The 139,864-nt window shown below is 58.6% G+C and overlaps 1 protein-coding gene and 2 long non-coding RNA genes across 13 annotated transcripts in view; 1 reads left to right on the forward strand and 2 right to left on the reverse strand.

Annotated features, from left to right (window-relative positions):
- Positions 1-1,534: 1,534 nt before the first annotated feature.
- Positions 1,535-11,094, forward strand: LOC108400509 (uncharacterized). 3 transcript variants are annotated; one of them, XR_012128596.1, is made up of 6 exons: positions 1,546-1,758; positions 1,992-2,110; positions 2,641-3,533; positions 3,631-5,124; positions 9,026-9,121; positions 9,417-11,094. It is a non-coding gene; the product is annotated as an uncharacterized lncRNA (long non-coding RNA). The 3 variants fall into 3 exon arrangements; XR_012128597.1 differs by having other exon boundaries at positions 1,535-1,572; positions 2,641-5,124; XR_012128595.1 differs by having other exon boundaries at positions 2,641-5,124.
- Positions 11,095-39,472: 28,378 nt separating this feature from the next.
- Positions 39,473-119,129, reverse strand: ADGRB1 (adhesion G protein-coupled receptor B1). Of its 2 annotated transcripts, XM_073230237.1 has the most exons (35): positions 118,957-119,129; positions 109,686-109,889; positions 105,358-106,317; positions 95,604-95,765; positions 94,584-94,694; positions 94,001-94,165; positions 93,740-93,904; positions 93,294-93,458; positions 92,828-92,992; positions 92,568-92,669; positions 91,070-91,176; positions 90,666-90,860; positions 89,965-90,033; positions 89,135-89,243; positions 85,153-85,296; positions 84,668-84,743; positions 84,394-84,496; positions 83,292-83,335; positions 70,415-70,552; positions 67,873-68,014; positions 61,925-62,028; positions 59,750-59,852; positions 58,947-59,097; positions 58,378-58,447; positions 56,949-57,015; positions 54,695-54,780; positions 52,816-52,911; positions 49,349-49,520; positions 46,364-46,459; positions 44,848-44,902; positions 44,430-44,600; positions 42,101-42,804; positions 41,066-41,101; positions 40,731-40,835; positions 39,473-40,260 (listed from the first exon to the last, which is right to left on the reverse strand). In XM_073230237.1, exons 3-35 carry the CDS (start codon positions 106,112-106,114, stop codon positions 40,063-40,065), a joined length of 5,133 nt encoding a protein of 1,710 aa, XP_073086338.1. In that variant the 5' UTR covers positions 106,115-106,317; positions 109,686-109,889; positions 118,957-119,129; the 3' UTR covers positions 39,473-40,062. The 2 variants fall into 2 exon arrangements, with proteins under 2 accessions (XP_073086338.1, XP_073086339.1); XM_073230238.1 differs by lacking the exons at positions 44,430-44,600; positions 52,816-52,911; positions 70,415-70,552 and having other exon boundaries at positions 44,863-44,902; positions 118,957-119,127.
- Positions 119,130-136,964: 17,835 nt separating this feature from the next.
- LOC108390239 (uncharacterized) overlaps positions 136,965-139,864 on the reverse strand; it is an 8,372-nt gene continuing 5,472 nt past the window's right edge. For 6 of the 8 annotated variants that reach the window (XR_012128600.1, XR_012128604.1, XR_012128601.1 and 3 more), the window contains 2 exons: positions 138,976-139,864; positions 136,965-137,166 (listed from right to left, as the gene is read on the reverse strand). The exon at positions 138,976-139,864 is cut by the window's right edge. This is a non-coding gene — a long non-coding RNA (uncharacterized lncRNA). The remainder of the gene's footprint in view (positions 137,167-138,975) is intronic. The other 2 variants (XR_012128599.1, XR_012128602.1) reach the window with 2 other exon arrangements.

The raw sequence follows: 139,864 nt of genomic DNA on the forward strand, positions 1-139,864 counted from the left end.
CCACATTCTGGCTCCAGGTTCCTCGGGGTCTGGGGCTGGCAGACAGGACTGAATGGAAGGGACCACAGCAGGGTTAGGCAGGCTTACAGAGGGAGGTGGGCCCCAGGCACACACACAGCTCAGCTTCAGGACCTGAGAGATCCTGCTTGGTGGGGTGGAGCAGCCAGTCTGCCTGCAGGAATAGCATGTGCAAAGGCCCCTGAGGCCAGCAAGGTGAGGGCACGTAGGGTGCAGGTGCTCTCAGGAGACGCTGGCAGGGCCAGGCCAGGCAGGGCTCCCCAGCAGTGTTAAGGGATTCAGCCTCTGTCCTATAGGCACAGGGCTGCTGGGGTCAAGCAGAGCGGGCCTGGCCAGGCACACTTAGTGTGAGCACCCTGCTGGTGGTTGGGGGCAGAGCCCTGAACCTCTCCTTACCCTCTTGGGGCATGGTTTGTTGCGTACTCTGCCTGCCACAAGGCACTGCCATACTTGGGAATTCCCAATGGACTTGGCCCTCCAGCTCTCCATTGCCAGTCCCAGCAGGGCCTGCCTATCCTGTGTGCTCAGGGCTCCACCTGCCAGCCTGGTGGGATGGGGGGCCCGAGCACTGCGTTCCGTCTGCAGCTCATCAGGAAGGAGGTGTCAGAAGACACAGCACCCAGGAGCTCCTGGCGCCCTTGAACCTGAAAGTCCAGCGGCCTCTGGAGAAGGTCAGTGCCTGGGCAGGGTGCTCAGGGCTCCCACGTGTGCTGGCTCCAGGGCCAAGGAGGCTGTGACCAAGGCAGAGGCTTCTCCCCTCACCCCAGACTGCCTTAACCTGAGCTCTGAGGGCAAGGAGGTGCCGGAAAGGCATGGGGGTGCTGTCGCCACGAGGAGGCACTGTTCATGTGTGGGCTGCTCCAGGACACCAGACCCCAGGCGCCAGGCAGGGAGGGGCCTGGCGAAGGGCAGGGACGGGGTGCCACTGCCTACCAGCAGTGGTCCTTCCCCTAAGCGCAGAGGCGCCACCAGTGACGGCATGAAAATCAGGAAATGTGTCCTGTTCTTGCTGCTCAGTGTGGAAACGACTAATTTTCATCAAGAGAAAATAAAGGGGACTTAGGGAAAATTCTGAGTGTGGTGTCCTGGACCCTTGTGAAGTGTGTTTGGAATGCAGAGCCATGCCCCTCGGGGTGCCCAGGGTGTGCGGGCTAGAAGCGCAGTGGCTGGGCTGTCCGTGCAGGCCTGCAGGGCAGCACGTAGGGCCAGCTTGGCTGTGCCCAGGGGGCCTCCAGTCAGGGATACTGAGGCCCTAGGCTCGCCCAGAGCAGCTGCAGGGGCCACAAAGCTTAGAGCCCAGTTCCTGGCTGTAGCCCCAGCACCAGCAAGGCAGCACTGTGGGTGAGCAGGGGGCCTCCGTGTCCTCCATGTGCCTCTGCAGCCCCACACAGCAGCGGGCGCAGAGCCGGGGGTGGTCTGGGGTGGGCGCAGAGCAGCTTCCCCAGCTTCCGGGCCCACTCAGGCCACTGGCCTGACAGCCCCTCCCCCTGCTCCGAGACCTTCCTCTTCCGCTTGTACGGGCTGAACCTCAGAGACCGTGCCAGGGAGGACCTGGTAAGGAGGCACCCGGCCAGCCTTCTGGGGCTGTCCCACTAGTCTTCCTGCCAGCGGGAGGTGGGTTGGCAGCCCTGGGGCCACCCGGCAGCCCCGAACCCCTGGAGGCAACCCCACTACATCTTGGCTGTTGCCCTCCCACCTGTCACATCGACTATGACACTCATGGCCTCAGGCACTCTGCCGGTAAGTGGGGCCAATGGTGCAGTACTGACCAACAGGCACCGTGGGCACCTGGTGGGGCTTTGTCTTGGCTCCATGCCAGCCTGGTGGCCCCACAGAAGTGCATGCTCTTCAGGGCAGGGGTGGGGCTTGCCTGCCTGGCTTTGTAGGGCCCCCTGGAGGGGTGAGTGGGAGAGAACAGGCCACGTGCAGCTCTGCTGCACAGGGACCTGCTCATGGGGTCCTCTGGCCCACAGGGCATTGTGGAGGCCATCGCATAGTGTCAGCCTCGCACCTGGAGGAGGTGTGGGCTGTGCTGGAGCCCTTGGGCTGCACCAGATTCCTGAGATCTGCCTCCATGTCCCCAGGCAGCCAGGTAGGAGGGCCCAGGGGCAGGAGGCAGGCGGACTGAACAGCGTCGCTTTCATGCTCTGGCTGCAGTTTGCTCGCTGGAGCCCTGGCGGTGACCCTTGCCTGACCCATCTCCCTGAGGAGCTGGAGTGGGGGGTTTGGGCCTCCCCTGTTCTTGCTGTGGCCGAGCAGACCTGAGCCTTGTCCCTATGGCCCCACACATGGGGTCCACACCTTTGTTGGGGCTGACGGGCCAGAGGGCCTGGCCCGACCTCAGGTCATATGTGTGTGGCTTGGGTGCCTCCCTGGGAACAGGCTCTGCCTGGAGAAGCAGGGGAGCCGGGGGACTTCCTGGAGGAGGGGCTGGCCTGGGCCTGGGAGCTTGACCCTGAGCCTGTGCACAGGCTGGCTGCTCCCCGTGAGTGTGCTCCCATGGCGAGGTAGGTAGAGAGGCCTGCATTCCACAGGACCGCGCCAACTGCCCCCTCGCCCACTGCAGCTGGGCCCCAGTGGGCACTGGAAGCTGGTCAGCAGCAGCTCCCTGCTCTGCTACAGGCAGATGGCCATGCACTCCCGGGAGCAGATGGCGCCCTGGGTGGAGAGCATCGTCTCCAGGCTGGTGTTGTACTGCTTCTCCTGCGGCAGCTACGTGAGCCCTGCTGGGCCCCGGGCGGCCGGGCGCCTGGGGGTGGGCACGCTGTGTGTGTGTATGCATGTGCATGGACGGACACCAGGTCAATGTCTCTTCATGTTTAGTCAGCAAGTCCCACCTCCTCGGCCTGTCAGGTGGATTTTACAGGTGACACCTGGAGAGCAGGGCCTGTTGGGAGATCAGTTATAAAAATGGGGCATATGGGCCATTTTGGGTGGAACCTGGAGTCTGAGGTTTCACTTGTCACGGTTTTGTATTTAAGAGATGGAAGATTCTAATCCTAATCAGAGACTGACCTCTGACACTGGACACACCCTGACACTGACCCTGTCCCTGACCTGATCCGCATCCAGACCTCAGAATAATCTCTCAGACCATCACTCTCACACAAATGCCACTGAATGTGAAAGGACAGGTCACTGCAAATGACCCCACGGAGGGCCTGTGGCCTCTTAAGCCAGCCAGAGTGTGCAGGGGGCCGTGCTGTGTGGCTGCTGTATGTGAGTGCACGTTGCCTGTGCCTTGTGGGCTGCGTGTGTGACGTAGCTAATGGCTGTAGGTTCATCCCGTGCTCTGTGGGCTGTCACTGTGTGTCTTGTGTTGTGTGTGTGCTGTCTGCTCCCCACGGTGGGCACACAGGCTGTGTGGTGGGGTGTCCTGACTGCACGGACAGGACCATGTCCTAAAGACAAGCTTCCTGTCCACCGGCTCCATGCCCGTGACGATGCTCAGGCAGGAGAGCAGCCCCCGGGGCCACAGGCTCACGCAGATCCCAGAGCTCACTCAGTGCCTCCTGGTGAGTGACCCCCAGCCTTCCCAGCGGGAGTGCAGGGACTGTGGCGGTCAGGGGCCAGGGGCAGGCCATCGCCGAGGCTCCTGCTTTGTCCTCCCAGGACATGCTGCAGAGGGACCCCAACTTCCTGGCCACCCTCTTCTGGCAGAAGATCATACTGGTCATCGTGGGACTCAGGTACCTCTTCCTTGGGGATCCAGGAACGGACACAGGCCGGTCCTCTGAGGGTGGGGTGGCCGACATGTGAGCAGATGACAGAATGAATGAGGCCCGAGGGCGGGGCTGGACCAGGACTAACAGAGACCGGGCCGGCTGGGCTAGGGCTGCCTTAGGTCAGAGGCAGGGTGATTCGCCTTGCTTCTCATCTGAGACAGGTTGTTAATGCCAGTCACACCCTGACCCTGACCCTGGTCACACCCTGAGCCCTGACCCTGGTCACGCCCTGACCCTGACCCTGGTCACACCCTGACCCTGACCCTGGTCACACACACACTGACCCTGACCCTGACCGCAGTCATGCCCTGAGCCTGACCTTTTCCATAAGCTTTTCTCACTTGTGCGTGTGTCCCTCTCACTAAGCCTTGACCCCATTCACAGTGCTCACACTGACTCAGAACAATCTGTTTTCTCCCAAATAAATAAATGTCCATTAACCTACAAGGATGAGCGAATAGCAGGATGACCCAAATGAGCTCCATTTTCTGCGCCTGGCCGGGGTCCAGAGCCACTCCCACACGGTGGAGTATGTAAGCCTCTCCCTGCTGGGGACCCGGACAGCCAGGTCTCTCTTTCCAGGGACCATGGCTGTGTGTGGAAGTCCCAAATCTTCGGGGTCTCTTGCAGTAACCTGAGGCCAGGCCTCAAACCCACGGTCAAGTCCAACATCTTGCAGGCCTGCCTGCAGAGCTTGTACGTGCTGCCCCGCTGGAGATGTTGAAGGGCAGCCTGCCTCCCGTGGAGTCACCCCTGGATGTCACAGGGACCGCCCTCCCCTGCCCTGTGCTCCTGTCCTGGGCGGCGGGTCCTTCCTCGCCACGTGTGGGAGGGAAGGACGCTCTGGTCCACCTTGGATTTCCTCCTGTTCTCGCCACAGACTTGCTTTGACTTTGGAAAAGCTCTGGGTCCTCGGGTTCTGCTCCCTCCGTGGGCTCCGGCCCCCACGCTGCTAATACTCTGTAAGATTCCGATGGGGCCCCGGGGAGGAAGCGTTCCGCTCGATGGCTGCCATCTGCTCACACAGCAGCACATGGGCATGGGCAGCGCCCGCTGGGTCTCCCCTTGCCCCAGGCTGTGGGCCTGCCCCACGGGGCATCTCCTCCCAGCCCCTGCTCCCTAGCTGGGACCCCACTCTCTGCCCGGAGCTGGCGCAGACCCGCGCCTCCACACGCTCGCTGGGGCTCAGAGCACACCTACCACCCACGCTACCGGTGCCAAGTGCGCGCAGCGCCCGGTGCCCTGCCTGCACTGCTCCACGGGGATCAGGAGGGGGCGCCCAGGAACGAAGGTGCGGCTCCCGCGCCGTTTCTCGTTGGTCTTCAGGTTCAGTTCTGCAGAAACAGAGCAGAGCAGGAAGAACCCTCCCGCCCACGAGCTTGTGAGTAGCACCCGAGTGACAGGGAAGACGCACATGCCTGCTCCTAGGCCCACGTTAGAGATGGCAGGCGGACGCAAGCAAGGACCCGCGGTGTGCATCTTAGGCTGGGCTTCCTGTGAGCAGGTTGTGGGCCAGGATCATGTGGGTGGTTAACTGGGGTGCACTCTCAGAAGAGGCCGCCTGATGGGGAGAAGCCAGGGTGGGGTCCAGGAGAAGGGGGCCACTGTGCAGTGTAAGGGAGGGCTCTGGTGGGAAGCTCTCACGCTGGCGTCGCTCAACCAGGACATAGTCCAGCTGCTGCACTGGCTCGGGGCTGGCAGTGGGCCGCGCTGTGTAAGGCGAGGCACAAGCCGTCAGCAGCCAGGAGTGGGTGTGTGGATCTGACTGGCAGACACGGGAGGGAGGGTCTGGCTTTCTCAGTGTATCAGAGGCAGGGCCACAAGACACAGCATTGGGCGTGATTTACCAGTGAGGTGTCACGGGCATACAAATTGCCCAAAGCCTGCAATGTGAGAACACATTGCTCTGACCTGTAACTGTGAAACTAGCACCAAAACCAAGATAACAAGCAGATCTGTTACCCTTGTGCCACGGTTCAGTCCCCCCCTCACCCTTTTCCACAGACACCGCCATCTGAGCACTGTCACTATAGATCACCACTATGTAATCACTGTATGAATTTTGCATTTTGTAGAATTATCTATGAATGGAATCACATTGTATATACTTACCTTTGTCTGGATTCCTTTTACTCAGTAGATTCTGAAATTCATCTCAATTGTTGCTAAAAGGTATCCATAGCTCACACTTTTTATTGCTGACTAGTATTTGATTTCACAGATTCACCCCTATTTGTCAATCACTCACTGGGTGATAGTCCTCAGTGTTGTTTCCAGTTTTTTGCCATTACAACTTAAGCTGCTGCATGTAGGTCTTTGTACAGACATGTGGTTTAACTTTGTGCGGTAAACACCAGGAGTGGGATGGCTCCTAAGGGTCGTAAGGTAGGTGATGTTTAACTCTTTGACTTGCCAACCTGTCTTCCAAACTGGCTGTGCCACATATGCCCGCCAGCAGCGTGAGCCTGGCCTCTCTACAGTTGGCCAGCATGTGGCTGCCGGTGGGTGTGGGGGCATCTCGCCGGCCCCTCGCCGAGGTGTGGGGGCATCTCCTACACGCTTTGACCGCCCCTTTGTCCTCTTTAGTTCCTGACTTCTAAGTGTGCTGTCCTTTTGGTTGTCAAGTAGCCTCAGAGTTCCCTTTACACGCTCAACAGCTGCCCTTTCTCAGACATGAGGGGAATGCATCTCCTGCTGATTAATGGCTTGCCTTTTTGTTGTCTTAATAATCTCTTCTGGAAAGCAGAAATTCTTAATTTTGAGGAAGTCCAGTTTATCTGTTTTTTTTTTTCTTTTGTGGATTGTATCTTGGGTATTGAATTGGGGACATCTTTGTTTAACCCAAGGTCATAAAGATTTTGGCCTAGTTTTCTTCTAGACATATTGTAGAGTAGGTTTTGCACTTGGGTCCATGATCTGTTTTGAGTTAACTTTTATATGGTGTATGGTGTGGACTGAAGTTTAGTTTCTTGCCTATGGAACCTGTGGTTGTTCCAGGACCACTTGCCGGGAAGTCCATCCTCTCCATTGGACTCCCTTTGTACTTCTGTCAAAAACCAGTTGACCACAAATCTGGTTCCTTTTCTGGCCTCTTTATTCTGTCCCCCTGATGTATTTATCTGTCTTTATGCCACATTGTCTTGCTACAGTAGCTTTATGATAAATCTTGAAGTCAAGTAGTTAAGTCTTCCAACTTTCTTCTTTATTTCCAAGTAGTTTCTGCTATTTTGAGTACTTTGCATTTCTGTATGTTATAGAATCAGTAGGTCACCTTCTACTAAACAGCACACTGTGATTTGGGGATTAAATAAAATCTATAGATCGATTTGGGAATAACTGACATCTTAACCTCATTTTGTCTTCTGACCCATGACCTCAATCTCTCTCTCCATTTAAGTAGTTCTTTGCAGGCCTCTGAGTATATCTTGAGCATCTTTTGTCAGATTCTTTCCTATGTATCTCATACGTTTGTGATACTGTTGCTATTCAGATTTCCAGTTGTTCATGTTGACATGTATATATATATATATATATATAGAACTATCTTCACTCACTAATCCTTTTCTTTAGAGTCTAATCCGCCATTCATCCTTTGTGCATTTTTTTATCTTACATTGTGGTTCTCGTCTCTAAAAGTTGCTTGGATAATTTTTGTGTCTTCCATGTCTCTCCCATAGTCACCTTTTCTCCAGCGTATTGACAGAGGGACGTTTTAGTGGGTGCCAGGCACTGTAGTGGAAATGGGTCACATGCTGGATATGTTTGTATTCCTAGAATTATTCATGGACTTTGTTATGATACATAGTCAGGTTACTTAAAAACACACTTTGATCCCCTTCCAATCTTGCTTCTAAACTTGGTTAGGGAGCATTTATTCTGGAGCTGAATTTGCCTTGCTATTGAACAAGACCCTTCGGGGCACTCCGCCCTGTGGCCCCATGAGTGCTGAGGTTTTCTGTGAGGGCTGCCTTGCAGGGGAACGAGTCCCAGCACACCAAGCACTAGGGTTGTTCCCTCGCATCTCTGGGGGATACTGTACAGCCTTGGGGGGCTTAATGAGCCCTCGGCCGAGGACGCGGCCCCCAGGTGAGCTCTCTCCTCCCCAGGTCTTGGTCCTGGCCTCTAGCAGCCCTGCAGAAATGGGAGCGTCAGTGAGAGGCGAGGGCTGGACCTGCGTTCTTGAGACTGGTCCTTAGCCACCCCTGGGCCTCAAGGAAGGGCCTCCCTCTCGTTGACGACTCCCCTTTTCCATAGCACTTAAACAGCAACACACAGCCTCGAACTTGTTTAGATACTTACTTTTATTCTTGAGTTTTTACAACTTGATCTTGCCTCTGTCCAACCGCACTGGGGGATTATTACGGCCAGGAGCCAGGCCTGGGTCCAGCCCCATGCCTCCCTGACAGGTGCGCCTCCCACAGGTGCCTCTCCCCACACGTGGGGTGCGTAGGACGCGTTCAGTTAGTATCGGCGGAAGGAGATGAGTCTGTGGCTGGTGAGTCATCATGGCAGGGCCCCGAGCAGCGCTGGACGCTCTTGTTTGCATTTGCAGCACATGCTGTCTCCTTTGAACCTGAGGCTCCTGGTGCCCGGGCTGCCCAAGGGAGCAGTTCACAGTACTCATGCGCAGCACCACTGCCGAGGGTCTTCCATCTCCCAGCGTTTTCTGAGCGCGTGCCTTGGTCTTCCCACCCCTGCAAGTGTTTATGCAGCACCACAGAATATTAGCGCGTTTACTTCCTCAGTCACAGAGCGGCTCCTGGTGCCAAGTGCTGTGCTCGTCTGCCACCTGCCAGCAGGGCGAGTGTGGGGCAGCAGGCCTACGAGTGGCTTTGGCCCTGCTGGCTCTGGATATCTGGGAGCACCCACCGAAAGATGCTCCTGCCTGGAGCCAAGGGGATGGAGGGTGAGAGCAGGGCAGCTGCACCAAAGCAGTGGCATTTAAGGCAAACAAAGGACATGGCCTGGGGTGCGGGGCTGGGAGGAACACCGAGGGAGGGTCCGAGGGTCCCAGGCACCCGTGGCTCATGGAGTTCTGCTCCCTTCCAGCCTTGGAGATGGCCTACGACCTGCTGACTTTGGCAGCCAGAGTGCTTACTGGCCTCACCCGCCAGGGCTCAGCCCGGGGTGGATGTGTTGTCATCCGCCCAGGGCCTTGCAGCAAGGAGTGGCCGAGCCCTCACTTGGGTGGTTCCCTGGGTGTCTTGTAAGGGTGGATGACGCGTCATCCAAGGAGGGCCGTGGGGCCGGCGGTCACCCCAGGCGGCTGTGTGCCCCACCAGGTGCTGTACCAGAAGTGCCTGCAGGCCCTCCACCTGCTCCTCCAGAACTTCATCTCTTAGAACGAGAGTGTGGCCGAGATGTGCTTCCTCCTGCAGGTGAGTGTTGGGGGTGGTGTGGGGTGCAGGGCAGGGGGCTCCCAGTGCCCACCCCGGTCCTGGCCTCAGGTTCTCCAGGGTCCACACAGGGCAGGGCCCCCGCATGGAGAAGCTTGGCCGGCCGGCCTGCCCCACTGCCCGAGCGCCCCAGGGCTCGCCTCCTGTTTCTGAAAAGCCGAGGTCCCGCTTCTGGCCCTGGGAGCAGGAAGGCCCGGACTCGGGAAGGTGTGTGGGCTCTGGCACAGCCTGGATGTGCACGTCTCAGACACAGGCCTCCCTCTGCCCTTCCCGACAGGAGCAGACCCAGAGCTCTCAGGGGCCCAGGGCTTTCTTGGTCACGTGCAGGATGGCCCCTGAGGGAGCGGGGTGATGGCCGGGCAGGGAGGAGGAAATGCCAGGGGCAGGACTGCTACAGGGGTGTGAGTGGGGCAGCCAGGCTGGGTCCCAGGGGCTGACAGCCCCTTGGGTGCTCCCCACCCAGCACACCGAGCCCTGGCTGAAGTCAGACAAGAGCCATGAGTGCAAGCGGGCAGCACAGTCCATCTTCCTGCTCCTGAAGTATGTGGTGGACTATGTGAAGCTTGCTGTGAGTGACCTGAGGGCCCAGTGGCCTCAGGAGCCAGGCAGGTGGGCCCCATGTGAACGGCAGAGCAGAGAGATGCTACGCCCTCCTGCCTGTGCCCTGGACTCGCCTCCCAGCCTCCCTCCTGGTTCCTGCAGCTTCATTCACAAGCCCAGGGCAAAGCATGCGCCGGGGACAGGACATAGGCTGCCCGGGGGGTCCCAGCCCTGGGCTGGAGGTCACAGTTCAAACAGGGTGGCCTGGGGATGACAAGGGTGCTGGGGAGCAAAGACTTGAAAGGAGGGAAGGAGGGAAGCCGAGCAGCTGGCTGGGAGAAAAGCGTCAGCGAGGGAGCAGCCCACCTGACTCACAGAGGCTAGAGCCACGTGTGCAGGGACCCAGAGCAGTCAGAACGAGCAGGAAAGGGTCCTGTCGGAGCGCTGCTGCTGCCACATCTCAGGACCAAGCGGGAAGCTCTTGAAACCACGACCGCCTGGCACTGGAATAAAGACACACGAATGATGGATGGAAAAAGAAGCGGTGGAAAACTAGGCCCCACTCGTCTGGTGAATCGATTTTCAAAAAAGGTGCCAAAGCTCTTGAGTGGGGAAGGGAAAGGACTTTCCACACAGGTGCTGGCAGGGGGAATGGGCCTTGTCCCCCACCTCACACAGAGAGAAGAACTGCTTGCGACAGATCATGGAACTAAGTGCCAGTCAGAGCCGTGAGGTGTCAAGATTTCTACCAGTTTGGGACAGGCAAAGATGTCCTAGGTAGAACACAGAAGGCCAGTAACTGTGAATAAAGTGCTGATAAAATTCATCAAAACAGAAACTTCTGAAGGCAATCGAGTCAAGACACGGATTGCACAAAAGCGAGTTCTGTGAGTTTGTCTAAAGGAAGATGTGTTCCCAGGGTGCCGTCCAGACAGACAGGTGTGTGTGCAAAGCACACGGAGGCAAATGGGCCCCTCATGTCATAAGGAAAGTGCCCGTTACAACAGCAGGGAACAGCATGGCTCACCTGCTGGAAGGATGAAAGGAAGGGCTGCCACTTGGAGCCTGGGGGTGTGTGGAGCCACCAGCCCGGCCCGGTGCTAGCGGGCGTGTGTACCTGCAAAGCTATGTGGGAACACTTTGAGGCTCCTACAGGTGAAGCCCTGCCCAGCTGGCAGCTGTGTAGTTCCACCCCTGGTGTTCACACTACAGTATCAATAGTGGCTTTATTCCTGATAGCCCTAGATTGGCAGCAACTCGAATGCCTCTCAGCAGGGGCATATGGTGATGAATGTGACCAGCAGTGACAGAGGGCACTGGGCACACATGTGAGTCTGCTCATGGGAAGGGTGGGTGCTCAGCCTGCAGCCTCACTGAGTGGCAACTGCGGGCCATTCCTGAGGTAGCCCAGCTGTGCCGAGCTTGGGGTGGGTGGGTGGGAGTCACATGGGTATGTCCTGGTGTCTGAACCCACCGTGTACCTCATATTTGACTGTTGCATTGTCAGTTTTACTTTAAATAACAACTATGGAAAATTTTTAATTCGGTAGCTTTTGCAGCGATATTAGTTTACAAACCTGAAATTTTTATTTTAAATTTCAAAAATGAGGAAGTACATGAAGGATAGCATGGGCCTGCTGTCTTCCTGTTGCAAATAAAGAAACAGGTCAAGATTAGAAAGTGCCTATGGTTTTACTGGGGGGTTTTAGGCAAGGCTCAGTTTGAACTCACAATTCTTAAAGTATAGATAGATGGGACATATGTATAGATATAAATGTATGTATGGCTGTGTTTGTGTGTCTCAGGAGAAGACCCAGAGCAATGGATGTAACAGGAGCAAAGAGCCCACCTATGCTTAGATCCTAGCTTCTAAATAGTTCTAAAAAGAAGGAGGGCTGTTTCGAGAAAAAGCTCATTCAGTGGTGGGTCAGTACAAGCTGAGCCCAGGGCTAAGCCCAGGGTGCCTGGTCACTCTAGATAGTAAGCAAGCAAATGTCCCAAGAATGAGGAGGTCATAAAGAGAGGACACATGAGCCAGGCGGACAGAGCATCAAAGAAATGACAGCCACAGATTACAACCAACTGTAAAGTAAAACTCCAGTGGTGTGTACAGCAAACAAATAAGAAATACACAAATAAACAAACAGCTAAATAAGTGGGGGCCTTCTTCAGAGCAGAATGGTCTCTAATAAATAAAACACAGGAGAAACACGGCTTAGATCATGGATGGTGCTAGAACTGGGGGCAAAGGTGGAAGGAGAGAGGGTAACAGTCTCAGAGTATCCCCCACAAGTCATTAATAATTCCTAAGGGGAAAACAGTACCTGAACAGTGGAGAACTTGGAAGACAATGTTCTGACCAGGTGATCAAAGCTAACATGATCAAGACTGGACAGGACACCCCATGGCTCTTGACGTGACTCACTGAGAGGCGAAGAGCCAGAACCCAGTCGTGAGGAAATAAAGCAGACAAACCCAAGAAGCTTGTCTGTACTTTTGAAAAAAGGCACGGCTGAAAAAGCTGAAGAATAATTTCAGACTAAAGGAGTTAAAGAGGAGTATAAAACAGAAAATGTTCAGGAGCAGATTAAAGATAGCATGAGAGGTGAGACAGAAACCTCCTCCAAAAACCACATATAATATGAAAATATAGCAAACACATCAAATCCTGAGAGAGCAGCAGGAAAGAAGGCTGTGGCAGACTGTCTACACCTGGGGAAACCAGCAGACCTTAAAGAAAAGGGTAAGTACCAAAGCCATGATGCAGAGGGACTCAAGCCCTTCCCTGACCCCGGGTCACCAGCAGGAGGAAGAGAAATGGAGCAGGGAGGGGGTGGAGGCCTAGTGCTGCTGAACACCCATCCCTGGAGATCTGCTCTGGGAGCATGAACCTATATTATATGGTGTTCTGGAGATGAGAGGGGTTGGAAAGCTAAGACTGGCAGAACACTTGGAGACACTGACATTCCAGCTGCTTGTGTAAAACAGGGATCCACACTGGGCCACTCTGGGACAACAGAAAGGCATGCAGTCTGAGAGATTTCCAAAAATCGAGAGGGCTGCTAAAGGGACAAGAATTGCACAGAGCTTGCTGCTCTGGAGAAATGACAGGGGGACAAAATTGTCCAGGTGCACTCTGCCCAGCAGGTGGGGAACTTTCAGGAGCTTCAGGTGCTCCATCCCCCTGGCTGGGAGAGCAGCTATGAGGCCCCCTACCATGATATGCAGCCTGCTGTGCCTTCCTCCCAGCCAGCACTGGCTCACAAACTCGCTGCCCCCACCATTGCATTAGGACAGCCAGAGGGCAGCCCCACCTGTGGCAGCTGCAAGTGCAAAGCAGGCTTCTTCCTGCTTGCTTGGCCCACTGGCCCTGGCAGGGGAGACAGGCACTGCAGCTGGGAAGCAGGAAAGAGCTCTTTCCTCCCAACAGGCACCAGAGACCCCTCACATCACTCTACAGGCTGAGCAGCTCCAGAGAATAGAGCTTTTGGGCACTAGAGGGCGCCACCTACAAATATGAAATGTCAAAGGAACCTGGTTCAAACCAAAATCCCACAAACACCAGAAAGAGGGCCAAGTGAAACTGAACTCATCAATCTTCCTGAAGGAGATTTCAAAGTAAAAATCATAAACATGCTCACAGAGCTACAGAAAAATATTCAAGAACTCAAGGAGGAATTCAGGAATGAATTACAAACGTTGAAGAATATATTTTCTGAAATGAAACATACAATGGAAGGATTTAAAAGCAGATTAGATGAAGTAGATGAGAAAGTAAATGAAATAGAAATTAGAGAACAGGAATACAAAGAAGCTGAGGCATAGAGAGAAAAAAGAATCTCTAGGAAAAAAGAATATTGAGAGAACAGTGTGACCAATCCAAATACAATATTTGCACTATAGGGGTACCAGCAGAAGAAGAGGAAGAGAAAAAGGGATAGAAAGTGTCCTTGTGGAGGTACTTGCTGAAAACTGCCCCAATCTTGGGAAGGAGATAGTCTTTCAGGCCATGGAGGTACACAGATCTCCCAACACAAGGGACTCAAGGAAGACAACACCAAGACATATAATATTTAAAGTGGTAAAGATCAAGGATAAAGACAGAGTATTAAAAGCAGCCAGAGAGAGAAAAAAGATAACATACAAAGGAGAATTCATTAGGCTGTAACCAGACTTCTCAACAGAAACCTTACAGGCCAGAAGGGAGTGCCATGATATATTTAATGCAATGAAGCATAAGGGCTCAAACCAAGAATACTCTACTGGCAAGATTATCATTTAAATTTGAAGGAAGGATTAAACAATTTCCAGACAAGCAAAAGCTGAGAGAATTTATCTCCCACAAACTGCCTCTACAGTGTATTTTGGAGGGACTGCTATAGATGGAAGTATTCCTAAAGCTAAATAGCTGTCACCAGAGGAAATAAAACCACAGTAAACAATTAATTACTAAGCAGATGCAAAACTAAATCAACTACCCCCAAAGTCAGTCAAGGGATAGACAAAGAGTATATAATATGATACCTCATGTATATAAAGAACGGAGGAGGAAGAAAAAGGAGGAAAAAATAGCATACTAAGTGAATTAAATTAGACTGTTAGATAGTAATGAAGTTAACCTTGAACTTTTGGTAACCACTAATCTAAAGCCTGCAATGGCAATAAGTACATACCTATCGATAATCACCCTAAATGTAAATGGTCTGAATGCACCAATCAAAAGACATAGGGTCACTGAATGGATGAAAAAACAAGACCCATCCATATGCTGCCTGCAAGAGACTCACTTCAAACCCAAAGATATACACAGACTAAAAGTGAAGGGATGGAAAGAGATATTTCATGCAAGTAATAGGGAGAAAAAAGCAGGAGTTGCAGTACTTGTATCAGACAAAATAGACTTCAAAACAAAGAAAGTAACAAGAGACAAAGAGGACATTGCATAATGATAAAGGGGTCAGTTTAACAAGGGGATAAACTATTATAAATATCTATGCACCCAACACAGGATCACCTACATATGTGAAACAAATACTAACAGAATTAAAGGGGGAAATAGAAAGCAATGCATTCATTTTAGGAGACTTCAACACACCACTCACTCCAAAGGACAGAAGAACCAGACAGAAAATAAGTAAGGAGACAGAGGCACTGAACAACAGATTAGAACAGATGGACCTAAAAGACATCTACAGAACACTCCACACAAAAGCAGCCAGATACACATTCTTCTCAAGTGCACATGGAACATTTTCAAGACTAGGTCATATACTAGGACACAAAAAGAGCCTCAGTAAGTTTAAAAAGTTTGAAATTGTACTAACAAGCTTCTTGGACCATAAAAGTATGAAACTAGAAATAAATTATTCACAGAAAACAGAAAAGCCCACAAACACATGCAGGCTTAACATCATGCTCCTAAATAATCAATAGATCAATGACCAAATAAAACAGAGATGAAGCAATATATGGAGACAAATGACAACAATAACTCAACACAGCAAAATCTGTGGGACACAACAAAGGCCATGCTAAGTGGAAAGTATATTACAATACAGGCTCACCTGAGGAAAGAAAAACAATCCCACATGAACAGTCTAAACTCACAATGAATGAAATTAGAAAAAGAAGAACAAATGAGGCCCAAAGTCAGTAGGAGGGACATAATACATATCAGAACATAAATAAATAAAATCCAGAAGAATAAAACAATAGAGAGAATTGAAGAAAGCAGGAGCTGGTTCTTTGAGAAAATAAACTAAATAAATAAACCCCTAGCCAGACATATCAAGAAAAAAAGAGAGTCTACACACATAAACAGAATCAGAAATGAGAAAGGAAAAATCACTATGAACACCACAGAAATCCAAAGAATTATGAGAGAATACTATGAAAAATTATATGCTAACAAACTGGATAACCTAGAAGAAATGGTCTTTTTAGAAAAATACAATCTCCCAAGCCTGACCCAGGAAGGAACAGAATATCTGAACAGACCAATTACCAGCAAGGAAATTGAATTGGTAATAAAAAAAACTACCTAAGAACAAAAGCCCTGTACTAGATGGCTTCACTGCTGAATTTTACTAAACATTTAGTGAAGACCTAATACCCATCCTCAATGTTTTCCAAAAAGTACAAGAGGAGGGAATACTTCCAAACTCATTCTATGAAGCCAGCATCACTCTAAGACCAAAACCAAAGACACCAAAAAAAGGAGAAAAATACAGACCAATATCCCTGATGAACAAAGATGCAAAAATACTCAACAAAATATTAACAAACTGAATTAAAACATCAAAAAGATCATCCATCATGATAAAATAGGATTTATTCCAGGGATGCAAGGATGGCACAGTATTTGAAAATCCATCAACATCATCCACCAAAAGAAGGACAAAAATCACATGACTATCTCATAGATGGTGAAAAAGCATTTGACAAAATTCAGCATACATTCTTGATAAAAAGTCTCAACAAAATGGGTATAGAGGGCAAGTACCTCAACATAATAAAGGCCATATATGACAAACCCACAGTCAATATCATACTTAACAGTGAGAAGCTGGAAGCTTTTCCTTTAAGATCGGGAACAAGACAGGGATGCCCACTCTCCCCACTGTTATTCAACATAGTACTGGATGTCCTCGCCACGGCAATTAGACAAAACAAAGAAATAAAAGGCATCCAGATTGGTAAGGAAGAAGTTATACTCATTGTTTGCAGATGACATGATGTTGTACATAAAAAACCCTAAAGAATTCACTCCAAAACTACTAGAACTAATAACTGAATTCAGGAAAGTTGCAGGATACAAGACCAATACACAGAAATCTGTTGCATTTCTATATACTAACGACAAACTAGCAGAAAGAGAAATTAAGAAAACAATTCCATTCAAAGTTGCATCAAAAAGAATAAAATACCTAGGAATAAACCTAACCAGGGAAGTGAAAGGCCTATACCCTGAAAACTATAAGACACTCAAGAGAGAAATTAAAGAAGACACCAATAAATGGAAGTACATCCCATGCTCATGGATAGGAAGAATTAATATTGTCAAAATAGGCATCCTGCCTAAAGCAATCTACAGATTCAATACAATTCCTATCAAAATACCAATGGCAAGGATCATGGGAAGATGGCGGCATGAGTAGTTCAGAGGAAATCTCCCCAAAACATATATATTTATGAAAATACAATAAATACAACTATTCCTAAAAGAGACACCAGTGGATGCAGTACAATAGCCAGGATACATCTACATCTGTGAGAACTCAACATCACATGAAGGGGGTAAGACACAAGCCACAGCCAGGTGGGACCCGAACACTCCCCCACCCCAAAACCTGGTGGAAAGAAAGGAGTCGGAACAGGGAGGGAGTGAAAGCCCAGGACTGCTAAACAACCAGCTCTAGAAATCTGCACCCGGAAAGCAGACACAAGGTGCATGGGGTGCTGGATATTAGAGAAATGGAAAAGCAAAACCTGTGGGCAGGTCCCTGCAACCGGCGCCCCTGAGACAAAAGAAAAGTGAGTGCTTTCTGCAAGTCTTAAAGAGACAAGAACCCCATAGCTGGACAAAGTTGTCCTGGCAGCTGGGAATACCAGGGAAACTTAGGAGCCCTAAACCTCAGGGAGGCAGTGCAGCTCTGAAGCCCCTCACGTCACTAAGCAGACTGCAAGTCATTCCTCCAACTGGCATGGACCCTGACACACCAGTCCAGTAGCAAGAGAGTGGCAGCGCCTGCCTGGGATGGCAGCGCCAGAAGGGACTGGGAGCAGATCTGTGCGCCACAGGAGAGGCTTGTGCTAGCCTGCAGCAGTGCGACCGAACAGCCTGGGCGTGGATCGCGTGTACTGGTGGCAGTGAAGCCAGAGGAGCCCAGTAGAGGCCTGCGCGGGAGAGGCCCGCATGCACCTGCAGTGGAGCCAGAGGGAGCAGGCATGCTCCCAGCAGCCGACCGGAATCCCAGCCCAAGGCACAGCCACCTGGGCCAGACCCAAAGGCCGGTGCTGCTACACAGCTGCCCGGCAGGGTCGCTGCTAGCACGGAGGAGCGCACCTGGTGTGCCTGCCACTCCCCGCAGGGCTCCGTGCTGCTCTGATGGACACCACACCCACAGCAGCTTAGGGGACTAACCCAGTGGCTGCTCCAGGAGTGCGGGTAACCGTCACAGGCAGCGGAGAAGGGCAAGGCATCCAGCAAGCAGGAAAGGACTTTCTTCTCCCAGCTGACACACCCGCAACCTGCCTACAGCCACTGCTATCAGCAGGAAAAGGCAAAAAAAATCTGGTCCAGTCCAAGATACTTCAAACAACACCTGAGAAAGGATCTGCAGAGGCAGACCTAACCAGTCTCCCTGAAAAAGAATTCAAAATAAAAATCATAAACATGCTGACAGAGCTGCAGAGAAATATGCAAGAGCTAAGGGATGAAGTCCAGAGGGAGATCACAGATGACTGGAGGGAGATTATAGAAGTGAAACAAACTCTGGAAGGATTTATAAGCAGAATGGATAAGATGCAAGAGGCCATTGATGGAATAGAAACCAGAGAACAGGAACGCAGAGAAGCTGATGCAGAGAGAGATAAAAGGATCTCCAGGAATGAAACAATATTAAGAGAACTGTGTGACCAATCCAAAAGGAACAATATCCACATTACAGGGGTACCAGAAGAAGAAGAGAGAGGAAAAGGGATAGAAAGTGTCTTTGAAGAAATAATTGCTGAGAACTTCCCCAAACTGGGGGAGGAAATAGTTGCTCAGACTACAGAGTCACACAGAACTCCCAAGAGAAGGGACCCAAAGAGGATAACACCAAGACACATAATAATTAAAATGGCAAAGATCAAGGACAGTGACAGAGTATTAGAGGCAGCCAGAGAGAGAAAAAAGGTCACCTATCAAGGAAAACCCATCAGGCTATCATCAGACTTCTCAACAGAAACCTTACAGGCCAGAAGAGAATGGCATGACATATTTGATGCAATGAAACAGAAGGGCCTCGAACTAAGGATACTGTATCCAGCATGATTATCATTTAAATATGAAGGAGGGATTAAACAATTCCCACACAAGCAAAAGTTGAGGGAATTTGCCTCCCACAAACCACCTCTACAGAGTATTTTAGAGGGACTGCTCTAGATGGGAACACTCCTAAAAAGAGCACAGAACAAAACACCCAACATGAAGAATGGAGGGGGAGGAATAAGAAGGGAGAGAAATAATCATTAGACTGTGTTTATAATAGCTCAATAAGCTAGTTAAGTTAGATAGTAAGGTAGTAAAGAAGCTAACCTTGAATCTTTGGTAACCACGAATCTAGAGCCTGCAATTGCAATAAGTACATACCTATCAATAATCATCCTAAATATAAATGGACTGAATTCACCAATCAAAAGACACAGAGTAATAGAATGGATAAAAAAGCAAGACCCATCTATATGCTGCTTATAAGAGACTCACCTCAAACCCAAAGACATGCACAGATTAAAATTCAAGGAATGGAAAAAGATATTTCATGCAAATAACAGAGAGAAAAAAGCAGGTGTTGCAATACTAGTATCAGACAAAATAGACTTCAAAACAAAGAAGTAACATGAGATAAAGAAGGATATTACATAGTGATAAAGGGCTCAGTCCAACAAGAGGATATAACCATTATAAACATATATGCACCCAATACAGGAGCACCAGATATGTGAAACAAATACTAACAGAATTAAAGGAGGAAGTAGAATGCAATGCATTCATTATGGGAGACTTCAACACACCACTCACTCCGAAGGACAGATCCACCTGCAGAAAATAAGTAAGGACACAGAGGCACTGACCAACACACTAGAACAGATGGACCTAATAGACTACAGGACTCTACACCCAAAAGCAACAGGATACACATTCTTCTCAAGTGCACATAAAACATTCTCCAGAATAGACCACATACTAGGCCACAAAAATAGCCTCAGTAAATTCCAAAAGATTGAAATCCTACCAACCAACTTTTCAGACCACAGAGGTATAAAACTAGAAATAAATTGTACAAGGAAAGCAAAAAGGCTCACAAACACATGGAGGCTTAACAACACGCTCCTAAATAATCAATGGATCAACAACCAAATTAAAATGTAAATCCAGCAATATATGGAAACAAATGACAACAACAACACAAAGTCCCAACTTCTGTGGGACGCAGCAAAAGCAGTCTTAAGGGGAAAGTATATAGCAATCCAGGCATATTTAAAGAAGGAAGAACAATCCCAAATGAATAGTCTAATGTCACAATTATCAAAATTGGAAAAAGAAGAACAAATGAGGCCTAAGGTCAGTAAAAGGAGGGACATAATAAAGATCAGAGAAGAAATAAATAAAATTGAGAAGAATAAAACAATAGAAAAAATCAATGAAACCAAGAGCTGGTTCTTCGAGAAAATAAACAAAATAGATAAGCCTCTAGCCAGACTTATTAAGAGAAAAAGAGAGTCAACACACATCAACAGAATCAGAAACGAGAAAGGAAAAATCACAAAAGACCCCACAGAAATACAAAGAATTATTAGAGAATACTATGAAAACCTATATGTTAACAAGCTGGAAAACCTAGGAGAAATGGACAACTTCCTAGAAAAATACAACCTTCCAAGACTGACCCAGAAAGAAACAGAAAATCTAAACAGATCAATTACCAGCAATGAAATTGAAGCAGTAATCAAAAAACTACCCAAGAACAAAACCCCCGGGCCAGATGGATTTACCTCAGAATTTTATCAGACATACAGAGAACACAAAATACCCATTCTCCTTAAACTTTCCCAAAAAATAGAAGAGGAGGGAATACTCCCAAACTCATTCTATGAAGCCAGCATCACCCTAATACCAAAACCAGGCAAAGATCCCACCAAAAAAAGAAAACTACAGACCAATATCCCTGATGAATGTAGATGCAAAGATACTCAACAAAATATTAGCAAACCGAATTCAAAAATACATCAAAAGGATCATACACCATGACCAAGTGGGATTCATCCCAGGGATGCAAGGATGGTACAACATTCGAAAGCCCATCAACATCATCCACCACATCAACAAAAAGAAAGACAAAAACCACATGATCATCTCCATAGATGCTGAAAAAGCATCTGACAAAATTCAACATCCATTCATGATAAACGCTCCCAGCAAAATGGGTATAGAGGGCAAGTAGCTCAACATAATAAAGGCCATATATGATAAACCCACAGCTAACATCATACTGAACAGCGAGGGGCTGAAAGCTTTTCCTCTGAGATCGGGAACAAGACAGGGATGCCCACTCTCCCCACTGTTATTCAAATAGTACTGGAGGTCCTAGCCGCGACAATCAGACAAAACAAAGAAATACAAGGAATCCAGATTGGTAAAGAAGAAGTCAAACTGTCACTATTTGCAGATGACATGATATTGTACATAAAAAACCCTAAAGACTCCACTCCAAAACTACTAGAGCTAATATTGGAATTCAGCAAAGTTGCAGGATACAAAATTAACACACAGAAATCTGTGGCTTTCCTATGCACTAACAATGAACTAATAGAAAGAGAAATCAGGAAAACAATTCCATTCACAATAGCATCAAAAAGAATAAAATACCTAAGAATAAACCTAACCAAGGAAGTGAAAGACCTATACCCTGAAAACTACAAGACACTCTTAAGAGAAATTAAAGGGGACACTAACAAATGTAAACTCATCCCATGCTCTTGGCTAGGAAGAATTAATATCGTCAAAATGGCCATCCTGTCCAAAGCAATATAGAGATTCGATGCAATCCCTATCAAATTACCAACAGCATTCTTCAATGAACTGGAACAAATAGTTAAAAAATTCATATGGAACCACCAAAGACCCCGAATAGCCAAAGCAATCCTGAGAAGGAAGAATAAAGTGGGAGGGGGATCTCACTCCCCAACTCCAAGCTCTACTACAAAGCCACAGTAATCAAGACAATTTGGTACTGGCACAAGAACAGAGCCACAGACCAATGGAACAGAATAGAGACTCCAGACATTAACCCAAACATATATGGCCAATTAATATTTGATAAAGGAGCCATGGACATACAATGGGGAAATGACAGCCTCTTCAACAGATGGTGCTGGCAAAACTGGACAGATACATGCAAGAGAATGAAACTGGATCACTGTCTAACCCCATACACAAAAGTAAATTCAAAATGGATCAAAGACCTGAATGTAAGTCATGAAACCATAAAACTCCTAGACAAAAATCTCTTGGACATAAACATGAGCGACTTCTTCATGAACATATCTCCCCAGGCAAGGGAAACAAAAGCAAAAATGAACAAGTGGGACTATATCAAGCTGAAAAGCTTCTGTACAGCAAAGGACACCATCAATAGAACAAAAAGGCATCCTACAGTATGGGAGAATATATTCATAAATGACAGATCCAATAAAGGGTTGACATCCAAAATATATAAAGAGCTCACACACCTCAACAAACAAAAAGCAAATAATCCAGTTAAAAAATGGGCAGAGAAGCTGAATAGACAGTTCTCTAAAGAAGAAAGTCAGATGGCCAACAGACACATGAAAAGATGCTCCACATCACTTGTCATCAGAGAAATGCAAATTAAAACCACAATGAGGTATCATCTCACACCAGTAAGGATGGCTACCATCCAAAGACAAACAACAACAACTGTTGGTGAGGTTGTGGAGAAAGGGGAACCTCCTACACTGCTGGTGGGAATGTAAATTAGTTCAACCGTTGTGGAAAGCAGTATGGAGGTTCCTCAGAATGCTCAAAATAGAAATACCATTTGACCCAGGAATTCCACTTCTAGGAATTCCTAGAATGCAGGAATTTACCCTAAGAATGCAGGACTCCAGTTTGATAAAGACAGATGCACCCCTATGTTTATCACTGCACTATTTACAGTAGCCAAGATATGGAAGCAACCTAAATGTCCATCAGTAGATGAATGGATAAAGAAGATGTGGTACATATACACAATGGAATATTATTCAGCCATAAGAAAAAAACAGATCCTACCATTTGCAACAACATGCATGGAGCTAGAGGGTATTATGCTCAGTGAAATAAGACAGGTGGAGAAAGACAAGTACCAAATGATTTCACTCATATGTGGAGTCTAAGAACAAAGGAAAACTGAAGGAACAAAACAGCAGCAGAATCACAGAACCCAAGAATGGACTAAAAGTTACCAAAGGGAGGAGGCGGAGCCAAGATGGCGGCGTGAGTAGAGCAGTGGAAATCTCCTCCCAAAACACATAGAGCTATGAAAATATAACAAAGAAAAATCTTCCTAAAATAGAGACCACAGGACACAGGACAACATCCAGACCACATCCACACCTGCAAGAACCCAGTGCCTTGTGAAGGGGGTAAGATACAAGCCCCAGCCCGGTGGGACCCGAGCACCCCTCCCCCTGGCTCCCGGCGGGTGGAGAGAAATCGGAGCGGTTTTTTTTTTTTTTTTGGCGAGCGCTTTTTGGAAGCCTTAGAGGGACGGGCCCCCGTTGCTAGGGAGGCAGGGTGGCGGGACCGGTGAGGAGGTGCCTGGGAACGGCGCCGGAGGACAAAGAATACCCCGCGTTTCTCCCTGCGAGACCTGGGGGCGGGTGCCTGAGACCGGTGCCTGAGGACGGAGGAGGTCGCGCGTTTTTCCCCCTTTTTTTTTTTTCTCTTTTTGGCGAGGGCTTTTTGGAAGCCTTGAAGGGACGGGGACCCCAGTGCTAGGGAGGCACGGTGGCGGGACTGGTGAGCGGGTGGCTGGGACCGGCGCCTGAGGACAAAGAATATCCCCCGTTTTTCCCTGCGGGACCAGTGGGCGGGTGCCTGAGACCGGCACTTGAGGACAGAGGAAATCGCGCGTTTTTCCCCTTTTTTTTTTCTCTTTTCTGCGAGTGCTTTTTGGAAGCCTAAAAGGGACAGGGACCCCGGTGCTAGGGAGGCGGGGCGGCGGGACTGGTGAGCGGGTGCCTGGGACTGGCACCTGAGGACAAAGAATATCCCGCATTTTTCCCTGTGGGACCGGTGGGTGGGTGCCTGAGACCGGCACCTGAGGACGGAAGAAATCGCGCGTTTTTCCCCTTTTTTTTCTCTCTTTTTGCCGAGTGCTTTTTGGAAGCCTTGAAGGGACAGGGACCCCGGTGCTAGGGAGGCAGGGCGGCGGGACTGGTGAGCGGGTACGTGGGACCAGTGCCTGAGGACAAAGAATATTGAGCGTTCCTTCCCTGCGGGACCGGTGGGTGGGTGCTTTTTGGAAGCCTTGAACAGACAGGGACCCTGGTGCTAGGGAGACAGGGCAGCAGGACCAGTGAGCGGGTGCCTGGGACCGGCACCTGAGGACAAAAAAAAAAAAAAAAAAATCGCTTGTTTTTTCCTTTTTTTTCCTTTTTTTTTTTTCTCTTTCTTTCTGTTCCCTCTCTCATTGTTGCTGTTGTTGTTTTGGTTTGGAGAGTGCTTTTTGGAAATCTTAAAGGGGCAGGACAGGTCACTTAGACCAGAAGCAGGGAATCTGGGGATCTCTGGGCACTCTAACCCCCTGGGCAGCAGGGAGCACAGAGGCCCCTTACGGAGATAAATAGTCTCCTGGCTGCTCCCCCTCCAACGGGGCTCCACCATTTTGGAGGAACAGCCCCAGCCAGGCCAAGCCCACAGCAACAGCGGAGATAAACCCCAAAGCAACTGGGCAGGAAGCAGAAGCCCCGTCTGCACACAGCTGCCCAGCACAAGCCACTAGAGGTCGCTATTCTCCCAGGAAAAGGCTACAAACCAACAAGAAGGGAAGCTCTTCCAGCGGTCACTTGTACCAGCTCTGCAAACTATCTCTATCACCATGAAAAGGCAAAACTACAGGCAGACAAAGATCACAGAGACAACACCTGAGAAGGAGACAGACCTAACTAGTCCTCCTGAAAAAGAATTCAAAATAAAAATCATGAACATGCTGACAGAGATGCAGAAAAAAATGCAAGAGCAATGGGATGAGATGCAGAGAAAAATGCAAGAGCAGTGGGATGAGATGCAGAAAAAAATGCAAGAACAGTGGGATGAAGTCCGGAAGGAGATCACAGATGTCAGGAAAGAGATCACAGAAGTGAAACAATCCCTGGAAGGATTTATAAGCAGAATGGATAAGATGCAAGAGGCCATTGAAGGAATAGAAGCCAGAGAACAGGAACGTATAGAAGCTGACATAGAGAGAGATAAAAGGATCTCCAGGAATGAAACAACACTAAGAGAAATATGTGACCAATACAAAAGGAAAAACATTCGTATTATAGGGATACCAGAAGAGGAAGAAAGAGGAAAAGGGATAGAAAGTGTCTTTGAAGAAATAATTGCTGAAAACTTCCCCAAACTGGGGGAGGAAATAATCGAACAGACCATGGAATTATACAGAACCCCCAACAGAAAAGATCCAAGGAGGACAACACCAAGACACATAATAATTAAAATGGCAAGGATCAAGGACAAGGAAAGAGTTTTAAAGGCAGCTAGAGAGAAAAAGGTCACCTATAAAGGAAAACCAATCAGGCTAACATCAGACTTCTCAACAGAAACCCTACAGGCCAGAAGAGAATGGCATGATATACTTAATGCAATGAAACAGAAGGGCCTTGAACCAAGGATACTGTATCCAGCACGACTATCATTTAAATATGATGGTGGGATCAAACAATTCCCAGACAAGCAAAAGCTGAGGGAATTTGCTTCCCACAAACCACCTCTACAGGGCATCCTACAGGGACTGCTCTAGATGGGAGCACCCCTAAAAAGAGCACAGAACAAAACACACAACATATGAAGAATGGAGGAGGAGGAATAAGAAGGGAGAGAAGAAAAGAATCTCCAGACAGTGTATATAACAGCTCAATAAGCGAGCTAAGTTAGGCAGTAAGATACTAAAGAAGCTAACCTTGAACCTTTGGTAACCACGAATCTAAAGCCTGCAATGGCAATAAGTACATATCTTTCAATAGTCACCCTAAATGTAAATGGACTTAATGCACCAATCAAAAGACATAGAGTAATAGAATGGATAAAAAAGCAAGACCCATCTATATGCTGCTTACAAGAAACTCACCTTAAACCCAAAGATAAGCATAGACTAAAAGTCAAGGGATGGAAAAACATATTTCAGGCAAACAACAGTGAGAAGAAAGCAGGGGTTGCAGTACTAATATCAGACAAAATAGACTTCAAAACAAAGAAAGTAACAAGAGATAAAGAAGGCCACTACATAATGATAAAGGGCTCAGTCCAACAAGAGGATATAACCATTCTAAATATATATGCACCCAATACAGGAGCACCAGCATATGTGAAGCAAATACTAACAGAACTAAAGAGGGAAATAGACTGCAATGCATTCATTGTAGGAGACTTCAACACACCACTCACCCCAAAGGACAGATCCACCGGGCAGAAAATAAGTAAAGACACACAGGCACTGAACAACACACTAGAACAGATGGACCTAATAGACATCTACAGAACTTTACATCCAAAAGCAACAGGATATACATTCTTCTCAAGTGCACATGGAACATTCTCCAGAATAGACCACATACTAGCTCACAAAAAGAGCCTCAGTAAATTCCACAATATTGAAATTCTACCAACCAATTTTTCAGACCACAAAGGTATGAAAGTAGAAATAAATTCTACAAGGAAAACAAAAAGGCTCACAAACACATGGAGGCTTAACAACATGCTACTAAATAATCAATGGATCAATGAACAAATCAAAATAGAGATCAAGGAATATATAGAAACAAATGACAACAACAACACTAAGCCCCAACTTCTGTGGGATGCAGCGAAAGCAGTCTTAAGAGGAAAGTATATAGCAATCCAGGCACACTTGAAGAAGGAAGAACAATCCCAAATGAATAGTCTAACATCACAATTATTAAAACTGGAAAAAGAAGAACAAATGAGGCCTAAAGTCAGCAGAAGGAGGGACATAATAAAGATCAGAGAAGAAATAAACAAAATTGAGAAGAATAAAACAATAGCAAAAATCAACGAAACCAAGAGCTGGTTCTTTGAGAAAATAAACAAAATAGATAAGCCTCTAGCCCAACTTATTAAGAGAAAAAGAGAGTCAACACAAATCAACATAATCAGAAATGAGAATGGAAAAATCACGACAGACTCCACAGAAATACAAAGAATTATTAAAGACTACTATGAAAACCTATATGCCAACAAGCTGGAAAACCTAGAAGAAATGGACAACTTCCTAGAAAAATACAACCTCCCAAGACTGACCAAGGAAGAAACACAAAAGTTAAACAAACCAATTACAAGCAAAGAAATTGAAACAGTAATCAAAAAACTACCCAAGAACAAAACCCCGGGGCCGGACGGATTTACCTCGGAATTTTATCAGACACACAGAGAAGACATAATACCCATTCTCCTTAAAGTGTTCCACAAAATAGAAGAAGAGGGAATACTCCCAAACTCATTCTATGAAGCCAACATCACCCTAATACCAAAACCAGGAAAAGACCCCACCAAAAAAGAAAATTACAGACCAATATCCCTGATGAATGTAGATGCAAAAATACTCAATAAAATATTAGCAAACAGAATTCAACAGTATATCAAAAGGATCATACACCATGACCAAGTGGGGTTCATCCCAGGGATGCAAGGATGGTACAACATTCGAAAATCCATCAACATCATCCACCACATCAACAAAAAGAAAGACAAAAACCACATGATCATCTCCATAGATGCTGAAAAAGCATTTGACAAAATTCAACATCCATTCATGATAAAAACTCTCAGCAAAATGGGAATAGAGGGCAAGTACCTCAACATAATAAAGGCCATATATGATAAACCCACAGCCAGCATTATACTGAACAGCGAGAAGCTGAAAGCATTTCCACTGAGATCGGGAACCAGACAGGGATGCCCACTCTCCCCACTGTTATTTAACATAGTACTGGAGGTCCTAGCCACGGCAATCAGACAAAACAAAGAAATACAAGGAATCCAGATTGGTAAAGAAGAAGTTAAACTGTCACTATTTGCAGATGATATGATACTGTACATAAAAAACCCTAAAGACTCCACTCCAAAACTACTAGAACTGATATCGGAATACAGCAAAGTTGCAGGATACAAAATCAACACACAGAAATCTGTAGCTTTCCTATACACTAACAACGAATCAATAGAAAGAGAAATCAGGAAAACAATTCCATTCACCATTGCATCAAAAAGAATAAAATACCTAGGAATAAACCTAACCAAGGAAGTGAAAGACTTATACTCTGAAAACTACAAGTCACTCTTAAGAGAAATTAAAGGGGACACTAATAAATGGAAACTCATCCCATGCTCATGGCTAGGAAGAATTAATATCGTCAAAATGGCCATCCCGCCAAAAGCAATATACAAATTTGATGCAATCCCTCTCAAATTACCAGCAACATTCTTCAATGAATTGGAACAAATAATTCAAAAATTCATATGGAAACACCAAAGACCCCGAATAGCCAAAGCAATCCTGAAAAAGAAGAATAAAGTAGGGGGGATCTCACTCCCCAACTTCAAGCTCTACTACAAAGCCATAGTAATCAAGACAATTTGGTACTGGCACAAGAACAGAGCCACAGACCAGTGGAACAGATTAGAGACCCCAGAAATTAACCCAAACATATATGGTCAATTAATATTTGATAAAGGAGCCATGGACATACAATGGCAAAATGACAGTCTCTTCAACAGATGGTGCTGGCAAAACTGGACAGCTACATGTAGGAGAATGAAACTGGACCATTGTCTAACCCCATATACAAAGGTAAACTCAAAATGGATCAAAGACCTGAATGTAAGTCATGAAACCATTAAACTCTTGGAAAAAAACATAGGCAAAAACCTCTTAGACATAAACATGAGTGATCTCTTCTTGAACATATCTCCCCGGGCAAGGAAAACAACAGCAAAAATGAGCAAGTGGGACTACATTAAGCTGAAAAGCTTCTGTACAGCGAAAGACACCATCAATAGAACAAAAAGGAACCCTACAGTATGGGAGAATATATTTGAAAATGACAGATCTGATAAAGGCTTGACGTCCAGAATATATAAAGAGCTCACACGCCTCAACAAACAAAAAACAAATAACCCAATTAAAAAATGGGCAGAGGAACTGAACAGACAGTTCTCCAAAAAAGAAATACAGATGGCCAACAGACACATGAAAAGATGCTCCACATCGCTAATTATCAGAGAAATGCAAATTAAAACTACAATGAGGTATCACCTCACACCAGTAAGGATAGCTGCCATCCAAAAGACAAACAACAACAAATGTCGGCGAGGCTGTGGAGAAAGGGGAACCCTCCTACACTGCTGGTGGGAATGTAAATTAGTTCAACCATTGTGGAAAGCAGTATGGAGGTGCATCAAAATGCTCAAAACAGACCTACCATTTGACCCAGGAATTCCACTCCTAGGAATTTACCCTAAGAACGCAGCAATCAAGTTTGAGAAAGACAGATGCACTCCTATGTTTATCGCAGCACTATTTACAATAGCCAAGAATTGGAAGCAACCTAAATGTCCATCTGTAGATGAATGGATAAAGAAGATGTGGTACATATACACAATGGAATACTACTCAGCCATAAGAAGTGGAAAAATCCAACCATTTGCAGCAACATGGATGGAGCTGGAGAGTATTATGCTCAGTGAAATAAGCCAAGCGGAGAAAGAGAAATACCAAATGATTTCACTCATCTGAGGAGTATAGGAACAAAGGAAAAACTGAAGGAACAAAACAGCAGCAGAATTACAGAACCCAAAAATGGACTAACAGGTACCAAAGGGAAAGGAACTGGGGAGGATGGGTGGGCAGGGAGGGATAAGGGGGGGGAAAAAGAAGGGGGGTATTAAGATTAGCATGCATGGGGGGGAGGGAGAAAGGGGAGGGTGGGCTGCACAACACAGAGAGGACAAGTAGTGACTCTACCACATTTTGCTAAGCTGATGGACAGTAACCGTAATGTGGTTGTTAGGGGGGACCTGATATAGGGGAGAGCATAGTAAACATAGTATTCTTCAGGTAAGTGTAGATTAAAAATTAAAAAAAAAAAGAAAGAAAGAAAGAAAAGGGGGATTACTCCTTAACAGGATAAAACTATTGGTAAATCAAAGATCAACGCATGCTTTAAATATCCTTAATGTTGATCACTTAAAGGGTGTCAGATGATCAGCTATGGAGGTACTCTTTTCTGATAATATTCCTTTCTCTTAATTAAAAAAAAAAAAAAAAGCAGTTACTGTGTGCTGACCTCCAATGAGTTCTGCACAGTGGTATAGAGGGCATGTCAAAGTGTGGGCAAAGGGTCTGTTTGTTTCTACGCAGAAGATCAAGGCCTAGCTTGGATACCCAGAAAATGAACTAAGATACGATATGAGGAGGAGCTTCCGGCATCAGCACTCTCTGGAGGACTCGTGCCGGGGGATGATCATCAAAAAGCCTCCACAGGGATCCGGACGATGCTGCGGTTGTGGCTGCATCCAGCCCACCGTCTCCTGGACTTGCCATAGGAATGAGGAGGGAGATGTCTAGGCTGGCATGTGCATACAGTGAGACAACGAATTTGACTGGATCTGTACTGTTGGAACTCAACCAGGAGTTGGGAGGGGTGCAAGTTGTAGCACCCCAAAATCTCATGACTATAGACTATCTATGGTTAAAAGAACATATGGGATGTGAACAGATCCCAGAAATGGGCTGCTTTAATTTGTCTGATGGTTCAAGTACAGTTGGAAAATATCCATCATATCATAGATAAATTTTCACAAATGCCTAGGGTGCCTAAATGGTTTTCTTGGCTTCACTGGAGATGGATGGTAATTATAGATTTGCTTTGTTTATGTCACCGTATTCCTATTATGTTAATATGTGTGTGCAAATTAGTTAGTAGTTTAAAACCTATACATACTTAAGGTACTATACAAGAAGATATGTCAAAGAAATAATCAATCCTCCCAAGTTTCCTTCATATGCTACATCTATAGCTTTTCTTCTTCCTTCCTAATTACAAACCTTAAATAGAATTCGTGCCTCATATCGAATTTACCGAGTATCATAATTCCTCCAGGTGGTAAAGATACCTCGAGACAAGTGCTGGGCATAGAAGCCACAGGGCATAAATCTGCAAAAAAGTAAAAAGCTAACCTTTGCAAACAATATGGCCTCTCTCTCACTTACCAACTTTACATTTCCCTGTATGGCCCCGGAAGATGACTGGTTAGCCAGAGACAGGTAAGATTCCTCAAGGGAGGAACAACCTAAGACAGGCACAGTCGCAGGGGGGCCATCAGGTGAGAATTTGGGGATCAACAGAGGTGAGGCTCAGAACCTCACCCCCCCTGCTTTGAGAGAAATCTTCTGCATCCGTGGATGTCTTGCTGCCCTTGTCTAGCCTGGATTAATCCTTAGTCCATAGGCACACACCTGATCATCTGATCATCTACATTTGCCTTCTTACAGCACTAAACTATGTTTTCTACCTTTATCTTGCATCTACCTACCACTTCAGCATTTTATTAAAAATAAAAATAATAATAATAATAGGAGAAATGTGGGATCAACATATAAATCAAGTACAAAAATCAAATGAATATTCATATTTGACCTGATGGTTTATAGGTCATATTGCATGATCAAAACCGAAAGTTTCTGTGATGACTGCCCTTGTACTGTTCACCATGTAAGAATTTATTCACTCTGTAAGAATTCGTTCACCATGTAAGAACTTGTTCGTTATGCTTCAGAAGATTGGAGACTGACGAGAATTAGGCTTGAGATGGATTAATGATTGTACATTGAGCATTGACCCCCCTATACTGAATTTTATTGTTGTTAACAACCATTTGATCAATAAATATGAGAGATGCCCTCTCAAAAAAAAAAAAAAAAAAAAAAAAAAAAAAAAAGTTACCAAAGGGAAAGGGACTGGGGAGGATGGGTGGGAAGGGAGGGATAAGGGGGTGGGAAAAAGAAAGGGGGCCTTACAATTAACATGTATAGTGTGTGTGGGGGCACATGGAGGGCTGTGAAACACAGAGAAGACAAGTATTGATTCTATAGCATTTTACTACGCAGATGGACAGTGACTGTGAGGGGGTATGTGGGGGGGACTTAGTGAAGGGGAGAGCCTAGTAAACATAATGTTCTTCATGTAATTGTAGATTAATGATTCAAAAAAAAATATTCCCATGGTTTAGAACTTTTAAAAATATATGTAAAATAGCATATATCAAAGAAGGTAATAATGAAAATTTAAAAACCATTAAAACTGAATGATCATCAAAATAATACATATAGAAATTTGCAGGGTACAGCCAAAGTAATACATTGAGGGAAATTCATAGCATGAAGTGTTTGCATTAGTAACAAATGGTACAAGTTAATGTGTTAAGTCATTTGAATTTTCATTCATCATAAACCCCAAAAAGAAGGAAGGAGATAATAGAAGCAGCAGTTAATGAGACGAGAGACGTGATGTGATAGCTCCACAAAGTCCAAGGTTCTCTCTTTACAACTGATAAGCTGAACAAACAAAAGGCGCAATTCAAGTGGACACATCAGACTTCAGAAAGGTTAAGAAGAGAACGCTATGCGCAATTTAATTCCATCAGTTTGGAAACCAAAATGCATGACTTTCTGATAATATACACTAAAGTGCCTGGGAAAAAACTAGAAGGCTGACCAGTCCTATGATTAAATGCTGCTGAGGAGGACTAGTTGGGGAGAGGAGTCAGGGGAGAGGAAGCCCTGGTAAAGGGCCCACTGGGTTGGGGGGGCAGGGCTGGAGTCAGGGCAAGGACCAGCATATGTCACTACAGTGCCCCAGGATTGCTCATCAGTAGGAGAGAGGCTGAGGGTACCCTCCCACCCCAGACCCACATCAGGCTGGCATGGGGGCTGCTGGGGTTCAGTTCAGGGTCTTGCTTCCTGCTTTGTTTTCAGTTTTGCACTGAAAATATTTGCCTTTTTTCTGATGATGCCATCACCCACACTTGGAGCACAGGTGCCAGTGTGGTGTTTGAGCACAGCTGCTGCAGCCTGAGGCCTGGGTTCCAAGCCCAGCACTGATCCACCTCTGCTTTGGGGGCAGGGTTCTACCATCCTGTGCCTGTGAAGGGGGCAAAAATAACTAGCCTGCCCGTGGGGCTAGAGGTGGCTGCAGAAGCTGCTGGCAGAACTCTCACCCTTCACCAGAGCCAGGCATCCTGACAGGTCATTCTGTGGTGGCTCTAGGCCTCATAGAGTCCCACCTGCTCTGGGACCTTTGCCAAGGGGCCCAAATGCCTACCAGCAGTGGTTCCTGGGCCTGTGCATGCAGCAGGTACTGCATCTCTGGGCCCCTGAGGTCAGTGGGCCCAACCAAGGGGACCCAGCCGCCTATGCTCCAGATGCCAAGAGGCCTGGCCTGGCCCTGCTCCCACCCTGAGCTGGCCCTCCCTGTCCTACCCATGTGGCCACCCCCCTGCTGCCCTCCTCTGTTGTGGCCATGGCCACCCTCCCCAGCTGCGATGCCCATCTCCCCCAGGGCCTTCTCAGTACATCCAGCTGTCAGATGGGTTGACCCCCATGCCTGCCAGTGTGAGGGTGGTTTTGATCTGAAGGGAGCCAGAGCCACACCCCGAAGCCTGAGATAGACACACGGTGACTCAGAGACTTAAATCCATGGTGGTGAGGCTCAGATGGGCACCTGGCAGGTGGGCTGAGGCTGGCGCGGGCCTGGGTGCAGCTGGGATGGGGTTTCTAGGGAGGGTGTAGAGAAAATGAAATTTCCCATGGCCAGGATTCTCACCTGGCCCTGGTTGGCTTGCTCACTGTGTACATGTGGGCAACACATTACCACTGACTTTATATAAAGAGCTCCGCCCAGTGCTCCGGGCTGCATGGCTGCAGGAGAGCAGAGGCTGGAGTGGTGGCAGTGCCAAGGACAGAGACTGAGGCAGCTGTGGGGGCAAAGAGGCCCAGAGGAAGAGACCGGCTTGCTGCACGCAGACTCGCTCTGAGTAGATGGGATTCTAGTGACTGACCTGACACCATGGGCATAAAGTTTGGTATAAACCCTTTTGCCCCTAGAATGTTCCACCTTCATTTTCTCAGTCTCATTGAATCCATAGTGAACTTGTCCGGGGCTGAAACCCACCTACAGAGCAGAGGGCCATGTGGTCCAAACCCCAGCCAGGTGGCCTTAGCCACACCAACCTCCTGTGGACTTGGTGACAGAAGTGGGCCCCTGTATCCTGCACGTGGGGGACAGCTGAGAGCAGAGCCGCCCTCCTCCACAGCAGGAGCCCTCTCACCTCTCACTGGCACCTGGGCCACTGGCAGCCCCGCAGCCCATGTCCAGGGGGTCCACCTGGCTGCTGACTGCTGGCCCAGCAGCTTCTGGCTCAGCCAGCCCTCCTCCACGATGCCTGGGCACATGTGGGCAACATGACCCCTGGGGGTAGGGGTCACGTCCCTGCTCCGGCTCCCCTGCCAGCTGTCAGGGTGATGGCCCCAGCTGGGCCCGTCCTCCAGTGAAGCAGCTCCTCCCAAGTCTCCACCCCCTTCCCTGTCCTTGCCCCCAGCCCACCCTCAGCCATCTGGAAGGGTGAGCATTGCCCTTTGGTGGGGCTGGGGTGGAGTCAGTCAGCAGCCTCCCCCAGAGGATCTGGGGACACTGAGTGAGGAAAAGGTCTGGGAGGGCGTGGGAAGGCAGGTGAGAAGAGGCGGGGTGCAGTCTGGTAGAGGAGGAAACCAGCCAGAGGACGGAGCCCCGGAGATCATGGGCACCCTGACCTCAGGCCCTGGACCCCTGACTCACCATCTGCCTCCCAGGGAACTCCTGGTGATGGAGCGGGAGGAGGGGGCTGATGGGGGCTCTGCGTTCCTCCTCTTTCTGCTCCCCCTAGGTGGGGTCCATATGGCGTTCCCAGACAGCCCCACGGAGCCAGCAGCACCTACTTCCCGGCACAGCTGTGGGGGGCCAAGCAGGACTCTGAGCTGCTCCCAGCCCCAGTTGGGGGCCCTGCTTGCTGGGAGGCAAGGGGACAGGAAGCCCATCCTACTGTCCTTGGGAGGTCCTGCCCCCTGTACCCTGAGGTTTGGGGGAAGGGGTGTGAATCTGATTGTCCTAAGATTCCACACATGTAAATGCGATTTCTAGACTAGTAAGTCTTAGATTCCCTAATTCTGAATCCCAAGACCCCAGATGCTTGTTCAAGGAGCTGCAGTTCTCAGGCAGGCTCTGGGCACCTGCCTTGACTCCGGCTTCCCGAAACTCACCGACACCCTGACCCAGGCCCGCTGCCCTCTGGGGGAGACCCTCAGGCACAGCGCCCGTGGGCTGGTTGGGGCAGGGAGGGTTCTGGAGCAGCGCAGCTGGCAGCTGACGTGAGCAGTGACTGTCTCAGCACGTCTGGCTCTGCCACAGCCTTTTTTGGAGGCGTTTCTGTTCCACATGGGGCAGTAACTGGCATGTTCGGAGGTGTTCCTCCTCTCCTGGTTATTTTTAGGGCCTGAAAACTTACTCGGGGAACCTGCTGCTCCCTTGGCTCGAGAAGGGCAGGGTGACAGACTGCTGTTCCTGGAAGGGATCTCAGTCACCCCGTCCTGCTCCAGTGATGCTGGAGGGAAAACTGAGGCCCAGAGGGGAAGGGCCTGCCCAAGGTCAAGGGCCCTGGCCCCAGCCAGCCCAGCCAGGTTGTTGGCTCCCCTGGGGCCACTCTGAGCAGACTCTGCCAGTCACAGGGACACCCCAGTGCTGGCTGGTGCACCAGGTAGGATATGTAGGAGGGAGCCCTGCAGGGGCCAGAAACACCTCCCACCATCTCCCATGCAGGGAGGCAGTGTGGGGAATCCCCACTCCACGGAGGTCTGAGACTTCCCTGGGCCACAGGCAGTAGGTGGCAGAGCAGGTAGGCAGAGGCCCATGTGACCCCTCCCCTCCCTGACCAGTGCGTTCTTCCCTCCAGCACCCACCCCCATCCCGAGGTCTGGGGCAGTTCCCTCCCCAGGGCCTGTCTCCAGCCAGGGGGTAATGTCTTGAGCCAAGGTACCTACAGGCTCTGGGAGGATGGTGGCCAGGGCCTCCTGGGTTTACATCTGTGAGAAAGGGCTATCTGGTCACCTCCCAGGGCAGCTGGAAGGGGTGGGTGGCAGTTCCTGGGTTTCTTAGGTGAGGCACTAGCTGCCCTGTCTCTCAGGTCTTGAGTTCTCCAGATAGGCCTGGCTTCGGGAGAAGGTCGCAATGAGCTGAGAGGGGTGAAAAGAGGCTGGGAAGGGCACTCCCAGCCACTGGAAGGTCCCAGAACAGGTCTTGGATCACGGAGCGCACTGTGGGTTTTCTCCCCTCTGCAGTCAAGGCCAGGTGCGATGCAGGGCCTTGGGAGGGGTGGGAACTGAAGGCTCAGTCCTTTATCTCAAATGAGGCCAGGAGGAGCCGGCCCCACTGGGGGGTGATCCCTGAGCAGCCCAGAGGTGGCAACCAGGTAGTCGTCGGGATGGAGGGAGGGGGTGCTGATGGGGACAGGCCCCTCACGCTGTAGCCAAGGTTAGACAGGAGGGAGTTCCTGACAGCGTGTGCTTGTGGCTGATCAGGTGCAGGAAGCAGGGGGAGAGGTGGTTGTGAAGGCGTTGCCAGAAGAGCCTCCACATGCCTAGAAGCAGGGCCAAGGCTTAGGCCTGCCTCCCTCCCCAACTGGCACAGTTTGGTTGGTGACAGGAAAAGGGATAAGCAGATGGAAGTCAGGTGAAGAGGAGCTGCCTGGAACCTTAGGAATGTGGGTGCTGATGAGACGCACAGTGCCGGCTGCTGCTCCTGCTGGCTCCACCCCAGGTGACTCAGACTCTAGTCATTGGCCTTGTGTGTCCTGCTTTCTATCCTTCCGTCCTCCAGATGTTCCCAGACTGCGGAAATGGAGGACAGGCTGACCAGTGAGATCTTCATTTGCAGTCTTAGAAGCACCACCATCAGTAATGCTGGTCATGTTGGGTATTATCAGCACCCAAATCATTCCTGACCACCATCACCACCACCACGACCACCACGACCACCACCACCACCACCATCACCACACCACCACTACCACCACCACCACCACCACCACCACCATCACCACCACCACCATGACCTGTAGCTTCAATGCCATGCACAAAACTGTCACCACTCCCTTGGGATGCACAAAATCCTGCCCAGTGAGCACCACCATCAGCCCCACGTGTCTCCCTAGGGTAATGACAGATGGGCAGTGGCAGAGGTGTCACAGCTGTACTTATAACAAGTTGCTGATGAGGACAGTGCTTACACAAAGATGCCAAGACAATTAAGGGTGCACAGGTCCAGGGAGACCTCCCTGGTAGCCTGGCCAGGCCTGGAAGAGAGTGGTTTCAGGTGAAGGACTGGCAGGTGGAATATCCATGGCTTCCTTTGGGTAACCCATCCGTTGAGGGGAGGGTCTGGAATTAGAGTCAGGAAAGCTGGGTTCAGACGCACCCGCCCCACTGCAGGACACAGCACATCACTAAGCCACCCTGAGCGTTGGTTTTCTCATCTGCAGATCACATCAGGGACCCTGCCTCGTCAGTGCCAAGAGCACAGAAGTCTGAACAGCTGGGTGAGTACGGGGCAAACCTGCAGAGATCCTCACCCTACTTCTGAGCATGAGGTGCCCCTGGCCCGGAGCACCGCCCAGCACAGGGCTCATCACAGGAGGGTGATGGAGGGCAGACTCAAGCAGGGCCCAAGGGTTCTGATGAATGAGGTGGGACACCCTGGGAGGCTTCCTGCACTGAGGGACAGGGAGCAGACAGCAGTTTCTCTGGCGAGTGACCATGCCGGCCAGTCCTGGAGCACGGAACAGGTGTGAACACGGGCCTGGGCAGGACAGAGGAGGCAGCCTCCCCTGGGAAGACAGCCCTCTTGGAGGGACAGACAGGGACCGAGGAGAAGCCTGACACTGGTCACATGCTGTCCCTGGTACCAGTGGTCACACTGAGGCATTCCACCCATATGCAGGGGTGTGTGGCTTGAGCCTATCTTATGGGTTTTCTTTTCTTTTTCTTTTTCCGTTTTTCTGTTGCACATGGTGCTAGGTGTGAGCAGGGCCAGGGAAGCAGGGAGCCGACAAGCCCCTGCCCTGGCCACTCCACAGGGACAGTGCAGAGCCCTCTTTAGCAGCTCAGGCCTCCAGATCCTGGCCCGGGGCACCGTGCTGCCTTCCCCAGAAGGACCCATCAGGCAAGGGTCTGCCAGGGGCTCAAGATCTTCTCTCCATGGACCTCCCATTCCCAGGCCTGTCAGCTTCCTGCTGTAACAACAGGAGGATAAGGAAGCCAGCACAGGCAGCCGACCTCATCGGAACCCCCGGGCCACACACTTCCCTCCCTCTACCACACAGGCCTGCTGTGGTCACCCAGTCTCCCAGCCCCTCCCGGCCAGGCATGTCACCAGTGGCCCCTCCCTGTCCTTGTGGAGCCCTTGTGATCGTCCGTGGTCACTGGTCATTCACACAGGAGGAGGTGAGGGCTTGTGGAGGGGGTCTCACAGACCCTCCCACACCTGGCCAAACTCCCACAAGCTGAGCCCTGAACCGGAAGTGTCAGCCACGGGCATGGTCACCGCGGGAACTCCTGCCAGGCCGTTTCCCTGCTTTCTGCTTGGTATTGTTTTCATTTTGAGTGATACAGTTGGGGAATCAGTCTCAGGGTGCTGGGGCCCACCTGCACACCCCTCGTGGGGGCCAGCTGCTTGCTGTGTTTCAGGGCCCAGCGGGACCGGCCCAGCTGCCTAAGGCCCTGGGGTTTCCCAGGGTGGGGAGGACAGCCTTGGGAGAGAGGATCTGGCTAACTTCGAGCCTCTCACTCCTCAGCTGGGCTCCGTGTGGAGGCTCAGGCTGCCCCCTGCTGGAAACATGGAGAAAGGCAGGACTCAGCATTTCCGCTCCTGGGGAACATTGCAAAGCGCATCCTCAGAAACTGGGCCCCATGCCATGGACCTTGGTGGGAGGTGGAAGAGGACCAGGTGGAAAGAACAGGAAGCCAGTCATGTACCTAGCACCCCAAGGCGTGGGGCGTGCCCTCACACCCATCGTCTTGACTGCTGGGACCACTGAGGCCTGGGGGCAGGAGGTTCCACAATGATGAAGGGTGTCCTGGGACCTGGGAACATGGCCCCAGTCCAGCGTGTCCTGGAGCTGCCCCAAGACCAGAGGGTGGTGGGTGGATACAGAGGAGGGCAGGGGTCCTGGAGGAGACTGTTGGCCTACTGGGCCAGCTAGCAGCAGGGGGTGCCCCAAGGCTCCTCGCCATATCTGCTGTGACTGCATTTTTCTGCTTCAGGTTTTGTTTAAAAAGCAATGTTTGTCACCTTTGCAATGACTCAGGGAACAGGGGAGTCAAATGCTTCCCCACTGTGGGTCTAAAAGTCCATGAGGGCAGGGGTCCCTGGCATCTGAGGTTCCCCATCCTGATCCTTCACAGCACCCTCCGTGGATGCCTGGGGGCCACGTGACCACGGGCCTAGGAAACAAGCCCACACACAGAGGGGCCCTCACATCCAGGCAGGGCCCAGGGCAGGGGTGGAGCCACAGCCCCCACCAGGCTTCCCCAGCCCTCTCTGACCCAGGCAGAGGGACCAAAGCCGGTCAGGGAAGCCCACCCCAGCCCACGGAGGCCACAGCTTGCATGCTGGCCAGAGAAAGGCCACACAGGGAGAATGCACGTTTTTAATTCTTTTTATTGAAGAAAAGAAAAGGAGAGAAAAAATAGATTCCCCACCCCTGCCTCTTCCCGGAGTGGGATTTCAGTCCTACCCCGGGCGGTGCAGGTGTAAGGGCTGTGCTCTCCGCCTGGGTCTAGGGAGGCCCCCTGCCCTAAAAAGGTGTGGGGGGCTGGCTGCTTCCCAAGGGATAGGGGTGTCTAAAAAACGGTGCCAGGCTGGCCGGGCCAAGCAGGCTGGTCCTCTGCTGTGGCAGCTCAGGTGGGCATCCTGGGGATGCTGGCCGCACCCGGCCTGGCTGTTGTCCGCGGCCGCCCACCTGCCTGCCGGGGCTGGGCCCGAGGAGGGCAGAGTCCGAGCCACCTTCTGGCCTCTGGAGCCCTGTGCCCACCGGGGCCACCACTGCCTCCTGTCCTGTCTGGCTCTGGTCCCAGCACTGCGGGCCTCTGCCTGGCCGCTGTCCGAGCGCCCTGAGGCCGGGGCACGGGCCTGGCCCGCTGCCCGTGGGCGTGTCTGTGCCCGTCCTGCGGCAGGAGCGGGCCGAGCAGCAGCCTCCTCCGTGGCCCGGTGCATGGCCGCTGCCCACCCGCTCAGACCTCGGTCTGGAGGTCAATGATGTCCTGGCCCACCAGTGGGATGGTGGCGCCCGACTTCTCCCACTCCACACTCCGCAGCTCCAGGGGCGACGGCGGCAGCGGCTCCAGCTCCTTCTTCACCCACGCGGGTGTCCCGTGGGTTTTCCGAAGGCTCTCCCAGGGCCGCTTGTTGGGTGTCTGCTGCTTTTCTGGCTGCAGGCCGGGGCGTGGAGGGGGAGGGGCCGAGAGGGAGGCACGGAGCAGACCAGATGGGGATGGAGGAAAGGGTGCAGAGCGTCAGCGAGGGAGGGGCCGGCGGGGGAGGGGTGGGCAGCTGGCAGCCCCCAGAGCCCCGGGGGCCGAGCGTGGAGCAGAGCCTTCCCAGCCTGCATGAGGATGTGGGCAGCTCGCGGGGAAGGGCGCTGGGGCCCCGGCCTGCTGAGCGCCCTCGCTTGGCTCTTGCCCAGCCTGCACCCCAGCATGTGGCCTGCCCTTCTAGCTGTGGCTGGGGGGAAAGGCCCCTGGGACACACCCTTCCGCATGCCCAGTCCCTGCAGGCCAGGCTGGTCCTTGGGAGAGGCTGAGTGAACGAGTGAGTGACGCAGGGTTGGAGGAAGAAGGAGAAAACCACCTGACCCAAGGGCTCCCCGGCCCCACCCACCCCCAGCCTGGGCCCTCCTGACCTTGCTGTCTGGGCCCAGCACCTCCTTGTCCTTCTCCGTGTGCTGCAACTTCCGGTTCAGGTCCTGGAACATGTCCTGGTGCCGCTTCCGGGTGTGCATGATTTTCTGCAGGGGAGGGGCCGCGAGTCCTGAGCCAGGAGGGCCGCACTGCCCGGCCCCACCTGTGCTGCCCACCGCCACCTGCAGGCTGCCTCCTGGGAGGTGTCCTTCCAGCAGGGTGGGGTCCTCCTCCCTGTCCCCTCCTTGACTGCTGGAAGGGCCTGAGCTGCCTGGTTGAGTAGGGGCTCAGAGCACACCTGGCCCAGGTGTTCAGGGGAGGGGACACCAGGACCCACCTCAAAGTCCAGTTCTGCATACCGCGATTTCCGCCGCTGCGGGGAGAAAGGATTTGTGTGCATTTGCGACCAGTTCCCTGAAGTCTTCCAGTCCACAAGCCCAGACCTCTCCTTGCCTGAGATGGGGAGACCAGGAATCCCCCTTCCCCATGCCTCGGGGACAGGCCTCTAACTGGACCAAAGGTATGATTCTCAGTGCCCAGGTCCCTGTAGGTCACCCTCTCCTTGCGACACTGGGTGCCCAGCCTGGAAGCTCTGGGAGCAGAAAGCAGGGCTACTGGGCCCCAGGGCAACAGAAACCCACAGCCCTAGACCTGGGGTGAACCTGCAGAAGCCCCTCATTCCCCTGTCCCAGCTCAAAGGGGCTGGCCTGCCCTCAAGACCGTCCCCCACAAGGCCTGTGCCAGGGCTGGGCAAGAGTGTCTGGCTCAGCCTGCCCAGCTCCCAGGGACAAGCAGGTCACCGGAGGCCGTGAGCCAGGTGAGAGCGTGGTCTGCAGAGTGTGGGGCTCCCAGAGAGCGCCGGCCTGGCTGCTCTTCACGCCTCCTGTCTCTGAGCCCCATGTCCTACAGGCTGAGTGGGGCCAGAGGGCCAACTCCCAGTTTCATGCTGGTCTCAGGAGGGACTGGCTGACATAACCACCCAACCATGGAAGGAGCTGGATTCAAGCTGATTCGGGCCCAGTATGGTGGGTCTAAGCTACAAGCCCTTGAACTCCTCTGCAGTTGGAGGGACCAGCACCTGGGAGGTCCACCCGAATGGGGGCCATTCCAGCCCAGGCCGCAAACTCCTGTCACAAGGGCCCAGCAGGGAGTGAGGACACCTTGGTCCTAAGCAGGCCCTGCCCCTCGCCGGCTCTGCAGAAGGCAACCCCTGCTGCCTGCCTCACAGGCCTGTGTCCCTTCCAGCAGGGGTGAGCCAGAGTGCTGGCCTTGGGGTCGCCCAGGCACCAGCTTCCCAGATGTGGGCTGCCTGCCCCACCTGCTGGGCCACAGCACCCACGGTGTGTGTCCCTGTGCGCCTAGCTGCCCTCACCTCCAGGGAGCTCACAGACAAGGTGGAGACATTCTCGTTCCTGGTCCCGGCCCCCGTGCTGGGTCCCGGGTGGGCCGCAGGCTCCCCAGGCTCCCCCAGGCTGGGAGCTGCTGGCTCCAGGGTGGGGGGCGGGGGTGGGGGCAGGGGCTGCTGAGGGGGTGGGGGTGGGGGCGGTGGGGGCTGGGCCGGGGGTGCCTCAGGGGGGCAGCTGCTGGGGTTCTGGCGGGAGGGCGGGCTGCGGGCAGGGAGGCTGGCATCGGGCGCCATGTTCAGGTGGATGAGACGCGTCTGGGGCATCTGGTCGATGTGGATGCTGTACTTGGGCTCCTCCTGGGCCTTGGGCCGCAGTGTGGCAGTGGCTGTGGGCAGGATCACGTAGCTCGTGTCCAGGGCCTTCTCCTGGGCCCTGCTCAGCTCCGTGTCCAGCTTCTTGAAGATGTCTCCGTCCCCGGCGAAGGAAGACTTGGGCGCCCTCTCCTTCTTGAGGGTCAGCGAGTGGTTGGGGAAGTCGGGCAGGGGGCCGCCCGGACAGTGGGGCGAGCCGTGCAGGTGCAGCTTAGACACGTTGGCTGGCAGGCTGTTGAAGTTGGGCGGGGGTGCCTTGGGGTGGGCTGGCTTCAACTTCTCCTCCTCGGGCAGTGACGGCCGCTTGAGCGTGCCCGTGATGGTGGCCGTGCGGCACGCCGTGATGTCCTTGTTCAGCACTGCGGGGACAGGCGAGGGGGTCAGGGCAGACTCGAGGGCCTGGCCAGGCCCCGATCAGGCGCAGCCCCTCCGTGTTTGGTGCCATAGCAGCGGAGTTCTTTGCCCTTTCAAACAAGGATGGGACACAGGGCACCTCTCTGTCCATGGGGGTGGACAAGAGGACAAATGATGGCACCCCCACGCTGCCCTCTCTTCAGTGCAGCTGCATGGGGACCAGGCAGCCATGACCTCTGAGCTGGGCTGCAGCTTGCCCACCTCCCACCTCACTCCTACCAGTCAATTCACTTCCATGGGCCACAGAGAGCCCAAGGCTGGCTGGCCCAGTGGTGCCCCACCACCCCACTCAGGGCCCATCCTCAGAAAAGCTTCTCTGAGCCCAGCCCTTGCCCTGCTGGCCAGCGGCTGGGCTCTTACCACCCCCTTGCCCAGCCCCCAGACACAGCACTTGTCAGCTGCTCCGGAATGCCCCCTCACCCTCCCAGCTGCCCAGGCTGAGGGCCGCCCTCAGACCTCTGGCCCCCTCCTGATGGGGGCTCCTCAGGCCCCAGCCCTGGACCCCTTCTCTTCTCTGCCCTCCAGATGCCAACACTGCACCCACGACTGCAGCCCTGTGCCCTGTATGGCTCAGCAGGGGACCTGCCATCTCCTGGGCCAAGCCTTCACCGTCCCAGGGTCAAGAAAGGCCTCCTCCCTCCCCACCTCTCCAGGTTTGTCCCTCCCACGGAGGTCCCCCTGTTCACCTCAGAGCCAGGGCCCAGCCCTAGGGACAGCACTGCAGGCCTCCCGTGTACTCTGCACAAAATCCAAACTTCTAGGCTGCCAGGCCTCTTGCTGGGATGCCCACCTCACCCGTGCCTGCCTGGGCACATCCCTGCTCCTCTGCATACCAAGCTAGGTTGAGCCATCTTAGTAATATGGAAGAAACTGGAGGCTGAGACACCAGTACTGCCCAAATGGGACTGGGCCCAGCCTCCAGAGGCCCCTGAGGTCACCTCTCAGGGAGGCTAAGAGAAGGAAGGAAGGACATTCTGTTGAGCTCTCATTTAGCCCAGCTCAGAGGCTACCTCCTCCAGCAAGCCCTCCTGGGTCTACCTGGTAGCTGGGGACAGTCCCAATCTGGGGGTGTCCCAGGGCCTCCGCCATGGCTATCTCCCAAGAAGGTACTCCTCAAATATCTGACAGTCAAGAGGGGTGAGACGGGCTGGTCCCCCACAGCCCAGAAACAGTCTGCCTGTTACGGCCCTAGACACCTGGCTCGCAGAGACAGGACCTCTGGGGGGCCTTTTATTGGGCAACTGATTCCCTTTCTGCCTTTGAGTCCAGGAAGCTCAGTGCTGGTCAGGGGCTTAGGGGCGGGTTTCCCTCCCTGCCTCCATCCTGCTCCCACTCCCACTCCCCGCATCTGAAAGTCCGACCTGCCTCTCCTCCATGGCTGGACCAACGATGAAGAAATGAAGGTGACACGGAACACAGGCCCTTGAGGGGAGCCAGGCGGGGTGCGTGGGGGTGGAGGGGGGACAGGGCTGGCAGCTCTGGCCCTCTCGCATCACCTCCCCTACGAGGAGTGGGGAGAGCGAAGGCCAGTTCTGTGGGTGCTGAGGGCCGGCAGCGCTGTGCTCCTCACCTGGGGGCACGTGGGGGTGCAGAGGGCCCGGGGCTGCGGGGCAGGGAGTCCCAGGAGGTTCCCTCCGGCACCAAGAACTGCGCCAGTGCTGGGAGCCCCTCGCACCTGCTGGGCCCAGGCTCCGGGACACTTCTCCAGAGGCCTCCTCCGCTCGTGCCCTACACGCCCTGTCTGCAGACCCAGGGGAGGCACGGATGTGGCTGGTGCAAGCGGAGGGCACGGCGGGCCCAGGGCCCACATCTGCCCGCTCTGCCCACTCCTGGGCAGCATCCCCGCGGTCCAGGAGGGCCCGACCCAGCCTCATGGTGTGGGCTGTGGGGGTGGGGGTGAGATGAGGACAGACAAATGGACAGACAGATGCACAAAGAAAAGAAAAATAAGCAAGTGGGCCTTGGTGATGGCCACCTGTCGCTCTCACCTGTCAGGCGCTCACCTGATCTACAGGCCAGATCTACGTCCTTCTCAAAGTCGGTCTGCAAGACAGAGGTGAGCAGGGTGAGCCTGCAGCAGGTGGGCAGGGCCGTGCTGAGCTGCAAGGGCAGCCGCACCTCATGGGTGTCCATGGCTCATAGTGTCGTACTGATGTGTTCACCTGAAGTGAAGCCCCGGTGGGCACCCCGGCCTATGCGTACGCGCTGCCCCAAGGCCCTGCTGGCTTAGCTGGCAGCTGCCCCACTGCAGCTCACCCATGCTCTTGCCTCTGGTCTGTCTCCCTGAACCCTGGCCCTTAGGCCTGCAGTGCAAGAAGCCCTCTGTCCTGAACCCCATGTTCCTCTGAGGGGGCAGGCTACCACCTGGTGACGAGCAGGGCAGCGGTCCCATGTCACCTCTGTAGTCCTCCCCATAGCCCTGGGGATGAAGAAATGGAGGCTGACCAGCGGCCAGGGATAGGAAGAGTGGGGTCTGCACACAGATATGTGGTGCCAGGGAGGGACCAGCTGCAACACCTGCTCCATCCCAGGCTAGGAGCTGGGGAAGGTGACAGTGGGCAATCCAGGACACCTTCAGGGAGCCCAGACAGCTGGGGACCAGGACCTGGGCCGCCCCAGGCCAGGGCATAGTCTCTCTAGGGGCTGTGGGGTCCCAGTGGATCGTCAGCCCCCTTGTTCTCAAACCTGGAGGTTCCTTCTCTGCAAACACAGAGGTTGGGTTGGGGGAGACCACAGTCTGAGAGTAGAGGTCAGGCCAGCAGCAGTGTCATGGGGTCCATGCTCCTGAGGACACCAGCAGCCTCCCTGGGCATCTGCTAACACCCTGCCTGGGACCCACACAACCACCATGCAGTGACTGGGCACCCCAAAGACTGAATGAGCACCTCTGGCCGCCAGGCTCTCTGATAGCGAGAATTCACCCAGGGCACTGTGAGGGCCTGAACAGGCAGCCCGAGGGGTCAGGGAGGGCTTCTCGGAAGAGGCTGAATCTCAGCAGACACCTGCACAGGGGGCAGCAGGAGTGGGTGGGTGTGCAGTGCCTGGGGTCTGACAATGTGTGTGGTGCTGAAGGACCAGAAGTCAGGTCCTGAGGGGACCTGGCTGAGGACAGGCCATGGCGGGGTGTGAGTGAACAGACAGGCTGGGGCCCCAGTCCCTGCAGGTGGAACGGGAGAATCGAGTTCCATTCCTGGCTGAGATGCAGGGCAATGAAGGGACCTGGGAGATGGAAGGAGGGCAGGGCAGGGCTGAGGCGAGAGCTGGGACTCAGAGAGTGCCACCCCGCACAAGGCCACTAACTGGTACCATGAGCGGGCATGTGGATGCTAGCCCTGCCCAGACTCACCAGCTTGGCCCTGCCCGCCCGTAAACTCCGGACCAGGGATTTCACCTTGTCGAGCCTCAGTTTCCCCAACCTCAAACTAGGCTGCAGGCGCCCAGAGCAGCTCTCACCAGGGTGAGGACCAGAGCAGCCTGGTGGGGGCACTGAGCCCTGAGCCCTACCATGAGCTGGGCGTGGCCATTCTGGAAGGAGCCCCCTGAGTCCCCGTTGCCCTCCTCCTGGCGGTCCACCACGCGGCACTTCACGGCATCCTGGACCTGGGAGGGGAGAGCAGAGGTGGTCAGCAGCGCAGACTGAGCCCCAGAGCGATGCTGGGAAGGAGAGGGGAAGGACCGCAGGGTGGTGTCTCTGTGTGGGGCAGCCAGTGCCAGGGCCAAGCCTCCCCTCCTCCCTGAGCTTCTTTTTATGTCCTTTGTGATACAAATACTCAAAATGTGGAGCTCTGGGTCCCCTGAGATTGTGCTGCAGGCCCTCTTGGCCAGCCTGTCAATGAGAACCCAGCATCCACCTGAGGGGTACCTGGGGCCGGGACCCATCCTGAGTCACCACACACTGCGCCCCAACTGTTGGGGGCAAGCTGAGGGCCTGGCCCTCACTCCCTCGGGGACACCCTGCCCGGGCACCTGCAGGGGCCCTGGGATGGGAGTGTGTCCGGGGGGGAGGGGGCGCCATGCGGCAGGACGAGGCCCGTATCACTAAGAGCAGCATGCTCCATCAAAGGAGATTTCACCCACTACATCCTCAGACTCTTCAGAAAGGCACATTCTTGATAGTTTCATGTGAGGGGGACACCCATGCAGCCAGCATAGAGCTTGTCACTAGGGATTCGTCACTAGAGGAGGAGACCTGCTTATCCAGCGACATCGTTGGTCAGTGTGAGCAAGAAGCAGCGGCTGGCATCTTCACCTGCTGCTGACAGCGCTGCTCTGAGAGCAGGGGGCAGTAGGGGGCAGTGTGCTGCCCTCACGGAGCTGACTCTTCAGGAGACACCATGTGCAGAGGCAGTAAATGAGATGGGGGGGGCTGTGAAAGTACAGAGGGCTCCCTGGAGGAGGTGATCTGAGTGCAGGTGGTGAGTGCTGGGAGAAGGCCATGCTGGGGGTTCCTCGCTCCCAGACAGACTCACCATGGACCTGTGGACCTGCCCCCACTCACCCCAGCTGCTGAGATTGTACTGCTGTGAGGACCTGGAGTCCAGTGCATTGAGGCCACAGTCACCAGAAGCAAGGCCAGGGTCTTGCTGGCCTGGAGCCAGTCTCCAGAGCAGCCCCCTGTAACTCCCCCTGCAGGGGTGCCTCCCTTCCATCCTTCACTCACTGACGAGCCTGGCAAGCATTTGCTGAGCACCTATGTGTACCCAGTGGATGCGACCCCATCCAGGAGATGGCAAATGGGAAGGTGCCTTCCCCACTCACATGAAGAGGGGTGGGGACCTCCAGAGCGCCTCTTGTCCCTGCCTCCAGGATGGCTGGCCTCACTCCGCCTGCTCCCCCAGAGACGCAGGCTCTAGTGGTGCAGACGACCACCTTACTCGCCGGCCCGTCAGCATGTCCCATGCCCGCGGAGCTGGCCAGAGCTGCCTGGCATGGCCTCTGCCTGCCTCTCCCAGCCCATCTTCCTGCAGCCTCTCATGGAAGCACAAGCACAGACCCATGCCCAGCCTGGCCCAGGGGCACAGACCTCACACATGGCAGCCCACAGTGAGGCAGACTGGGAAGTGTGACCTGCGTGTCCTGCCCCCACGGGAACACTTAGCACCTGCTCTGCCCCATCGCCACACCCGGGTTTCTTGGGTGTCCTCAGGGGGGCCCGACCCTTCCACAGAGCAGGCCCCCTGTGCTCTGGGCATTCCTGCCCTCTGTCCTGGCAGCCTGTTGTTGCTGTGTCTCCCTCACTGTGCCCTTCTGTCACTTAGGCAGTCCTTCAGAATTCACCTTCCAGTGGCTTCGACGTACCCCACTCCCCCCACTGCATGGGACACGGCCTCCGGCCTCCGCTCAGCACCTGCTCCCGGGGCTGGGCCTTCAGGCTCTGGTCCTGTTGGCGGGATGTTCCTCTCTCATAGCCTGCCCTTCTTGTTTCCCAGAAGCTGGCCCACGAGGGCCAGAGTGCCACCTTAGAGCCTGGCCGTGGGAGCAACTGGTGGGGCATCTTCAAGTCAGAAACCTCAGGGCGCCCTCCTCCTGCCTCATCCTGTGGCTAGAGCCCCTGGCAAGGGGAGTCCACATCCCCCAGGTCTGAGATCTGGGCTTCAGCTGACACGTGGACAAGGTCAGCACGTGGTCCACCCATCCCTGTTTCAGCATGGTGTCCCCATGTTCAGCCAGGTAGGATGCCCCCTGTGCCAAGGCCCAGGGCCCACACCCTTGGATGGTGAAGCTTTAGGTGGGGGAGGTCAAGCTGGGCCGTGCTGCCTGTCCAGGAGGCGGTGGAGCCTCGGCCTGAGCAGACAGCTAACCAGTTGTCTGCCCCAGACCTTCTCTCGGTGCCCAGAGGCCCTGCTGGCCCCGCGTCTGGAAGCTCTCTGGGCTCCGGTGGTGTGAAGCAGCTGCAGCCTGGCTTCGTGGTCCTGCTCCCCACGCTCAAGCTACTGCTGTGGCTTCCTGTCCGGTGTCCTTCATCCTTTCGAACCTGTGTGCTTCAAAACTCCCCTTGCCACCTTTCTAGGAGATTCCAGGAGATGCGGATCCCACACGTCTGCCCACCGTGCCTGCCTCCAGCCTTGCTGATGTCCTGGTGCCAACACTGAGCAGCGCCCCATCTGACCTTGACGTAGGCAGCTCTTCCATCTGATCAGCACGCACATTTTTCACATTTCAAACCCCTCTATGGTACAGTTGGGGCACAGCACCTTAACTGGCCACCAACCAGTGGCTGTCGGGACATAGTTCGGTGAGGACTTCCGCTTGCTGCCTCCTGGAGGGGCCAGGAGACCCCAGCAGTCCCAGTGGTCCTGACGGCTGCTCATGCCTCTGGTGGTCTGGTTCCTGTAGCCCCAGGGCTGAGCTCCCCACCCCATCCCCGTGGGGTGCAGGGTCCACCCCAGTGGGAGGCTGTTCTATTAATAAGCGACCGTTCCCTGCAGCCTGGCTGCGGGCTGGCCGAGCCCCCCTCACAGCAGCGCGGGCGTGGGGGCTGCCGCCCACCTCTCTCCGCAGGATGCAGTGCACCATCACTATGACGAAGCCCTCCAGTGAGTCAAAGACGGCGAAGAGGATCTGGAAGAGGGCCGAGCGGCGGTCGGTGACAGCAAGCACAGCCGACATCCAGGTCAGGGCCAGCAGCGGCAGGACCACACAGGAGCTCCACAGCGAGGCCCTGCGGGCGGCGGGCGGTGGCATCAGGGTGGCCCTGGGCCCTGCGGCTCCTGCCCCGCTCGTGGACCGGGCACCCAGGCCGAACCAGCCTCAGCCCGTCTGCCTGCTTGGGGACGGGCCAGCCACCCTCCCGCCTGGGGCCCTGCTGGGCCTCCCACCCCCGGGGCTGCCTCCTCCCCCTTCCCCGGGGCTCTCTGACCCCTCCCCCATCCTCTGTAGAGGCCCTCTCCCCTACCAGCCCCACTGCTTCTCTCCTGGGGAACGGGGTTCTGCCAGCAACCCCTCCCCAAGTCCAGGGCTCCCAGGGGAGCTGGGGACTCCAGAGGCAGGGAACTCTGGGAGAGCCAGGCCCCTGAGGTCTGGGAGGGGAGGCACCCGGGCGGAGGGGCAGAGCTGGGCGGGGAGGTCCTGGCTCGGTCCAGCTCCCAGGGCCCTCAGGCTGCCAGCCAGGAGGCTAGGGCACGAGCCACAGGATGGTCATGGGGCAGGGGACGCTGGCCAGGCCTCTGAGCTCTGGACAGAGAGAGAGAGAAACAGAGACAGGGAGAGGAGAGGAGCAGAGACTCTGGAATAAGGCAGCAAGACAGACAGACCAGCAGAGACCCCCAGCAGCTCTCTCCTCTGGCAGGCCCTGCTCGGCCCCCCACGTCCCCAGAGGGGCTTGCTTCTGCTCCCCAGCCCCCGGCCCCTCCTCCAGGGAGTCCTGCAGGAGCACCCACGGCAGGCTGCGCCCGACACCACCTTGCGCCCCCGCTGGCTGCACTGGAGCCTGCTCTAAGCCCACCTCCTGGTCTGTACAGTGGGGTCACTATGCCACCTCAAGGGGCCATTGTAGGGAAAGGACCCCTGGTACCCAACAGGTGCCTGGGAAATGTGCCCAACCTCACCCTCACCACTACATCAACTCTTGGGACTCTGCCCCATGGGCAGATGACTGCCTGCAGGGGCTCAGAGGGGCTGTTCACGTCCCTGTCACCGTCCCTAGGGGTGGAGGCTGGCATCAAGCCCACTTGCTCCCTCCACCCCCCTGTCAGCCTGTCACAGGGATGATGTGGCAGGGGCAGAACTGCAGGAGGTGGGGTGGGGGCATACAGAGCAGGGGCCGGGACCACCAGGAAGAAGTGGGGTCTCAGGGCTGGTGGGAGAGAAGCCTGGACAAGGACCCCCAAACCAACAGGGCCTTGGCCAGGGTGGGGGGTAGGAGCACCCCACACTGCAGGCCCTGCCCCTCCACTCTCTCCAGCCTGTCCGAGGCCCAGCCCCAAGGGACTTCTCCATCCTCATCTCTAGACTCCTCTTGGTGTCCGGGCACAGAGGTATGCCTGCCTCCTCTCCTATTGCACCACCTCCTCCTGGGCCCATCTTGAGGACCCGGGCCTCCTATCCCAGCCCGATTCTTCTCTAGGACAGAGGTCCTGGCCCTGTCCCCACCCAAGGCCTTCCCCAGCTCCCTGGATGGCTCTCTGGCCACCTGCCTGGTCACCTTGAAGCCCCCACACCTCCTCTGTAGGCGCAGCATGGCCACTAGAACTAGGCCTCGAAGACCACTCTCCTGGCCCCCCTTCCAGGGTCCCACCAGCCCTTGGCAGTAAGAGGCTGGGTGGCACCACCTGCAGTCTTTGTTCACTATGGACGGATGAGCGTGCTGCCTCCCTCCATGCCCACTTGTCCCCCCCGGGGACGGGGGTGGCCTGAGAAGGTGGGCCCTCCACGAGCATCCAAACGCCTGCAAGCCATCCCTCGTTCCTCCCTGGGCCTCACTTTCTCCACCGTGGCAGATGGGGCTGAGTCTCTCTCCCCCCTTCCAGAGCTGACCTTCTTTGGTGGACCCCCTGGCCACCCCTGCCCCACGTTCCGAGCAGGAGGGGCAGAGCCTCCCTACCAAACAGGTCATCCTGCTCGGAGGCATCTTCCCTTGGGCCTGAGGCCTGACATTTACAGCCCGATGACTCTGCCAGCTGGCAGATGGCTGGGGCTGGGGGACCCATGGATTATTTGAATTCCCACAGCCCAGCCCCTGCAGCTTCTGAAAACGTTTCTGCAGAGCCTTGGGGGTCAGGTATGATCAGCAGGAGAAGAGGGGCCAGGTAGGGGAGCGGAGCATGGGCAGTCCCACCATCCGCCCCCTCTGGAAAGCTAGGTGCCCCCAAGGGGGGCTTTGAGTGTGGCCAGGGGTGACCAGGGTCACTTGTTCCAACTTGCTGCCTGACCTCAGAGACGCCCCAAGGCTCTCATGACAGGCTCTGGTACAGCCCCGCGTCTCAGGGCAGGTGAGGTGGTGCCTACCCACAGAGGCTGGCGTGAGGAACAAAGAAAGGGCAGTGCTGAGGCCCGGAGAGCACTGTGCTCCGGGGTGCACCCGCCAGCGCTGGGGCCCGGCACGGAGGAGCAGCTGCGTGTGCCTTGAACCTGCCCCCCATCCGGAGGGCTCTGGCTCAGCCGGACAATCCTTGCCCCTGAACTCATGTCCGCCTTAGCTCAGCTGCTTCCTACTGCCAAGAGAGCCCTGTTCACACGGCTCTTAAAATCCTGGGCCCTTGGGCCTGGCTCGGGTAGCGAACACAGGAGGTGCCATGGGACACGTGGGGCTGGGGACAAGACAACCCAGACCCTCTCAGGGCAGCAGAGCCCAGGGCCCTCCGGACTCACCCTCTGCCCCAGACCTCAGGCCCACACAGTCCCTGCCTGACTCCTGGCCCTTGGTGACTGCCCAGTCAGCAGACAAGTCAGCTGCCCTGAGCCTGCTGGCCTGTGTCCACGGCCATGATTGCCTCTCACACACACGTTCAAACACTCAAATGACTTCCACCAGCATGCACACACATGTTCGTGTGTGAAGACTCACACCCACATGCTTACACACACAGTCTCACACACACTATGCACACCCACCCATATGCCTGCACCTGTGCACACGCGTGCACACACACACACTCTGGCACACAGAGTGCTGGCCTACACTCTGGCACTACCACACACTGGTGATGGCCCCTGGCTGACCGTGTCCTCATGCTGACCCGGCCCACATGCCTGTGGGGACCCCTGCCCTGTGTGCCTGGTGCTAAGAGGCCCTTCAGGATGGAAGAGGGAGCCTGGCAGGGCCGGGGTGGGGCAGGGCAGGCAGGAGATGAGGCGGCCAGAGCATGGGGAGGCCAGGCGGGGCTGCCTCGGAACCTCAGAGTGGATGGCAGAGATGACAGCAATGACAGAAGAAGGTTAAAACAAACAAATGTAACTCAGAGGCGGGCAGAGCCTGGGGGCGGGCAAGGCGGGCACGGGCAATGGGAGGCACTAACATGGCATTACTGGTGGCTTCAGAGGCGGCGGCCGCAGAGAGGGCTCCACACTCGGCACACGTGAGGGCGCGCCCGAGGGGGGCCTGGGGCAGCTGGCTGCAAGTGAAATTCAAAGGCTGAAACAGAGGCTGACACTGGCCTAGGGGACACCGGTTTGGTGGGGGGCAAAATAAAGGGGCCAGACCAACAGATGGCTGTGCGGCCCAGCCTCTCTGGTGGGGGGGGGGCCGGGAGGGCAGGTGAGGACAGCCCCTGGGGGGCCCTGGTGGTGGGCAGGGTCCTGAGCAAAGCGCGGGTGGGTCGAGGCCCTGAAGGGCCAGGGTCCTTGGGGCAGCTTTCTGCCTGGTACACCCAGAACCTGGCGTGTGTCCTGTGCAGCTGGCACATCCACGCAAAGCAGAACCTGGGAGCAAGGCTGCCATTCTCCATCCCCCATCACTGCTCTGACCACGCACTGTCCCCACCAGGGTGGCATCCGCTCACCTGGACTGGGCATCGGTGAGCTACCTGGGCAGAGCCCTCCCTTGGGCCCTGTGCGTGCATGTGCGTGCATGTGTGTGAGCAGGCACAGAGCATGTCTGGGTGCCTCCTGCCTGTCGGGGAGCAGGGCTCTGTGCACAGCTGCATAGGCCAGCCTGAGTGTCAGTGCCTGAGCTGTGGCACCTGTGCACACGGGCAGGGGCCCTACCGATGAGGAGGTGGCTGCATGGACATGCTGCGCTCTAGCATCCGTGTGACCCAGCTCAGATCCTGCTCCACCAGCCCTCACCCTGCCCAAACCCCAGTCTGCTCAGCTGTAAAATGGGAACACACAACAGTAGTGGCCTCAAGGATTATCCTATGAAGAAAACAGGGCCTGGCCAGGCAAGTGTGCAGTGTGCACAGCACTACAGCGGCTCGGTGTGGTCTGGGCCTTCTGCTGTGACCGCTGTCCCAGGAGCATGTGTGGGTGACAGTGTGTACCAGGAACGGGCTGGGACGAGGCCTGTCAGTCCCCACCTCAGACTGGGAATGAGGCCCAGGGAGGGAGGCTCTCGGCCACTGGGGACCCTCCAGGGTCACAGGCCTCTCCCAAGGCAGCCTAGCAGGTTTCTAACCAGGACCAGAGACCACCAGGGACCCCAGGGAAGGGTTTCCTAAAGATTCTGTCCACTGGAACAGGGAGGAGGAGCAGGAAGAGAAGGGAGAGGGAGAGAGATGAGAGACAGAGACAGAGAGACAGATGGAACAAGACTGATCCAGGGGAGGTGCAGGGGAGACCCCGCACAGACACCAGCCAGGGCGCAGGCAGACAGAGCGGCAGGCAGGGGCACGGTGAGGGGGGCTCAGAGGGCTGTGGCAGGACAGAGGGGTCTGTCCCAGCCAGCTGGTGGCTCCAGCCGTTCCCTGGGAGGCCAGAGGGCGGCACCACCCCAGGCAGCCTCCCTCTGCTGCTGGACGTCACCACAGTGCTGGGTGCCTGCAGCCAGCACGGCCCTCTCTGGGCTCCAGTCCCCTGGCAGGAGGAACATTCGGCCCGTCCCCAGCACTCTCCTCCCTGCAGTGAAGGACAAGGACCAGCAGGCCACCTCCCTGCTCAGGGTCACTCAGCACCGTGGGGGGGGACAGAGGCATGGCAGGGGTGCCTTCCCTCTATCAGGGTGAGCCCCGCGGAGGCGGCTTTTCAAAAGCCATCAGTGTCACTGTTTATGAGGATCTTACAGGGGCCCTGCCCTGTCATGGGCCAGATAGAGAAACTGAGGCACAGACAAGGCGGGGCGGGCTGTGAGCCTATGCAGAACCTGTGCCTCAGTCCCCCACCTGTGCCAGGGGCTCGGGGTGGGTGGGCTCTGGGTCTTTCGACGCCAGGCGGGGGAGCTGCTGTGGCGCCCGGCCCTACCCTGCCCGCTCCTTCAGCTTCTTGTCTGTGATGCCGTCCTTGGAGACCAGCTTGTTGAACACCAGGATCCCGATGACCATGTTCACCTGCAGGGCCGAGAGGAGCAGGGTGTGGGGCTCCACGTCTGGCCTTGGCGCCCCCAGCCCTCAGCATGGATGCTGTGCACCCCATGCCCAGGCCGGGAGGTGGGTCTCCAGGGAAGAGGGGTGGGCTCTCACCCCCTTCCCCTTACTGCCCCCCTCCAGAGCCCTAGCTGTCAGGCAGGGTTCCCTATGTCCCAAAGCCCCCCACCAGCTCCACAGGGCTGGGTGCTGCAGCCCCAGCCTCCCACCAGACCTGCTTCCCTGGGATCTGGAGCCCTGCCCCGTGGGGCGGACCTAAGGAGGGGGCCAGGCCAACGTGGCTGGCTCAGAGGGTGACCCAGGGCCTCTCCCTGCAGGCTGGACAGGGTGGGCCCTCAGGGCAGACACCCCAGGGTGGGTTGTGCTGTACAGCCCAGAAGCCTACTGACCAACCCCAGGGGGGTTGGAACAGTTTGTGAAGCTGGGAATTCCATCTGCCCAGAGGTCAGAGGTCAGGTTGGGGGGAGAGCCAGCTGTCCCTGCCCAGAGTGGGGCTGAGCACTCCAGGGTGTGAGCCGGCTGGCTACACTGTGCTGCCAGGAGCATACACAGCTCACTCAGAAGGGAGCACAGGTGCCCTGGGCACCTGAGCTGCAGCGCCCAGCTCTTTGCGTCAGGCTCCTCTGTCCTGGCTGGGGCCCACCTGAGGGTGAGGGCCATGTTGGGACACCCCCCCCCGTCCTGGCTCTGCTCCTTCACTCTCTGCCCTGGGAGCCCTTCAACCTTACCTCAGGTGGCCTCGCCCACCGGCCTTTCCTGACCCCCCACTGGCCTCCTGATCCCCAGTAAGTGCCTCTTGGGGTTAAGGTTTGTGTCGTCTGCTACTTCCCCAGGGCGCCTTGCAGCCAGAGGCCCTTGGGTTTCTCCTCTCCCTGCCTACTCTGCTGGGAGCCGGGCTCCCCTGAATGCCCTTCCCCCATCCCCGGGCCCCCAATCTGCAGAAATGCACCTGAAGAGGTGCACAGCCCACCCCCTGGCCATGTTCCTTCAGTCTGGGGTCCCTGGGCCCCTGGGCCCAGAGGTCCAGGGAGGCTGACTACCCACGGTGCCACAGCTTCAAGCGGTTCCGGCTCTGCACCCAGCAAAGGCCTGGGGCCCTGCCTCCTGCCCCGGGACTGGGAAGCTCCAGGCCGGAGCATCAGGGGGTCTGCCTGGGGTGAGGTGACCTCATTTTCTGTCAAGTTCAGGAGCCATGCCCGGGGCAGGATGGCAGACTCTCTGCTCAGCCTTGACCTGCGGTCACCCCGTGTGACCTGCAGGAGCCCCCAGACCCCTGGGCACGGTCACTAAAGTGGCCGGCTGGCCAGCACTGATGAGCCTGGCACACAGGCCTCCACTGCCGGCGCCTCCCAGGAATAAAGCAGCCCTGGGCTTCTCAGCCAGGCTGAGAGCTGGGGAGGGGCTGTGCACAGACGCTGCCATCCCTGGCCCCCAGGTCCCAGCTGGTTCCTGAGCTCAGTCTCCCCTGGTACACGGTGGCACTTTTCTCTGCCACCTGCAGCCTGTGTGTGAGCCTGGACATGCCAGTGACAAGGTGGCACAGCCCTACAGCAGCAGAAGCCTGGATACCCAGGGGCTGGAGAGGGAGCAGCCCGACTCGAGGGGCAGGCTCAGAGCAGAGCCCCAGCCTTTCCCTCATCCACAACCCAGGAAAATGACCCTGGGTGCCACACAGAGCCATCTTGCATCCCTTATCAAAGGCACATGGGAAACCCTGAAAAGGTAAGCCCAGGGCCCCGCAGGGGCCGTGCCTCCTACTCAGGAGCCTGCAGCCTGCACCCTTCCAGGGAGAAACCCTGGCCTGCCTACCTCCACCTGCCCGCACCCTGCTGCCTGGTCAAGCCTCTGCCCACCTGTCCATCGCCCCAGTCCATCACTCAGCAGACCCACATGGATCTCCTGGCTGGTACACAGCTGGTGCCTGCTGATCAGGCAAGTTGTGCTCATAGAAATAAAAGGCCACTCCTCCAGCCCAGCCTCAGCACCCATGCACGCCAAGGGCAGGGTGGGGGACTGTGGGCTCCACCCACCCTCTGGTGACCAGGGCAGCCTCGAGAGGCAGCAGGTGCAGCCCAAGGCCCTGGACCAGGGGGAGGTGAGGGGCCCAGCTCAGGGGGCGGGAGGGTCAGTACCAGCACTACGGCGGCGGCAGGTCCCACGAAGGCGTACAGCAGTCCCCCCTCCAGGGACAGCCAGCAGCTGGGGAGGGAGACAGGCTGGTTAGTGGCCAGGCACGAGCGCCCACCCACTACGGAGGGGGTGCCACCAGCGCCTCAGGAGGGCAGGCGTCCAGCGCACGTGTGGATGCCACACACTCATTCCTACTTCTGGACCCTCAGGAGCCCCAGGTGGCACTGCCACCCCTGGTTTACAGGTGGGGGCATGGCCCAGAGCGCAGGGTGCACCTGCCTGGAGCACACACAGCAGAGATCCAGGCGGCCAGACAAAGGTGCCCTCACTGTCCCCCAGGCTCCTGGACCCTCCCTAGTCCCACACACAGATCTTCCCCCTGACATGATGCCAAACGTCAGGCTGGGTCCTTGGGCTGGCCCTCTGCCTGCCTACCCGACTCAGGCCCCACAGCCTGGGCACCTCACCCCCACACTTGCTCACCAGACCCACAGGTCCCTGAACCTTCTGGACACCACCCATGGTGGCCACAGGAGCCTCGAGCCCAGTGAGGACACTCTGTGTTCTTCATGTGCTTTTCCTCCGCCTTGAGCGTTCTATCCACATTGTCTGTTAAGCAACTCCTCTTCATCCTTCAGAACCCCACTTCTGATCCACCCCTGACCCCAGCAGGCTGGGTATTCCTTCCTCTCAGCTCTGGGGCTGGCGCCCATTTATACCTCCCAGCACTCACCCACTGCCCACCCCCAGGTCTTCCAGTAACTCGGCCCCACCATCACATGGGCATCACCCCAGGGTCCAGCCACACCCTGTCTCCCTGGGGGTCACCGTGAGCCAAACCTACACAGCCCGTATCAGGTCTTCCTCCTGGCTCCGGCCCCAGTTTTCCCTGCCCCTGTGGTCACAGGCTTTTCCAGGCCTCGGCTCCTCTCCTGCCCCATGGGAAGCCACACTGCCCCCAGGATAACCCTAGGCTTCCTAGCTTGGGCATTCAAAGCGCTGGGACCTGGCCAGCTGCCCTTCAGGGCCTCAGTGACTTCATCCATGAAATGGGCCCCAACCTGCCCACCCCACCCTCCATACACACTCCTTCTTATCAGACTCGTATAAGGTGGAGCCCTATCATGCATATGGGGACACTGAGGCTATCGAACCTGCCCAAGGCTACCTAAGGGGAATGTGGGTGGCTCTGATGGGCCCAGGCCCCATTTCTCTCCATTCCACTGGCCCAAGGCCAGAGAAGAGGTGGTTGATGTGAGGAAGGCGGCTGTCAGAGGAGCCCAGCCTCCATCTCCTGGGCCCCCACCCTCTCCTGCCTCCGTTTTCTCATCTGCAAGACAGGTGCCCAGCCAGCTGTCACCTTCTAGGGTGCTGGGAGGGTCTGGGGGAGCCGCATGGCCTCCGCCACATTCCCACCCCACCCTGACTCACTAGTTCATGGTGCTGTACCCTCTGGCCTTGGTGAATCCCACGGAAATGGCCACGACCAGTGCAGGGAGCCCTAGGGAGGGACAGAGAGAAGGGTGTTGGTCCCCCACTGTCTGAGCCCTGGTCGGCTCTCAGCCTCCTTCCAGCACTGCTGGCAGGGCCAGGGGCCAGGGAGGCAAAACATGCCTTTGAAGCCCTGGGCAGAGGAGGACTCAGAGCACGTGAGAAGAGGGACGAAGGGAGGGCAAGCATGAGGACCCACAGAACTGGGGGCAGGGCTGCCAGGCCAGCAGGTAAACACAGCACAGCCAGTTACTGGAGTTTCATGTGAAAAAGGAAACATTTTAAACCGTATGTCCCAAATACTGAATGGAACATACACCATCATCTGGAGTTCACACACAACTTGGCATCAGCATTCTATCTGGCAACCCTATGGAGGGGCAAAGGCCTGGGAGGGAAAGCGCCTTGGAGCCCAGAGGACGGCGGGTGTTGGGGGGGAGCGCGGCCAAGCAGCGGGGCCAGGACAGGGCAGAGCAGGGGGGCCCCGCCGCCCACCTGCCCCGGCTCACCCCAGCCCAGGCAGAGGAAGCGCTTTCGGATGAGGCGGCTCCGGAGGCGGCCTGTCACGGCCATGTAGGACTGCCAGGCCTCGGTAAGCACCCAGCAGAAGGATGACAGGAAGAAGAAGTGCAGGAAGGCGGCCACCAGCGTGCACACCACCTGGGGAGTCGGGGGTGGGCAGGCCCTCGCTCACCCAGCCCACGCCCGCCCGGGTGAGTGGCCCTGGTCAGATCCCCAGGCAGGAAGCCACCCCGGGGTCACCGGGTGCACGACCCTGACATCTAGGCACCCCACTGGGTGCTTGTGTGACCTGCCCACCAACTGCCAAGGACAGCTGGCCCCACCTCCCCACCTTCCTCACCCACTCAGAGACGCAGCTAGTGCTGGCAGGAGCTCACTCAAATGCCCGGTTGGCACCCCCCATTTGGTAGGTGGTAAAGCTGAGGCCCAGAGAAGGCAACTCACCCCTAAGCTCAAATGGCAAGGCCCAGATAAGACCACACAGACCCTGGTGCCCCACAGTGGGCCAGGGCCAGGGTGCTTGAGCTGGCTCCCCTCAAAGTGCCAGTCCAGCCAGAGACTCCAGACATCAAGTGCCCACGTCCTGGCCAGTGACAGCCCCCCTCAGGCCTGAGAAACATGGCGGCCATGGCCAGAGGAGGGACATGGCCCTTGCACCTTCTCTCTAAGCTTCCCAGGGATCCTGGGGTCCAGCCCCTGCTGCGGGCTGTTGACATCACTGCCAGCACCCCACCTGACCCACCAGGGATGCTGGGACGTGCATGCCAGGAAGACGGCGGAGGCCACCTACCTTATTGCGAGTCTGGGTCTGTCCAATGAGGATGAGCGCATTGGAGGAGATGATGGACAGGCAGAAGTTGATGAGGATGACAGAGCGCTCTGAGCGGATGTACCTGTGAGAGGGGTGCGAGGCCCTGCTCAGTGCCCAGCGGGGCCGCATCTTCCCAAGACCTGGGCTGTTGTGGTTGCATCAAGACCAGGTGCCACTGCTCCCTGAAGACAGTTTCCACCACCATCACCACCACCTCCACCACCACCATCACTACCACCACCACCACATACCAAATTCTAGCACATAAGCAGGTGCTAGGGAGGGCCCTGGGGGCTACCCTTCCTGCTGGGGATGGTCCATCCTTAGAAATGCTTCTTGTTGTGCATGACCCTCTCCCTCCCTCCACCCTTGGGACACAGCTCATTGCAAGGCTCTCACTGTCCGCTCCTGGCTTTCACCCCAGCCCCACCTTGCCCCACCAGCCCCACCCACCCTATCTCATCTTGACTTTGAGGCAAGAAGGTAAAGTGGTTTTGAGTCAGGGCTGCAGATTCCATGCCTGCAGTGGCCCAGTCACATCTCAGCTGTGTATCCCTTGGCAAGTGATGCAACCCCTCTGTGCCTTGGTCTCCCCATCCATGAAAAGGGGTAGGGTGATAGCACCTGCTGCTCAGGGCTCTGGCTGAGATGAAAGGGACAGGTTGCAGGGGCTTCAGGCATCACTGCTTGTGCTCCTAGTTTCCCAGCACAGTGTCCCCAGCATCGCCTAGTGGCTGAGATCCAGGCAGGTGGACAGCAGAGGGCACAGGGTTGAGCCCTGGGGGCTGAGATGTGGCCTGAAGGAGTGTGCGACCTTGGGTGGGTCAGGCTCCCTCTGTGGGTCTCCACTTCCTCTGGGAGCCATCGGGATGGGGTCCTGACTACCATCACAGGGGCAGTGATGGCCAGCCAGGCTTAGGAAGAAGGCCCTTTGGAAGCTGAAACCTCAGAACTGCAGCATGGCAGAGTGGGAGAGGCTGTCCAAAGCCCCTTTCCCCAGAGGTCTCAGGGAAGGGGCTGGGCCAGCGGGCCCAGCAAGCCCCTGGGGAGTCAGGGCAGGTGGTTTGATGGGGGCCCTGTGGAAAGGGCCCTGGTGGATGGATGGATGGGTGCATCATCCTTGGGCAAGACACAGGAGGGGCACTGGAACCCAGAGCCGCCTCTCTCCACTGGCCACGTGCCCTCTCCTCACGGGCCCCCAGGCCACATCAGTTCTGTGGCGGCCGATGGAGCGGCACTCTGGGAGTCTCAGTTGGGCCTGGGGCACGGGGTACCCGCCTTCACCCTTCCTGTCCCAAGCCTCTGCCCAGTGGGGCTGAAAGTGGGGCTGTGGGGGCAGGGAGAGGGGACCCACTCCATTAGCACATGCTTGCTTGCACTCACACTTACACACACCTGTGGCCACCTGGGCCTGACATAGGCCCACACCTGTGCACACCCTCATCACCCCGTCCCCCACCCCCACCCCCACCCCCCAGGGCCGGTGACCAGCTCGGATTTGAGCCCTCGCTTCATGCCTTCTGCTCCCACATTGCCCAGGGCCCAGCCCCATGGGCTGGCACCAGACAAACAACACCCAGGGGGTTTAGGGGTCCTGTGGTGAGTGGCTTGGGGGAGGGGAGGGCAGGGGAGCAGGCAGAGGTTGGGCTCAGAGAAGGCAGTGGCCTTGTATGCCCAGGTGACAGGACAGAGGGGGAACTCCAGGGCATGGGACCCTGGTGGTGAAAGGGCAGGGTCCTCAGCTGGGGAGTGGGCTCAAGGTGGCACCCACAGGGAGCTCCTGCAGAAGGCAGAAGGAAGCAGGGCTGGTGCCTTCTGTGCGAGGCAGTGTGGGCATGGCACCGTGTGGGCACAGCACAAGGCAGGAGAGGAGAGCACGGTTGGCCCACCCTGGCATGTGCACGTGCCCCCAGATCACAGCAGCAGTCAGGCAGTGGGCAGAGGTGGAGAGGTGGGGGGTACCGCTGTCCAGCCGGGAGGGCACTGGGAGTGGGGTGGGGCTGTTGCCTGGGAAGGCGTGGAGGAAGCGGCCTCTGGGCTGCTCGTCGTGCACTGTGGCTGCTTTTGAAGGAGAATGGATGGACCTGACCCCGGCTACCCCTTTCCAGAACCACTGGGCCCCTGACCAGCGCCCACCCATGCCCATAGGCCCACCTCCACACGGAGACATAGACAATGATGAGCATCAGCAGGGTGGAGGAGGACACGCCGCAGCCCACGATGAGCGTCACCGACGGCACGGCCGCCTTCTCCATGTTCTGGGGGAGCACGGGGGGAGGCAGAGTGAGGGACTGGGTGTACATGGGCGGCCCCAAGGTCCCTCTGTGTGGGTCTGAGTCTGGGGAAACACCCAGGCAGAGCGTTTCCCTCCCCCCAGCGTCCCCGTGAAGCCCGACTGCCTGGCAGCCCTGCGCGCTCCCTGACCCCAACAATCCCCACCCCGCACCTTCCGTCTGGGCTGTCCCCTGGGAGGGGGTCTCGTCTCTTGCTGAGGGTGAGGGTGATAAAGCCTTTGCCTCCATCATTTCACAGACCCCCACGCCTGGGCCCCATGTCACAGGTGGGGTCCCGGAGGCACCAGGCCCAGCCCCCCACCATGGGCAGATCTCCCAGGCTCCGTGGTTCTGGAATGCCTCACAGCTCCAGCAGCATGTAACCGAACCCCAACCTGCCCCCCACTAAAGCCTGGGTCCCAGCAGACCCTGCCTGTCCTACACACACCCAACGGCCCACGGTCTGCCCTCTTTCCCTCACCACCTCTCCCGCTCCACCAGGCCCTGCACGAACTGCATATATCAGCATGCCTCCACTGGGCTGTCCTCTGACCTTGCTATTGGGCAAGGCCCTGCACCTTCCAGCCCCACCCGGACATGCTGCCCTCGCCACTGGCCACTGTCCCCCTCAGGGCCTTTGCACCTAGCTGCCACATGCTCAGTGCTGCCTCTGGCCATTCTGACCTCAGCTGTCCCCTCTCAGAGGGACCTGGGGCCCGCTGTGCCCACCATTAGCCCAGTGCAGCCCTGGATACCTGGCTGGTCTTTGTGAATGCATCCATGTGCTCACCTACGTGACTGCATGACCCAGTCCCTGTGGCAGGCCCAGTGTACAGGCCACGCCAGCCCATGTCAGGCAGACAACACGTACTCATAGAAGAATGGCAAGGCCCCACTGTGCCCAGAACCCACAGACCATGCACAGGGCTGGCGAGAACCAGCTCCACAGCCTCCTCAGTGTGCTGCTTCCAGTGCGAGGGAGGCCACGAGTCCGGGAGCTGAGCGGGAGAGCATGGCTGGGCCGGGTATCTTTCTTATGGGCTCCCCACCCGAAAACAGACATGTTCCAGCCCCTGCTCCAAGCGTGACTTGGCTGACACCCCTCAGAGCCCCCCTCAGGCCCCTGAGCCTGGCATGCTGCCAGGCAAGACTCTGCCCCCATAGCTCCCGAAGCCTGCCCATACCTCTAGCCTTTGGATGGGGCCTCCTGCCGTCCTCAGGTGCCTAAAGACCTGGAGCTCCTGGTTGGGGCATCTGCCCCCGACCTTGATGGCTGATGGCTAGAGGGCCCACCACACTGGTCTCCACCCATGTGCACGTTGCTCCTGTGGCCTGGACTGCCCTCTGCCCCCTGGGGGCATGACCTCCTGCCCCCCAGGCTCTGGCCCAGTGCCCGCTGCTGTGTGAGCCTGCAACCCACTGTCCTCACGCTCATGGGCCCCTCGGGCCAGGCCTGGCACATCGCTGGGCACTGTGACCGGATGGATGAATGGAGAGCAGGAAGGCAGGCTTCCGGAAAATCGAAAAAGCCATCCAAGGACACCCAGGCAGTCTGTGGTCCCTGGGGGCATGGCTCACAGTGTGACTCCAACCAAACTTGTTTCCAACAGGACCACAGGGAAGGGGGCTCTGGGCCTGGCCAGCAGCCCTGAACTACTGGGTAGCCTCGGAGCCCCAGCTAACCATGCAAGTCACAGGCGTTCGAGTAAGTGGCTCATACCTGCTCTGTGGCTGGCTCCGGCCCTGACCTCCATGGCCATCTGCCTCCATCTGCCCTCATTAGGCCTGGCAGCCACCTCCCTACCTGCTCCCTCCTCCTCTGCACCTGGCTCATCCGTCACTCCTGCCAGCCTGGCCTGCAGGTTCTGACGCTATGCGGAGAGGACAGATGACAGATGGGTGGGCAGGGGTGGTGGGACCTCGTCTTGCTGGGAGAGCTAGACTGGAGACCAAGGGAGAGAGCTGGCCCCTCCCACACAGAGAGCAGGCAGAACAGGCGGGCCTCCTGCCAGAGATGGCGCCCTAGCCAGGTTCAAGAACGCCCCAGGGCCTTGGCACATGCTGGCTCCTCTGCCCACTGCCCTTCCCCTGACCTCCACACCTGGCTCCTCCCTCAGCCTAGATGTTACCACCTCATAGAGGCCTCACTGAACATTATCTGAACCAGCCCGTCTCTCTATCCAGCCTCTTGTCTCGAGACTATCTGAGGGGCCACTTCCTCAACCCAGGAGATTTTTCTTGTTTTTGGATGACACAGTTATCCTCCATTTCAACTATGTGAACCACTTACTTCTGAGCTTCTCTCAAATCCTCTATGCATCTTACATGCCCTGAACACTGACTGATTTCACTCCTACGGCACCATCTTTGTCCTGTCACGGCTCTACCCACGGCTCACAACTGCCCACACGAATAAGCTCTGACCCCAACATAGGCCATGCTTGACCTGGGCACACCCTGAGCCCTGGCCCTGGTCACACTCTGGCTCTGACCCTGAGCCCTGGCCCTAATCACAGGCTGACCCTGGTCACACTCTGACCCTGACCTCATCACAGGCTGACTCTGCTTTGGGCACATCACGAACACCTTCACCACACATGCTCACAGACTGCTGACCGCACACCATGCTGTGTGGAGGGCCACCCACAGCTCAGCCAGTTTAGTCCCATGGCCGCTCTGGGGCAGGTGGCACTGCCCCCTCTCCAGTGTGATCAAAACTGTTACTCAGCCGCCTGGTGTCACGGGCCCACAGTGACACAGCTTGGATCTGATGCCTTGGCCGAACGCCGGACCAGGGGTGGGGGCATCAGGGTCTTGCCCCATGGCTCCACACCCCATCCGGGATCTCATCCCTCCCTGGCTCCCAGGGTGTGACCACAGCACCCCAGCTGTGCCATCTCCAGCCCTTGCTCTGGACTGCAGTCCCTTGAGGCCACTCCCTATCCCAGGATGCCCAGCTTCCCCCTGCTCAGATGCGGATGCCCACCCAGGCCAATTGGGGTGGTACGAAGCTGCCTCCATCCCTCCCCATGCCCAGTCCAGCTCACCTCTGCCACCACTTACCTGCCACTGGGCTATTCTCCCCAACTCCTGTGGCCTTCCCTCTGGGACCCTAACCCCACCACCACTCCCTCACCCCCAAGCCTCCCAGCCTCCCAGCTCCCACTGCCTGGGGACGAAGCCCCACCCCGCTGCACCCCTGCCCTGCCCTCCTGGCCCCACCCTGTCTCCACTGCTTCTTGCCTGTTGCACCCTCCCCACTAAGCTCACTCACTTCTCAGGGCCCCGCTCCAAGCCTCCTCCTCCTGCCTGGCTCTGAACCACCCCCAGGAGGGAAGGAGGCTGTTGCTATGCTCCCAGAGCGCGCTTCCTCCCTCCAGCCTGCCCAGGCCTGTCTCCATCCGACCTCGCAGCCACTGGGCCCAGGGCAGGCACTAACAGGGTCAGCACACTGTGAGGGCTGCGTGACAGTGGCCTCACCTTCACTCTCTGTCCCTCCCTCATTGGTCCCCCTTCCCTGGGGCCAGAGCTGGCAGGAAAGGAAAGGCGGGCAGCAATGAGACCAATGGCAGGTGGCAGGGGACTGAGCCCACCCCAGTTCCTTCCCACACTCTTGCTCTGAGCTCCTGCCCATGTCCTGAGGGGTCACGGAACCAGGCAGAGCTGGCTACTATGCCATCTCCCAGATGAGGAAACGGAGGCTCACGACAGCCCATAAATCTGCCTTCTGCCTCTCACCAGGGAGTGACTTGGTGGCTGCTGTGAGCCCCCAGCCTCAGTTGCCTCTCCTGGGACATGGGGACAGGGTGCCCCAACCTGCCAGCCGCACCCACCTTTGTGCACACTGCCACAGTGGGTCATGGTGACAGAAGGGCCCCCTGCCTTCAGCTGCTGATCCCCTGCCCAACAAAGCCTCAGACCCTTCATGGACCAAGACCCCAGGACAGTGGCCTCCATCTGCCATCCTCAGAGGGGCCCAGGGCAGGTCAGCAATTCCCAGAAAGGCCCCCATAGTGGGTGTCAAGTCCCTCACCCCCCGAGTTCCACCAGCACCAGCCTCCCCGCTGCCCCCACTGGACACGTTCTCAGGGCCAGGCCCGCCCTGCAGCTCAGTCCCCGAATGGGATGCTGCCTTCCTGTGCATGACACTGCAGGGCGCTCCAGGCCCTGGGCCAGGACAGCCCCATCAGCTGGGGTACTGCTCATGGCCCCGTGAGTGGCACTGGAGAGGAGACTGAGGCTCAGAGGGTCTGAAGGCCAGTCTAGCATCACTGTGTATGAGGGACAAGTCGGTGTTCCAAGATTTGACCAACTGGGGTCTCCTATGGACCAGACCCTAGGCTGAGATGAGATAAGGGGCATGTACCCTACTCCAGAGCCCTCCCCTGCCCCCAGTCATCCTCACACACAAAAGGAGGAGCAGCTGCCTGGGACACAAGGCTGGGCCTGTCCTGCTTGCTCTGGCCTTGCAGGAGACCCGAGAGGCCCCAGCTCAGATGGCTGCTCGCCTGTACAGTGGGAACCTGCTGCTTTGGTATCAATCACCATCTATGCAGAAAGCCACCTCTTCTAGGCAGCCCCCAGGATGGACCTGGCTGTTGCCTTCAGGGCCCTCTCCCTCGAGAACAGCAGTCCCATCATAGAGACAGCCTGCTGGCAGGGGTGCACCAGGATCAGGGCTCAGAGCGCAGATCCCCATCCAGCCAGACTCAACTCCAGACCCTGAGCAAGCCCCACATCCAGGCCTCCGGTTCTCTGCCTGTCAATGTAAAGGTTTAGTGGCTGTGACCTCTAAGGTCCTGCCCAGCTCTGACCACGTGGGGGACCCTGGTTGACAGCACTGCATTCTCTACCCTGACCCACATGACAAAGTGGGGTGGGAAGAACGTCCTTAGAGGGGCACGGAACGTCTGCCACACCGAGCCAAGGGTTCTAGGAGGGGAGAGCTGTGTTGATGGGGGCCGGCAGCCCAAAACACGGAGGACAGCAGGGCCCCCGCCCGGTTTGTCCCCCCTCTCTGTGACCCTTCCATACCAAGCCTGGGGCAAGGGGCTTGTGAGCAAGGAGCCCCACTCCCTCCCTCCTTGGGGGGCCAGTGACCTGGCTGGGATGGGGAGGCCAGGGAGTGCAGCTTGGCCCTGGGCAAGACAGTCCCAAGTCCCAGTGGACCAGGCCCACCGAGGGCTCCAGCCAGCAAGCTGGCCCCAGATGCCGTCACCATAGAAACCGGCGGCCCCCACAAGAATCACAGGAACAAAAAGGAGGCCCCTGAGATGATGGGGCCTTCCTGGGGAGGGCTGTGGATCTGGCCTGGGCCCAGCACCCTCGGCCATCCCAGGATCCCTAGGCAGGGACACAGCTGCCGCCAAAGGCCACAGTCCACCTGGGTGGGTGGGGAAGGGTCTCAGGAAGGTGGCAGCTCCTTCCCCTCCCTTCCCCTGGCAGTCACGGACCCTGCCACCAGCTGAGGGCAGCCTGCCAGGCCAAGCCCTCCCCGGGGCCCAGAGAGCCTCAGGATCCAGCCTGCCTGGCTCCCGAAAGCGCCGGCTCCCTCCAGGGTCCCAGGCCCTCAAGGAGAGTGGGGAGGCTCCCCATCAGCCACTGGGGGGCCCGGCCGGTCTCCAACTCCACTCTGCCATCCCCTTGGCTGCCAACCCCCTCTCCAGGGTCAGGGGCCCTGCCCGCCGGGCCACGGGGCAGCGAAGGCCGCCCTGCCCCTACGTGCCCTCCCCGCGGACCGGAGGCGACGTCCCGCCGCAGCCCCCCGCGCGCCCCCGCCGCCCGCCGCCCGCCGCCGCCGCCGCCGCCGCGTCGCGGCCGGGGTCTCACCGCGTCGGCGCTGAGCTGGGCTAAGATGGCGAAGGTGGAGAGCCGGTCACAGAGGCAGCGCGTCCGGAGGGCGTCGAGGGGCACCGTGCGGCAGCCGCGCCACGACCAGGGCCCGAGCTGCGGGGGCGCGGGGGAGGAGGGCCTGGGGGCGGGACACACGGGGGACAGGGCGGCGTGAGCGGCGGCCGGCCGGCGCCCGGGGCCCGTCCCCGCCGGCCCGCGCCCGCACCTGCGCCCGCCGCCGCGCGCCCGCCCCGCCGCCGGCCCCCGGAGCCCCGCGCCCCATGGCCGCGCCGCGGAACCACGGGAGAGCGGCTCGCGGGAGCGCGGGCCGGCGGGACCGCGGGGCGCCGGGCTGGCCCCGAGCCCGGAGCGCCGCCCCCGCCGCGCCCCCGCGCCGCGGGCGGAGGGAGGGGCGCCCCGGAGCCGGTGGCCTCGACAGTACCCCTGGGCGGGCGCCGGCGCCCTTGGGACGGCCCCGCCCTCCACAGCCGCCTCCCGGGGGCCTGGCTCGCCAACTGGGGCAGAAACAGCTTTCTCCTGGTAGAGGGGAAGCAGTCAGAAAGGCCCCCACGGGACCCAGGGTTCTCCTGCCATCCCGGGCCCATGACTGCTTCCCTTCCACCTCCACTGCAGGAGTTGTCAGGTCTCAGCGCTCTGCTAACCAGTGGTTCCTGAGCTAAGCCCCCCACCCACCAAGGCCAACCCACATGTCCAGGAACTTGGGAGGGTACAGCCACGCACACCTGGCCCGGGCTAGGCCTGCCTTCTCTAGGCCTGCTGTGGCTTGGCCTGCAGAAGGTGCCCATGGAGTGCAGCCTGCAAGCTGGGGATTTGGGGCCTGGGGTGGGTGGTGGTCTCCAGTCTGCCTCAAGAGGCCAAACTGAAACTGCAGTTCAGGAGCCACAGCTCCTTCTGAACCCAGGGCACCCCCCACCCCCACCCCAAGTAATTCCAACCAGCACCTGCCTTGAGGGGGAAATTTCCAAGTCTCTACTCCCAGCCCAAGAACTAGGGAGCTGCAAGGGGCCTGCCGTTCAGTTCACCTCCCCATCCCACCCCGTGTCCACCGCACGCTGGGGCTGAGCTGCACCCTGCCAGCCTCCTCCCCAGAGGAGCGCTGACCTGCACACACACCTGGAGAACTCCGCTCTGCTCAGCGTCTGCGAGCAACCAGCCTTGGCCACCCCTCAGCCGTCACCTTGGGGAGTTACCCTCCCCCTAGCTTCAACTTCCTCCTCTCTGAAATGGGGAGTGGGACTGCCCAGAGGATGAAGTGGTGGACACCCATTAGGTGCCCAGCACAGTGCTACATGTTGTATCAACGTCTTTGGAAACATTTAGGACTGCCAGCTGCAGGTACTGAGCCCGGGAGCAGCTCCTGTTGAACTGGAGGTGTTACTCAGTTTCCTGTCTGACCTTCAGGCCTGGGGTGGGGGGAAGGGACACACTCTAGGACAGGCTGGAGGCCCTCGCATCTGCTTTTCTCTTGATTCTACTCATGGTGAAGGACCTGCCCCCATTTTACAGAGGAGGAAAACTGAGTTCCAAGGGTGGCAAGATGAGTCCCAGGAGCCAGCCCCAGACTTTGTGGGATGCACCAGGGCTCTCTGGTCCCAGAAGACCCTCTCCTCCTGCCTTTCTGATAATCTATGAAATGCAGTAAATGGGGCAATGTCCTTCTCATGGGCACTGTTCTCTGAGCCCATAGGGGCCAGGGTTTGGGGGGCTCAAAATGCATCCACTTTTTTAGGGGCCTTCCATAAAATGAGGATGCATTAGTAGGCATCAGTCATGGAGGGGCCCTGGAGCATCAGCCTCTCAGGTTCTGGGGGCGCCTCTGCCAAAGCCTTCTGGCCTTAGCCCATCTGAACCTCTGTTGACCTCGGAGGAGCTGAGGTATGCCCATCACAGAGCACGGCAAAGCCCAGGCAGGGCCAGGGCGGAGGACGCAGCATTGACCCCAGCCCCAGGGACGGAGGCTGGGGCTGGGCTGCCCCTGTGGTCCCAGCTCCTGGCCTGCCACCATGCAGGTCCTGCAGCCCGGACACAAAGTAGAGCAAAGTCAAAGCTTATTAAGACCCCAGCAGAGTCCCCTTCTCCCCTTCCTTCCTCAGGAGAAAGAAGACCTGGTAACCACGGAGCCAGAAACCATGGAGCAGGTAGGTAACCATGGAGCCACCCAACCTGGGTGACAGAAGGACTGGGACGGGAGTGCAGAGTCCTGACAGTCCTGGGGCTCCTGATGACCCCAGGGCCAGCCTGGTCCGCCCTGCCAGCCAGAGGTTTATCAAGGCCAGCACCACAGGACGGGTCCCAGAGCACTGAGCCCTGGCTGACCCCCACCCCTGACCCCATCCCTCCTTCCGTCCCACTGGGAATGCCCTGTCCTCAAGCCTGGGCCTGCATGTGGCTGTGACCCTGGAAGCACAAGCTGCCGACTGGACAGCAAGCCAGGCAAGCCGACGCAGGCCAGAAGAAACCAAATCAGGGTCCTCCAGGAGAGGGTCTCTCGGGCCACTCCCATCTGGAGACACAGCACCTCTTGCTAGCGACCGGCTTGTCCACGATGTTGGCCATGTGGCTGTTCTTCAGGGCAGGACTCTGGCCAGTCAGTCCTGGGTTCAAATCCCAGCTCTGCTTCTCAGGATCCAGCATGGACACTGCCTCTACTCTCCTCCTATGAGCAGAGGGGAACACGGAGCCCAGCTCTCCTGCCTGCCTGAGGGCTGCTGGGGGCACCTGGAGAGGGTGGCACCCTGAGGCCGCGTGTGAGGGCAGCCGGGCTGGCTGGGACCAGCAGCCTGGCAGGTTCCCAGCCAGTGTTGGCGGGTCTGCAGGGCGCCAGGCCGACAGCTGCTGGCAGCCTCCTGGGAAAATGCCAGCTCAGGCCAGTGGCTGGTCCTTCAGGGCTCCTGTGATGGACACTAATTAGCTTATCAGCCTCCCAGAGGTTGGGAAAGCAAGAGGCTGCTGCCCACTCTGCTAAGGGGTCTAGCCAGAGCCTGGCCCTGTGGCCTCATGCTATGGGGGGCACGAGGAAACCCCCAGTCCTGGTCTGGAGATGAGCTGGTCGGGCTGGGAGCCCAGCAGGTAGGCGGCTGCTGTCATTCAGGAGGCTTCCTGCACCTGGAGCCGGTGCTGCGGCTCATGTGGACCCTGCAGGACTGCGGTGCAGTTCTCTAGTCTTGAGCTCTCCCACTCCATGTCCCCTGGCTCCAGCAGGCCCAGTGCCATGCTCAGCAGGCCATATTTGGGGGTATGCTCAGCTCTCTGACATACATTCAGCACAGAGACAGACCCTCTCCTTGCCCCTCCCGTGCCTGTGCACTGTATCATATGACCTTGGCAATAACCTCAGCTCAGCTGTGGATATAAAAACAGGCTCAGAGGTCGCTAGACTGCCCCAGGCCATACAGCCAGACGAAGGAGGGCTGGGATTCCAGCTCACATCTGTCTGACCTCCCTCTGGGCCTAAACATCTGAACCACAGCAGAACAGATCTGACAAGGACCCTAAAGGGTAACCTGGGACCCAGACCAGACAGTAGGGTGGCCTTCTCAAGGCCCCGCCCAAAACCAGGAAAAAAATTTGGTCCAGTTGGTTTCCTGTGTGGTGAGCAGAGCCTTCCACATTGGAGGACATCAGCAACAGGCTGGCCTGGAGCACAGCAGGTGGGTGGGTGGTCCTGACCCGAGGGCACTCACCTGCCTCTCAGGCACACCTGAGCAAGGTCAGGAAATTCTCAGCCTTCCCGCTTTAATAAAACCTCCAGGATGCATCCTCTTAAACATGTCTGGAAGTCCTTCCCCACATCAGACCACAATCCATCCTGCTTCAGGGGACAGCTGTCCCCATCTCTGCAACACAGGCAGTTACCCCCTCCTCTTGCACACAGCCACACGTGGGAGACTGTTTGTCGCCTCTGGTCTGAGCTTTAGAAACTTGGAATATCTGGGTCAGGGAGCCAGGCCCCCCTTGCCAGCCCTGAGGAATCTGGGCCAGTGACACCTGCTCTTCCCCCAGCACTAGGCCCAGGCTGAGTGACGGCATGGGGGCAGCAGCTCCTCCCAGGACCAGAAGGGCGGAGGGCCCTGGGGCTTACAGAAGGAGCACCTCCCTGCCTGCATCGAGGGGAATCTGAGGGGGGCCCTGGACCCTTCAGATCAGAGCCTGGCCCCTCAGAGCTGAGTGCCTCCCCTGTGAAGAGGGCGCCCCCAGAGTGGGGCTGTGGAGCCTGCATCAGAGCGGAGCTCCCAGGGCAGAGCCGTGCCTCCCTACCAGACCAGCCAGGCCAGGCAAGGATGGCTCCACCTCCAGAGCCATCGGGCCAGCTCCCCGGCTCCCTTAGGGAGGTACCCCTGAGCTGCCTCCTCTGTGGGGTCCTCCTGCCTCCTGCCCCATGCCCCCTACAGTATGCTCTGCTCCTGGCTTCCAGGCCTGCCCCGCATCTCCCCAGGAGGGCTGGATGGGCCCGGCTTGCCCACACAGCCGCTGACACACCAGCAGAGTCAGGGTGCTGAGTGGACGGGCACAGCCCCCTGCCCAGTAACCCACTGCCTGCCGGCAACCTGGGGCCCTCCGTCCCTCCTTCTCACACCTGCAGCTGACCCCTCAGCAGATCCCACTGGCCTTCCTTACATAAGGCCCCGAATCTGACCCCTGCTCACGCCTTGGTGGGAACCACCCTAGTGGGACCCCTGCCAGCATTCCCCTGGGCTGTCACCCTGCTGACCACCCATCCTCCCGTGACCAGCACTATCACTTAAAATATGCCAGGCCATGTCCTTTCCTGCTCAAACCCTCCATGTCCCCTCCTCTTTCGGGGACCCACACTGCCCTCGGGACCTGCCCCTCACCACCCTGGCCTCCCCACTCTTCCCTCCAGCCACCTTCAGGCTGTGATGCTCAGATAGTGCCCGTCCGACCCGACCCAAGGAGGGGGAGCTGGGAAGCCGAGGCTGATCCCACCCTTAGGCAAATGGTCCTTCTAGCCACTTGGAGCTGAGCTGCCTCCCCTGAGAAGTGGGAGCAAATCATCACCCCACACGCTGTTCAGGGAGACCATAGGGACACAGAGCCCATGGCAGGGATATCAGGGGACAGTAACACAGTGTGAGAGCCACCCGCCTACCCACCCACCCATGAGCCAGGGCCTTCGCTGTGTTCGTGATGCCTCCTGTCGGCCCACGGAGCAGGTGCTATTATGGGACTATGCCCGTCAGGGTCTCCTGGGGTTTGATGGGCTAATTCATACAGGAGTGTGAATGACTCATAGGTGTCTTCCCACACAGCAGAAAAAAGCAGAGTGGGCATAGCATGCCGCAGTGGGGAGCAGGGAGTGGGCAAGGTGTCTCTGCAGGCAGGGGCTTCTAGGAGCTCCTCAAAACTTTTCAGGCTGGCCTTCAAGACCCTCAATGGGCTGACCTCCACTTGTCCCCTGAACCATCCCATCCATGAACCTGGCTCAGTCATACTTCACCCAACAGGAGTGCCCACCTGCCCCTGCCCGCTGCTGAGCCATGGATCAGGCTTGTGCTGAGTCCTCTCCTCCAGGGAGCCTGCCTGAAGAGCCCATGAGTTCGTGAGCTTTGCACCTGGCCCTCCGTCAGGTGCTGCCCCACTTCTGTGCTGGGGCTCCCCTCCCTGGGTCCTACCTCACCCAGCAGCTCATCTGACCCCCAAGCCCCACTGGGCCCTGGCAGCCCTGCTGCACACGCCAGCTCACAGGACCATGGTGACCCAGCACACAAGCGCCCTCTCCTGCCTCCAGGCCTTGATCTGGGCCAGTCCCACTGACCACATGCCTTCCTGTCCCCTGGGTGACGCAGCCTGGCCTTTCAGAGCTCCCCAGAGTCACAGTACTCCCAGGAAGCCTCCCTGACTGCCCATCCATGCCTGGTTACCAGCTGGCTGCCAGCTCGGGAGCCCCCAGGGCAGGGCATGTCTGCTCCCCTAGCATGTGGCCCAGATCAGCTCTGCCCCCTTTCAGTTCAGGGCCTGGTGGCCATGCCTAGGGCCTCGAGGGGCCCCTGGTACTGTGACCTGTGGACCATGGGGACAGATACCTGCCTGGCCTGGGTCTTGCTCAGTGGGCTGCCTGGTGAGGCCACGGCCCTCAGGCCTGTGTCCCTCCTGTGGCACTGGCTTTCCCAGCACTGACTGGCTGAGTCCATTCAGTGCACATGGGTCTGTGACCAGGGCTTCTCATGCTGCCCACAACAGCAAGGTGCCAATCTACTTGCTCCCGCCTGGAGCCAGCCACACTCTGAGTCAGGGCCTCCCGCCGCAGGCCTGCCCTGGCTCTTCTCTTTACCCATCCCGCTCCCCTGGGCAGACTGGGCCCCTGCAGAGAGTGGGACCCTGGGTTCCGTGGCCCCAAAAGGGAGTGATCTGGCCTGGGAGGGCCAAGGTCCTACTGGTACCCCTCCACCCACTGACCCCTCACAGCTCAGAAGCCTGTACCCTAGGGATCCTACTTGAACCCTTCACCTCACTCAGGACTCTACCTGGTGTACCTCTGGCCCAGCTCTGCATGGCCTGTCTCCCACCTGTACAACTGAGGGGCCACTACCCTGACACCCACACCTGCAGGCTCCAGCCACTGGCTTGGCCGGATGGTCAAGCTGCACACTCATGCACTCCCTCAGCAAACGCCTCCCTGGCCTGCCAGGCCTTGTGATAAACATCCCCGACTCCAACGGATCCCACACCTCACTACCCACCCTGGCCAGCCCAGCCCCGTCTCCTCTAAGGTGTGCTCCCAGATGCCGGGGCCCATGGGCTCCCCTCTCTGCCCTCCCCGCGGCTGCCCGACCCCCCTGGCTGGGGTCTGATCCCATCTGCTGTGGTTCAGATCACCGACTGGGCATGGGCGTGCCCTGGTTCCCATGTGGAGGGGCACTCCCACCACCACCGCCACCTGAACTGTCCCCACAACCTCCACCCTCATAGCTGTCACAGAGACCACCCTCACAACAGTAGTATCACCATCAACACCACGGCCAATACCATCAGCAGTACAACCGTTCCCCCCACACTACAGCATTTGTTACTCACACTGCCACCACCACCACCACCACCACCATTGCCATCACTGCCGCCGTCACCACCACAACCACCACTGGCACCACCACCACAACTGCCGCCACCACCACCACAACTGCCACCACCACCGCTGCCACCACCACTATCACCACAACTGCCACCACCATCACCATCACCACCACGACCATCACCGCCACCACTGCCACTACTGCTGCCGCTGTCACCACCACTGCCGCCATTAGTGCTGTCAGCCACAAATCACTACCAATGCTGCCACTCTCACCACCACTGTCAACAGCGCAATCATGGATACACTGACCATTACTGGGTCTTTGTGGTCACCAGCACTGCCTGCACTATTACATCACATTGGCTGCTATCATCTTCTCAGAAACAGCACAGTGACTGTCACAGGACACTAGCTGGTAACCTCCATCACCAGCACCCAATCCCAGCACATCAGGGCACCGAGGAGGCAGGACCGCCTTGCAGGTGTCACACCCCCATCAAGTATGGCGGTGTGAACTCAGGCAGCCACACCATCCCCACCGTCTGTCCCACCTCTGACCACCACCTGACCCTCTAGGCACCTCCCAGGGCACCTGACTCCCAAAGGACCCTGCTTCCAGGTACCTCTGCCCCAGGGCCAAGAAAGGAGGGCAGAGACGCCCATGGTCACTCTGCCCTCCCTGCCAATGTGGCGGCCTGCAGAGATGAAAGCAGCTGGTCACTGAGCCCCAGTACCACCAACAGGGGTACAAACCACTGAGCGGCCCAGGAGCCAGGGTTCTGATGGAGCCATTCCAGCCTCTGGGCGGAGCCACTGCACACCCAGCGGGGGCAAGCGAGTGTCTCAAGCAAGGAGGGTCACCGCCCCCCTCTAGGCACACCCCTGTGGCTCAGAGGCCCACAGCCCCCCTCCCCTGCCCTTGCCATGCCTCTTCAAGGTCACTGGGGGCCACCTGTGTGGTGCAGCCTGGTGGGCACTGCAAGGCACTCTGCTTGGGGTCAGGACCCATGAGTCTGCTTGTGAACCCAGGCAGGCATCACCACTACTCTAAGCTTCGGGCTTCTCATCTGTGGTCCGGGGGAGTGGACCTGCCAGGGAGGGGGGAAGAAGGAGCTTTTGGTGGGAGGACCAGTTACAAGGCAGGTGCTCAGAAAGTGTCAGCCCTGTCCTTCCACACCGCACCCACTTCCACCTCTGCTGGGTCACCTCCAAGGGCAGAGCTCACCCTCTGCTTCTAAACAGAGGCTTGGAGATTTGGGTGACGGGCTGGTGGAGACCCCGGATCCACCTCTCATGGGACTCCTTGTTCCCCAACACCCTAACCTTTCTCTGCCTGGGTGCCTTTGCCCATGCTACGCTTTGGACCTGAGGTGCCTCTCCCACCCTCCTGCCTGTGACACCAGCTGGATCCTACACAACCAGCCCAAGCTCTCCTGCCCAGGAAGCCCTTCCCAGAGCTGAGCCCTCACCTCCAGGCATGGGGCATTCGGCCCCATCCCCCTGCCCCCAAAGGCAGTGCTCCAAGGGGCTCACCGCTGTCCCCCAGCACAGGGTGCAGGGCCAGCTAGGGAGGGGCCTCTCCCCCAGCAGCCTTCCCAGAACAGCAATGGCAGCACCTACTTGTTGCATGGTTCCCTGCTGCAGCTACTCCGCATGCATCATCTCAGTTAGGAAGCCCAGCAACCTTATGGATGTGGAACCGAGGCTCAGACAGACACACAGTCAGTGGGCATCAGGGCCAGGATTTGAGCCCTGCTGGAGGCCGGCCAGGCCTGCCTACCCTGCTCAGCAGCCACTTTCCGGTAGGGTCCGTGTGCACATGCTCTTTGGGGGCCTCCTGGGTGCGACCTCTGTCCCCGTGAGCTCCCCCATTTGGTGTGGCCTTGGAGGGGTGGGTGGAGACCTAAACAAACTGACACTGTGAGAAGAGTGTGGGCAGAGGCCCAGCAGCTTCCAACCCAGACACGGGGGACCTGGAAAGAAGTGAGTGCGGTTCCCAGGGGAATGGAGAGGGAGACTGGCTGGCAGGACAGGGTCTGGGCAGGCGGCAGCCCCACCGCTGAGCCCTCGTCCTGGGCACATGATGTGGGGCCACAGTGCTGGGTGGGGGCGAGCGTGTGACGTGACCAGGCCACTGCTATAGGCACACAGAGCTCTGGCACATCGCAAACGGAAGGACGGCTGGAAAGCCAGCAGACAAGCTGGCAGGTGTTTGGGCCCCTGCCAGGAGCACCTGAAGTCACTGTGGGCCAGGCCTTCCCGGAGACCACATGCACCCGACAGGGCCCCACAGGCAGCTGCTCTCCCCCTGCGCCTCAGGGCTGCTCCCCGGGTCTCATGCAGCAGGGAGGTGGGCGCTGGTGGCCACCCCCACTTGCGGGCTCCACCCAGTGCCCTGGCACCCAGCCCCGCCTCCTCGCGGAGCCCTAGCTTCCCTGTGAGAGTGACTCTGGAGTGGCTCCTCCCCCTTGCCCGCCTCCCACCGGAGTCCCTGGGCACTGACTCAGGCTTTTGGTCTGGTGCGTACTGCAGAGCCCGGGCAGGTGCTGAAGGTGGGGGGAGCATGGGCGGCAGGGGCTGGGGGGCGAGGGTGGCAGTATGCAGGCAGCAGGAGGGACCTTGCAGCGGCCCCACCTTCCCACCCCTGGCAGCGCCACACTCCTACTAGGTGTCTGAGTGCTCAGCCTCTTGACCAGAGACAGCACAGGTGACTCACTCTGGACCCCGAGCCGCCTCTCCCACCTCCCACTGGTACAGTCATCCTCCCAAACACAAACCGGCCACGCACCGCCCAGTACCAACCCAACTCCAGCTGCAGATTCTGAGAGCTCAGAGGCCTCCCCAGTCTCACCCCTCATCCTCATGTCTCCATGGACACCACACTCCATGTCTCCAGGGCCGCACACCCGCCCACCTGCAGGTGCAGAGATGCTACGAGGCGCAGAGGCATCCAGTCACTCGGTGGAGCGGCGGGGTGGGGACTGGGAGCAAGAGACCAGCACGCAGCCCAGCAGGAGGTTCATGGGTCCTGATCACCCCCCCTCCACTGCCGAGGCCCCCTCCCCAGACACACCTCACCAAGGCTGGCCCTGGCCCAGCAGTGCATCTAGCAGAAAGAAAAAGATTTGGGGTCAGGGCATCTCGGGGACAGCTCCGGGCCGGCACTGGCAGCCCACCCTCTGCAGTTGCCTGAGAGGAGCCTGGTGGGCCTGGGTGGAGGATGGGGGCTGGGTGGCACCTTGTTAGACTGGGAGGTGGTGGGCACTCATCTCATCCCCTAGTACAGTCAGGGAACCCGAAGCCAAGCTTGTATGCCCAGTGCGGGCAGAGCAAGGGAATCCTGGGCTGGGCAGCATCCTGACCAGCCAACCAGCTGGAGGACCCCACAGACCCTGGGCCTGGGACACGCAGCCCCAGGAGGCACTATAGTGGGGACAACCTGGAGCTGGGTCGTGGGCAGGCTCAGGTCCTTTGACCTCTGTGCCCTCCCAGGAGGGCCACTCTCACCCCGTATCCAAGAGTGGGGCCCGGCATCCTGGTGAATGTCCTGGTGGCTGGGCGATGGGGGCACCTTGAGAGAAAGGCCCTGTCACCATGGCCAAACTGCATAGGGCAGCCTGGGTTGAGGACAAATGTGAGAGACCCCCTTGAGATGGGGCACATTCCAGCAGCCTTTGCTCACCTCCCGAGGGCTTACTGTGCACCTGGCAGGGGACCCGGGAAGGTGGACATCTGGTGCCGCCTGGGGGGTGGGGTGCCCCATGTCCTGCATGCAGATACAGGAGTGGGAAGTGGACAGGGTGGGATGCAGGCAAAGGAGCAGGGTGTGTGGGGGCAGGAGCAGGCATGGGGGCCAGGGCCAAGGGCTCTAGCTGTCCTGAGGGGCGGAGAGGGAGGGGCCGCTGGGTGCCGGGCAGTGTCTGGGGGCGGCAGGCTGCCAGGAGGGAGGACCGGGGGAGGCTTATGGCCCCACTCCATCCAGAGTGCAGGCTCCTGTCTGTTCCCTCCAGGTCCACCCTGCAAGGAGCCAGGTGGGGCTCAGCAGTCCCTTGACGAGAGGGCAGGCACACGGGGCCTCTGCCAGCCCCCACTGCCCACAAGAAGTGGAGTGAGACTCAGAGGAGGGAGGGGCACCAGAGGGGGTGCTGGGGCTGATCTGGGGCTGCGGGAGGGGCACAGGCTGGGACTGGTGGGCAGCCCCACCTCTGAGAGCAGTATGCCAGCCCTCCCCCATCCCAAGGCCACACCTAGGTTTGGGGAAGCAGAGCACATCCTTCCTCCCACACTTGCTGGTGGCGCAGATCCTGAGGCCATTCCCAGGCCACCAAAGAGGCCTCCTGTGTTGGGCCCGGCCCTCCCCCCCGCCCCGTCTCCTCTCTGCCCTCCTCCTCTGCCCCCATAGGAACCAGCCGGCGTGGGAGAAATTGCTCTGGGAACCAGCCGCTGACAGCGATGTGGGGCCCCTGCCAAGTCCCCCTTCCGCTCACCCCCTTGGCCTGCCCCCTCACTGCCCTCTCCGAGGAAACCAGGCGTGGGGAGCAGGCAGGGCTCTTAAAGGGACCATGACACCACTTGGGCAGGAACCCCAGGGAGGGGGCCGGGCCTGGGTCCTGAGTGCCCTCCAGGACAGCTTCCCAGCCTGGGCCCTCTGCGTAGAGCAGCGATGGGAGAGGGTGCACACTGGAACAAGCCCCGGGTGGCCCCGGGCTCCATTCCTCCCAGCCAGACCGAGAAAGCTGGTGTGAGCACGTGGCTCGGATGTAAAGGTGCCTCAGTTGGGGCCAAGCTTCAGGAGGAGAGCCTGACCGCAGGACCGTCACCCCTCTGCCAGCCTGTCCCAGCGTCTGCCCTGCAGGCTCGGCTCCAGACAGCAAAGGTGCCAAGAGCCTACTAGTCAGGGAACACCCCGACCTAGCTGACAGGAGTCTTTCTGATTGATGCGGGTGTGGATCTGAGAGCAGAAGACGGGTAGGCATGGAAGCCTGAACTTCCTGGAGCTCACAGAGGGGGTCATTTGGCAGGACACACCCCAGATACTGGAGGGCAGGACAAGCACCATGGAGGGGGTCTGGCCTAGGCCCTGCCATGCCAATGTCCCTCTGCTGGGCCTCAGCTGTACCACTTTCAAGTGAGGGCAGAGCTGCTCTCTGAAGATCTTGCCAGCTCTGGCTTTTACATTCTATATAAATCTGGGTTATTTATTTTTTAAAAGGAAACTGCAAAATATTTGCAGTTTTCTATGAGTGAAAGACTCAGGGAACTGTCCTTAGTACCATACAACTTAATTCCAGGAGGTGCACCTGGAATCCATCAGTCCCTGCCACCCACCAGTCCATCCTTTCTGCACCCCTCATCCCCCATCCCCCCATTCATCCTCTGAAGTATTGGGGAACTCTGCAAGGATCCCACTTTCCCTCCCTAACATCTCTGCTCCCCAGGCCCTCCCTGCAACTGGCCAGGCTGGCACACGGGCGTGGAGAGGGGGCCCTGAGCCTCACTGTCACGCAGGGCTCAGGAGCGGATGATCTGGTGCCTTTGGGCTGAGAGGGTAGGAACTGGTCACTGTCCTCAGGTTCTTAGGGCAAGGGAGACTCGAGGGGACTGTCAGGGCCCAGTGTTTAGAGTGTGATCAGTTGCCTCGGGCGTACATGTGGAGCCCCTGTGCCCAGGTGTGTACATAACTGGGGTCCAGGCAGCAGAGAGTCTGCACCGTGGGCGGGAGCCTCCGACTCGGCCTCTCTGAGGTAAGTGTGTCACGTGGTTGACTGTCTTGTGGCTACCAGAGGAGGCGGCCTTGCAAGCACATGACACATGCTTAATACATGTGAACACGCACAGGTGATTCCAGATGAGGCTCAGGGTCAGGGTGAGAGTGTGAAGTGGCAGGGTCAGAGTGCGGCCAGGGTCAGGACTCAGAATGTGACCAGGACCAGGGCTCAGTTGGCTTTTGGGGTCTTAGTTCAACCTGTGACCAAAAGTCAGTTGTGGACCCAAGTCACAGATCAAGAGGTCATCATTTCTCAACTGATGGTCACCGATGACTCCTACCCTCCCGCTCTCAGTCCTATCGACACACAGACCCTTTTTCTCTAAGCACACACAGACACAGTCCACGCCAGCACGGACTGGGGCCCTGGGCACTGGTGCAAGCAGACCTGGGGCCTAGAGGTCTGTCACTGGGCCCCATTTCCGGTCACCTGGGAACGCTTGGCTCCTCTGGCCCAGCCATGGAAGGAGAAGCTCCCCAGCACATAGAGGCGAGGGAGTGGGGTGCAGAGCCAGTTCCCCACCGCCGGGGCCCAAGCCACCCAGTTTGAGGTCAGATACCTCAGGGTCCCCTCCTGAGCTTTCAGCTGGGCCCTGTTCTCTCTGAGCCTTGGCTTCCTCAGAGGTGACAGGCACAGTGCAGCCAGGCTCCCAGGTCTGTGTGCAAAATGCCGCCTGGAGCATGCCTCACACATGACCCAGCTGTCGGCACCTTCCTGCCATCCCCAGGCCCTGGGCTCTTAGGCACAGAGGCCTTAACAGTCCCACTCATCCATGCTGGGGTGGCAGGCAGACACCCCACACCTGGTAGAGGGAGGGCAAGTGGAGGCCACAGTTAGCGGGGAGCAGTGGTGACCGGGGTGCAGTCCTCATCCTGCACCCCACTCTGCCCCCATCCCCAAGTAGGCAGACTCCAGCTGCAGGACCTGAAGCTGAGGTTCCTGGAGGGCGAACGTACCCAAGGCCACACAGCCATGCGAGGGCCCGTGGCTCAGTGAACTTGACACACTGGCTGGCCAGACCTCTCCTAGCCTCCTCCTCAGCCGCCCCCAGCCCAGCTCCTGGCCCCAGACCCAGAGCAGGAAGGCTGGTGGTGTCTGCTGAATGACCCTGCGCACCCTGCGCACTCTCACCACAGGGCCTTCGTACCACCTCTTCCTTTGGCCAAAACGCTTGTCCCCAGGAGTACACTGCTGTGTCAGGCCGTTGCTCTAACACTACCTCCCCAGAGCCTTGCATGAACCTGCTCTGAAAGGCACCTCTCCCCACCTGCCTGCCACCCGATCCATCTGGCTCCGTCTCTGGCAGGTGGCCTGACCTGCTGCTTCCACAGGAACCTGCTTTAGTGGCCCCCCTCACAGGGTTTGGCGGGAGGCTGAGGGCCACGGCCTCCCAGAGCAGCGGCCTACTGGAGCCCAGTCATCCCTGGCAGGTGGTGGAGGAGAGGGGAGGGATGGGCGACAGATGAGGGGCTGATCTCCCCAGCAACTTCCATAGTTGGTGACAAAGCCCCCCAAACTGGCCCTACGCCCCTCCAGGCCTCCCCCTGCACCTGTCCTGCCTGCTCTCCCAGGCCAGGCCTCACGCTTTTCCCCCAGCCTCCAATTTTTTCTCTAGCTCTGCTTCTGCCTGCCTCCCGCTCTCTGCCAGGCAGACTCGTCCTCCGGTCGGCCATGCCAGGAGCCTCCCTGGCCTCCCAGGACACGCATTCATCACTGCACTGTCTGGAGCACAAAGGACGTAGGGCATGTGCCCCCAGGCCGGGGCCAGGCTGAGCACACTTGTACCCCCAGGTGGCCAGGGGAAGAGGCGCAGAGAGGCCAGGGCCTGGCAGTGCCAAGACTGAGGAGGCCAGCGGTGACAATGACACCCAGGTGCCTGGCCATACACCAAAGCCCTTGGGGGAAGGGCCCGACCCTCACCAGGCCTACCCGGCCCACCAGCGTCCTGCCACCGAGCTCTCTCCTGCCCAGCTCCCGAAATTTGGGCCCTCTGGCCCTCTGGGTGCAGACCTGGGTGCACACCTTCGGGCCTTGACACACACTCTTCCCAGTGACTAAACGAGCCCATCACCTCTCGCTCTGCCTTACTCTGTTGGGGAGGACACGCTGATAGGGGTCCCTACATAGGGCCCTGCACCGCACACCACAGCCCAGCCCTGCCAGGTGTGGAGAGGCACCCCATTTGTCCTGGCCACACTGGAGCGCCTGGCACCAGCTGGTGCTGTCAGTGCCAGACAAGGACCTGGGCCCAAGACCCCAGGAGGCCCAGCCCGCTTCCCATTTGATCACTCGGGGTCTCTCACCCCACCCACGCAGCTGCTGCCAACTGCAGGTGGATGGAGCAGGCCAGGGATGTCGTCAGCGGTCACTGACCCAGGGTTGGACCTCCACATCCCCCTCCTCCCCTGGCTGTGGACTGCCGCGTGGGGCGGGAGGCGGGCTGGGGGGCTCCATGCTGCCTCAGAGCCAGAGCTGCGCAGGAAGGGATCTTTGAGGTTCAGATGGATGAGGGGAAAGTGGCCCGATCCCAAAACTTGCAACCTGCCCACGCCCACCCCGAGGGCCCCGAGGCCACAAAGCGCAGGGGAACTTACACGTCAGGCTCATCCCACAGGATGCAGGTCTGGTTGGTAGTGCCCTGGGGGAGAGGGGGGCAAGTTAGGGCCACCTGCCTGCCCTGCGAGAGCACCAGAAGGTCAGTGTGGGGGGCCTCCCACGGGGGCGCTAGGAGTTCTGCCTAAACTGCTTCTCCAAGAGGTGGCGATGGAGACCTGGAGTGGGGAAGGGACTGGCCCAGCCCCCCTGACCCCTGCTATGGGGCTGCAACTAGCTTCTGTCCCCTCCCTGAGCAGGACTGGGCAGCAGGGGCTGAAGCCCATCTGGGGAAGCCCAGGTGGTTGGTCCAGCTTACTGCAAAATGGGGTCCCAGGGAGACCCTGCTCAGAGGGCCCTGTGGGTAAGTGAGCACGGGTCAGGGGGGCACAGGCAGGCCCTCAGCAAACATCCCTGCCCCACAGCCACAGTGTACCAGCACCAGGATGACAGGCATGGAACCGTGGTGGGCAGCAGGCTCTGAGCATGGGCGGGAATTACTGAGTTCCCACCCCAGCCTACAGTTCGCCCTGGATAGGGGAGAAAGCCAAGGCCCAGAGAGGCCGAGCGACTCACCCAAGCCCACAGTGGGAAAAAGCAAGGCTGGTTCTCCCATAGCCCTGCCCTGGGGTTAAGGCCTGGCGCTGCCGTCGTGGCTGGGTAACCAGGGTGGGTGGCTGGCACCTTCAGGCTCCTGGTTCTCAGCTGTCCAAAGGCATCTTGGCCCCAGCAGCTCTGACCCCCAGCAGAGAACCCCATGAGGGCCGTGAGGCCCAGGGCAGCCTCACACCCTCAGAGAGGATGGCTCTCTCCTGCCCAGGGAGCAGCCAGGCCGAGGGGGGCTGGGTGCGACGGCCAGAGCTCAGGCAGTGGCGTCAGACAAGCGATGAATTAAGGCTCCACATTGCCCTGCTGTGGGACCCTGGGCGAGTCACTGCATCTCGGTGAGCCTCGGTTTCCCCACCTATCATTCAGGAATAAGAGCAGCTCTCCCACAAGGCGGCTGTGAGCCCGAGAAGCTGGGGCATCCCCCCACCCCTCGCCGTGGGACAGATGGGGGGAATCACGTACACGTGCGCAGACGTGCACACAGGGGGAACTCACATTGTACACGTGGGCAAACTCTATCTCCAAGGGTGTGAGCAGGGAGCGAGGTGGGGGCTTCACGGTCACTGAGATGACCTTGGAGTTCAGGACAGTCGTGTTCCTGGGGCAGAGCCAGCAGGTGGAGTCAGGGGGCAGGGGAGCCTACCAGCCCTGCGGCCCCTCCCCAGGGCCCCCCTCATCACTGCCCCACATGGCTGCAGCGGCCACCTCTGCGGGGCCAGGCCCGGCCTCTCCCATGTGCCCCACCCCACCCCTGGCCCCCAGCACCCACCTCTGCAGGGCCAGGAAGCTGCCCAGGTTTCGGTAGAGCACAGTGCCAACCACAAACACAGACGAGTCGTCAGCCTCTGGAAGAGATCACTGCCAGGTCCCCCTCCTCCTGAGCCACCCGGGCTGGCACTGCTCCAGCAAGGGAAGCTCCTGGCCCCGGCTCCTTGGTGGTGCCCACCCCTGCCACGGGGTGACTGCCTAGGTCCCTGAAAACTGGGGACAGGCAGGGCTGGCTCCTCTTACTGGGAACCAGAGTTGCCTGCTGTGTGACCCCAGGGGGGATCCTCTCCTTTCCTGTGATGAGTAGGTTGATTGACCCTTCAGCAAAGAGTGCATGGGAGACTCCAAACACAGGGAGGGTATGGAGGGCTTCCTGGAGGAGGTGACCTCAGGACCACTAAGAAGAAATGGATACCACCCAAGGCAGCAGCCAGACTCCAGAAGGAACTTCCCAGGGTTGGACCCTCAGACCTTGGCACCCCTCACCTGCCAGCCCTGTGGAGAAGACACTCTTGGACACAGTGACCCTGTCCTCTGGCACCTTGGCCCAGTCGCCTGTGGCCCTCCAGCCCTTCATGGGGAAGCTGATGTCTGTGGCTCCACTGGCTGGGAGCTTGTGGATGCTGAGGACTGGGGTGGGGAGGGGAGCAGCCAGAGACGACAGAGACAGGGAGACAGAGAAACAGGGAGAGCAGTTAAGAAACAAGAGGTCTCGGCCCTGGGGAGCTGGGGAGCAGGCCTGGGCCTCCAGGACACTATGTGGGGCTGTGCCTGGCTGGAGGGGGCTGAGGCACACCCAGGGTCTGGGCTACTTCCACTAGCATCTCAGTGACACGCCCACGCCCAGCGGGAGCCTCCTGCCCATGAGGACCCAGGCCTGGACTGAGTTCCATGGCCCCAGAGGGTGACAAAGGTGGGCTCTGTGGCCTTGAGGGGGGCCACATGGAGTGGTACCCACCTCGGTGCCCCCACTTCCTTTGCTGCTTCTCTGTAAAAGGGAGAGGGAGAGACCCTACCTCACAGGGCTGGGCAGTAAAGGAGACACCAGATGGGCTGGGTGGGAGTGGGGTGGCCCAGGAAGGGAGGTGCTGGGGGTGGGGACAGGCTGAGGGACATGCAGCCTCATGCGGAGACACCAGAGGGGCAGCTGGTGGCGTTGGCCGGCTTTTCTCCCGACCTCTCCCTGAGGGAAGCTGGCCCTGGGGCCTGGCTGGCCTCCGGAAGGCCTTTGGCCCCACCAGGCCCCAGCCAGGGGCAGGCCTGAAGACCCCAGCCTGGGGCTCTGTCCAGCTCTCCAAGCCAGGCATGCCCTGGGGTGAAGCGGCAGACAGGCCTGGGAAGACAGGACCCGGGGGAGGGAGGCCCCGAGCCTCTGAGCCTCCTTCACCCCAGCCCACCCTGGGCTCCCTCCACCTGGCACCCCGAGGCCCGGGCCCAGGTCTGTGTGGAGCTGCCACCTTAAGTGTAGGGGGAAGGGGGCCCTGCCTCTGCCCATCTCTGGGGCCTCCTCTGACAAAACCCTCCAAAGCCCACCAATGCCCACCTCTGCGCCTTGGCTCGCGCGTTGCCCCCCACCGCACGCCCTTGCCCCTCCAGGCTCGGCTTCCCGGCAGTGCCCTCCCTGCACCTGTGAGGTCAGCTCTGTGGAGAGGGATGGGCGTCCCCAAGTGCCCAGCTCACCACACGGATGGACGGAGGGACCTTTCCTGCGAGTGCATCACCAGTGAAAGAACGCTGAGCAACTTCACTCACTCAGCCCTGACCGAGTGCCTGCTGTACGCCCAACTGCTCTACAGCTGGAGCTGCAGCAGTAGGGGGCAGATGGCAGGCCAGGCAGTGGCAGAAATAGGTGGTCTGGGGGCAGTGACAGCTGCGGGACAGGGGCGGGGTGCATCTCCAAACAGAGTGGCAGCAAGCCTCCCTGGGAGGCCACGGTTGGCTAGAGACCTGGCCTTAGATTCCTGGATTCCTCTGGGATGAGTGTATCCAGGGCACAGGAAGGCGTGGGGAGGGGAGAAGAGGGGAAGGATAGGGAAGGTAGGGGAGGACAGGAGATGGGGTAAGAGAAGGGGGTAAGGGAAGGGAGGGGCAGGGGGGCACAGCACAGGGGCAGCTCTGAGGCCAGTGGGCCTGTGGTCAGGAGGTGGAATTGACAAGACCAAAGCATGACCTGTGGGGTCCCTGGGGGCGCAGGTTCCCTAGAGGAGGGCCTTGTGTGTGAACACTGACACCCCAAGATGGACCCCGGGGGGCACGGAGAGGGATCAGCACCTGGGGTCCAAGCTCGACAGGAGGGTGGGGAAAATTTGAGGGGCCCTGGGGCTGGGGAAGGAAGACCTGCCCCTCCTCTGCTTGGGCTCCGAGAAGGAGGGAAAGGAGCTCAGGGGAGGGGGTCAGACTCTGGGGGTTCTGTGTGATGAGTGTGGGTCCCCAGGGCACAGGGGTGGGGTCTTGGGAGACAGGTAGAGGGATGCAAAAGGTGGGTGGGGTGTGCAGCTCAGTGGGTACATCGGTGTGCAGGTGTGTAGGTGGGGGTGTGTGGGGGGGTATAGATGTGTAGGTGGGGGGTACATCGGCACGCACGTGTGTAGGTGTGTAGGTGGGGGTGTATGTGGGGTGTGTAGATGTGTAGGTGGGGTACATTGGCATGCAGGTGTGTAGGTGTGAAGGTGGTGGTATGTATGGTGTGTGTAGGTGTGTAGGTGTGTGTGGGGTGTGTGTGTGTAGGTGTGTAGGTGGGGTGTATGTGGGGGGTACATCGGCATGCAGGTGTGTAGGTGTGCAGGTGGTGGTATGTATGGTGTGTGTAGGTGTGTAGGTGTGTGTGGGGTGTGTGTGTGTAGGTGTGTAGGTGGGGTGTATGTGGGGGGTACATCGGCATGCAGGTGTGTAGGTGTGCAGGTGGTGGTATGTATGGTGTGTGTAGGTGTGTAGGTGTGTGTGGGGTGTGTGTGTAGGTGTGTAGGTGGGGTGTATGTGGGGGGTACATCGGCATGCAGGTGTGTAGGTGTGTGTGTGGGGAGTGTGTGTGTAGGTGTGTAGGTGGGGGTGTGTTGTGTGTGTGCAGGCATGTAGGTGGGGGTGTATGTGGGGGGTGTAGATGTGTAGGTGGGGGGTACATCGGCATGCAGGTGTGTAGGTGTGTAGGTGTGTGTGTGGTGTGTGTGTGTGTAGGCGTGTAGGTGGGGGTGTGCAGGTGTGAGGGTGTGGAGGGTGTGGGTGTGGGCGGGGGTAAGTGGGCAGCTGTGGATGCTCACCAGCCAGAACAGGCTCCCCCGAGCGCCCCTCCAGGGGTGGGGATGCCGGGCCCCCTGGGAACCAGCTTCCACTGCGGGTCCTGAACCAGAGAGCTGAGATCCTGCCTCGCTTGCCGGGCCCCACACTCACTCCCTGGGAGATGGGCGCTTAGCCCAGTGAGGGGAGGGGGGAGGGAGAGCCACAGAGAGGCCAACGTGGGACTAGGGAGCCCCACCTGCCAGCTTGGAGCCCACTCACCAGGTGACCTCCAGCAGCGCCGGGCCCCCAGACCTGGTCTCCCACCTGTGAGATGAGGTCCCTGCTCCCCAGCCCCAGAGGTCTTCCCAGCTCTACCCCAGCCCTGGGATCCTGAGCCCCTCAGAAAGGCAGGGGCGGTGCTCCGGGGGCCTCCAAGGCCACAAACGGGGGGCCGCTTGTCCGACCCAGGGCAGGGCCATGCCGACTAGTTGGGTGGGGGGTCTGTGCAAAGCCCAGGTGTGTGGAGGCCTACAGTGCAGCCCATGCCCACGAGGCCGAGTGCCTCACACGTGAGGGGAAGTTCTCCCTCCTTGGTGCTCACTGGGTCCCATCTGGGTCCAGAGGCTACCCCGGGACACCCCCTGTGAGGACAGACCCCGACTAATGGGGACTCCGAGGAGGGGCTCTCAGGATGGGGACGATTGGACAAATTTGGCCCGCAGGAGTTGTTAAGGGGATACAGGTGACCACCATTAAAGAGAACTGTGGTAGATGTTTGTGATGGCCCCCACTCCCCTCCCAGGTCCCAGGCCCGTCAACCGTGGCATCCCGGCAAGGAGGGCACCGTTCCTTTCCCATCACCACGTGGGGCTGGGTGGGGACCTGGGCCCTCTGACTTCCTGAGTCGGGGCAGAGAATGGAGGGCGTGGCTGTACAGCTCTGCCTTCAGACCTGTGAGGCTGTCCCAGCACAAAGGAGGCATTGGGGGTGACAAGTGGAAGAGGGTCCCCCACCCCAGGAGGGTAACAAGCCAAGGGCTGGCTGTGGACTGGGGTCCCTGGCATGTCCCAGGATTCGAGGGCTCCAGGACCTTGTTGGGTCTGAGCCACCACATGCTGACTCCCTCCTGGGGTCACAACAGACCCTGACCCCCAGGGCCTTGAGTTCGTGCACCAGCAAACACAGACCTAGTCTTGGAAACCAGCATGGGAAGGGCCCTGCGCAGGAGCCACGGAACCAGAGGTGGGCTTACCCAGGTTGTCTGTCACCTGGTACGCGTCCCGCAAGTCCTTCATGCGGAAGCCAATGACGTCCACAAAGTCCTCCACCAGCCTGAATAGTTCCTTGGCGTTGGGGCCCATCTGGGGTGGGGGTGAGGGGGGGGCAGGGAGCCTCAGAGACGGTGGGGAGCAGCCCGCAGAGACTGCCTGCCACCTGCGCACTGCACTGGGTGTCCTCGAAGGCCCCTGCGCCCCCGCCGCCTTCCCGTCCTCTGCCTCCCCCTCCCCAGCGTCCCCCACTGCCGCCTTCCCTCGCTGGCCCTACCAAGGTCTCACGGCTCATTCCCCAGCATCCCAAGACTCTGGACCCAAACCTGAAAGCAAGCTTGGACCGCAAGTGTCTATCTGCGTTTTGTGGAGCTGAACACTGAGCCCGGAGGGGCTGTTGTGCTCCAGCCCTGAGGGCAGCCATCCAGGCTGGGAGGAGAGCAGGGTGTCTGGGCACCCGCAGCCCCCACACTGGTACTGTCCTGGGAACAGGCTGGTGGCCGTTTCCAGGCCAGTCTGAGCAGAAAGGGACACTGACTGCTCTTTCCAGGCGAGAAAGAAACACCAGGCTCAGTGACCTCAACATGGCCCACATGGCAGACACGTGCCCTCATGCACACTGAGCCCCACGGGGTGAGCTACCGTCTCTGACACTGGGGGGACCAAAGCTCAGAAGATAAGCAACCACCTCAGAGTCACATGACTGGCAGGGGCCATGCTGGGATGTGGCCTCAGGGCTCCACCCAGGCTAGCCTGGGACCTAGGGAGGCACCAGAGATCCCTGTGTGCCCATCAGCTAGACTGGTGTCCATACCAGCTGGGCCTCCTCCCACTTGTCCCGGTTCTCCTCAGCCAGCAGGTTGCTGATGATCTGGACAAAGTTCTGGAAAGAAGGAGGGCCAGTGAGCAGAGAATAAGGCACCAGGGTCAGGGTCAGAGTGTGACCAGGGTCAGGGCTCAGGGTGCAACCAGGGTCAGGGCTCAGGGTGTGACCAGGGTCAGGGTCAGAGTGTGACCAGGGTCAGGGCTCAGGGTGTGACCAGGGTCAGGGCTCACGGTGTGACAAGTCAGGGTCAGAGTGTGACCAGGGTCAGGGCTCAGGGTGCAACCAGGGTCAGGGCTCAGGGTGTGACAAGTCAAGGTCAGAGTATGACCAGGGTCAGGGCTCAGGGTGTGACAAGTCAGGGTCAGAGTGTGACCAGGGTCAGGGCTCAGGGTGTGACAAGTCAGGGTCAGAGTGTGACCAGGGTCAGGGTCAGAGTGTGACCAGGGTCAGGGCTCATGGTGTGACCAGGGTCAGGGCTCAGGGTGTGACAAGTCAGGGTCAGAGTGTGACCAGGGTCAGGGCTTATGGTGTGACCAGGGTCAGGGCTCAGGGTGTGACCAGGGTGAGGGCTCAGTCTGAAGTCTTTCGGGGCCCAGCCTCAGCCGGGCCTGTGCTCTGTGTAAGGCTGGGTTCAGGACCCCTCCCTATCCGTCTTCCCAGGTGTCCTGGTTGTGCTCCTGGGAGCTCACCTGCACGTCCCCGGGGGTGGGGCTGTAGTATGCTCTCCGGAAGATCTCGGTCATGTTCCTCAGGACATCGATGGTGGAGAGAAGGTCCCCACTGTAGCTGGTCCCATCCTGGGAGATCTCCACCAGTGTCTGGATGACCTCGGAGACCCCCTCCCCAGGCAGCCCACGCTGAGCCTTCGCCAGGTGCTCCCGGGTCTGGGGGAGATGGAGGGGGTTATGTGCCATGACTCTGCAGGACATGTCATGGCAGGTACCAGGGACCTCCCACACCTAGAGGGTCCTCTGCAGCCCCCAGCCAGTGGCCATTGCTGACTAGTGCCCCCAGGGCATGCCGCTGTGGACAGAGGGTGGAAGAGTGCCCTGGAGTGATGAGCGGGCCGAGAGACTCCAGGGTGTGCCCTCACCATCATCTGGATGTTTCGGTAGTCGATGGAGATGCAGCGGATGTAGGTGGGGGGCTCCCAGTAGGCGATGCCTTCCTCATCCAGCTCACAGCGTCGCAGGATGAGGCCTGGCAGGACAGCGGATCAACTCTGCCTCCTTCTCCTCAGCTGGACCCCACACCAGTGCAGGAAGCCCACCCACGGTTCCCAGGCAGGAGCCCCCCGGGAAGTGACCCTCGGGCCCCCAGAAGCAGGGCCTTGCCCCAGGCCTCACGCTGGGAGCAGGGCCTACACAGGGCGGGACTCCCTTGTCTCTCTTTCAATACATTTCAGAGCGGCTGCTGCAAGTCAGGAGCTGCAGTAAGGTGCCCAGGACCCAGCAGGGGCCACACCTTCAGAGACCCACCTGCATGGAGGCAGAGGTCTCGGCCAAGTGAGGGACTTCAGAGTTCACCCCAGGGCCTCTCCTGTAGCCCCTCCCAGCCCAGAGCCCCAGGAACAGCCAGCAGCCTAGGCCCCCTGCCCAGCTCCACCCACAGGGGGGTGGGAAGGCCCCGGAGTGCTGGGGACGCTGAGGGGGCCTTTTGGCATCAGGCATTAACAGCTTTAAGTACGGGCAAACCTAGGACCCAGAATACAGTCCCAGGAAATCGTCAGGCTGGCGGGCATGGTGTGTGCCCACCATTGTGAGAGTCGCAGACGACCGTCACAACACCACGGCCCAAGAGCCATGTGGCGGGTGGGGTCACATGCGCCCCGGTAGGTGCAGATCAAAATGAAGGGAAATAAGGGCACAGGTGCCGACCATGCACACCACTGGGTGACCCGTATCTTCTTTGTTTTGCTTCTCTGGGTTTCCAATATACTACCAAGAACATGTATTGTGTCTAAGAAAATTGGGGGAATACACAGTCCCACCGCCATCCCCACCCTACAAGACCACCCCACCAACTCCTTACCACAGCCCTCGCCAGGGCCCCACAGTGCCCTAGTTTTACAGAGAGAAAACAGAGGCTCAGAGAGGCTAAGTCAGTTCCTGAATGTCACACAGCAAACAAGGGCACACAAGCTGCCAGCATTCCTTCAAATAAGAGGGGCAAACAAGACCAGCCTTGGCACAGCCAGGTCCCTTCCCCCGAGCCCACTTGGGTCCCCCCACCATTTACTCCCCAGAGGTGCACAGTATTAGGACCACTGGCAGCAAGGCCAGTGCTGGTCCTGCAAGCCCAGGGCAAGTGTGTTAACTTCTTTGTGCCTCAGTTTCCCACCTGTAAATGGGTGACCTCACTGCACATCACACGAAATGGGCTTCGGGCAGGTGCTGGCTCTTGGTAAGCACTCAGGATGCAGTGGCTGCTGGCTGTGCCCCCCCCAACCCCACCACTACTGGGCTGCCTAGGCGCCGTGCACCACATGCCCTGTGCTGACAGCTCCTTGGGCCAGGTGTCTTGGTGCCTGACAAACATCTCTGTGAGGATGGGACGGGAACCCTCACACCGCCTGCCCTGCCGACCCCCACCTGTGGCATTGCGGGGACATCGGACTGCAGCCACCTCTCCAGCTGGAGTCTCCTTCCAGATCACGGCACCAAAGCTGTCCTCATCACAGATCTCATGGGGTTCTGCCGAGGGGTCAGGGACAGCGCGGGTGAGAGGGGCAGGGCATGGCAAGGAGGGCTGAGAGCGGGCAGCAGGCTCAGGGAGGCGAAGGCCCCTCCAGGACACCTGCCGTCATTCCCCAGCAAAGTGAAGCCCCAGGCCCCCCCAGCTCCTCACTCACCGGGACATCGCTGGGCGCTGCACTGCCGGTACTCATCCTGTGGGCCCTGGCACGCTGCTCCCCCGAAGAAGGGCCCTGAGCAGACACGCTCCCGCCGCTGTGTGCCGCCCCCACACGTGGCACTGCAGGCACCCCACGACACCCAGGCCTGCCACTTCCCATCCACTGTGCGGCATGGCCAGGTGCAGAGGCACAGGGACGAGGATGAGGAGGGTGAGGTCAGGAGCCACAGGGATGCAGAGACACAGGGATCCAGGGATGTAGAGCAGGAAGCCAGGAGGAGAAAATAAATTGAGGCCAGGGGAAGAAAAACAACGGCTCAGCTGGATGCAGAACAAAATGCCTGCTGGGCACTGGTCCCCCAGGCCCGGGGGCCACATGCCCCGCCCACAGCGAGCCTGCAGGGGCCCCATCCCTCCCTGCTGGTGCTCAGCAGGCCCCCTCCCCAGCCCCGATGAGGCCTCACCTGGGCACTGCTGCAGGAAGCAGTCTCGAGTCTCTACCCAGTGGCCCTGGCACTCGGCGCCCCCGTACGAAGGCCCATTGCACTCACGCGTGCGCTGCTGCCGGCCCTGGGCACAGCTGGCGGAGCACGTGCTCCAGCTGGACCACTCATTCCAGTTTCCATCCACTGCCCGGCCCAGGGGGAGAAAGGGGACAGGAAGCCGGCGTGAACACCCAGGGCCTCATGCCCAGCCTGGTTCACCGGTGTGAATGCCCCCAGGGGGCCCACCACCCCACGGTACCAGTGAGAACGCTCCGGGGTCTCCAACCTACAGGCTGATTACAGTCTGAGGCTCCAACCTCTAAGCACCCTAGCAGGGGGACTCCTGCATCTGGCCAACGCCCCCACCCCTTCACCCCGCCCTTCCTCGCACAAACCCCCTCCCCCACGCCCTCCCTCTCCCCTACCAGGGCACAGGGCGATATTGCAGAACTTGGTTTGCTTCTCAGGACCCTCACAGGGGTTGCCTCCAAACTGGGGAGGCCTGCAGGTGCGCGTGCGGTCCCGGAAGCCACGGCCGCAGGTGCTGGAGCAGAGGCTCCAGGGAGACCACTCATCCCAGGCACCGTGCACTGCGGGGAACCAGAGGGCACTGGTAGGCCCTGCGACCTTTGCCGGGCTGGCCGCCAGTGCCACCCTGCCCCCGCTGGCCGCCCCGCCCTGCCCACCTGGACACACGGCCGAGGTGTTGCACAGCCGCTGCTCGCGCAGGGGCCCGCTGCACTGCGTGCTGTAGGAGGAGGACACGCAGAAGCGCGTGCGGGTCTGCCAGCCCTCACCGCAGGTGCTGGAGCACACGCTCCACGGCGACCACTCCTCGGCGGCGGGGTCGCCTGCAGGCCCAGACCCACAGCATCACAAGCCCGCCGCTGCCTCCGCGCCCGGGGCTGCCACCTGACCCTCAGAAGGGCTGCCCCAGGGGCCGCTGGACGGCAGACCCAAGGGATCTGAACCAGGGCTGATGCCAAGAACTTGCCATTTCCCCTGCCAAGCTGGGGGCCCCCTGGGCGGCCTTCTGTCCCTCTGGGTCCCTGGGGTCTGGCCTCACACCAGTCCCTAAGGCCAGCCTGCCTGGAGACAAGCTCCTGGAACCTGAGAGGTTAATCTGATTGTGGTAAATTATCAGTTATCACCTAGAATTAGCACCAGTGCATCTATTTGCCCAAAGGCCTGGTCCCCTGAAACCAACCTTCCCCACTTCACAGTTGTTTAGTTGGAGCCCTCGTCAGCCCACCGCCCCATGCGGGTCACCTGTCTGCGGCGCTGGGAACCCGAACTGCTGCAGCTCATCCCCCAGCTCGTCGCGCCGCCGGGCATCCGTGGACCGCAGGGACTGGCTCCTGGAGTTGGGGCGCCCGGCCGCTGCAGGGCAGGCTCAGGTCAGCACCCAGGCTGCCGCCTGGGGCACCTGCCCTAGAACTTGAGGGCTGTGCTCTCCACCCAGTGTCTCTCAGTCCCCTGCCAGGGGGCAGGCATGCCAGCACCAGGGCATCCCAGCCTGCTGTCAAGCTGCATCTAGTGACAATGAGACCCCTTCCTGTGGTCCCCTCGCCCCTGCTCTGCGTCCCTTCCTGCTCTTCCGCCAGCAGCCACCGCTGTCCACCTGCAGGACTTCAGGTCTGAGGGGCTGCTGGCCTCCTCCCTCAGCATCCCATCAGCACCCCGTCTCCCAGGGCCTGGCTTCCAAGACACCCCAGGAACTCTTCTTCCCAGGAAATGTTCATCAGGGGAAAAAAAACCCTGAAGAATGACAGTCTCATTATAACTTGATTTAACTTTATGGAAGCCTCTAAAATATGCATAAGGTCATTAGAGCCTTATTAGAGAAATACATCCTGGAGGCAGGGTGCAGCTGGGGCAGTCAGGTCTGACCAGGGCTCCCCGGGTGGGGAGGAGGGGACACCCCTGCAGTCAGCCTTCTGTGTGCACCCCAAATTCCCAGTCCCACAGATGACAAAAAAGCCCCATGCAGTTCCACCTAACCACCTAATTAGAGGTCCCTCCTGGTCCTAGGCCCGTATCTCCACCGGCGGCCCTGCAAACCAGGCCTGGCCCTTGGCTAGGCTCCTCCTCTAAGGCCCCGCCCCACCATAGTCCCCGCCCCTCAGAGCCCGGGGGTCCGCCCTCCCTCTCTTCCAGGCCAAGGCCTACCTGACCTGGCATCGTCGTAAGGCCCTCTCCCTGGGCCTCTCCCGCAACCGGCAGCCTTCCCTCTACCTGGCCCCACCCAGGCCCGGCCCTCCGCCTTCCCCCAAGTGGTGGCGCACTCACGGCTGCAGGCCTTGCGGTTGCACAGGCGACCCTCCTCCAGTACCCCCTCGCAGCCGCCTCCTTCGATGCCCGGGGCGGGCAGGCAGGTGCGGGTCCTCGTCTGCAGGCCGCCCCCGCAGTCCCGCGTGCACTCGCCCCACAAGGACCACAGCTTCCAGCCGCCTGGTGGGAACCAGAGGGCGGGGGCTCAGCGCTGGGGTGTCTGGGAGTGACCTATGGGGGTCTCCAGGGCTGGGACCTCAGGCACCAAGGCTCCCTGACAGACCTGCAAATGGGAAGGCCGGGGGTGGGAGAGGGGCACAGCCGGAGGAGGTTCAGCCAGGAGGCCAAGTTCGGGCCCAGGGGCTAAGTCATGGGCACGGAGGTAGAGGCCGGCACAGGCTGGGAGGCACACTGGTGCAGGGAAGGGGTCTGCCCAGGGACAGCCGTGGGGGCCTGGAGCCCTCCCTGATTCCCCGGGGTCCCTCTGGGGTGCCAGGGTCTGTACTGGCTTTGAATCCAGTTGGGCTTTGGGTGCAGAGCTGGTGGTGGTGGTGTTGGAGGGGGGTGTGTTTGAAGAATGAATGCATGAATGAAAGATCCCCCCCATCGATGACTGCCTTATAAGGTCCTGGTGATGGGGCTGAGGGCAGAGGGGCCCTTCTGTAGGGCTCTCATTCCTGGGCCCAGATCCTCAAGCTCTGCAGGACACCTTCCTATGGCCCCAGTCCAGTCTCCCTGAGCCTCAGATTCTCACACCCCTCTCCAGCCATGATCTGTGGCTCTTCACCCCAACCCACACAGGGGCATGAGGGGGCCAAGGTCCTACACCAGGTGCCACACCAGGCCAAGTCTCTCCCAGACCCAGCCGAGCTGGCCACCAGCTGCTGAAGGAGCATGGGGACAGAGGCCTCCACCCAGGCCTCCATGCCCCTTCTGCACCCTCTGCTGTGACCCCAGCCACCCCCTTTCAGCTCTCTCTAGCATCTCCTCCATCCTGGCCTTAACAAGCCAGACCTCGTGGCCCCTGTGCCACTAAGAACACTGAGCAGGAAAGCCTCAAAGTACTGGGGAGCCATTGAGGAGTGAGCAGCACAGAGGCCACTCATCCTGGGCCCGAGCAAGGGGGGGGGCACTCATGGGCTGAGGAAGGGGCTGCTCCACCCAGGCCTCCCCTCCAGAGGCCATGGTGCAGGACCCTGGCCACCACCATCCTGTTCAGGCTGTCTGAGCCCCCACATTCCCAGTGAAGCAGTGCACTTTTGGGTGTGGACTCCAAAAGGGGGAGCAGCCTCACCGAGCACCCACTATGAGCCTGGCACCCCACATGCAGCACCCTGACGTTGTACCACCTACCAGGCAGCCAGCAGCTAGCAGTTGGCTTTTCTAGGCCAGCACTGGGACCTGCACCAGAGCTGGGACACTGTCCCACACCGCCTGCTTACTGCTCCAGGCTGCAGCAGGGGAATGGGGCTGACCCAAAGCAGGTCACGCCTGGCCCAAGTGAAAGGTCCCCATGCCTCTTGGACCTTGGTTTATGGGTGGCTTGGGGGACTGGACCCCATCTCTTGGGGACAGCAGGAGATCCCAGCAGGTGGGCCCAAGAACAGGGGTGGGGTGGGGCGGGGGGCACTGGAGCTGAAAGACCAGGTTCACGTGGTGGTCCCACTGCCCACTGGCTGTGGGAAGGTCAAGTCCATCCCACCCTGACCTCACACCCCTCATCTGTGGATAAATGGGAGCTACTTTCCCAAACCAATGGCATAAGGGTAAATGTCAAGAAAGGGCTTGGGAAGGTTGGGTGTGGGCGTTCACCCCAGGGAACCCACTTTAATTTGGAGCAAATCCAGTGTCCAGGTGAGTGGAGTCAGGCACATTCCTGTTTCTCCATGGCTACTAGGAGCCTGTGCTGGGAACGACCAGCAGGGGGCACCAGGGGCAAACAAACGGGAGGCTGGGAGGGCACCCGCCTTCCCCAGGGCCGCCTCCTGGCAGGCACACAGCCTGGAAGGAGAGCCTTCCACGCCCCAAATCTATTGCCAAGGCCTCGCCTCTCCCTTTCCTCACAGTGCCCGCCTGCCATGGGTCCTACCTCCCCTGGACCAAGCTTCCTGTCCTCTACCTGAACCCTTGCTGGTGAGACAGCAAGTAGATGGCTGTGGGCTGGCAAGTGAATGCCCCCAGATAGCAGGGGACAAGGGAGGGTTTGCTTGGACCGCAGTTGCTGCCCTTCGTGGGAGGGCATGAACCCTGCTATGCCCCAGGTTCCCAGAGGTGCTGCGAGGCCTGGGGAGGACCTGGGAGGGCCACGCAGTAGGGAGGGCTGGCAGGGCCATGCAGGGGCACTTTGCATGGATCCTTGGGCTGGGGTCGTGGGGGCCTGGTCTGAGCCCCTTCCTGGGTCTGGAGGCGATGCCCTCACTGGTCACTGAGTTCCCTCCAGGGAGGCCTTTCCACCCCCATTATTCAAATGAGTAGCCTGGGGCCTGCAGGGGTGAAGGGAGGCTGTGCTGGCATTGTGCCAGGGTGTCTGGCCCGGCCCACCTCCTCTATGAGAGGCTGCTCCCTTGACTGTGGCTCCCAGGGGCCGACCTGGGCAGGGATGTCTTGGCCCCAGCCCATCCCTGGCGGCCCTGCTCTGTGCCTGAACCTCAGCACAGGAGCCCCGAGTGCCTGCCACCTCAGGAGGCCGCAGTGTAACCTGTTTACAGTGAAGCAAGCTGAAGCTGAGACAGGGGTGGTCTGGCAGCCAAGGACTGCGGTGAGGCCACTCCAGGAGCTCTGCCCCAGGTCCAGCGCTGAGGAGGTGGGCGGAGCCAGGGTCTCCAGTGCTGAGTGAGGACTGAGTTTGGAGGCTACTGCATAAAACCAACTTATCTTAGACTGCGATATCCTGGGAGGGCCCTAAACAGGTGGGGCGGGGCATGAGTGAAGACAGGCAGATGGGCCCTGGGGGAGCAGTGGGGACTCCCCAGCACAGCCTCCACTGCATGTGGGAGGGCAGGGGAGCAGCTCTGAAGGGAGGACACCAAGACTGCCCAGATGTGTGGCCTCCATCGCTGCCCCTTCATATGCCCTCACTCGGGCCACCTGGGCAGCCTCATAACCACTCCATTGGGCAGATCCAAGCTAGAGGCAGGCTGACAAGGAGAGGAACATAGAGGAGCTGGCACTCAGCCCACCATCAGACTCCCAAAGCTTTTCTGTGCGCCCCTCAAGTCCACCAGCCAGGTCCCACTGCAGGGCCGCACCCCAGAGCTGCAGGCCTCAGCCATCTGACATGCAAAGCCACCCTATCCCGTAATGCCAAATAAAGGGACAGAGGGGCCTGGGGTCCAGGGAGATAGGCTGGTGGTGCGGTCAGGGCACACACACCCTGCCTGTCTGCACTCCCTGCCCCCACCCAGCCCCCGCGTGGAAGCCTGAGTGACGTGGCAAGTAGCAGCGGGTGGGGGAGAGGGTGTCCGAGGAGGCTGACTGGAGGATGCCACCCGGTTCCCATGGAAACTGCTGCAGCGCTCAGTCTTCCAGGATAGACTCAGGTTGGGCCTCAGCTGCCAAAACACCCACTATTTCGGGGCTGGTTACCTTGGTGACCCAGGTGGTGGGGATGTGGTGGGGAAGGGGAAAGGGGGAGGGGGAGGGGCCCATGCGAGGCTGGGGAGGACACCGGGGGGGATGGACCAGGTCCCCAGGCCCAGCCCGACCCTGGCCACACACTGAACCTCATGACAGACTGCCTTCTGATCCTGGGCACAGGAGCCCTGATCCCTCGTCACACGTGGAGCCCTAATCCCAGCCACATACTGATCCCAAGCCTTGCCGTGCTCCTGCCACTAATGAGCATTCAGGAAATGGAAGCTGCTATTTTTGTTGTCATTTTTATTTTTAACGTGTGTCCCCACACATAGCTGACACTTGTAAATGCCTGTTGAAGGAACTCATCCATGACAGGGAATCCCCGGAAAGCACTGCTGGGCCTTTCGGGACTCAGCGAAGGGGTGCTCAGGCACCCTTTGCTGGGTGGGCTTCGAGGGGGCAGCGAAGTGGGCAAGGCGGTGGTGGGGGGGTGGCTGCCCCTCCAGGCCCGGAAAGAAGCCGCCATTCTTCCCCCACTCAATGACTCCTCTGTCTGGAGGCCTCATTTCCATCTCATTAGTGGATGAATGGAGCCAATTAATGGCCTCAGCGGCCTGGCCACCCAGGAGAGGACTCCCGGCCTCCTTCCCACCATGGTGCCCCAGCCTGGAGGCTGTGGCCTTCCGGGCCCCCACACCCCAACTAGGCTGAGATGGGGCACCCTGGGAGACCCTCCCTTGCCAGGCTTTCCCTGCCTCCCTGCTTCCGAGGACCCCTTTGGAGGAGGGAGCTGTGCACTTACCATCTCCTCCAGCAGAGGTCTCCCCAGCCCAGCAGGTCCATCCCCACCCCTGCCCAAGGTGGGGTTCCCCAGGGACCCACTGCACTGAGCTCCTGTGACAACCCCTGACCCCCACCAAGTTATGCCCTGTCCTGAGGCACCAGGCTCCTCTGAGTGCCTGCATGCGTGTGCAAATGGGGACCACAGGGGACAGGATCCCTGAAGCCCCTCCCAATCCAACCTCTGTCCAAAAACCCCTGCGGCCCAGCCCGCAGGTCCTGATACTTGGGCTGCTCCTCCGGGGCCCACAGTTCCCGCTATCAGCCCGCCTAGCTTCAGCAGGTGCCACCAGATAGAGCTGAGAGCCCTCCTTCACAGAGGAGGGGGACAAGGAGTGCCCCCACCTCTCGCAGGCGTGTGACAGGCACCATCTCCCTTAGCCTCGCTCAGACCCTGCGGGCCAGTCTGTCCGGCCCTGTTTCCCAGAAGGGACGCAGGCTCCCTGAGCTGGCCAACCCGGCCCAGCCTCGGGGTGATAGGTTTTCTCTGGCTCCGTGTCTTGGTCAGGTAGCTGCTTCCTGTCCTAGGAAGGGTGGCCTATTACAAGCCTGAAGGCCTGGTGTGTGACCACACCCGGTCTCCTCATCTTTCTGGGAAGCGGAACCCCAGCAGGGCCATAACGCTCAGCCTCCCTGGAAGCCTTGGGGCTCCTAGGGGTGTGTGTCACAGCATGGGGCACCCCAGCTGAGTGGTGACAGGCTGGAGACAGCAGTGGGGACTCCACCTCTCTGCAAGGCTGTGTGGCCTTGGGCCAGTGGCAGCCCTTGGCCCAGTATCAGCCTCTCACACGCCTCCTGACCCACACTACCAGGATGTCACTCACCCGTACACTCAGGTTCCAGAACAGTCCAGGGCAGAGGTGGAGGGGGGTACACCACGCCCCCCACCAACAGGGACATACACAGACATAGAGACAGGTACATGTGCATGTAGGGACACACGTGTGCACGCACACGCTCCCAGCCCCTAGGATGCTGCTTTTTCATTGCCGTGCATGTCGCTTCTGCAATAAAATTCCTTAATTAAAACATGAATATTTAAAACAACCCTTGGGAGAAATGGCCCATCTCACCAGTCATGGAAAAATGCAGAAACAGACTATGGGAGGGCGGTGGACAGCACCAAAGGACCAGAGCAGGAGTGGGCCGGGCTGCCACAGAGGGGCTGTGGGGAAGAGGGAGCAGGTGCTTTGGCCTGAGGACTGCTTGCCAAGTTGGATGCGTGATGTGGCCATGTGGCCTTTGGACAGGCCAGGTTGGAGGCAGGGTTAAAAATGGGCCATGGGCTTGCCTGGGCTGCCAGCTTGCTCCCAGCTCAGCCCCATGAGGCCTTCTTAGGGCAGAGATGGAGGGATGTACCTGTTCCACACTCCCCTGGCCAGCATGAGGGGACAAAGCTTCCTGGGTACAGGACTCAACAGCAAGATCTGGGTTCTGGTACCCACACAGCTCAGCTGTGTGTCTTCTGAATGGTTGATGGGCCTCTCTGGCCCATGTGGACCCGCCCCCACACACACGTGCAAGCACTTGCACAGCCCTCCCAGCAGAGCTCATTGCAAGAGAAGCCGAGGTAGGACCCCTAGGTGGCCAAGAGCTGGCTCAGCTGTCTGCCTACCCATTACAAGCTGTGTGACCCTGGCCACTGCCTTAACATCTCTGTGCCTCATTCCATTCAACAAGCATTTATCAAGTGCCAGCCACTTGCCAGGTGCCGTTCCATGTGCAGGGGCTGCACTGGTTAAGGGGACAAACATGCCTGTCCTGTGGTAACTCCATCCTAGCAAGGTCAGAGGACAGGGAATGGACCAATAAACACGGGGACTTGTCCAGGGTGTTCACGGGCGGCACACCCCATGGGAAGGGAAAGCGAGGCAGGGTGGCTGAGGCAGGCCTCGCCGACAAGGCGACAGGTGAGCAGGGACTGGAGACAGGAGCCTCATGGGGAGGAGCGTTTCGGGGCAGAGGCAGCAGCCCCAGCAAAGGGCTCCCTCCGGGTCTCCTGTGCTGCTGGGAAAACCTGTTCCAACGTGGATGCTTCTGTCACAGACGAAACCCTCAGAACACCGCTGCTCCTGCTACTGCTCAGGCCATTTCGATTCCCACAGTCCCAGAAGCACCGGGGCCCTCTGGGTCCAGGGTGCAGGCGCTGGGGTCTGAGCTGCCTCTGGGCCTGACAACAGGCTTGCCCAGTGCCGACAGGCTCCCTCCTCCCTGTGGCCTGCAGTTCCAGCCCGACTGCCCTCCACGTGGTCTCCCCACAAGACCGCCAGCGCCCCAGCCTCTACACTGAGCCTTGTCAAAATCACTGAAATTGGCCCTGCAGCCCCCAGTCTCAAAGCACACTCATGCACGAACATGTGTACATACTGTGAGTGCACACATGCACATGCTCACTCACAGTGCACAATGTACTGCACACATCCATGTACACGTGTGCATACCAGTCATGCACATATGCCTGCACAATGCGCATACTGACAATGCATGTGTGAACACACATGCACACACTTATACTCATGGATACATGAACACATACTCGCACACATGCATGTGGTGCATGAACACAAGTACATGTACACCCTCATCCCCACCCTTTTCTGACCACCTGTTTCAGACATTCCCTTTCTCAGAATCTCAGCGCAAGCCCCGCCCTGCCCTCATCTCCAGATACCCCTTCCTCCTCCAGTCTCTTTGCCCCCAAGCCTGTTGGTTTCCCTACTAGTAATAAACAGAAGAACTGGTATTTTGTCACTAACATCACTTCTGCTGAGACACACTTTCACACAGCCTCCTTCCTCATGAAATAAGGAAAGAAGATATTTTTACTCTTTCCATTTTAAAGATGAGGGGTCTGAGGGGAGGACAGGGCTGATGGGACTGGCCCAGGGGCCCACTGAGTGCCAGTCAGGCTGGAACTCGAACCTATCCTGGTCCTGCCCTGGTGCTCCGGGCCCAGAGCCCCTTCTCACAGGAGAGTCCCACTGATGGTGGGTGACCCATGGGCATCTTACACTCAAGTCCCACTGTGACCCCTGGGTCTTTCTCCCCACTGCATCCCCACCTCAGCTGATGATCTCATTCCTAGCCAGGAATCCTGGGGGTAGTCCCGCCACCTCCTTTGTCCCTGCCCAACCCAAGTCAGCAAGCCCAGCAGCCCCACCCCACACCCTCGTCCCTCCCCACTGCCGCGGCCAGGCCGGGGCAGCTCCCTCCCAGACGCCTTGCGCCTCCGCCCTGTCCCCAGCTTCTCCTGCACGTGTCACTCAAGCCCTCCAGTGGCCCTCCTGCTCTCAAGATGACACACAACTTCTGGCTGGAGGCCTGCCGCCATCCCGCCCCAGCTCCCTGCAGGGCCTGCACACAGTAGGTGCTCAGGAACAGAGTGAAGCTCTGGCTCCCTCCATGACACATGTTGTCACCACTCACCCCCCATATGTCATGCCGGCCCCATCCTCTTGACCTTCTCCTCCCTGTAGTGTCTGCACCTCCTGAGCATCCTGGGCACTTCCCCCATATGGTCGCTGCCCACAACGCTAACAGAGACCAGGGCTGTAAGCTGGGTGCCTGGGCCTGGCCCTGGGGCCTTCATATCCAGGGTGACAGATAGTCCTGCAAAGCAGGCAGCACTTTCCAGACAGAGAAGCTGAGGCTTGGGAGAAGTGACTGCCAGGAGGGGCAGAGCAGAGGGATGGACAGGCCTCTGCCCTGCCCTGGCCTCCCTGTCCCCACCGACCAGCCACCACCCCGCTTCTCTGCCTTTACTGCCCCCTCCCCCAGGACCACTCCCGCCCTGAGGACCACTCTAAAACTCTGTGGACACTGCCCAAGCCAAGGCCACAGCGACCTTTGTCTTGCTCAACCTGAAGTTCAGCCCTGCCAGCCTCCTGCCCCACTGCCATGCCCTCACGTCCCCTCATTTTGGTGGGGCATTTTCTGCTGGCTTCCTGGATACCCCACCAGCCCCTGCCTCCTGCTCAGGCCCCTTCTCTCCCCTGCTCCTCTCCAGCTGCGTTCACTGCTTCAGGGGGTTGCTCGTCTGCCATCTACAGCCAAGGGACCATGAGTGGAACCGTGCCCGTCGTTACTGACTCTTGCTGCACCTGCGCACAGCTTATCTTGTGCCTTTAAAGGTGTTTTTCTGAGGAGTCCATGGGCCTCACTGGCTCAGGAGAGGCTAAGGGTCCTGCACAATGTCACCTGGCCCCACAGTGACCCACCCAGCATGGAACACCTGGCCTGGCCCGGCCCCAGATGCCCAGCACACATGTTCAGCTGCCTGTCTGGGGCCTCAATCTCAACAGTCTGAGAAGAGCTGTCCCCTCCTGCCCTCCCTGTCCTAGTCACAGCCTCCAGATGCTCCCAGGAAACCCCGGGCATCCTGCAAGGGGGTCTCCATCTTCAAGCGTGTACAGGGCTGACCTCTTGCCCCAGTGCCCCCTGAGCCCCAGGCAGTGTCCCATCGGGCCGACTGGGTACCTTCTCACCAAAGAAAACCCAAACTGTCCCAGAGGCAGACACCCTGGTGGACTCAGACACACTGCCCAGCACCAGGTCCGGCCTCTGCCCTGCCCTTTCCTCAGCCTGCAGGACTGTTTCCAGCCTCTCCAGTCTCACCTGCACCTCTCCCAGAATCCTGAGCACAACCCCCAGTCTGGGAACCCTGGCCTCTGGAAATGGCAGCCCTGCCCCACTGGGGACTCCGTCCCTGCATTGTTCCTGAGATGCTCTCCTCTCGTCAGACTTCTCTGCTTCAAGTGTTTGGCGGTTTGGCCCCCTCCTCCCCCCAACAGAAGGCAGACCCACAAGAGCGGGGTGTTCTTGCTGTTTCTCACTGTGTGTCCCTGGTGCCTAGAACACCTCACAGGGGCTCAGGAACTAGCTGCTGGATAAATGGATTGTATCGCCATCCCACATGCAGTCCCCAGATTCCCTCTCCTGACCACATCTCCTAACATCCCGCTGCTCACTGTTTCTCCATGCAGCCCATGGCCCTGGAGGCGCTGGCAGACCTCAGCCACAGGCCACGGCAGCCTGCTGGTCCATTAGAATCATCCTGCCTGCAAAAACAGGAGGACCCTGCCCCAGACAGGAGCTGAGAACTCTCTCATCCTGGGAAAACTCAGAGCCATCCTTCACTCCTTCCGTGAACACGCAGCAAGCAGCACTCACCTGTCGGGCGCCAAGCAGGCCCTGGGGCCCTGAGCCGCACCCGGCCATTGCCTGCGGCACCAGCCATACACTTATCACCGTGCACCTGGCGTCCCTGATGGAGTACTCAGCCCTGAAGAAAAGACCCTCTCCCACCTGGCCTCTGCCCAGAGAGCTGCCCCCAGGCTGCCCTTCATCGGTCACTCACGTGGCGCACCATCCCCTCCTCGGTCCTGAGTCAGGCTGGTGAGGCAGTTCTCAGGACCACCAGCTACACCATCCCTCAGGCAGACATCCCCTCGGGGGACCAGCGAGCCACTGGCAGGATGGCCGGTGTCACCGCCCAGGCAGGCACAGGGGGTCTGCATAATGCCGCAGGGGTGCGAGCTCCGGCTGCCAGCCAGACAGGCATCCAGCCAGCGGCAGAGCATCTGGCAGGCAGCGCGGCTGGGGCTGCGGTTGCCCACGACCAGGTACTCCACTGAGAAGTCATCGCTGGGGCCTGGGGGCCCCCGAGGGGGCCTAGGGCCGTCATCCTGGGGAGGCTGCAGGCGCTGCATCTGCAGGAATTGCTTGCCAGCCTGCAGGAAGGCAAGGGGCGCTGAGGGGTCGCACAGCTGTAGCACCTCGTCAAAACTCTCCATGCCTAGGTAGGTGCGCGTGGACTCCAGGAAGGAGTCGAACTGGTAGGTGCGGATGCGGCTGGAGCTGCTGCAAGGCGCGGGTGCCTTGGCAACCTTCATGTAGAGCGTGTAGCGCCGCGGGTCTGGGTTGCGCAGGGTCCAGGAGCAGCGTGAGGCGTCGGCAGGAAACACAGCAGCCGCAGAGAAGTACCCAAAGAGCTTGCCCTGCACCAGAGTGGCACACGGCTCGGCCCCCCAGGCCGCACACAGCCGGTGCCCCAGCAGCAGCAGCAGGGGGCCAAGGATCCAGGGCGGGCCTGGGGCAGCGGCCTGGCCCCTCATCCTAGCTCGCGCGGCCACCGGGGTTCTGCGGGCTGGGCAGGCAGGCACAGGCCAGGCCTTGACATGCCAGGGTCTGGCAGTGAGCGGGGCCAGGCGGGCCGGGGCTCCAAGTGAGGGCAGGTGGAGAACTCTTCTGGCCACCTAGCGGGTAGCAGGGGCCCTAATATCCAGGCCTGATGGCTGCCTGGGGTTGCCAGCAGCAGCTGGAATAGAAAGAGCAGAGAGGGGACAGTGTGACCTCAGAGACCTGCAGGGACCAAGACTCGGGCACATGGGGGCAGTGCCACACTGCACAGCCCAGGCTTTGCCTGGCTGACACATGCCCTGGCTCTCCTCCCAGGCGCCTGTTCTGTCCACCTGTCTGTCTGCCACCCAATGTGTCCACCTTCAGGGGCTGGGGCCCAGCCAGTGGGATGAGAGACCCCTTCCACCCAGGCCTGAGCAGGGAGCAGTGGGCAGTGCTGGGCCAGGGCCACAGGGCTCTGGCTGTGCCCATCTGCCTGGGCAGCTGGCAGTGGCTCCTATGGGCTCTGGGCCTGCCTGCCTGCTCACCCTGTTGTGGCCATTTGCCCACTTGGGCCTCTGTGGCTCTCTGGCCCTCCGGTGAGAGCCTGGCACTCTCTCCTAGCCATCTCCCTGCCCCGTCTTCTTCCTCTCTGACCTTCACCTGTCCCCAGCCCAGTCTTTCAGGGAAGAATGTGCAAACTTCACAGGAGGCTGGAACAGGAAGGCCATTGCAGCCACTCCCCAGCTTCCCAGCAGTCCTGCCCCTCTGAGCCTCGCCCCGGGATGGGGGTGCAGAGACCCCCCCTCCCCACAGTGCCTCTTCACTTCTCCTGGCTGTGGCTGTGACATCTGGTGCCGCAGCCTCTCAGACTTCCCCCTCCGGCCTCCCTCCCTGTTGGGGGCCTGCAGCTCCAGGGGGGAGGCTCGGGGATGCAGCTGCCAGGAGCTGCCAATTCCAGGCTTGGGCCTGAGCTGACCCTTGCCTCACACCTCTTTCTTGAGGCTGGCACTGTGCCCCCCCCCCCCACTTAATGGTGAAGAAACTGAGGCTCAGAGAGGGTTAGTGACTTACCCACCATCACTGTGAGGGGTGGGGGAACCCACACATGAACCCTGCAGACTGACCCCAATCTTGTGTCTCAGGGGTCACCTCCCCACTCCAGGAGAGGGTGTTGGCTGTGTGCTGCCCACTCACACCTGGACAGGGGACACAGTCCTACCACATGAGGGCAGGGACTGGGCAAGGCCATCCTGGGCTCAGGAAGCCAGAGGTGCCCATCCTGGACTGGCCTCCAAGCCTCAGTTTCCCCACCATCCCTGAGGACCCTGGAGGGGCTGTCCATCCCACACAGCAGCCGAGCTGAGGGACGAGATAGGCGGAGCCACAGACAGCCCCCAACCCACCTGGCCGGCACTCTCCTAACCATGCACACACCGGCCACCTGCCCACGGGGATTCGCTGCTTCCTGTTGCCCAGGCCCAGCTGGCCTGTGACACAAGGTCAGCCGTGGCTCTGCAGTCCCCTCCTGGCATCCTTACTGCTGGGCCTTGCAGGCAGAGCAGAGAGCTGGGCGCAGGTGGCTTTCGACTCTGAGCCAACCTGAGCCAGATGGCTGGACTTGCACTGCCCCCTCATGGCCATGTGGCTTCAGCTGGTCCCAGCATCCCAGCCTCAGTCTCCCCATCTGTAAAATGGGGGTGGAGCCTCACTCTCAACAAGCAGGTAAGGTGGGACCTGGGGGTTTACCCAGAGATGGGGCAGGCAGTGACCCCAGCAGGATGAGGAGGTGGGGTGGGGGCCCTGGGTCACCAGGGGTAGCTGTGGACAAACCCAGCCCTCTGGGGCTCTTTAGTGGCAAAAGTTCAGGACCCCTGAGAAGGTAACTTGCAAACTTCTTGTCCTGGTGGCTGTAGGCTGGGCCCTGCCTTCGGCTCCTACCTCTGGGAAGCCCCTTGTCCTTCTCCACCTCTAGATTACTCAGCGGCCGGCACTGGATGTGTGCACAGCAGAGGCCGCCTGCCCTGGCCACACAATGCAGAGGCCCCATAGCCACTCCCAGACCTCGGGGGCAGCCCAGCCTCCCCCAGGAGGGGGCAGTGTGTTCCAAAATCTCACCTGAGCCCCACCTCTGCCTGCTGCGCCCCTCCGCCAGTCCCACGCAGGGACCTGATGCAAACCCCAGGCTCGCAGCTGGAGCCCCAGCCCCAGAACAGGCTCCCCAGTGCCCCCGGGAATCCCAGGGCCTTAGCCCTCGTCTCAGGGGCATGTCGGCAAAGCCCCGTGGAAACTGATCATAGGTCTGCATCCACGGACCCCCACGCCCCCTTGACCCCACACACATCAGCCAGCTCACCGTGCTCCATCCTGGACCCTGAGTCGAGGTCCCCCAAAACCCCCTAGAGGGGCCTGCATGTGACAGCCCAGGAGAGGGCCCACACCCCCCACCACTCCCTGCTGCCCCTACTCTCCCTCGGCAGCTGGCTCCTGGCCGCCCACCCATAGCCTTCCCAAAGAGGGGGAGAGTTGTGGGGGCCTGGAGGGGCCGGGAGCAGGCTCAGGAGCCAGACGCACAAGCACCAGCCGCTGGGGGACCGCAACAGGCTCAGGCCTCTTGGGCCTCCATCATCCCACCTGGAAAATGGGTACAGCCTGAAACAGACACCCAGCTGCGAGGTGCTGTGCAGTAGGGGCTGCTGAGAGCTCTGTCTCCGCCTCCACGTGGCCATGAAGACTCCGCGGGCCTGGAGGGGGACCTTTCTGTGGGGCCCACCCGAGCCAGGCCCTCTGTCTCCGCAGCAGCAATCTAGGGCACCTGCTGTGGCTCTGTGCATTGGAGTGCACAGAGGGGCCACACCTGGGAGAGGGCTCACAGGGGCTGGGTGCCTGAGCCAGGATTCGAGCCCAGGTCTGCCAGAACCAGGCCTGATCCTGCCCTGTCCCGGGGCCCGTGCTCCTGGCATCCGTGCCTGCGGGCCATCGATGTCAGCAGCTAACTCCACGCCTTGAGCACCTGCCAGGGGCATGAGGCCCACCTTCAGCGTCCCACACAGTGGGCAACAGGTGGTGGTACAGGTCAGAGGCAGGACAGTGCACCAATCAGAACTGCCCTTTGAAAGGCCGGCTTGGGGGCTGGCCTGGGGAAGGGTCGGGCATGGTAGAACCCGAGTTTGGTGGGAAAGGGGGCAAGGGCAGGGTGCTCAGGAGACAGAGGGGAGAGGCCCCAGCAGTCAGCTGGGCTGTGGGGTGCACAGGGGACATTCCTGGCCTGGACACTAAAGAATGGGACATGCCAGCTGGGAGGCTGGATAGAAGGCAGGTCAGAGCAGAGCCCAGAGCCCTTTCAGGCAGCTGTACCCCTGGGTACCCAGGCTCTGCAGTGAGCCTTCAACAGACTCCTGGGGTCTGAAGACAGCCTGGAGGTGCCCACCTTTGGGACTCTCAAACAGGGTTCCTTGAAGCCCTGGGGTTCCATGTGGGGACCACAAGGGCCATTAGAGAGCGAGGGAGTGTGGGAAACATCAGGGTTGTGGATAAAATGAAGGTTCCTGTGGCCAGGATTCTCACCTGGCCCTGGTCGGCTAGCTCACTGCACACGTGTGGGCAGCACGATGCTATTGACTCTGTATAAAGAGCTCCGCCCAGTGCTCTGGGCTGCAGGGCTGCAGGAGAGCAGAGGCTGGAGTGGTGGCAGCGCTGAGGACAGAGACGAGACGGCGGCAGGTAGAGAGGCCCAGAGGCAGAGAGCGGCTTGCTGCACGCAGACTCACTCTGAGTGGACGAGATTCCAATGATTGACCAGTCACCGTGGGAATAAAGTTGGGTATAACCCTTTCACCCCAAGAACATTCCACTGTTATTTCTTTGGTCACATTGACTCTATACTGAACTTGCCCGGGGCTGAAACCCACTGGCAAGACAAGGATGCAGGCCACTTCCTGGCACCCGGCTCCCTCTAGAGCATCTCTGCCCTGAACAGCTCATGCCCTGGGCTCTGGGGAGGCTCTGCTGGCCAGGAGGCTTTCCAGCTCTGAGTCTGAGCCCCTCAGGAGCGGTCTGGCCCTGCCTCTTCTGCTGGGTCACGGGGCAGGACTGGGCAGGAGGCCCAAGGCTGTCAGGTGGCAGTTCCTGCCCCTCCCAAGGGTCACTCACCCTCCACCTGCCCATGCCTCACCCTCCATCCTACCTCCAGGTGACCCGCAAATCCTTCATAGCCAGCGGAGCTCCCCTTCATCCCATTAACCACCTGCCTGATACCCTCCAGCAGGGCCCCTCCTGTCCTTGACATGCCAAGGCAGGCCCACACGGGCAGAACTGGGCGGGCCAGGGGCACACTGGCCCCAGGCCCCAGGCCGCACAGGGTGGGGAGGAGTCCATCCCCGGCCAGGGCAGTTGGTGCTGAGACAGGGTGGGGGCGTGCAGGGGCGCCCTGACCCCACCTGGCACCTGGGGTGGAATTCTTGAGGAGCAATGCCTGGAAGGTCCCAGGATGAGTTTGGGCAGGGCTTGAACTGATCTATTCGGGGGTCCCTCTGACTGCTGGCAGTTGGTGCAGGCAGGGAGAGACGGGAGGAGGCATGTGTGATGTCAGGAGTGTGGTCGGCTGGGAGCAAGGTCACAGAGATGACCTTAAGATTGGGCAAGTGGGCTAAGGGGGGCCTCACTGAGGTAGGAGAAGTGGATGTGTGTGCATGTGCGTACATGCATGTGTGCATGGGCATGTGTCTGTAGGCTTGCTTGAGGGGACCACTCAGGGAGAGCCCAATGGTCAAGCCACCTCAGGAGTCCAAGGCAGGGCCTCAGAGGAGGGTGGGCCCAGTGTAAGGCGGGACCCACACCAGGTGCAGTCAGCCGCCCCTGGAGCATCTGCACTGTGGCGCCCTGGGGCTGGCCCACGCCCCTTCCTGGCCATACCCAGCCCCTCCAGTCCCCACCCCTCCCCATCACCTCCTCAGGGCTAGGCTGGTCTCGCTGCCAGGAAGTTCTTCCTGCTGGAGAACCCCATCCCTTCAGCCAGCCTCTGCCCCATCCCTGCCACAAGGCTTCCCGGAGCCGGCAGGAAGGCCTCTAGGTAAGGGGTGGGCCAGCACTGAAGATGTCTAGTGGGGTGACAGGATGGAGGCCACCAGAGATGGCAGGCAGGTGACAGCAGAGGTGTGGGAACTAGAGAGCTGGCTGTGCCAGGCGGGGACAAGTTGCTGGAGTCGTGGCAAGAAGGGTGACAATGACTGCCATTTACTGAGCCCTGACCATATGCCAGGACGGGTTTAAGACTTCACGGGACCCCCCTGTTCAATCTCACAGCACCCTGAGGGGTAGGAGCACCATGCGCCCCACGGCGTGGCTTGTGGGTCACATCAGCCAAGTCTGCTGTGCCCAGCTCCCAACATGTGTGCACACTGATGAACCAACTGCCCCCTGCCCTGCAATCAGAAGCCATGGTGCCTCAGTTTCCCCACCATACAACACGGATGGGGACTGGATACTGCTTCCGAGGGCTCCCTGAACCTCCAGCGTCATCAGACCATCTGCTCTTCCTCCCCAGGCTCAGCACCCTCCCAGCCTGGCCGGAGCACACACAGACCTGCCCAGGCCCAGGGTCCGGGGCCCCTCCCCACCCACCCTAGGCCACCAATGGCATCCCCAGATTTCAGCCACAAAAGGCACTCTGTTGTCCTGCCTGGCCCTCTGAACAGTGCTCGCCTGTGTGTCCTGGGAAAAGGCTTCACTGGGGGAGGGGTGGGGTGGGCACTCGCGGCAGGGAGGACAGCCCAGGGGCTGGCGGGTGTGTGGGGGCCAGGAGTGCAAGCGGAGAGGCCACCCAGGGACACCCGGCCTCCCCTCTCCAAGCCTGCCCTCTCTGCCCAGGGTGCCCTGTGGGCCTACAGACCCCTCTCAGGCTGTGACAGGTCAGGCAGCCTGGTCACCCATGGAGCCAAGGCAAATCTCTGGGGGGCCCCCAGACACAGGCCCAGGATGGTCCAGCTGAGTGGCCCCAGGGGCTTGGGGCCATGGGAGCCTGGACAGGCTCCCTCCATAGGCACAGAGCCAGGTGGGTCACTGGGAGAACCTGCCTCTCCACCCCATGGCCACCATCTGCCCCCACCCCACTCCAGGCCAATCAGGCCCCCAGTGAGCCCCTGGTCATGTTCCAGTCACAGTGGAGACAAGGGGGCCGACCAGCGAGGCATCACCATGGGGCTAGCCTGCCATCAGGTCCAGGCCCTTAGGACACCCCCCATGCCCACCACACGGGCCAGGCCCAGCCCCGCAGAGCCCTCCTTCCCCTGCCCTCCCTCCTGGGCACAGGGGCCACCAGGGGCCAGCACTCTGATGGGCCTCGGATGCACCATCCCACCTCTCATGCCCAGGATCCCATCACCCCAGACCACCTGGAAGTCACCCATGCAGCCAAGCTCCTGGGCCTCTGCTTATGCCATGGCCTCCCTCCCAAGTGTGGATGGGCCCTTGTCTGCTTCCACTGCATCATGCACCCCCCAAGCACGTACATGATGCACACACATGCACGTGCACATACACACACAGGATGCACTTGCATGTGTCTGCACACACAAATGCAAACGTGCTTGTGCACATAGATGCGCCCTCCTGGAGAAAGTCCCAAGTGGGGACAGTGGTAACATCTGTCCCAGGGACTGGGAGCTGTGCGCACATGAGGGTGGGGGCTTCCTTGAGGAGGGAAAGCTCCTGGAAGTATGGGTGACACGTCACTGTCCTCTCCTCTCAGGGCCCTCCTGCTCTGTACTCAGAGTCCCTGTGCCCTGAGACAGAGACGCTGTGGCCACACCCAGCTGCTGGTCTGGGAGTGATCCCCCCATCCACACTCCACACAAGGATCTGTGCTCCTGAGTCCCTGGGAGGAGGGGCTTGTCCAAGGTCATTTGTCCAAGGTCATGTGGGGAGGGCACTGGGACAGTGCAAGATCAGAAGAGGCGGTCAGGAAGAGACCCTGGCACGCGCAGGCCCTGGGCAGAATGTGCTGAGGACCCAGGGGTGTCCCAGGGAGGCCTGGCCAGGTGGAGACAGCAGACCTGACAGAATGCAGGTCAGCACTTAGCCTGGACACACGTCCCCAATACCCACAGGCTGTCCTCTGCGTGGGGCAGCTCAGGTAAGGAGGATCAACAGAAAGTGTGGGGCTGGGGCTCAGGGCCTCAACCAGCTGTACCCTGCCCCTGGCTCCAAGAGGGCTGGGTAGGCAGAGGCAGCAGGGAGAACCTGTGGCCTAGGGCTGACGGGGAGAAGCACTAGGGCCCAGGGCTGGGACAGGCTGGGCACTTAGGAACACATGTGTGCGAGGGGCACGAATGCGTGGGTAGTGTATAAGTATGTGTGAGGGTTCCAGGACCAGGGCGTAGGGGGCATGAGGGAGGGAGTGTGCACACATGCAGTCCATGTGAGTCGCCAGTGTGCATGCATGCCCATGTGGGGGTGCTGTTGTCCAGAGGGGGGTTTCTGGAGGGGCCACCTGTGAGGCAGAGCCCAGGGATGGGGCTGTGGAGCGTGCTCTCTCCCGCTCACTGACCCCTCCTTCCCACCCTTTCCATCTGGTTCTCTGGCGGGGCTCCTAAGCATTCCGCAGGGTCCCCACCAAAGTCCTCACAAAGACTGGCCCCTGACGGTGTCAACTGCTGGTGCACAGCACCGGCGCACAGGTTAGCAGAGCTTCCCACCCTGAGTCACAGAGAAGCGGCTGGTCCAAAGTCACCTTGCCAAGCAGGAGGGGGGTTCAGGCTGGCTGACTCCCAGGTGGGCTCAGGGCCCTGGGAAAGTGAGCCAAGATTAACAGGTGGGCGGGAGGGCACAAACCCCAGGGCAGGGTGTGGTGTGGCCAGGCCTCTGGGTTTGCCTGGCGGAGCTCCGCGGCCTGCTTGCCAGCACCTCAGGCTCCACCCCACCCGCGATTCCTCCATCTCTTCTCTACCACAGGCACCCTCAGCAGCACTAAACCCAGCCTCTGAGCCCCTGAGAAACTGCCTGGGTCAACCCTGACTCTGGCTGCCTGCCCTGCAGGCCTCTCCTGGCCTCTGGTAGGCAGGGGCTGGCATCCCAGGGTCATCCAGCAGAGTCCAAAGGGCCACAGGGACCCCATCTGCACCCGTTCCCAGTGAGCCCCCAAGGAAGCCCACAGACCACCATGGGCAGGACCAACACAAGATGACAATGGCATGAATGGGGGTGAGCCAGGTGCCCATCACGTGGGCAGAGCACTTCCACTTACCAAAACCACACAGGATAGAACACACAGTTGCGCCTGAAGAGGCACAGAACATTCGACAACAGGGAGACACTACCAGGGTCATGCCCGATGGAGGATGTGGTGTGGCAGGAAGGAGACTCCTGCTGCTCTCCCACCCTTTGGTGTTGTTCCCACCTCTTGTCACTTTTCCAATTAATAAAAATGAGTTAATAAGAACAAGAAGGAGGGTGGGAGGTGGGGGACAGCAGGGGTGCCCCCCTACCTGCTCTGGGTTCTATGACTGCGCTCCAGGCCCTGCCTGGCCCTGCGGGGCAGGAGGGCTGCCGACCCCAGCACAGCTGACACCGAGGCAGGGGGGCTCCCTGGGACCTCCTCTGAACCCAGGGCTTACAATCCGCTGCGATGGGTCTCAGGGTCTCCGTGCCACGTGCCGCCCTTCGTGGGGAGGGGACTCATGCCCCTGTCACATGCACCCTCCACCGAGGCAGGGTCAGAGTTCCAAGTGAAGCCCCTCCATCTCAGGCCTCCCTCTTCCCAGCAGCTGGCAATGGCATGGGGTGGGAGAGGCCTCTCCAGTGTCCCATCAGCCCCGATGCTCTCAGAGCACCACCTCGTCCTGGGGTGTGAGCACTCATAGTGAGTCCAGACTCTGGGGCAGTGGCTTCAGGGCAGTCCTTTATGGGCTGCGTGTGTGGCACTGCTGTAAGTCTGTTTGTTGCACACTGATAGGGGGTCTTGGGTGGTTCAGGGCAGTGGGCATTCTGTTGTGATGAATGTAGTCTGTAGGGCAATGCAGGTGGGTTGTGGGCAGCCATGCCCAACGGGTGTGCATCTGTCCTCCTGCACCCTGCAGGGCCAAGAGGTCTGGCTCCCTTCCCTCTGAAGCCCCCATCTCACCTTCACCTGCCTCTCCAACTCTTATCTATTCCTCAACCCTGCACTGCCACCTGCCACAGGGCCTTTGCACGGAACCACAAAGAACCTTCTGACCCCCTCACTACCCCCAACCCTGTGGGTCCCAGTTTGGTTGCTAGTTCCTTGTGGAAGCCTTCTAGGGAAGTAACACCTCTGGGCTCATTACCTTCTGGTTCCCTAGACCCTATTCACGGAGCCTGTCAGGGCATCTTTCCTCCCAAATTCCTCCCAGCCTTCACAGGGGTGGTGGGACTACACCCTCCACTTCGTCCTTGCTACAACCCCAGTGTGCGTGTGTAAACGTTCAGTTATGTGTGTGCATGCAGGCTGTACACGAGGTATCTGGGGCTGTGTTTACCCAGAAATCACGCAGTCCAGAGGGTTCCAGGGGACAGAGGGAGAGTGTGGGCCTGCTGGCACAGCGAGGGTTAATAAAGCCCTCCAGGTTAGGGGTCCTCATGATGGCAGTTAGAGCTCTACTCCCAGAGGTCCGCCTCTTGCACAACGTAGGCACAGAACCTGCCCAAGGGTGAACTGATTCCTCCTGAATACTGCCATTCAGGGCGCACATCCACACCAGACCTGCACCGCGGCGCACACGTGTGGCAGTCTGCATGCCTGCACACAAACCCCCGGCAGCCTGTCGGTCGGACACGCACATACCTTCGTGGCACACATGTACCCATGCACACATGTACATAAACACGCTCGTTCACCCCTGTGCACAGTGCACGGCGGTACCGGGGGCAGAGGAGTTCTCGAAGAAACCGGTAGCGGGGGCTGGCTGAGACGCGATTGACCGGCCCCAGTGCGAGGCGAGAGACCCGCGAGAGGGCGGGGCGGCCGGGGCTGCCCAGGATGGGGCCGGCGCGGGAGGCGCGCAGGAGACGGAAGGGGCGGGCAGGGCCGGCGGGCGGGCGCGGGCGCCCTCTCCCGGCCGTCGGAGGCAGCGCGCCGCCCTTCGCCACAGCTACCGCAGCCCCGCACCGGCCGTCCGCTCCCCTGACCGGAGGCGTCCCCAGGGGCGGACTCCGGGGCCCGGCCGGGCGTGCCGGCCAGGGGCGAGGGCGCCACGGGAAGCTGCCATCGCCCTGGCCGCTTGGCCGGTCCTGCAGGGTCCGCCTCCTGCCGGCCCCGCGGCCGTGTGTCCGCAGGCACCCAGCTGCCTCCGGACCTGGCCAGCCGGGACGCCGCAGACCCGGCACACTGCGGGCCCAGCACGTTGGATCTCGAGACGAGCGCCGAGAGCCTGGGCAGGAAGGGCTCCGTGACAATAACCCGCGTCCCCATTTCACGGACGTGGCCACCGAGGCCCGAGAAGGGCCGGAGCCTGCGGGCAAGGGAAGGGACTTGGGGGACTCGGCAACTTGACCGCGCGTCCCTTCCCGGCCCGGGATCCGGCGGAGTGGGGCGTTATGCTCAGGGCGACGAATTGCCTTTTGTCCGCCCCCGCACGGGAGCGGCGGGGACAAGCGCCCTTCCCCGGGATCGGAGGCGGCAAACTCCCCGCTCGAGCCCCCTGCGCCACGGCCGCCCGGGGAGCCGCGCGCCGCCCGGACGCATTCCCGCCGGTCTCGGGGCTCGCCCCACTCGCCGCCAGGCTTCGGGGCCCCTGGGCCGGCCCCCGCCCCCCCGATCCAGGCGCAACAAGTCTGAAAGCAGCGCCGAGAAGCAGCTAGCGAGACGAGAGGGAGGGCGCTGGACCGAGTGCGGGGCGCTCCGGGATCCCGAACGCGCGCAATGTCCGCCTCCGGGGACCGGGCGCGGAGGACCCGGCGCTCGGGGCTGACCCGGCCGGCGGCCCACACCCCGTCCCAAGACTCCGACCCTTCGCGGGCAGAGGCGCGCCCAGAGCCCCCGCCACTCTCCTTCGCCAGCTTGACCTTGCTCGGGTACTCAAAGCCGGATCCGGTGGCACCCGGGCGTCGGGCGCAGAGTTACACTGCTGCCTACGGTCGAGGTGGGAGCGGCTCCCTCCCTCGCTGCCTCCTTGGCTGCGGGGGTCGTAGAGGAATGAAAGGCTTCAGGGCTCCAGGAGACCCTGCGGCCGCCCTCCCATACCCCAAACGCCGTGTACCGTCTCCCGATGTGGAAACGGTCCCCAACCTGCGTCCGCGCGGCCGCTGCTCGGAGGGGGCGTGTGTTTGTGTCTGTGGGGGTGGGTACCAAGGGTCTCCCTGGGTCCCCAGTGGGGAGTGAGAGCGCAGGCCTCCCAGCCCCCTCCCCAACACGTACGTCAGCCGGCTCCGCGGCGGCGGGGTTTCGCGCCCCCTGCCCACCCACACACCTTTACGCCTTTCAACACCTCCCGAGCTGCAGCTAAGGAATCCTGGTCCTAGAGCCGGGAGAATGGGGCGTGATGGGGAGCACACGAGGGACGGGTGCCGAAGGAGCGGGTGTGGGTTAGGGCTCGTCCGGTCCTTGCCTGGGTCCCTGTGCTCCAAGAAACTTGGAAGCCTCAAATAAAAGTGAGAAGGGTAAGGTATCCAGCGGGCCACAGTCTGATGCCAGGCTGGCGCTCTCTCTGGGCTGCCTGGGAAGTGACCCAGCAGGAGCCGCCGCAGCCCGGCGGAGGGACCCGGCTCGGAGCCGCAGCCTCGGGCGAGCCCTGCCGGCCGCCTCATTGCTCGGCGACTCCCAGCTCGGCCGCCCCCTCCGGAAGCAGGCCCGAGGCACGCTCTGCCCTGTCCAGGGGGCCGCGCGGACCAGGGCGCCTGGCCCGGCCGGGAGCCCCCAACCTTTCGGGAGGGGGCGGGGGCCGTGCTCATTCCTCGAGGCAGCTCCGCGAGGTTCCAGGCGAGCACGGGGGCCGCGGAGGGCTGGCGGCCTCTGCCCGCCGGGACTGGGGACCAAGGAATGCCCGGTGCCTGGCCTCGGTGCTTTGCACAGAGAGGACTCAGGACGACCCAAAGTTCGGAGCGCCTTATCCGCGCGGCCTGCCTGACCCAGTGGAAAAGAAGACGAGAACGGAGCGGGCGTTTGTGGGCGTGTGGGCACGCTAGGGTAGCCCTCTGCCCAGTGTGGGGGACGCGAACCTCCGCGTGGTCTCCTCCGCTAGGGCCGGGTCTATGGGTGAGCGCTGCGAGGGGGACTCTCGGGGCTTCTGGCGCCCACCCGGGGCTGTGCGTGGGGGGAGGACATCTTGGGCCCTTGTGATGTCTGTATGGGGCTCTGTGCGTGATAATATGAGGGCCGCACACTGGGGTGTCTCTCTTGTACCCACCTGGGTCTTTGTGTGGCTGCGGGGTCACATCTGGGGCTCTCAACGACCCCTGCCAGCGTGTGTGTGTGTTGGGGACACAGCGGGAACGCCTTCCCCAGCTGGCCCTGGGTCTGTGCGTGTGATGGGGAGAGGGCGCCTTCCCCGGCCTGCCATCCTGGCCAGGCTGCGTGTGTGCGCGGACTCGGGGGAGGTGAGCGGCGCCGAGAGCCCCTCTCACGTCCGGGGTCGCCCCTTCCTCAGCCCCCCCCGGTGCGGGCACACGACCTGCCAAATTCTGTTGCCGCCGCTGGAGGAGGCGGGGGCTGGTGGGGGTGGGGAGGGCGTCCAAACTCCCGAGCTCCAAGCGCAAACCTCGGAGCTGCGAAGCCCCAAACGGCCAAGTTAGGAAGTCCGGGCGCCCGCCTCTCCCCCGACCCCCTCCCACCCTCGCTGCGCCCCCGCTCGCCGCGACCCCAGCCCCCAGCGGGGGCCTCTCTTACCTTCCCTAGCAGAGGCGGCCCCACCAGCGAAGACTTGATCCTGTGAGTTGCAAATGCCCAGGAGCGCCCCGCTTCGCCCGCGGCGGAGCCGGGCACCCGACCCGGTGGGGGGGGCTCCTCCTGCCGCCGCCCCCGGCCCGCTGCAGGCCTAGCCTGGACGCCCCCGGGAGCGCCCCCGCCGGCGCGCGCAGGCCCCCTCCCCTCCCCCAGCCGGCTGGAGCCCCCTGGGCGCCGCGGAGGTCCGGATGCCCGGGCTGCGGGCGATGCGGGGCGTGCGGCCCGGGCCCGGCCAGGACGCGGCGCGGTCGCCTGTGCTCCCGGATCGCCGGCTCCGCGCTCTCTCCGCCGGGGCCGCCGCCAACGCCGCGGCCGCTGCCGCCGCCTGCGCCTGCCGCTCCCTCTCCGGCCGCCGCCGCCGCCGCTCCGCTCCTCTCGCCTGCCCCGCTCTTCTCGCCTTTTTTCCCCTTACTGGGGGGGAGGGGGGCGAGCCGAGCCGGGGGCGGGGCGGCGCGGGGAGGAGGAGGCGGCCGCGGACGGGGAGGAGGGGGAGAGAGGCGGGCTGCTTCCCCCCACCGGGCCGCCGGCGCTCCCCGATCTCTCGCTCTCTGAAACTGGATCCCGAATCGGGAGCCAGAGACCGCATTACGGATTACATCAGGCTTTATAGAGCTTCCAGATCGCACATTAGAGGGGAGCGCGAGCGGGGGGCGGGGGCGGGGGGGAGGGGAGGGAGATGGGGGGTGGGTAAGATGCACACACGCGTGCACGCCGAGGAGAGCCCAGCTCTTGCCCCACGCAGCAGGATCTCTGCTCTCCCAGGAGCCAAGAAGTGGCTGCCAGCTGTCCTGCTGGATGATGGATGGATGGGTGGATGGATGGATGGACCCATGGCACATGGACAGAGGGAAGGCAGTTATAGGGTGGTGTTCATAGACAACATAGGTGCACGGGAGGATGGGATGGGGGACAGGATGAATGAGGTAAGTGGGTGCAAAGGGAGGAGATGGCCTGGAGGGTGGATGGATGGATGGATGGATGGATGGATGGATGGATGGATGGATGGACAGATGCCTGAAGAGATGGGTGGGCTGTTGGACGGATGGGCAGATGGGTGGACAGGATAGGCGGGTGCATGAATGGATGGGTGGCATATGAGTGGAGGGCAGGAGACATGGGTGAGCTGTGCATATGGAAGGATGTTGTGTGGGTAGGAGGGAGAGAGTGGGTGGGCGGGTTGGACAGAAGGTGGATTCATGATGGGCAGGAGATAGAGTCAGAGGCCAAATCCAGGAGGATCCGAGGTGGGCAGGCGGAGGGAAGGGCAAATTTGAGCTGCCCAGGTTGGGTTTGACAAGTCTTTCCTCAGGGGGACTCCTGTTTGGGAGCGGCTTGGGGAGACCCATAAGGAGGTGGTTTTGAATGGTGAGGGCCAACCCACCATTTACACTGTGTAGCTGTCCTCGGTGACCCCCTCGTTCTCCTCCTCCATCCTCCTTTGAATCGGTTGCAGTCGGTATTTCGAGTGTGTTTTCCATAAACTGACAGAGGCCGCCTGTTAGCTGCTTGTCTCCCATCTGAAAGCATGCAGGGTCCTTCTTCTGAGACTTTTGGCCGGATACCCACAGGTGGCCTCCAGAATGAAATCCAGAATCTTGGAGGAATGATCTCAGGGTCCTTCTCTACTAGGGTGCTTCTGCCTCCCAGCCCCTTACTCCCTTTTTACAACTTGTGGTCCACTCTGAATGGAAGATCCTCTTCCTGAATATCCAGAACTTCACACACTTATCGCTTTAGCAGTCCACTAATGCCTTTGCTGCCCAAGCTCAACATCTGGTCCAACTGTCTGCTTTTCTCAGCAGACTCAGCAGGAGGCCCCATCAGGAATCACTGTTACCATCAAATACTGACCATGATTGTCACCATTCTCAAGCTGCATGTCAGCATCAGCCCCCACACTATTCCACCCTTGACCATCGTCCACCAGTGCCTCTACGTCACCATCACGGTCCACACCATCACCACCAGCACCACCTGCTGGGGCAGGGGTCGGGGAGTAGCTCTGACCCCCGAGGTCATGCTCATCTCAGCAGTGGCACTCTGTCAAAACCAGGCTTTCTCAAAAGGCCAGCTGGGGTCTAAAATTCTAGGGGTGTCCTGAGCATCTGGTCAGAAGGGCCCAGAGATGCAGACCCCAAGACTGGCTGAAGGGCTGGGGAGGGCCTCCTTCACGATCCAACCTCCTTGACAACCCTATTCCTCCCCTCCCTCCTGGGGGGAGGACCTTCTTCCCCAAGTCTTTGAACTGGTGGCAGGGACGGAGGTGGTGCCCCCGGGCTGCCTCTGAGGACCCCCAGCTGTGCCTGACCGCCCTTCCCTGCAATCAGCCTTCCCTGCACCTGCTCTGGCTTCCTGGTCTCCTCACCGCACTAGCAGCCCGTGGCCACCAGGGGGCCTCTGATAATAGGCCAGGAGGCAGCGCCTGAGTGCCCGCAGCTCTGAGTCAGGATTTCAGTGGCTGCTTTGCCACCAGCACTTCTCCTGGCGGGTGGGGGAGGGTAGCCGCTGTCCTGTCTCCTCTGCTTTGGGACCTGCTCTGGGATTCCCAGGGTAAGGATGGGGTCCAGCCAACCAGGCCATCAAAGGCAAGGTGGTGTCCGCTCAGACTGGAGCTTCTTACCAGGGCCATGCCTTCCCCTCCCTGCACAGGGGACTCCTTACCTCCCTTCCCAACCTGCCCCTTTTGGAAAATTGTCACCTTGCCCCTGTTCCTGATCCAGAACCCAGACAGTTCCCCCTCCTAGAGGCAGAGAGAGCCTGCACCCCACCCCACCCCCCTTCCCTAAGGAGGGAGAAGTGTCATGTTGGCCTCTGAGGATCAGATATAGGGAAACAGGCCCACTGCCCCTGACCTGGCTCCCAGCTGAATGCCCTGAAAAAAGAGTCACCTGATGCAGCCTTAGTTTTCCTATTGGTACATGAGTGTCTTGAAGGTTCCTTGCATTCCAGACACTCCAGATTCTAGAACTCTGAACCAATGGCTACTCCTGAAATTGCTACCAATTTACCTCCAGTGCCCCTCCACCAACACTTGTTTAAACCCTGGAGCCTGACCATTGGCACCCAAACTGGGGGCCTGGCCACACTGAAAACTCCTAGTGGGGCTCAGCATGGGAGGCCGAAATTGATGGTCCCGTGCCAGACCAGCCCTATCCAGCGGGACACCAGGTCCTACAGCCTCCTCACCCAGCCTCGGGGGGAGGTGACACTTGGCACCTCTAAAGCCCTATTTGTGGCCTTAAATCAAACTCTGACCAGAGCCGTCAACTCAGCCGTGCCCCCTAACTGACTGAGCTCTGATCGTGGATCCTGGTCACACGCTGAGCCATGATGCTCGTCACATACTGAGCCTGACTCCCTGAAGGTCTTACACATCAGCTCTTTGGTCTCAAGGTTGAGTATAGACCCTAAGGCACCCCTGGGGGAAGGGAGGCAGAGGAACAGTGTGGGGGTAGGAGGACCCCACAGTGGAGCAGCAGGAAGCATTCCTCAGAGTCCCGTCTCTTTCCAGCCATTATCACAGGACCATCCCATCCTCAGAGGAAGCAGTGAGGGCCTGGGAAGGGGGGCTTCCTTGAGGTCATGTGGGGAGCAGGGGTGGTCTAGAACTGAGCTCTCTGACTCCTGACCCATGGTATCTCAATCCTGTGCCCAGGGACAGCGGCAGAATGAGGGCCTTTAGCATAGGCACCCTTCCTAAGGCTTCAGGGGCCACCTGGGGCTGGATAGAAGGGGACAGCACAAGATCTCCAGCCCCTGGGCATCCCATGGTCCTCTCCAACTACTCAGTGAGCTTTGCAAGACAGAGGCAAAAGGGTGAGGGGTGGGGGCTGAGCACCACAAGTAATTAGCCGATTCACATGCAGGATAATTAATTGTGGATGCAACACGGGGCAATTAGCCTCCCAGCCAGGTCTATGAAGCTGCTGCTACTCAGCAGAGGGAGGCCCTGCCCGGTGCCAGCTCTGCCCTCAGGCATATCCCCCTTCCTTCCCAGCCCAGCTCAGCCCTCCATCTCTCCAGGCTGTGAAACTGGGAGAGAAGGGAACAGAGCTGGGACGGCTGGGGGGAAGGACTGCAGGAGCAGAAGCCCCTGTTCCTTGGGGAAGTGCCAAGGCTTAGGGAGGCACAGCCCTTCCTACGTGCCAGGCACCTTGCAGGCACCACTCTGGGACCCTCCCTGGTTCCTCTGTGCAGAGACCCCTGCTCCTGCCTGGGCTCAGAGGGGACAGTGAGCAGACCCTTCAGGAAGGGCCCCTGTAGCCAGGGCGTGCCTGGAGCTGGGGGGATGGGGAAGCACACAGGGGCTCCTGAGCAGACACTAGTCAGCTTCGATCCCGTGAAGTTGCACGGTCCTGCACTGACCATCACTCTTGCCCCTTGTCACATGCTGAACCCTGACCCCACAGCAGTTTTACTCATTTAGCTGTTGACTGGGCCTGGTCTGGTCCAGACCAGGGCTCTGGTAGGGTCCACTTGGTAGCAACTCAGGGTTAGCAACAGAGGAGGGGGGCAAACTGTGGACCCAGGGTGCTGACCTCCCAGCCTCCCCTCGCCTCTCTTCTCAGGCTGCCCACCGCTGGTGGCAATGGTCAGCGAGGCCTGCCCTCGGCCCAGAGCCGGCATCTAGAAGGCTCTCTCCAGCAGAACAAATGGTGGCCATGGAGTATTGGTTCCACTGGCCACATGTGGCTACTGAGCACTTAAAATGTGGCTCATGTGCCCAAGGAGCTGAATTTTTAGTTTCCCGTACTTTTAATCAGCTTCACTTGAAACAACCACACATGGCTGGAGGCCACTGTATTAGCACAGCTCCGGCTGGCCATCCCAGCTGGTCTGGCCTCCACCCCAGGCAGGGCTCCTGGGCCTGAGGGTGCCTTAGCCTTGTCACTAACTCAACTCTAACCAGTATGTGTCCTGTGGCCCCAAGCCGGAAGTCCCTGTAGTCAGAGGGGCCAGACAGTGTCCTGAATGCTCCATTTTCCAGCTGTGTGACCTCAGGCAAGTTGCTTGCCTGCTCTGTGCCTGCTTCACACGTAAAGTAATAACAGTGGCCACCTATGTGATGTTTGTCATGATTAAATGAGTAAGTCATTTAGCAGGCTTAGTACAGATGGCAAATAGCAATGGAGGTGCGGGCTCTGCTTCAGAGCCACATTTCTCCAGCTCTCTGATGCCAAGCTTCCTGGCCAGGGCCCAGCTCCTGGCCCCACTCCTGCTTTCCCTGCACTGACTCAGCCCAGCCCACAGGACCCCTTGGGGTCAGCAGGTGGGACTGCAGTAGACGCACCAGCTCATCCTGCTTCTAACCCCACGCCATGTGCTCCCTGTCCCCACCCCACCTATGGCCAGGGAATGAGTTTCGTAGGCCCACGGTACCGACCCCAGCACACCCCCAGCCCTGTGGGCCTGCCCACCACCACTCACACCCCAGCTGGCTGGCAGGGTGGGGACCTGGGAGGGGAGGGCAGCCCTCAGGGCTCCAGCTGTCACAGTCTTGCCCCTGGGAGCTCCTCCGTCCCTGACCTTCAGCCCCGTTGCTCTGGCCGCACCCAGACCACCCTGATGCCTTTTCGCCACCTCACAGATTTCAGGAGTCACTGAGGGGGACGCCAGGCCTGGAAAGACTGAGGTCCCTTCAACCAGACACAGTGCTTGTTTCCACGGATGGAGTCTGAGCCCCTAGGTGCCGGAGCGTGGGCACCTAAGAGTGAGACATGCCTCCCGAGAGTTGGCCCCACAGGCTAGGAGGGGCAGCCACCAGGCTGAGTGAGGGGGGAAGAGGCTAGGGGTAGCGGGAAGAGGTGGGGGTGTCAGGGGGAGCCCTTGTCTGTGGCCGCACCTGCCCCTGCTGGTTGGGCGGCATTACCTCTGTGCTCTACGGAAAAGGCCCAGACACAGGAGGGCACAGCCGAGGCCACTCTGTGGGTCCCCTTGGTCAGGGCCAGGGTGGGCTGCCTGAGGGAGAGGAACACAGGGACGCTTGTTTGGGGAACCCAGAACAGGTGCTTTGAAGAATGTCTCCACGCCAGCCCTGGGCCTCGAGGTCTGCGGGGGCAAGTCCGTGATGCCCTGCCCAGCACACAGACCAGCAGCCTGCACTGCCATCCCCTCCTGCAGGCCCAGGTCTCCCCGGGCCGCGGTGCTGACTCAGTCCTCCGTGCTCTGAGGAGCGCGGGCCGGCAGGCACCGCTCACCTGCCCCTGCCCTCCCTGGAGAGGGGCAGACCGGGCAGTCGCAGGCTATTTTCAACCACTGGTTCTCACACTTCTCAGGGTGAGAACCAGGCGCGATTGGCGGGTATTCCTAACACCTCTGGGGTGGGCAGGCAGAGGAAATGCAGGTCAGGGAGAGTTGAGGTGGCACCAGCTGGGCAAAGCTACTGTGGGCTCGGGGCTGGCTGGGGACCTTCAAGGCCTCTGCCAATGGTGACGGCTGGGTGTGCCTGGCCTGACATCTCTCCAGCATCTGTGCCGGCCAAGCTTACCTCACTTCCTGCCTCTCTCTGCCCTCGTGGCAACTACCAGAGGCTGCAAGGTGCTGTTTCAAGCTGAGACGCTGCAGCCCGGAGACGTGATGTGACTTGCCCACGGTCACACAGCCAGGGATCAGGACTGACACCACAAGCTTCGCTCTGACCCACCTGGGCCTCGGAGTCCTGGGCTCGCTCTTCAAAGGGGGCCTTCATGATCCACAGGGCAGAGAGGGAAAAAGGAGGGACTGTCACGGGCAGAGTTCCTGCCTTAGGCCAGGAGCAGCACAGGACGTTTCCCGGGCAGGGTTCCAGCCTGCAAAACACCCTGCCTGAGCCCAGGGCATGGCCACACACAGGCCCAGACCCTGACCACAGGCTGAGCCTGACCCGGGTCCCATGCTCATCCTGATTCCTGATCGCTAACTGAGCCCTGATCCTGGCACACACTGATCGCCGATCATAATCACAGACTGAGTCCTAAGCTTTGCCACATCCTGGTCGTACCCTAAGGACAGTGTCACTCACAGCCATTGGGCCAGTTTCCATCAAGCCCCTCTTATGGGCCTGGTACTCTGCCCAGACTAGGCCAATGCTCTCGCCCCACCCCACAGCCTTAGCTCCCAAAGCGGAGGCTGTGTGGACTTCTGGGCCTGTGCAAACACATGTCCCAGCTTCCCCTTGCAGGACTCCCTCTGGGCTTAGCAACCCCCCAGGACTGTGGGACGCCTAGCAAGCTCTGGGAGCTTTCAGTGGAGGGAAATCAAGCATTTACTGAATGGCAGAGTAAAAATCAAAATAGACAACAAGAGGGATGAGGAGAGAGCTGGAGCAGAGGCATGTGGTGGTCTTGCTGGCTCTGCATGGTCATCGGCCACATGTGGCACACAGTGGCTCCAAGTGGCATGGAGAGTAAACTGGCCCCCTGCCCTGGCAGGTGCAGGCCAAGCTCTCCCCCGCCCACCTGGTGCCCTGACGCCCACTAAGACTGGTGTGCTCCCACACACTCCTAGCTTCTGCGTGCTCAGCACAGCTGACCCCAAAAGAGGCCCAGGCATCCTCAAAGCCCCTGGACCCCACCTGAGCCCCCATGTGGGTCCTCCCCATCCCGGGCCCTGATGTCGCATCCCATGGTCTCACCAGAAGGCCTCACTGTCTCAGCTGTCACTGTAGGGTGGAGGTTGGGGGCTGGTCTGGGTGGCATGGCCAGACAGAGGGACATGCAGAGGGCAGCAGGTACTCAACTCCACACAGGGTATGGCTGCCCACTCCAGATCCGTGGCATTGACATGCCCAGCCCCTCCCTGCTCACCTTCTCTGCACTAGCCCCTTCCCTGCCCACCTCCCTGCCTATCCCTGCCTGAGCCAGCTTCTTTCTTATGGCTGTAAGCCCACTATCCATGTGTTGGGGATACTCTGTGCCTTTGGGGGCTGCTTGGATCATGACACCCTTGGGAAGGAATCCTGTCTTTCCACAAGGGAAGGGCGACCCCATGCCTCAGGGTCTCCCTCCACACCCCTCTGCCTGTTGAATCACTGTCATAGGATGGGGACTGTGCAGGGGGAGCTCTTGTTTGTCTCTCTCTCCCGGAAGTCCAAGTGCCATTAGCAGGGACCATTCTGGGGCCTGCAAGGTAGCAGGGAAAGTTGAAGGCCGGGAGGAGGCAGAGGAGGGGGCAACTGAACTGGCTGGAGGCAGAGGCCCAAATGTTTGAGATGCTGGAGGGAAGCTTGTGGCTCTGAAGACAGGATATTTCGTGGGGCAAAAAGCCAAGTCCTGGAACTCTCAGCCTGGGGCTGGTGCTTCTGAGCCTTCTCCTTCCTCCTGACTCGCACAGCCCTGCCGCTCCTCCACAGCTCTGAACCAGAGGCAGGGCAGGGCTGCCCACCCCAGGACCAGGCTGTGGTCTCTCAAGAAGCCGAGGGATTTTGCATGTTCGTTTGCATACTGTTTGCATTCCAAAGGTGAAATCACTCCTCCAGCTGCTGGGGTTGGTTCCTGGAACTGCAGCGCTCCCAGTACCTGGCAAATGTGTTGCTGCTGGGAGTGGGCACAACTGGGAATGGACTTTATGTGGTGAAAATAACGTATAATATTTGCCCAGCACTTTAAGATTTATATAACACCTTCAAATATTTCAAATTATTTTACTGTCAAAACAGCATGGGAAAGGGAACATAATTCCCCTCTTAAAGGTGGTGAAGCTGAGGCTCAGAGATAGCAAGTCAATTGTGCAAAGTCACACGACAAGCAAGTAACCCTGCAAGGATCTGGGTTCTTCAAATCTTCTCCTGCTCTTCTTAGATGACTGTCCACCCAACTGACACAGTTCTCTGCCCGGAAGCTACTGGGGGAAGATGGTGGCGGTGGTGGTAATGGGGGTGATGGTGGTGATGGCGGTGGCAGCAGTGGCGATGGTACTGGTGGTGCAGGTGATGGTGGTAGTGGTGGTGGTGGTGATGGTGGTGGTTGTGATTGTGATGGTGGTGGTGGTGGTGGTGGTGGTGGAGGAGGAGGTGATGGTGGTGGTGGTGGTGATGGTGAGTTGGGTGATGTTGAAAAGCATGAGTCTGCCATTGGGATGACTCCGAGATCAAGAACAAGAATCTATTCGGCTCCTTCCTCAGTGCTTGCAGAGACAGCGGTGGCTTGTTCAATGCCTGCGTCCTTCCTCCTGTGGTTAGTTTACCATCCCCTCCACTGGAGCTCAGGGCAGGTGAGAGATATTCCCTCCTCAGGGCCTGCTGTTCTGTCCAGCAGTCCCTGCTGGTGGTGCTCTCTCCCAGCACTCAGGGACATGGCCTTATTTCTACACCTGTCCTGGCCCAGAACTCAGGCTGGGCCCAGCTGCCTCTGGCCACTGCCTGGCAAGTGGGAGCCTGATATGGAGATGCAGTAAGACAAGGGCAGCATCTCCTTAGACCTCCAGGAACCCTCTGGCACTCTGCAGCCCCCTTCCCCACCCGTGCCCACCACCATGTTCCCTGGCCAGGCAGACACTGACCCCTGCTCCTCTGCCTTCACACTAGAGCCTGGCTCTGCAGGGCTGTGGCTGTCCCGGGTTCACTGCTTGGCTGTGAATCCCATATGGTCTCAGCCCCAGGGCAGGCACACATGTGTACACACCCATACAAGCACACAAACATGCACACACAAACTACCCATATATGCACAATCACACACACTCCCAGATGCACACAACCTGGCAATGGGCCCAGTCACATGGCCAGACAGAGTGGAGCCAGTCCCGGGTCTGTTCTGCTGCACCCAGGATCCTGCCCACCCTGCTGTGCCCCATGTGGCCTTGAATACCACTCTCCAGGTTTGCAGGGATCCCTGATGGATGTCATGCAGCTGGAGCTTGTAGGCCTCCAGGGAGGGTGCTATGGCTACAGAAGGATCCTTTCTGAACGTCAACCACAAGTCAATGCTCTGAGATTGAACATTCCCTGGGAGTGGTGGGGGGCAGTGCCACAGGGAGAGGAAAGGTGGCCCCCTGCCTGGACAGGGTGGGGGGTTGGTGCCCTACATTCTTCAGAGCAGCTTAGATGTAGAGGCGCCAGAGCCTTGGGAACCAGCCAGCTGAGATGCTTGCAGAGATTCCAGAGGGATCCCCACGCGGAGCTCGCCGTCCTGGAGGGCCAAGGGGCCTCCCGACCTCCTGCCCTGTCCGCTTTAGGGAATGCCACACCTACCCTGAGTTGCCAGGGCTGGTTACTGTCAGCTCTTCACATCTTCATGGTGCTCAGTTACCGGATGCATGGTCTCTTTTAAAGCACATAATGTTTCAAGTGTGCTATAAAGGCTGGGCTCCATGCATGGGAGGGCACCTGCCTGTTCCCCAGCTCTGACACAGCTCAGACTTTGGCCTATTTGCTTCAGACATTTTCTGATTTTTAGAGGAGAAAAGATTACCAACAAGAGCTTGCTCTCTGGGCTTCCTCAGTTTCCCACTTTGCCCCTCGTCTTCCTGGGTTCCTGGTTCCTCTGCCTCTTTGCTCACATCTCTGGGTCATGCGCATTTGTCCAAATTGTGCAGCGAGGCGGCCCCCGGGCCCTGAGATGCGGACAGTCAGTATTGCTAGTGAACCTCCGGCAGCGGTTACTACGTCTCTGGGTTTGTCCACGAGTCCGTGTTGATGGCTGTGGCTCTGTGCTTCCTCATTCTTAGGGCTGCGTACTGCGCACAGCCTGGGCCGGTCCTCAGTCCTGGAGCTCATTCCCAGAGCTCCCGTTTCCCCAGGGTCACATACATTGGAGTCACAGGGACAGTGCTTGGGGCTGGCCTGCCTACACAACAAGGGGCCCTGATGACCCCCTGTGACTGCTGGGGCATGTTGTGGGTATCCAGGAGCAGGTGCCTGTGGGTTGAAGAGCACTTGCAGCTTGAACTGTCCAAGCACAGTCAGCTTGCTGTCCAGCCAGGTGCACCCTTGGGGACGGGCTGTTGTTACACTTGAACTACAGCCAATCGGCCAGGGGGGTCATGGGTGGGCATCTTACTGTGGTTCCTGTTTGTCTTTCCCTGTTCCTGAGATACTCCCATTGGCCTTGGAGGCTGAGAGAGATGGGTATGCTGGGCCAGGTCAGGGGACAGGGCCCGGAGAGGCCTGCCAACCTGCTGCCAGGAGGCCCTGGCAGAAAGGCTTGGGGAAGTGGAAACCAGGCCCCGTCCAGGTGTAAGCTGGGTTCAGGTCCCTGCTGTGAGCACCAGCAGCAAGTGGCAGCCATGGGCCCTGAGAGAGACCCCGAGCCTGGGGGCACCACCTCCATCCTCGAGCACACAGCCTTCGTGCTGCACCGCGACAGGCCCTACTGCCGGCCAGCCAGACGCCCTGGGTGAGTGAACAACCAACGACCAAGTGCATGAGTGAAGGAGGAAAAGCCAGCTGGGAGCACTTCACCTGGAGGCAGGGTGCTTACTAACCTAGGGGTGTTAGAGCCTCTTCCAGCAGCAGGATAGAGGTGGCTGGCCCCAGCAGCCCCGCAGCCTCGTCAGGGGCAGGCCTGGCCAAGGGACACAAGCCGGGGCTCTTGCTCTTCTGTCCTTTCAGCCAGCTTTGCTCCAGGCAGGCCAGGTGACAGCCCAGGTGCAGCCTCTCACCTGTCAATTCCTCTGCCCACCTGTGCAGAGCACGGCCAGGGCCTGGAACTCGATGGGCAGGGAAGAGAGCAGGGCAGCAGGCCCCAGTTCAGGTACAAAGACAGGGAGGTGACAGTGGCCTCTGGGTGGTCTAAGAGGAGCAGCAGACTGCATTCCTCACTGCTGACCAAGCCCAGCTGAGAGATGAGGAGCTGGAGATGTGCCCCGTGCAGACCAGGAGGGGACAACTGCTACCATCTGGGTGCCTCTCGCCCCGCCCTGTTGATAGGCCCTCCCTGCCTTCCTGACCAGGCCTGTAGAGGGGAAGGCAGGTGAGCCAGAGGTGGACGTGATTGCCAGCTCCCGATGCGGCAGCCCAGGAGTCCCCATGGGGTCCCGCTGCGGTCAAGCGGCCTCCCTGGGAAAGGACACTGCTGGGGGTGGAGTACCGCCTGCTGGCTCAGTCTGCCCCCCAGGGCTCACGGCTCCCCTGGCAGGACAGGCATAAGGCCAGTGTGACTGGTGGCCTGGAATGTGACTCAGCCAGAGCTGCATGCTGGTGAGTTGTGGAACATTGCCTGCCGAATTAAATTAAGCACCTCAGAATTAAAAATACATATTTATTTTAACTGGTTGGAGTGTCGGGAGGGACCTGAAAGGGAGGGGAGATGAACTATTACAAATTAGATAATTGAGGCAGCAGAGAGGAGAGCGCGCCGAAACGGGAACCTGGAGGCCGAATTGTGAATTCCCCATGCCGTGCCATTGAGAGGGTGAAAGAAAGTCAGATGCAAAGAGGAAAAAATAAATAAACAGGCAACGAAAGCAAGCCCAGCCGAGAGGTTCCATCATGTTCATTCAGGGAGTAACGGAGGGGGCCGTGCGAGCTGAGGGCGTTTGGGGCTGCGGGACACGCAGGTCCGGGAGGGCCAGCAGGAGGCTGGCCAGTTACAGGGTGAGGCTCAGCAGGCACCTGCCTCAGGCCCCCGAGAGTGGAGAGCTGGGAAGGTGCAGCAGAGGGCCGGCTCTCCAGGGAGGCTGCGTGGTTCAGGGAAGGCCACTGAGATGCCGGGCGGTGGCACAGCCAGTGGCTGGTGGCCTGTGCTCTTCCTCCTGGCGCTGTGATGTGGACATGACAGACACAGAAGGACGCTGGTGGTGGTGCTGGGGCTGGTGGGGTGGGGCACTGGTTAGGGGACACAGAGGAGGGGTGGTGTTCAGGGGCTGAGTGGCACTGATGCCAGGCGAACAGTGGGGGTCCCTGTCTCACCTTCTGACATGGGGCTGTGGGGGGAGCTAAAACCCCAGATTTGACCCCTAAAGGTTGCAAGGCCTTGGGCTGATCCCTGACTTCCTCTGTGGTCTGTGTTCCTGGAGGTCTTGCAGGCAGAATACTCCCCAGGACCTTGGGCTGGAAGGGAACACAGCAGCTGGGCCAGTGTTGCTGGCACAGTTGATGGAAGGTGGGCAGCGGAGATAATGGAGTGGAGAAGCATGCTGGGCCAGGCCACCAAGGAGGCTGGTGTGAAGGCCCTGCGTGGTTAGGCTCCCGCCCAAGACAGGTGCCTGGCCCAAGCCCAGCTTCTCAAATCGGTGTGGGGACGGAGGGTATCTATAGGGACAGCCCTCCAGGGCATGTGAGTGTGTGCGTGTGCGTGCCTGTGTGTGTGTGAGGAGGTGATGCTCTTAGTGCACACTCACGCCCACCCACACCCCCGGGATCACACCCCAGTGTGCGTTCCCACAGTGCTTAGAGTGGGTCGGGCAGGCGATGTGGGTCACAAACGGGGCCATGACTGTGGAACTGGTCCCTTCTGGGCTGACCTCCTTAGTGCCCAAGGCTGCCAGCGACCTGCTGGCCCCAGATTTAGATAGCGTGAAGAACAGCAGCTGCCCAAACCCTGAGAAGGTGGCAAGGGCCATTTTCCCAGAAATAGGAGGAGAAAAGACACAAGGACTTCTCCCTGGCCCCTCTCCCCCTCTGCCCCCAAGGGCTGGGAGTCACAGGACAGATGAGGCCCCTGGCACCTGGGAGCTGATCCCGACGGCCTTGGGACTTTCCCTCTCCCTTGGCCACACTCGGCCACTCCAGTGGTCCCCATCTCCCGGTGCAGCCCGGGGACTGGGCCCTTTCTGGCCAAGAGCAGGTCCGGATTTCCTACGAGGGGAGGGGCTTAGCTGGCTGCGATCCCCGCTCCATGGAGGCTGCCTGGTCTGACCTGATCTGAGTCACCTGATCTGTCCCAGAGCTGGGATTGGGGACCCATCAGAGTGCCTCTGGGGCTTCATCTACACACCAACGTCCACACCTCCAGGAGCCTCATCTCAGAAACCCAGTAACTTTCGGCAGGGACCTGCCCTGAAGGGAGGGCCTCCTGGTGTAGCCTCCTGCCCATGTCCCCTCCTGCCTGCCTAGGAGCCCGCAGAGACGGGTGGACTGCCATCTTGCAGATGCTTTAGGTGTTGTGGGGACAGATCTGAGGCTCTGGCTGAGCTCTGGCTGCACAGGAACACAGAGCTGGGTCCCTGACCTCTGTCCTGGCCGCAGCTGGGCCCCACGTCCCTTCAGAGACCCCTACAGCTCTGCACAGGGTGTAGCATCCCTCAGTTTGATTGGGCCCTGGCTCACCCTGTGCGCCCAGTGCCTCAGCCACTGCTGAATATGGAGGAAGCCCAGGTGTATAGGCATGTGCCTGTGTATGTGACCTATGTGTACATGTACATGCATGTGTGTATGTGGGTATGTGTGATACACACATGCACATACATCTCATGCATACACAAAGTACAGTGCAGGTGTGTCTGGTGTGTGTACAGGTGCATGCAGACATGCATGTGTACATATATGCCACACACAGGGACATGTGTTTGTACCCACATGTATACACACAAGGCCATGGACATGTGTATAGCTACATGGCACAAACACACCTGGTGTGCACAGACATGTACACAAAAATACAGTGTGCAGACCTCACAGTATAAGTGCACATGCACATGTGTTTGTCATATGAGTGTTTGCATGCCTGACGTGTGTGTGGCCAGAAGAGGGAGGAGGGGTAGATCCCTCTGGCCTGGAAAATCTGAGTGGCTCAAGAAATAAACCTCTTGGATTGTATAAAGGTCATGCTGTGCTTTTCACAGTTCTAGGGAAGGTGTGAGGTGCTACCTGTGAATTTTAAATTGGGCCAAATGGAGACTGGCAGTGTCCTGGGCTTGGCAATCAGGGGCTGCCAGGTTCTCCATCCTGTTCCCACTGTGTCGGGAGGCACCAGCCCCTCCCTGTCTGAGGGAGGGGCCAGCACCATGCCCAGCCCCCCACACCCTCGCCTCACTGTATGGAATCTTCCCTGTGTGCTTTCCTTCCCGGGACGCTCCCCCACCAGGGAGCTGAGACTTACGCCTCTGCCTCAGCACACACCTGCCCCACAGTATCTTTTGGGAAGCTTTCAATAGCCTGTAACAGAAAACCCAACCCAAGCTGGCTTACCCATGAAGGGATTGGATTGGCTCGTGTAAATGGAACTTCGGAAGTTTGTGGGTTTCAGGCGAAGTTTGACCTGGGCTGCAACTCTGCTTGTCTGTGAATCTCCTTGCTTTTTCTCATCCTCAGGCATTGACTTTGTCTTCCTGGTGGCTCTCTCCATGGAGCAGGATGATTCCGCATCCTCAGACCTCACCTGTACCCCACACAGTCCCTGCTCATCATGCATCTGATACCTCAAGGCCAAAGTGACTGCCTGAGCTCCAGCTGTCACATCAGCCTTCAACCCAGCAAGAAGAAAGATCTGCCCTATTCTTTATGGGCACCTCCCAGAAGCTGCACACATTACTTCCAACAAATCCGTTGGTGAGACCTTACACCCATCTGCAAGGCAGGCTGAGAAGTGAGTCTGTATTCTGGCAGCTATTCACTCAGCTCAACACCCAGTGGGCCTCAGGCAGGTGGCACAGACACTGCTTCTGAGGTGGTGGGCCAGTCCCCACACGGGGCCCTCCCTCAGGACTCAGCACCCACAGGCCAGCAGAGCTGTACCCTGCTCGGGGACCAGTGACAGGATGGGGATGACTCAGACACTGCCCTCCCCTTGGTCATCCCCAGACTGGTAGGGAGACAAGCCCTGGACCCAGGGCAGGGGCAGTGAGGGACACAAGAACTGGCCAGACAGATGCCCAGGAAGGACTTCTTCAGACACTCTGGGCAGGGAGGAGGCAGGTAGGGTGACACAACCCCTATGGCTGGGCATGGGGCAGACTTCCCGGTGGCCACACTGCATTGGCAGCCCACTGGGGGCCTGTCCAAATGAAGAAACTGCTGGCCTGCCATGGACGGGGAGGAGCAGGCACAGTGTGTCGGGCAGTGCAGGGCCCTTGGCGCCTGGGCCTGTGTGGTTTCCAAGGCTGGGAATGGCCACGTGCCCTAGAGAGGGCAGAGCCTCCCGGCCTCCCTGCCCAGTGAGTGCCAAGTGGCCTGCCCTGTGCCAGTGCTGCCTGCCTCCTGACCTCCTCACCTTCCCCCAGAACCCGCGAACCCTTAAGGGACCCGGTCATGTGACTGATGAACAAGCCCCCTCCTGCGGCCAGAGGGGTTTTAGCACAACCCAGATTGATTGCCTGGGAATAGCTGGCAGACAGGCTCCTGAGGCCCTAGTCCCACCCCAGACGCCTGAGGGTGCAAAGCCTCCATCCTGTTGCCCCATGTTCGGCACCCTGCGGAGGCCTGGGAAAATTCTGCACCGCTTCCAGCTTATGTCTGGTCCCCCGCCCAGGCTCTATGATGCTCTTTGATGGTGGGACAGAGTTGGTGCAGGTCTGACGGAAGAGCAAGGTGGAAGCAGCGGAGAGACAGCTGTGTGCTGGGAGGCGTGGCCACTGGCTTCAGGCGGTCCTGGGTTGAAATCCCAGCCCCTCCTGCACCTGCTGTTGCCCTCTGGCTGGGCCTCTGGTGCCTCACTTGCAGAGTGGGGTGAATGTCTCCACCTCTAGGGTGTGGCGTGTGCAGTAACTGGTGGAGACCAGCGCACAGTAGGTGCCCAATACACACCAGATCTCCTTTATTTCCTTTGGAGAGCAGCCAGTCTAATGGGCAGAGGGTGCCCCTGCCCTTGGAGAGCCAGATGGGGGGAGATGGCAAGGTGGGAGCAGGAGATGCAACAGGTGCAAATGTTGGAGGGAAGGGGGCTGTGCTCAGGCCCACGAGCACAGGCTGCCCTGTCCTCACACAGCCCCTGGAGCCCCATAGGGCACAGCTGCCCTGCCCCAGACATGCCCACCAGGAATGCTCCTCCAGCCCAGCCTTCCCTGGGGCTAAGCCCCTCACCCTAGAAAATCAGAAATAATTAAAATGTGGGTCTCTATGAATTCTAGCATATTTTTTTATTTGCTTTTCCATCACTGCAATCAGGACACAAAATTGTCTCATCATCCCCAAACTCTTCTTTGCCAGCCACGAATCACAACCTTGGGCTGGGTAAGGCAAGGGCAGCACCTGTGGCTGCCGAGAGGGTTCCTGGCAGGAAGGCCATGGTAGCAAAGGCAGGAAGGAGAAAGGCCATTGGTGCGAAGCCGTGGAGCCTTTGGTGGCCAAAAGGGCTGCAGCCTCCAAGAAGCCAGCAGAAAAGACGCCTGCCACCGAAGGAAAGGAGCCTGCTGTTTAAACCTAAATGTGCTTATTCCACAAAGATCGGCTGAGTTTGAGTAAAGACCTGATCAGAGAGGCAGCAAGAAAGAAAGGTGTCGGTCATCACACGGTCCCTGACCTCAAGTTCCTGGCCATCCTGTATCACTACAGTCTTGTCCTTTGGAGGGCGTCCTGTCCATGGGCCCATACAGCCCCGGCCTTCAGAGGCTGGCTTCTTTTACTCGGCACAATGCCATTGAGACCTGTCTGAACTGCTGCATGTATGAAAAGTTTATTTTTCCTGCTGGCACTGTTCCACGCATGGCTGTACCCCAGTTCACTTAATCATCGTCCCCTAAAGGACACTGGGTAGTTTCCAGTTTAGGGCTACTGTAAACGAAGGTGCCATGAGCATTCAACTAAAGGTCTCGGGAGTTTGTGTTTCACTTGGGTGAACCTAAGTGGGGTGGATGCCCACTTAGCAGCGTCCTCTGGGGCCCAAGGGGCGTGTATGTCTCCTGTTTTCCAGAGTACCCACCCCATTCTGCACTCCAGCCCACAGCGTATGAGAGCCCCCGTTGCCCACAGTCCCACCGCACCTGGTCTAACCCCTATGTTGTATCTGAGCCGTTCTCACAGGGCTGACATGGTATCTCATCATGGTGTGAATCTGTGTTTCCCTGATGACTAGTGGTGTTGAACATCTTTCCATGCACTTATTTATCATCCAAATACCCTCTTCAGTGAAGTGTCTGTTCAAGCATTTGTACTTTTTAAAAAATTTTTATTTTGAAACAATGATAGGCTCATGAGAAGTTGTGGAGTCAGCACAGAAAGTTCTCTTTAGTTTTCCTCCACTTGGGAACATCTTACTTTGCTTTCCTTCCTGAAGGCTATTTTCACTGGATGCAGAATTCTGTCCTTTTCTTTCAGCAATTGGAAAACACTATTCCACTTCCATCTGGCCTCCAGGGTTTCTGATGAGACATTCAAAGTCAGTTGGATAATTTCCCCCTTCTAAATAACTCGGAATTTTTTCATCTACTTTCAAGCATTTATTCTTTGTCTTTAGGTTTTAGCAGTTTGATTCCAATGTGTCTGAGAATGAATTTCTTGGTTTCACACTGAATCTGTAGGTTTGTGTATTTTACTGAATTGGAGGAAATTTCAGTCATTCTTTCCCCAAATATCTTTTTCTGCATCATACTCTTTCTCCTTCTGGGACCCTCGTTCATGAATGTTAGATCTCCAGATAGTAACCCACCGGTCTCTGAGACTCTGATTTTCTTTGACTCTTTCCTACCCTCCTGTTCATACTGGACTCTTTCTACTGATCCAGGTTTATGTTCCCTGGCTATTTCTTCTGTCATCTCCGTTCTGCTATAGTGGGAGTTGTACCGTGAGTATTTTTATTTTGGTTATGTATTTTTCAGATCTAATGTTTCCACTTTCTTCTTATTTACATCTTCTCACCCTTTTTTTTTTTTCTGAGACTTTCTATATTTCTGTTTGTTTCAAGAGTATTTGCCTTTACTTATTGGAACGTTTTTATAATAACTGCACAGCCTGGGCAGTTTGGGAGGGACGCTGAGGGGCTGAGCCCCTCCAGGAGAGGAGCCCTGTGCATTGGGGTCCTGACATCAGCAAGGTCCTGGGTACCCACCCCCTCTGCTGTGTGAGGGCTGGGAGTGCACACCTGTGCTGGGGTTTTGTGGGCACCCAGGATGCTGGAGAGGACAAACGGACAAATGCTGAAGGCCCCAGGCTGCCTGTGTCCTTGAGGGGCCCAGCAGGGCAGTGGCTGGGTGTGCCTAGGGAGTGAGGTCAAAGGTCAAAGAGGGCACTGGAAGACCTGGAGTGTGAGCCCAGCCGGGGGGTTGGGGGTAGGGTGAGCACATAGGCAGTGCATCACGGGGTGCCCAGTGGGCCCTGAGATGCCTCCCCTTGAAAGGAATGGCTTTGAATTCTAGGGGTAGTGTGGGTGGATGTCGGGAGGCAGAAGCCTGGGACCCTGGGGACTGTCCTGCAGAGCCCTGGGCGTTTTCAGATCTGCCAGGAAGGCTTCAGAATGTTTTCCAGGGCCACTGGGAAGACAGCAGCCCAACCTCCCAGGAGACCCTTCTAAGGCCAGGGTGGCACTGAGGGTGAGACCCAGAATGCCCAGGGGGATTGGTGGTGGGTGGTCTGCCGAGAGCTCCCACACCATCAAGACAGAGACCCAGGGAGGCCTCAGGGGCTCTGGAAAGGCAGGCGAGGTGAGCCCCACAGGGAAGGCGGGGACCAGGCTAGGAGAGCTGAGGGCCTGAGTACAGTTCCTCTCTGCCTCTGAGTTCTGCCTGGGGTCTGGCCTTGAGCCAGTACGGTGTCCTGGGGCTGCCCCAGCAGGCAGAGCCTGAGCAGCGCCCTCTCCCGGCCCCGCCCGGAGTCCTGCTGTCTCTGCTGTCCCAGCTCCTGCCCTTGGACCTGCCCCCGTGCCCGCCCCGCCCTCTCACCCGTTAACTCCAAGGGGGCCCACCCTCTTTCTCCCCCTCACAGCACCTCTCTCACCTCCCAGGTGTGGCCACACTGCTCAGAGCTGTGGGCACACCTCTGCACGATCGTGGCAGGCTGTGCTTCCCACACCAGCCCCCCTGCTGGAGCCCCCGCTCTGCCCTGCAGGGAGAGCCCTGAGGGCTGGCAGTGCCCACAGCATCTTGCCTGGGCCCTCAGCAGACGGAGCCAGGGCAGGTCCCAGCACTGACACAGCAGGAGGGTCTGTCCCTCTGTCACGGCAGTTAGTCACCTACCCTCTAGGAGCCTTGGCCCCCGTCTCTAGAAGGAGGGGGTCTGATTCCCACTCCATGGACAGCAAGCTCCAGAAGGCCACCTGGTGGTGCAGCTCCTACCCCTGCTGGGGCAGGCTGGGCTGAGGGAGGGCATGGTGCCCACGTAGGGTCCACGGTGGGGGATGTCAGGGTCAGCTGGCCAGGAACCCTGGTTTCTGCCAACAGAGTGGTATCTGGTGTTGGTCAGCCCCTTAGGGGGCTGGGTGCCAGGCACAGTGTAGGGTGAGGGGCCTTCAGTGGGTGGTGACACAGACAGGAGGTCCCCATGGTAGGCTGATGTGGTGGGGCGGTGTGCTCCCCAAACAATGTCCTGGCCGGGCCCTGCTCCTGGCCCCCCCACCGGCTCTGCCCTACACTGGCCCAGTTGCTCTTGACCTCTTGCTCCCCACAGGGAGGGAGGGGCCAACCCTGGAAATCCCACTGTCCTTCCTGCAGAGCCTAGGCAGGCCACCCAGGCCTCTGGGGGCTCCTCCCTGACCCTCCCCTGGGGACGCATGCCCCCTCACTGCTTCCTGGGGCCGGGACTGGTGGGCCATGATGGTCAGAAATGACCTCCCAGGATACAGCAGCTCGTTTCCCAGATTCCTTGTAGCTCACAGCCCTGAGCTGTGTCTAGCGCTCACAATGTAGCAGGCAGCCTTTGGTTTCCCAAACTGCCCTGCTTACAAGGCACCTCCCAGCTCACAGAGTTTCTCACAGCCAAGCCAGATGGAGCCCTTGACTCAGAGGGGAAGAAAACCCAGCTCAGGCATGTTCCAGCAGAAAGGAATCGGCCCCCATAAATTGCTGGCAGTTCCTGCTTCAGGTCTGGGTGAATCCAGGAGCTCGCGTGGTGTTGGAAGTGCCCCAT

This window comes from Manis javanica, chromosome 2 (assembly GCF_040802235.1).
Source record: "Manis javanica isolate MJ-LG chromosome 2, MJ_LKY, whole genome shotgun sequence".
In the NCBI taxonomy this organism is placed as follows: domain Eukaryota; kingdom Metazoa; phylum Chordata; class Mammalia; order Pholidota; family Manidae; genus Manis; species Manis javanica.

Coding starts and splice junctions, on each gene's coding strand:
- ADGRB1 (XM_073230237.1), bottom strand. CDS start 106,114: ATGAGGGGCCAGGCCGCTGCCCCAGGCCCGCCCTGGATCCTTGGCCCC. Junction 90,861..91,069: donor ACCGAAACATCCAGATGATG/GTGAGGGCACAC, acceptor CATCTCCCCCAG/ACCCGGGAGCACCTGGCGAA. Junction 44,601..44,847: donor ATCAGGTGAGCGCCTGACAG/GTGAGAGCGACA, acceptor CTGGGTCTGCAG/ACAGGGCGTGTAGGGCACGA.